This window comes from Rhea pennata, chromosome 8 (assembly GCF_028389875.1).
Source record: "Rhea pennata isolate bPtePen1 chromosome 8, bPtePen1.pri, whole genome shotgun sequence".
NCBI classification, from domain to species: Eukaryota; Metazoa; Chordata; class Aves; order Rheiformes; family Rheidae; genus Rhea; species Rhea pennata.
In genome coordinates this window covers 28,957,401-29,081,153 of record NC_084670.1, presented here as the reverse complement: position 1 = coordinate 29,081,153, position 123,753 = coordinate 28,957,401, and the positions used below count along the sequence as shown (strand labels likewise).

At 40.0% G+C, this 123,753-nt stretch overlaps 2 protein-coding genes across 4 annotated transcripts; one reads left to right on the top strand and one right to left on the bottom strand.

The window, feature by feature from the left end:
• Nucleotides 1-7,853: 7,853 nt before the first annotated feature.
• On the bottom strand, nucleotides 7,854-78,461 carry KIFAP3 (kinesin associated protein 3). Of its 2 annotated transcripts, XM_062581866.1 has the most exons (20): nucleotides 78,350-78,461; nucleotides 73,452-73,583; nucleotides 72,017-72,171; nucleotides 70,776-70,831; nucleotides 70,136-70,277; nucleotides 68,484-68,583; nucleotides 67,531-67,655; nucleotides 66,970-67,068; nucleotides 65,941-66,119; nucleotides 63,420-63,582; nucleotides 50,738-50,838; nucleotides 46,267-46,375; nucleotides 44,751-44,863; nucleotides 43,531-43,696; nucleotides 43,232-43,357; nucleotides 42,751-42,849; nucleotides 41,301-41,386; nucleotides 32,575-32,764; nucleotides 27,666-27,765; nucleotides 7,854-8,305 (listed from the first exon to the last, which is right to left on the bottom strand). In XM_062581866.1, exons 1-20 carry the CDS (start codon nucleotides 78,379-78,381, stop codon nucleotides 8,197-8,199), a joined length of 2,382 nt encoding a protein of 793 aa, XP_062437850.1. In that variant the 5' UTR covers nucleotides 78,382-78,461; the 3' UTR covers nucleotides 7,854-8,196. The 2 variants fall into 2 exon arrangements, with proteins under 2 accessions (XP_062437850.1, XP_062437851.1); XM_062581867.1 differs by lacking the exon at nucleotides 42,751-42,849.
• Nucleotides 78,462-79,037: 576 nt separating this feature from the next.
• On the top strand, nucleotides 79,038-110,753 carry NTMT2 (N-terminal Xaa-Pro-Lys N-methyltransferase 2). 2 transcript variants are annotated; one of them, XM_062581613.1, is made up of 4 exons: nucleotides 94,210-94,363; nucleotides 100,212-100,387; nucleotides 106,223-106,472; nucleotides 110,182-110,753. In XM_062581613.1, the coding sequence occupies exons 1-4, from the start codon at nucleotides 94,210-94,212 to the stop codon at nucleotides 110,454-110,456; spliced, it is 855 nt and encodes a 284-aa protein (XP_062437597.1). In that variant the 3' UTR covers nucleotides 110,457-110,753. The 2 variants fall into 2 exon arrangements, 1 of the variants encoding a protein (XP_062437597.1); XR_009959123.1 differs by lacking the exons at nucleotides 94,210-94,363; nucleotides 100,212-100,387; nucleotides 106,223-106,472 and adding exons at nucleotides 79,038-79,113; nucleotides 83,561-83,637 and having other exon boundaries at nucleotides 110,182-110,192.
• Nucleotides 110,754-123,753: the final 13,000 nt, after the last annotated feature.

The following is a 123,753-nucleotide window of genomic DNA, read 5'->3' as shown; positions in this document are numbered from 1 at the left end:
GGGTCTCCCCCTTGAAGCCTGCGGGGCGAGCGAGCCAGCCTCGTCTGGAGCCCGCTCTCTGCCGCACGTTGCCCCGAGGCCTCCTGAGCCGTTGCTGCTGCAGACACGAATGGTCCCCTCGGCCCTAAAAGCCCCACAGGAGGCCTGGGACAACGCACCGCACTGACCTCAGACCGAACTCGGGCCTCTGCTTTTCCACGGGAGGCCGAGATGCAGCAGGGCTGCTCTTTTCCCAGGGAAGGAGATGCTCCACGGGGATGTTTGGAGGGAAAAGAGCAATGTCTGGACAACGGATATGGGGGGAGCTGTCGACTTTGGCAGCTGTTTTCTCTGCTGAGCACACCAGAGCTCAGAAGCGACAGTGCTGCGGCCTGGCTGGAGCGCGCGGGGCGATCTGAGCAGCTTGTGAATTTGCCTGGGTGCAAAAGCTGACAAAGTCACCTGAGTTTGTTACTAGCAAAGGACTGTTCACGGAGCGAGGGCCTCTTCTGTTTTGCTGATATTCTGGGTGCAAAAGACATGGATCCAATAGCATCATCGGTGCTTGGTGGCTAAATGTGGTGCTTTCCCATACTGCAGTGCCCCAGTATCTGCTCTGTTTGGTCCTGGGCCTGTGTCGGTAAGAAGGGCCCCGTGAGGCTGGGCATACGCAAACGAAAGGGGCAGTCCCATGCTATGCTTGTTAAAAGAGGTATTGGCTTGGCAAGCAAAAGGCTACAAGCTGTGGTGTATGGTCCTCCCTGCCTTCAAGATAAAAAGGAAACATGGTAGTTCTGGTTGTACTGGTTACATTTCTCTCTTCCAAAGGTCAGAACCTTTCCGCACCCTGCTTTTTTCACCCTGCTTTTTTCTATCTCCTCAGGAAGCGACTGGATCTCTTCCTCTCCCTCTCCCCTTTGGCTGTTTCCTCCTCAACTTCTCCATCCTGGTTGCATGATCTGGCTGCTCTGAGTACGGCCAAGGATGCTGAGGAAGCTGTTTATGAGACCATGTGCACAGAACTCTTCTCTTGAGGATATGAAGGCCAGGAGGGATGCTGCAATGTAATACTCTATCTTCCTGCACAACAGGACACTTGGAGTCCCTCTCACTGATTCCTTCACCAAGACCATGATTTTTATATGGGACCATGCCTTATATAGAGTCAGTATCGCACCAAGTACTTAGGTGATGGAGAATCCATCTCTTCTTTGCTAAGCTGTTGCACAGCTTAGTTACTCAAGCAGTTCAAACTCTAACTGTATTTCCACTTCAGCTTCGGCTGGCTTCATCTTCAAGTCACTGCTTCTCAGCATACCTGTGACTGCTGGACAGAATAGCCCTTTGCTACTGGAAAATTTCCCTTTACTAGAGGGACTTACCAGCTATGCTGAAGCTGTTACGATTTTTAGTTTGTTCGGTCTGATTCAGCTTGGGGAAGTTAAAAATTCAAGGTTGTGGTTTGAACTGCAGCCAATGAAAGACAAATCCCAATGTATAACATATGCTTTGATCAGCCCCTGAGGTTTCTGGCTGCACTGTGATCCAGACCCTTCATTGCTGGCTGGGCTGTCCCCTGGCCAGTCCTGTCCTCTGCTTGATTTCTACTGCTCTGTGCCTCAAGTATCATGGGCAAGTGGGACCCTTCACTTGAACCCTCCTCTGCTCTGTACAAATGAGCTGTGTGTGTGATTTATGGGGAATAGGTGTCTCCCGCCTTCTAAGGTACGACTGCCTCCTCCCTCCCAAATGCATTTGGTGAGCTAATTTCCTTCCCCAATTTCCCCTTCAGGGCGTTTTTCAGCCCCCCATACCAGTGCTGCAGGGAATCTAGCAATAGCTTCTTGACTAGCATAAATAAAGGGTGGGTGACTGGGTGAAAACTACATATGCAAGGCAGGTGGTCTGTCTAACAGATCGCCCCACACCATTGCCCCAAGCCCTGCTCATTTGCTTTGGTGGTGTAACTTGTGCATCATAAGGAGATCTATTTAATGCCATTAAAACTAATTGCTCTCTATGCTGCAGAGTAAAGTGACTCCAGGGAGAGATTTCACGTGAGTATTTTGGACAGCAGAATGAACACTGAAAGGAATTACTATAGTGCAGTGGGAGGTCTGGACTTTTCACACACTATTTTCATATCACCAATGTTATTCCAGTTTCATGCAGCGCCAGGGCATTAGGATGTGGTTTGCTCAATCATTTTGAACCTAACATTTAGAGCGAGTTGGGCCCAACAGCACACCCCATACCCATGGCCTTGTCTAGACAAGGATTTAATGGCAATGGCAGTGTGTGTAACAAAGGTGGTCTAAACTGTGCTAACTCCTTGGCTTGCTTTAGTAACTAAACTCAACCAGTTTAGCATACATTAAATTTTGTGCTGTCAAATCTGGCACGAACTTCGTAGATACACATTTTTTCCCCTCCGTTTCAGGCAAAGCCTTCCAGTTCATGCCCAGAGCATGGACACTGTAGATACTCCAAGAGCTTATTTGCTGGCCAGTAACTCATTTATGCTAGAGTCCCTTTGATACAACAAACCCACAGGTATCTGGACAGAAAAAGGGATCCCCTTAGATCTTCACCCAAACTCTACTCAGCTGAGCTTTATGATCTGCTTGGGTATGCAGAGAGGAAGATTTTCTAGCAGTACTGGGTGCTGGGAAGTCTGTAAGCTGGCCTATCAGAGTTAACAGTGGGGCACCATGCTATGGAGGAATCTGCACCTCTGGCAGATGGAAGTATTGGCAGCTGGATGATCTGGGTCTTTTTAAATCACGCAAGAAGATGGTGGGAGAAGGAGGGGACAGGAAAGCAGGACAGGTCCCCATGTAGTATGTGAGGTGTAGTATGTCACATACTATGAGGTGACATAATGAACACAGGAACAGAACCTAAAATGAAGTTCAAGTACCTCATCTCCCTCCTTCAAAGCTAGGAAGCATCATAAGTCTTTGGCCCAAATGGGACAAATAGTGATGCCAAAAGACCCTGACCTCAAAATGCAAAATAAGGGGAACGGTATATATTCCTCAGCAGAGAAACCATGAAGTTTATTCAGGGGCCTAAGCAGGGATTTATGTACCTGAATTTGAGGTAACCATGTTAGAAAACACTGGCCTTCAGGTCTACAATTGGGGCAGATGTTAGGGGGAGGGAGGAAAGAGAAATAGAAGATTGGATGATGTGGACAACTGCAGGGAGAGGACAGAAAGCTCTTAACAATAAGCAGTGACTGATTTCTGCTTACAGCACATAGCTCTGGCAACAGGCTAAGGCAGTGGTGTAACTTGTGTGGCTTTCAGGAAATCACAAACCTTGGCTGCTGACTGCTCTGGGTCCTTCATGGCATATTCAGTTCGCTGAGTTGCCAGTGATCTGCTGAGATGCACTCCCTCCCTTTATCTATTTTTCCCCATGTGAGTACCTTGTTTCATACCAGCTGAAATGGTACCAAGGAGCTCACTCTGATCAGGGTCCTACTGTTCTAGGTGCTGTACAAACACAAGAGCTAGTTTCTGTTCTTCAATACTTACAACTTGCCTTTCCTAAGGAAAGACCCTAGGTGCAAAGACAGCCAATGTAGGCGCCTCCAGAGAATAATTTAGGACCTCATTAGGGAGGCGTGTACTCCCTTCCTTCTCTTTCAAGGGTAGAAGAAGAAAAGAGGGAACAGAACTGGCAGGACTGCTGAGCTTTTACCAATTGCCGTGTTAGGTTTTGTAACTGGTTATTTAAGTCATTTGGGAAAGAAGAGATTGGCACAGTTGGAGAGATACTGAACTAGTGACTGTAGAAGAGGCTGGGGCAAAGAGAACACCTACACAGAGCAGAGCCTCTGTGGTCTAAAAGGACAGTTTAGTAGTAGTGTCCAGCAGTCTCTGCTGTCTGCACCAGCAGGAATATTTCCTAGCCTTTCATTTTCCAGACCACTAGGCCTTTGGAAGAGGCAGAAGGCAGAAATAAGGTGGGGGTGACGCTCCCAGCAGCAACCTGAACTGCAGCTGACATCTCTCCCAGTGATCTCCTCCTGCCACATAATCGTGTTAGATACAACTACATTACACTAGCCTGCTGCTGCCAAGGGTGTTTCTACAGTACTCATTTCTTAATAAACAGGTTTCTCTTGTTTTGGGGGGTGGGGACCCCAACAAAGCAAAAGCAGCCCAAAACAATATGCTGTCTTACATACCAACTCCAGAAAAATCCACGTGCTCACTCAAGTACATTTCTAGACTGGCTGTTTGCATATGTCACCTTCTAAATGTCAGCTACATGCAGTGTCGTCTTCCGCAGCTTGTGCCGGCAGACAGCTCCAGTACCTCTCTTGTTCCCTTACTGCTCTCTCCTGAACATCACAAAACAAAAATGAGCAGGTCATGACAACTTATAAGTTCTGTCAGTTGGAGCAGAAGTTGAACTAAAAAATCAGCTTCGCTGTATTTTATTTTTCTTGAGAATGATAACGAGAGGAATTGAAAGTTGGTGCTGTTTACTCATCTGGGGCCTTGAACCACAGATTAAGGAGAGGGTAAAAGGAAGTTGATCATGTCTACATTGGTAATAGGCAGATCTGGGGAGAGGTGCAGAAGAGGGCCTACTTCCCTTCTAGCAGACAGCTATGTTTAGTATCTTTACCAAAATAATCCATGTATGACAGCAGCACTTTGGTGCTCCCGAGCAGCAGCAAAGAGGGTTCTTCTGAGGGCAGCTTTTTAGCAGGAAACAAAGCAGGTTGCCTTTGCCCCTTGAGGGTAGACACTTTAGTTCATCAGTGCTGCATTACAGGAATTCCTTAAAGAACCTGTCAGAGGGACTTGAAATTTGTTCCATCTAAACAGCATTTTTCTGCTTATTCCAGAGTAAGATGCATCTTGTTCTTGTTGGTTTAATCCTCTCTGGATTAAATTCAACAGAAACATGAATTTCTCAGAATGAAAGACACATGTGAAATTGTTATCAGACAGCTCCACCAATACATCAGCATTGAAAGACAGGTCCTTCATAAGCTGTCTAAGACAAGGATATTTGTTTGCTTTGTTTTTTTTTCCCCTCTGTGTTGCCATAGTAAACTCCTATATACCAATGTGATACAAATAATAAATTAAAATAAGCTTTTAGAACAGTGCATTAAGTATAAAGCTCACTGACAGCAGGGTGTACATCTACAGAAAGCCTGAACAATAGCTAACAGAGGTACGAACTTCGTAGCCTACACCTACTTAATCGTGCTATTAACTTTACACCCTAATTAGATCTGAAACACCTGCATAACCACTATCTTTAATTAATCAGCAGACTGGGAAAGAGGACAGTTCCGGGATGGTTAGGGACTGCTGTTGTAGGAAAAGAAAAGAGGAGCGGTATAAAGTCACGCAGAGAAACAAGGAAGAGGAGTAAAATGCCAAAGCAGTCAAAGTTGTTAAAAGAAAGCAGATCCCTTCTCGCCCCATTTTATGCAGGATACAATACTCAGGGACTGAATCCATAAATATAGATAATTAAAAGGTTACCCTACAGGTCAGAGTCTCCAGTCTCCCTCTGACACCCACAGGAAATGTGCTATAGATTGAAAAGTGTATGTGCTCATATCTTCCCCCCCTTTCTGGCTCAGGAACTGTAATTAAAGAGAAAATCAGCCTCTCCCTTGCCTTAGAGACTATAGTGGCACAGCTGGTTTTCATCCTGGCTAGCAGGCTCTGTCCTCAGGCTACTAAATGCTGAATAATTTTACCAAGCTCTGCTTGCAGATAAATGATGTTCTTTTAGCTGTTGCCAGGCAAAGCTACAAATACTTGATCTTTTATTCTTTTCTCATAAACTCTTAACATTGAATACTAAAAATGCAGCCAGGATTTTTCCATTGCCATTTATTCTCAGCATGGTCACAAATATATTATAGTTACAGACACTTTGCTGAAGCTCAGCTCTAGTTTCTCTTTAACCTGAAGCTTCCAATTAAAGACTCCTTTAGTTTCATTGATAGTTTGCATATACTCTAAGGACCCACTTGGGTTTCTTTTTGTTTTGCTTTTGTTTTTTCCAAAACACATCCCAAAAGGAGGGCAACCACTTTAAATAACTTCATGCTAATTTTCTGGAAGAGACTGTGAGTGCCAGTCTCAAAAAGAAAAGTCCGAGTGTGAATGTGCAGTTTGAGTTATTTCTGTCACAGCTGTAACTATAAGGTACCTGAATTTTGTTGATTAAATGCAGCACAACTGCTGGGTAGATAAAGCGTGGGCTCAAAGGAGTGGAAAGAGTTTGAAAGGGATGATACTGGAACCCCAACAGTTTTTCTGTTTTTTTTTGTTGTTGTTTTTGTAATTTTCTGTTTTTCAGGTTCACGTTCTGAATTTTCTGTAATTCAGGTTTTCTGCAATTATTCATGTTTCTACAGAGATCTTAAATTTTCTAATAAATTGCATAAGAATTCGTTAAAAACTGTTTAAAAAAATAGTTACAATCTTGGCAATGCTGTTCTTCTATCCACCTCCAGTAAGGGAAGCCAGCACAGGGAGGAGGCTAAAAACTGATAAGAACTACCATGGCTAATTTTGGAAGCTTTTCCAGTCATGCAGAATGAAACATGATGAGTAATAGTGCATATTAACAAACCTGTGTGCTTTTAAAAGATAAGGCGAAGTTTTAACAAATCTTGACTTCAAAGATATTTTTAAGGCATAAGAACAATATCGTGTCAACTTCCTAAACACCTCTATGCCTTTGAAGATCACCTTCTTAGCATACACACTAGTCTTAAGGGATTACTGGCTATTGTTTTAGTAGTATCAGCCCCTGATTCAAGTTAATTTTCAGTACAAACCAGAAATGAGGTAGAAAAGAGGAGGGGAACAATACTGCAAATTAATAGCCTTTCATCATGAGTTGGGAGTAGCTTTTGGTTTAAAAAGTGAGCTACTACTAAAATTGTTATCTTGATAGCTCTGTCTAAAAAGGGCATCTCTCTGTATGCTTTCTTGTATCTATTACGAATGGGAGTATGAGATTTAAGAATAGCTTTAGCCTAAACTCTGCTTGCATGCAAGCATGTTTCAAAACATGGCTTAATGCAATCCTAGACATTGCAAGCATAAATCCAAAGTGAAGGTGTCTTGGAGTGTCTCTGCTGCTCAGTCAGTGAGCTATGATCTGTGCTTCAGTCCAGCTTAAACCCTGTGTACTACCAGGACAGGATGCATTTGTATTTTAGCATGGGAAAGTGAGGGGGAAAACTCTGCATCTGGATTCTGAACCAAGTCACAGTGTTTTTCTCTTGCTAGTTCTCATTATGTTTGTGACTGTCTTCTCTCAGCCCACAGGAATTCTATTAATAATAAACAGTTTATGGTAAAGGTATTCTTTTGTAGTTTAGTTTCTAATTTTAAGTGTTTTCAAGTGTTTAAGCTAAACTGTAAGTGTTTGAAGCCCAAGGAAAGCGAATCTGTGCCATCTTTCCATTGCTAAAGCCTTCACACCCAGGACTGAACTTTGGTAAGTGGGTGCCAAGGCAGTGCCAGGAGATGCTGTGGCTTAACAGTGTTCCTGTTACTGAAATGTTAAAGGGAAACAGTCCATGCTAAATACACTTCACATGAAGCACTGCTTTTAAATGCCTTGTAAAACAAAAGAATCACAGAATGGTTGAGGTTGGAAGGGACCTCCAGAGATCGTCTAGTCCAACCCCCCTGCTCAAGCACGGTCACCTAGAGCACGTTGGCAAGTTTTGAATACCTCCAGAGGAGGAGACTCCACAACCTCTCTGGGCAACCTGTTCCAGTGCTCTGTCCCTCTCACAGTAAAGAAGTTCTTCCTTATATTCAAGTGAACATCATTTAGAAATGTGTTAGAAACACATTAATCACTACTGACAATGTAGGTTTTATATTTAATAGAAATTAAATTAGTAGCATAATATACATAATGTGACACTTTCCAGTCTAGTAGCTTTCCCATACTTGCTTTCAAGTCACAGAGCAAATACTGTACAAAAATGATAATAAAGAGCAACTAAGGAGCAAACATAGTCACTAAAACACTGGACCCAGAAAGGCTAGGTTTTTCTGGAGCTACACATGCCAAAGGATACTTAATGATGGACTCATCGTGGTACAGTCATGCACTACCACAGGATGCATCTACGGCCAGCCACACACAGGCTGGTTCCTCCAGGGGCAGGAGGCAGCGTCTCGGACTGTGAAGGGGGCTGCTTTATCGTGCTCCATAGCTGTAGTAGTAAGGTTCATCCGGGCGGTATCCATATGCAGTCGCAGGCCGGCCAGGAACCCCAGAGGGCTGACCAAATCCATCCACTCCAATGCTGTAAAAACAAAAGAGAGAGAAGCTGGAGGGTTTTGTACTGTTAGGAAGGTGTGCTAATGCTGGTTTCTCAAACTTTTCCTGCTGTGGAGACATTTTAAGAGGCAACTTTGCAAGCCATAATCCCTTTCTGGACAGTACTGCTTTGTCTTCCCTCTTGCTTTGGTAAAAAGGAAACGCTGCAGAGAAAATCAGCACAATTCCTGTGTAGGATCAGCAGGCCTACAAAAATCACTGCATGAATTGTTGGCTATTTTTAGTTAAATGCAACAAGTGAGGAAGTGGTGAGTTGGCATTGTGGGATTAATGAGCTTTTTGTGAGCTGCTTTCAACTTTCAGGTCAAATAGGAATCCCAGAGGAGACAGAACTTTCATTTTCTACCCTGTTGTGCATTCACTGGCAAAGCAGTTTGCTTCTTTGACTCAGTGTCTCTACCTATAGATTAAAGTTAACGTATCTTTCAAGGAAGACTTCAAGTATGCTCATTGTGAAGTCCACTGGTAACAGCCCTACACAGCACATCTGAAGAGTCTAATTTCCTTCTAAAAGATAGACAGTACATTTCTAAAGCTCCTAGCAAAGCACCAACTGGAAATGAGAGCGTGAGAATATCTGGCACCACGACATAGTTCAGTAAAGGACACAGTGTTTCTGATGGGATAAAAGGATGACAAGCCAACTGGCAGAAAGAATTCATCACATACTAAAAGGCCATGTTCTAATGAGACAGAATAATTCATTTTTCACATAGAACAGCATCTTCTACATCTGAAGTGTCCTACAGCAATGAATTACATACTAAAGCACAAAAACTGCATGGAGAAAAGTGGCAAGTATTTCATGCACAACAATAACTTTCATGCAGGAGGTAGAGAAAAAATGAATATTGCCTAAGATACTGGATTATTGCCTATTCATAGTTATGTCACTTTTAAACTTCCATTTCAGTAGAAGGGCAAATGGAAAAGGCTTCTAATTTATTGTCTGATTAGAGATGCATTGAAAGGAGCTGAACTTCCCTGCTGAACACTGTCAAAACACAAACAACGAAAGTGCTTTTAGAGTGGGGAGAAGCCGAACCTCATTATTGCCAATTATACATATGGAACATGGGTTATGCAAGAGTCAGGGCCTGGGAAAGAATGACCCATATAGGAACACGTACAATGGGTGGGCCACAGGCCCTGGCTCAGCAAAAAGCTGGCACTGCTGAATCATAGATATCATAGAATGGTAAGGTTGGAAGAGACCTCTGGAGATCATCTAGTCTAACCCTCAGCATAGCCCGTAAGGGGATTGAACCCGTGACCTCGGCATTAGCAGCATAACCAGCTGAGCTAAATCGCCTGGACAGCACAGGACCAGTTGAAGTGGTGGGGACCATGTCCAGAACTCTGTCCTTGAAAAGATCCTTTCCTAGGATTATGCTTCCATGAGGTCCTCGAAGACTATCCTTTGTGCCTGTTTCTTCAGAAAACCAGTTCACTTATGGGACATTCTGATAATCATATGAATGTCAAAAGCCTGAGGCTGATTTGCCTTCCGAGGGAGAGGAAATACAACCAATAAGCCAAGCTGCAGAGAAAATCATTGTTTCACCTGAATGTTTCCGGAGGAATGCGGTGTCCTGAAAGCACCTTGCTATTTTCATGTCTGCCTGCCTGCTTCTGAACTGGCAGTGCCCCATCTCACAACTTGTACACAGAGCCATCAGTCTGACCTTAAACACCAACCAATTCCTTCAGCACGGCAAAGAGAAGCTGAGTAGCAGTGGTGCACCATATAGTTTCCTGTCTGCTATGTATACAAAGCTATATGAACATACTTTTGGCTCTACACCTTCCTCTTGCCCCCAATTCCTTCCCACATCCACTACAAAGTCCTATTACACTTTTCCACGCACTTTATGAAATGAGCTAGTAACCACTGAGGCTGCTTTCTGCTCTAGGTCCCTCATTTGTACATCTTTCTCATTAGCAGCCTTGAAACTTTAGAAGGCTCCTTCCAAAAGGAATTAAGAGAAGTCCTCAGTGTTACTTTCTCTATATCTATTGCTTTTTGTCTCCAGAAATGTCAAATCCTGCTTTCCAGCTTTACCACAGCCTTCACTCACCTTAACCAGGGCACGGTCCCCTGCTTCTGTTCCTGTGACTGGTTTGCAGCATGTAAAAGATTAGACAGACAGATCTCACATGGGCTGCCCTTAGGTAAGCTTTATGAATAAAGGCCACAAAGCTCTTCTAAACAAGCCAACAAGGACCTAGGAAGAAGCTGACTAATTTGTTTGGGACTTCAGAAAATGAGAAAGGTGAGTAACTCCTTTAAACAAGGCCTTTTTTTTTTTTTTTTTTTTAAGGAGTTCTTCCAGCACCGATAATATCAGGAGTTAACAACATACTAAAGCATGCCATAGGGAGGGTTTAGGGAGGTTCAGAGCCCAGTTTTGTCATGCTACTACAAATTCCCAGTTGCCAGTAATACCTCCTATGTGTAACACTGGGTAACAGCAGAGAAATAGGACCCTGTAAGTCTACCTTTAAACTCAGGAATTCTATTGTTTCCTTCAAAAAATTCCTCAAAATGTCTGCAGTTGATTTATAACGAGAAGATATTTTAACAGAAAATACTTTTCTATGTTTATCTTCCAGAGTTTTTTTTTCCTGCGACTAAAACAACATTAGCTGTGGATAAGTTGTTTTTATTTCTAGGGGCTCCTTGTATCACCATTAACTGTTCACAGCACTACCAAAAACTTCATTCCTGAAAGATGTTGTAGGTGCGGCTGAGACCACAAAGCTGGGAGGCTGCTGGCCGCAAGTCAGGCTACCAGGGGCCATGTGGGTTGGCTAACCAGGGAGATGGGTCTAAAAGCCTCAGGTTTACTGCAGTAGAGAGGGACAAACCAAATGCCGCAGCCTGAGACACCCACCTTGAAGCAGGACTTCGTTTTTACATGCTAGCGTGGCCTCTCTTGATACTGAAGTGTTTCAACTTCTTTTGGCCCCTTTTAACTCACTGTTCACTCCATTACCTACTACCAAACTAAAATCTTCATTCGGGTGAGGAGTAATAACAACAGAGAGCCACAAGGTGGCAATGGGTCTCTATCACTGCCAACAGTTTTCTCAGCTACTTCCAGGTTAGTAATCCTCATTCAAAGAGCTTTTAAATGTATTTAAATTGATAAAGAGAGTGGGGAAAATATGGTTTCAATTACCTTCTCAGCAAATCTTTTTTTTAAATATATTTTTATAAATGTGTAAGTAATTAGGTAAAGATCCCTAGAGTTTAAACTTTGAGAAGTATCAGTTATTTCCAAATGGTTTAGACATATGTTAGTGTCCTGAAGAAAACTGGAAGAGATGGATCAGCTGATAACTGCTTTGGACACTAAATTAAAAAAAAAAAAACACCACAATCGGAACACAAAACTACATTAAAACACCTTGATTAAATCACCACTCTCTATCTAAATATTTTTCATAAATAAACGAAGGCCTATCCGTGCTTCAAAAAAATAGTTGGCTTCATATTTACACATTAGTGTTCTTGAGATGTACCAGCTTTGCCTTTGTGATTGTTTGGGCTGGCAGGCTGTAGCAAAAAGCTTGTCCTCTCGCCTGAAGGAAAGGCTCTTGAGCGCAGGAGGTAACCGAGGGTAGGGCAACAAAACAGCAAACGCGCGTCTGCGGACTGAAGTCTGGCTTACTCATGAGGCTGGCAGGCCAAGGGCAATGACTCTGCAAGCACAACTTACGGAGGTGGAGACAGGGGGTTTAGAAACAGAGTCCTGCTGAATCCTTGCCACGTCTGCCAAGAACAGCAGAAGGGTACAGCCAGGAAAGATGGTAGTTCTTCGGCTGTAAACACTCACTGGCTAATGATTGGCCTGAAATCATGGTTTGTGCCATGTGTTTTTAGATTTATACCAGCAATCAACTTCAAAACTTTCTCCTTGGTTGTTGGCATTATTTGTTAAATAACAAAGTTAGGGACACACAATTATGCAATCAAGGTAAACACATTTGTCCCCAAGCTGGTATTTTTTTCCTCCTGTTAGGCAGCGCTGTTCAGCTACATACCTAACAGGAATGCACGCAATCCCTGTAGTTGTATAACTGATACAGATTACACACCACCACAACGAACCTCTCAGATAAATGTCTTCTCCAGTTGCCTTAATCTGCGAGTTATTTAAGGCAGCTTTGTCTTACTAAATAACTTGCATGTGCACAGAGATATTGGCGCTTGCTAACCATACAATCAAAGCACTACTGTTGTCTTGTGCAAAGTTTACCACTGCGCCTGGAGCTTATGGAGTTAAACAGTGAACAGCACAGCTAATTACTATGTACTGCTAACCTCAGTTGCTGGTTCATTTTGAGACCCTTTAAAATATGAACTGTGTATTTTACCCCTATGCACTCTCTTAATGATTTGTTTTTTTTAGACTGAAATCACTTCCAGCCATCAGTTATACTCGCGGTCTCTACACATGCACTTCTCCAAGCACAAATATTTCTTTTTCCTATTGGTCTGCCAACCCCTGTCAGAGCAAATTTCACTTTAAACTAAATGCTATGATACTTAAAACCTCTTGGATTACTCAGGCTGCTAGTGTGATCTATGACCTTCCCCCAATGACAGCTGAACTTTCCAATTTGCTTGTACTGCTGGGGAACTGAAGAACACATGCTGAAGAGGAAAATGTTCCTGATGTGCATGAGTGAGGAGAGATTTCTTAACAGCTTTGCTTATTGATACTTACTCTGATTAATAACATCCAAATTAATATGCCTATCTAAAATCCTAGGTACCCTGACATTTAAAACATGAAGACCAATACAGTCTGCGCAGCAGGAAATGCCACCAGCATCCCACTATGCCCACAAAATACTTACTTTCCTTAATTCCCTCCTGCATCCATAGCCTCAGAAACTAGATGGGCTTTGTGGTATGTCTGGAAGACTTGGCTGCCTCAGACAGGGAACGCCCTGCCAGCAACCTCCGCTGGGGTTCCTGTTCATACCTTTGCGCTCATGAATGTATGGTGCGAGCAGACCATGGGACTCTTGGGGTTAGTCCGCACTAGGATAATTAGCACCTGACTACGGTTTGCTGACTATGAAGCAAAGCTGCTTTCTGTAAATTTTCATGATGAGATAGACACCTGAGCCTGTCCACACTAGCGTTCACACCATTACTAGTGCCGGTGCTGACAAGTTGCTCTAATATGGGTACTAATTCCTCTGGCATAAGCAGGGCCTCAGAATGGCTGGTCCCAGGTCACCGGGGAAATTCTTGGCCAAAACTAACCCCTTGAAGTCCAACTGGAAATCCACAGGTAGGATGCAGAGACCTGGAGTGATCCCAATAGCATACTCATGGAGAGACATGCACATTCATGGCAGAAGCATGGAGCAGGATAGCACAAAAGAAAGAAAAGGTTGTGACTGCTGGTGCAAGCAGAAGTGACTCAGGAAAGCAGTCTTCAGCTTACAGAGCGAAAAAGCAGTTTAGGAGTTTGTGCTTAAGGGCCCAAATTTCATCATTTTCAGCCTGTTGGTTTCATGGTTAGAACCCCCAGATTAAAGCACCCTGAAGTCACTGCCCACTGAAAAGGAAATCCAAACTAAACATTACTTGAAGCACATACAGCACTTTCACCAGAGCTAAGCTTTCAGCTGCATTTCTTCTCATCCTAAACCTGTTCTAAAACCCTGTCAATCCTCCCTCCTTATTCTGCATCAACAAGGCTTATAGCAGCTCATTTCTGAGAGGCTCTCAGCTACTCGACAAGGATACAAGTCTAAAGGGTCTCCACTTAGGAGTATTTATCATTCACTAGGTCCCGTGACCTTGATAAAACCAAGCCAACATTACTTAGAGCTCTGAGCTCCTGGGCAACCCTACCAACTTTTATGGAATTAACCAAAGTTCTCCACATGCTCCAGTGAATTCCTCAGAGGGGTCTGTTTATAGGCCTAAACACATTCCTGCATCCACTGATCACACCTGGGACTTCGTCTGAGAGAACGAGGTTTGGACCAGAAAGTTTTTCAGCATCCTTCAGAAGCCTAACCTTGGTATAGTCCATAGCAACCCCTTTCTCAGCTTCTTCCATGCCACCTCCCTTTATGTGTATTGTATTAGTGATTAAAAAAAATTGTATTCTCTGTTAGAATATTGCTCCCTTTGCCCCCCCCCCCCAACAGGTATTCAGAATTTGAAACAGTGCATCCTTAAAGTCCTAATGTTTCACTTTGTGAAACTTATTAGTATGTGACAGCATTGTCGATAACATGTGGCACAGTTACCATCCTACTCTCTCCTTATAAACTCTTATGCCAAAATCTCCTGTAGTTTATAATGCTGTATCAAGTTCCTCTGTATAACAGAGAGAATAAATTATGTTCAAATGAATGCTGAAAGCTGTATTTTTTCCCCTCAGGAGGTACCTAAGCCATAGAAACAGAGCACCAGTCTCTGTAATCTTGAGACAAGCACAGCATTATAACCTGTACAACTGCAATGCAGTTTATTGTTTATAACACTTGTCAACAAGAGACAGAGGACTTTGCCAATACTAAAAGTGTGTATTCATTCTCCCCTCCCCGTGGCTCCTTTTTTAAGTGCTGATGAAAGCCACTACACTGTAGGTCTGAGGCAGTGATTGCACTGCAGGGCAGCGTAGCCCTGGAGGGGCCGTGGCCAGGCTCCTAGAGGATGCTGCAGCTCCCTCCCTCCCCAGGGCCCAGGTCTCCTCTGCACAGAGACCACAGTACCAAGAGGCAGGGGAGCTGGGGGCATCAGGCTACAGTCTCATCGCACAGCTAGGATTCAGGCAGCATGTGTCTGGGCACAGGAGCTGGGAAACATTTTGAATTCCGCAGTACAAACAAAGAACCTCTAATTTCTTAAACCGTCTTCAAGAAAGAAGTTCAGGTGGTTGAAGCTAATCCCCTCTAGGTATCAACTATCCAACACTCTAAGAAAGGCTCAGAGCCCGCGGCTGCACAAGCTGAAGCCCACGGGCCTTTCTGCCGACACTGCCAACTAAACCCTGTCTGGGAATACTGTTTTTCTAACACCAGCCATGAAAGAATGGACAGCATCAGAAAATGAAATAAAAGCAGTTGCTTTTCCTCTCGCTTAGTGTCTGCTGATTGAAAAGATGATCCTATTTACTTCTCTGTGCCAGCTACTTCTTTGGTTTTGCTTCACCAGCCACGAATTTTCTGCCCTTCAGAGTAAAAGCATAAACCATGGGATAAAGAGAAACAGTATAAAACTGAGATTTTTTTTTTTTTTTAAGTTTCATTATATGTCCTGTAACTGTAGATTCTCTTGCTATTGGTAATGACGTTAAACTACAAACCACAAGTCTCTTAAATTATCTCTCTCATGGTCCCACTTTCTCTCTCCCCTGTGAAGTTTTTTCTGTACTTTCTATCCCTCAAGCTCAAGTGGGAGGGGAACTTTGTGGCATGGACTGTGCCTTTGCACGCTATATCAAATACCATGTCTGCCTCTATTTTAGGTTCCTTAAATAGTTACACTGCATCTGCTCAAAAGATAGGAAATGTCAGAGTGAACCTGTGCAACACTAATTTAGCTCCCACGCACATTATGATACAGCTTCTAGAGCTACGATCATGTCTCCTCTTACATGTGATCTTACTTCCTTCAGTGCACTCAATGACTTAAAAGTTTCCAGTTGCTCCTGGACTTGGTGCCTCGTGGTATATTAGCACAATACTGCTCTTTCTGCCATGTAATTATAAACAAATGCAAAATCTGACAATTGCAGAAAAATGAGCGCTGTCTCTTCTCTGTCAGGGTCAAGCTATGCCTCAAGCAACAAGAATGCCAAAATTCACTGGTGGGAAGGCAGTATTAAAAAAAAGAAAATGTTCTCAAACTGAATGTTAAGAGAGCACTGGGCTAAAAAATGGCCTTGCTTAGCCAAATTCAGAAAGAGCTTTGCTTGAAAGCACTACAGCTTGCTATCCCAACTCTGTGAAAGCAGCCTGGGACCTGGGCTCACTTTCTTGCTGTTACCTGCTGTGTGATTCTGGACAAGTTGCTCCTTTTCACCACGACCTCAGTTTCCCAGAGTGTTGAGAGAAAATAAAATCCAAAATAAAGACAGCGAATGACAAACTACAGTAATGAGGAGACTCAAATTAGTCTGACATAGGTTAAAAAAAAAAAAAGAAAAAAGATACTTGATTCTGTTGTAACACTCCTCAAAAGACTTTCATCTGCTAAAAAACAAACAAACAAAAAAAGAAATACAGCCAGAAGGCAAAATAACAACTCAGTGGTTCCATTCTGCTATCCTCTTTCTTTAAACGACATCAGAACAAATTTGCAAACATTCCCTCACCCAGATTCACAGCTCCCCCAGATGGCAGAGGATTTGTTAAAAGGTAAACTGCACAGTTAAAGCTACAACAGAAACCAAGAGTTCTGACTTTCCATTATAAGCTCAGAGACATCTCCTGTTTTGTTGGCTCAACAGCTGGCCAAAGCCACTGATTAGATGTATCCATTTCTAAAAAACTAATTAAAAACTAAAACAAATAAAAAAGCCCTGAGAAGCAAGCAATAAAAAAAAGCAAGGAAGATATCCTTTCCTCCCCCTCTCTTCTTGGACAGGCCAAAGTATTTGTGTCAACTCCATAAATTGAAGAGTACATTGCCTTAAACTGGTAATCTGGCTGGTTTGGGAAGATTTCGAGCATTTCTTCTAGTGAGCTCCAGTGATGTCAGTGCTACCTTGAGACAGAACCTTCTGCCAGCAGCCTGAGCAAAATAAGATCCGAACGGGGCAACTTCAGAGCGTCACCAGTGCCATCGATTATATCAGCTCAGGGTCTGGTCCACATCTTCAACAGGCTTCTGACTAACCTTCTAATTTCTAGAGAAGTACTTTGTCCTTCCTCTGCTAGGTTTCAGATCAGGATCACTACAAAAATGTACCCCGAGGTAAGTGGTTGAAGCAGGAACACAAGTTTTCAGTGCTCTGGATCGAAGCTCTCTCAGCTGAGTCATTAATTATTCCTTTAAGTATTTATATAAGCTCCTAAAGTCCAAGCACTACCTCTCAGCTCTGTGCTTCAACACAAATGGGAAAAAGGTTTTCTATGTGCACAAATACACCGAAGAGCTGTGCCAACAGGTTCCTGGCTAATGGCCGTGCTGTCCCCAGGCTCAGCACCAAGAACCAGGCAGTTTAAGCCACGGATAGTTTGCAGCAGGCACAGTGCAGAAACAACGGGCACCTACTTTGAGTGCCCAGCGACACCGCGGTGAAATGCCACTCGTGAGAAAAGCGGACGATAATCTCAGTGCTGGAGCGAGGAATGGAAGGGAGGGAGAGTCAAAGATCCTGTTCTACTCTGACTTACAGCTGTGGCCAATAAAAGCTTTCAAACTCATTTTTGAAAGTTAACATTACCAGGGGATTTGCAGTATTCACCAGAGTGCATAGAGAAAACGCGCTGGGAACATTATTACTGATGAACAAACGTGAAAGATTTTTACCACCACAGATGACTGTCCAGATTTTAACCAGTTATATATAATCAAGACAGGGCCTTAGTGAAGACTTGTCAAAATCTATCCCAAACCAGCAAAGATTTTAGTATAAATCAAAAAAGAAAAGTCTCAGTGTCTCTTGCCTCTTTCTTTTTTTTTTGCTTTAACATTGGATATGTTAGGGAACAAGCCAGACAAAAATACAGTCATCAACCATTTTCTTGGAGATCCATATCTTTGAATAGTATTATTAAGCAAAACCTTCAACTTTAATTAAATGAAAGAAAAATAAAATGTTTCCAGGCCAAAGGTTGGGCAGGGAACCTTTGTGGGGGGGGGGGGGGACTTTAAAAGCTCAAGACCCAGAAGGCAAATAAACTCCCTAAACTTATTATTTTTTTTAATCTCATATTTTTTTTAAAAACCCCTGTTTTTTCCAAAAGGAAGGAAAAACAGAGGCTCAACATCACATTTGAATGACTGGTAAACACAGAAATTGAGAGTCAATTTTAAAATCAGTACAATTCCAACTAGTTGGCAAAACAAATTAATTTGACCTGTTAAATTAATTTTTATATTTGGGACTAGTTTACAGCACATGTTCAGTTCAGATAATAGCCTTAAGAAATATCCCACTGAAATACCGGACTTTTTAAAAACTACTCATTGTAGGTTTAATTTTGAATCCTGTGAGCATGCTTACACATAGCGTACAAAACACCCTTCAGTTTATTACAGTTTTAAATCTTTCTCCCAGGTCTGGCCTCACAACCACTTGTCTTGATAAAATAAGTCACTTGAAAAAGGAAAGCTCAATAAAATGAATTACAAAAACAACAAGATTAAACTGATTGTGCTGTTTTTGTACAGTGCAGCTGAATTCTGCAAATATGCTGCTGGCTGTGGTTTGGCATTTAACAGCATGCGATCAGTGAGAAGGAGGAAATTTTATTCTCATTAACTGTTGCAGATTTACTGCAGTGAAAAAGGGCTATGTAACCTGAGAAGTGACAGAATGGAAAGATCAAAGCAGCAGTCTGGAAACTAAATAAACCTTCTGGCTACTTCCTGCAAGGAAAATTCACTCTGGCAATGTAAAACAGAGTCCAGTTAAAAACTACTCTCAGTTTTATGAGCTGTCACAGCAGCTTGAGTGGTTTGGACCAGTCAAGTTTAGAACATTATATTTCCTTGTTTTTGTCTCAGATACTTCTGTAAGCAGTTTTATAGTTTCTTTTTCTTTTTTTTTCTTTTTTAAGAGAAAAATAAAATTCTTTTCTTTCGGTTGAAATCGAGAAGGTCACAGCTAAACTCATTAAAAACAGGCAGGTCTTCATTTGCACATTCCATTCCCATTTACTGCATTTTAATATTTTACTTTGAGATTTATAAGCAATGTACATTTGCTTTAATAACTCTTCCGCATTCTGTTCACTTATTGTTTAATATAAGTGCAAATCAGTTTACAGAGCCCAGATGGCTTGTAACTGGGGAGCCAGCCTATTCCTAGTAGCACATCTGGAGGGACTAAGAGCAGCAGACAGAACGTGGGAATTAATTAATGTTACATTTCAAAAGAGACAGACTCAAGTTTGGGGGCTTTTTTGGTAGGACATTCCAAAGGACTTGAGCTAACTGTTACAACATTTTGGTATTCTTTTAAAATTCTTTGTAGCCACCTAAACCATGTCGATTAAACTAGGCCAACTGCAGGTGGAATATAGTAAAATAAAAAGCAACTGAAAGATGTAAGAGAAATGACTGCAAGTAAAAAGGCTTCAATACTCTATATTCTGAAAGAGCTGAAGTGCATTAAAAACTCAATGCTAACTCTCTTCCCAAATGGCATTTGAATCTTGCTAAAAAAAATACACCTTTAAAATATTCCCAACCACTCTATTTCACCTATTAGCATACTAGTGTAATTGTTCAGAGCAATTAAACAGCCTTACAGTAAATGAAACTTGTGCAACATGATCCTTCATGATTATGGACCACACACCTTGGCACTGAGAGAGCAGTCAGGACAGCACTGCTCTGCTTGGGGCTCTGGTACCTGACTTTGGATGAGTAACTTCTCTTGCCTTTGGTATCCTGCCTCTGTCTTGAGTATCAGCTCTTTGAGGCGAGGACTCTGTGCGCCCTGCAGACACCAGCTGCGTGTTGGGAGATACCAGCAGAGCTGTTTGAAAAGTCTTCCTAGTAAAGTCTAAGACTAGAGCAATAATAAATAAGCACCCAAACATACAAAAAACCTGCTGTACAGCGGACAGCTTATATGAAAAATATTATCCACATTTGGATATTCCCAAACTATAGGTAGTGCTGAGATTCAAATTATTCGACAGTGCAGTATGCAACAGACCCCAAACCCTGGGAAAATCCCATTGATATGCATAGGACATACAGAAGAACCTTCTTCCCATTAAAGAATTGGACCTCTGGTCTTCAAAAGACTCCAACAGCTGTCCGTATTATCACTGTGTAATTTGGTCCAATGCATATTAGTAAGACCTAAAGAATTATAATATGATTGGTGTGCAGTATTTAATTTCTATAAACATGTCTTTTGAGAACACAGTATGAAATAACTCATAAAATGACAACAACCAGGGAATATGACCACTGCTTAAAACACCAGGGTAGGGAAAGAGAGAACTGCAGCTTAGTGCTGGTGCAGAAGAAAATTATTATAAACTCTACACGAAAAAAAAAATCAGGCCAGTGTTCAAAAGCGATGAAGCTCTCAGATGCATATCTCCTGAATGTAAGCACATAAGGGAAATAAAGAAACACACTGAATTTTGTCATTTAGGTCATGATCCATGATCTGCAGAAATCAAATGAAGTCTTTGGATTTAGCTTGTTCCTTCTCATGATCAAAACCTCCAAAAGACAGCAATTTTCCCTTCCTTACTTCTTTTTACATCTAAGATCTTTGTGCTCTTTGTATGTAACAGCTGAACAGATACAGTGTAATAAATAAAAAGAAATGGCTAAAATACTTATCTGCTGCACATGAATAGTAAATGTTGTATTGTCCAAATAGGAAGTGCATTTTATCTCTGTCCATTTTGTCAAGCCAATACAGAGCTGAGTTAGAAACACAGTGAAAACTTCCTGACCATACTCGCTTTAATTTTGTTAAAATTAAACATGTAGGCAGTTAGGATAAGAGAATATGATAAGAAAGATTTGACTATGCTACCACTAACAGCATTTCTGTGGGACAGAAAGCAACAAAAAAACCCAGAAACTTCACTGGTTCTGAGCCTCTCTTTAAGGCCTTTTCAAATTCGTTTCAGTGGGATTTACAATTTGCTAATACTGATGTGTGATAAACTAATAAAACCTGCCTACAAGGTTATAGGCCCAATTTACTAATAAAACCTAATTCAATTCCCCTGGGAGATGCAAATTAAATAGTGTCCAAATGGTAGAAGCCGAGTATAACCCTGCTGAATATACTGCACAGGAAAAAAAAGTGTTGTTTTTTTACAAAGTTTAAGCCTGGAAAAGAAAAACTAATATACAGAACTGTAATAAACATCACTATAGTAAATGTTTGAAAGTAAACTCATATTTTAATAATAATTTGCACTCTATTAGTTTTTCTTTCCATTAATTAAACTATTTAAAATATATTATATGTTCATCTCTGAGTCCCACCTGTAAAGCAGGTAAGCATTACTGGCTGTGTTTAAATGATAGAAAAAGTAAAATGTGGATACATTCATTTCTGCTCTGGCTTAGACTCCGCATCAGAACATGTGTTTGCTTATCTAAGCTAATCTTTCCAGGGCCTATGAAACAGGCAGTTTCTTCTGCCACTAACGCCGGCAAACATTTGTCTGTGGCAGCTTACTTTTACCATCTACATATAACTAAGGCATTAGTTTTCACTTTCAGAGATAACCTGCAACATGGCAGTTGGCTGCTGAAAGGGTGGAAGTCCAAACTTCTGAATAAACCGTGCAGGTGATTGAAAACTGATGTTTCAAAAGAAAGATAAAAGTGCAGATGAGAAATATTCCATAGCAGGGTCCCCAACTCCTCCAGTCCTTAGAGAGAGGGTTCTTTATAACAGAAACAGATCCTGTAGGTCTTACAGACTAAAGGAGAGTACCTTCTTAGTGATGAAGCCCCAGTTTCAGCGCTTCAGTAAAAAACAAAACCAAACAAACCTATGTAACTGCTTTGAGTAAATCTAATCGAAGATCTATATGGGAGACAGTTATAAATGCTTATGTATGGTATAAGCTAAAGGTATGGAAACTCTTGCCATTCAGTGTGCGATTCTAGCATATTGTAGACGTTAAGCAGGTAGCTCAGCTATAGGTAACTGAAGTCACAGCAACACAGTCTTCCCTGCGTGCTCCTACCAGGATCTCTCGCTATGTAGTCAATCACTGAAGCCCACACCAGTTTCCCTCAACTCAAGACTGAAATTAGCTCACGTATGCCCATGCCTCCCCAAAACAGACACAGTTTAACTGAAATCAATGCAAAGCCACAAGGTCCTGGCTCCAGACACTTAGCTCACAAAATATCACAAAGAACTGCCATGGCAAAAAGAAAAAATGCAGCTACAGATTTACACTGTAAGTCCTGACAAGAGCAAAGATGTTCAATCAGGGACAGAGACAGATAGTCACCCCATAAAACTGGTTTTGTTTGACATGCCAAACCTCACTGCTTCCTGGGAAGAAGCTTCAGTCAGGTTTCTGTTGAAAGGATATGTGAGTATATACACTGAGAATAGCAAACAGAGAAACTCCTTGTCTCAGTGAAAACAAAGATTGTGCAATGGCAGTTCTGCTAAATTTTATAATGGAGTTAAATGACTACATACTGGAGAAAACTTCCTTTGCAAGAAAAAAAATGAGTTTGGGTTGGCTCCAGCATTCCTAACTATACATCTTTCTAAAGCTACACATAAAGAGAATTTGAGAACTCTGATGAAGATATTTACAACAAATTGGCTTTTCCACTTAAAGTTTGTGGCATTATCTAGGTAGAGCTGGAAGAGGTTAAAAAGTGGTCTCTTTCCCAAATGGAAAGATAAGTCCTGTGGAAATCTCTACTATGAGACATTTGGTCATCACTATTCTGCCTGTGTCTTATGAAAACAATTAATCTCTATAAGGTCATTAAAATCTGATAAGTGACCAAAGATGCTTGAAAGCTGTTTTTTTCTCCCTTGCAGCTCAGACACTAAGTTGTCACCACATTAGCCAAAGATGAGGGATTTTTTGTTTGCTACAATCATAAAACTTTCACTCTATATTAAGACCTATCAGAACCAGGAACCCTGAAGAGATTTTAATAAAAGTTTTTTAATGAAAGTTTAAAATCTATGTCGAATGCCCATATGCTTCTGAATGACAGTATGATGATTAAAAGCTGGTAATGTAATCACAAAAATTTTTTCTTAGCCAATGAAAAACCTGGATACAAGCTGTCAAAACAACCTCCTCAGTCACATTTTCAGCTGAATGGAAAACATACCTTAGGATCTGTTGGCATTCTGCTCCAAATGTTTGAGGAAGATAAGAGATGCTGTTTATGTATTTTATCAGACTTCTGCATACTATGTATTCTAGAATAACTCTATTTATACACATCATACACAACAACACAATTCTATTATGAAATGGAGTTCAGAAATAAAAGATAAGAGCTTTCATCTGAAGCTGCCAAACTCACGAACTAGATTACCTAAAATGTATTTCTATTTCCAAAGGGTGGTAATAATACAAAAATGCCATCTTTCCAGGTCTTCTCTTGCAAGCCACTTCTCCTTTATGCTGACAAATACTGGCATGGACAATTATCCCTGCTCACTTCAGGATACGGCCAGAATAGCACACAAACACAGGTACAGTCAAGACAGCATTCTAATTTTAGGCCTAGATACTTCTAACATTGTCTTCAAAGCTGTTCCACACATTTTGATGCAGGAGCTGATCATACAGGATAGTATTCTCAATCAACCTAATCACCTATTTCAACAGATCTGTGGATATTCTTACAGGTTTTACTATTTCTTGGTGTTTCCCTGTTAAAAAAAAAGGCTATGGGAAGAAACTATATGCCAACCCAGAGAGTCTATGCACATATATATAAATACCTCAACTTATAAATAAATAAAAAAAAAATACTACAACTAAAAAAAAGACTTCCCTACCTGAGTAGGAATGTATACCAGGTCTGCATATGTGGGTCTGCTGTCTGCTGGGGCAAGGACTCCACAGGAGAGTCCTTCCCCACTGCTGCAGCGAACATGCTGACTTTGATGATCGCCCTCTGGGTGCAGCTGCAACTCTGATTCCCCTGAGTTTTCCTGAATGTAATTGGGTTGAACTGCATAAGTAGAGGCCACCTTGGACCTCTACTAGAAGCACACTACAAGCAAGGAAACACTTCTTTTTTTTCCTTGCCTATTCCATGCAGTGTAACTGGAACAACAATCCGACATACGGCAGCTGGTCTGGGCTGACTTCCCTGGTACAAGGTAATCCCTGGTAGTGCCTCCCTTTATAAATGCAGTGGGGACACCAACACCAGTTCAACATCAGCTGAGGTTCTCAGTGACATAGAGGCACTAAAAAAGTGAGTCTTTCTGTCCTACTTGCAAGATTTGTATAGACTGTCCTGGAGGCAAGGGCTTAATCTTTTTGTCCTGATTCAGTCTGAGCACACTGCCAGGATAAGAAATAATAATCTCAGAAATTGAACAGCTGACACATCCTAAGACTTCCTTATAGGGCTGCAGAAAGTAGAAGAAAGGATTAGATTCTTCAAAGCTGAGTGGAAAAAGTCAAATTATGGTTGTCACCTACTTCAAACCACAGGGTGGTCTAAATGACAGAACAGACTCCTTCCCAATTCACCCCACTGCTAAGCAAACAACTGTTCCTATTACAGAACAATAAAGCTTAATACAGAAGACCAAGAACAGAAGACACAGGCACAACAAACAGAAGTATAACAGATAAAAACACAAAAGTGTAACAAATGAAAAGACCAAGAAATATGCAGCTACTCAGTATTAGACCATCCCTCTTTGAACACACAGAAAAAAGTCACTATTAACTAATTAACTAGTTGTCTGTACAAATCATAACTCAATTTAAAAAAGTTTCTGAAAACATATCCAAATATTAATAATAGAAAAATGAACCATTTTCATAACAAGAATCTTGATTTATTAGAAGCTGGAACTGGTTAAAAATAAATCCTTGACATAAGGTTCTTGTTAGCTTTAAAATGTAAGCATAAAAATACCCTAGAATTATGTTTTGGTGCAGATGAAATGTACACTATATAACACATAAAAAGAGTCTTGACTTGCTGCTATTATTTTTAATTAGGCTCTCTAGCACGTATGGTTTTACCTTCTAACACCAATTCAAATTTGGGAAAAGGGAGGGTTTGACTCTTCAAACTCATGGGACTGGCAATTCCATGGCTCATGCCTTGGAGCACTAATGCATTTTACATTAGCTCTAAGCATCAGGAAATCCTGGCTTCTGGCGCCAAGAAGTTCAAAACGATAATGACACACATCTGAAAACTGGGATTCGCCATCCGACTGCCAGTATCTATTCTATCAAACAATCCAGTCCCGCTACGCTACAAATAGGACAGAACAATTTGCAGCAGTCCACCCTGTTTCCAATTAGATTGTATGTCTGGACTGCAGATAATTCCATGGAGCGATCATATTGAAAAAAGCTTTCCTAGAAAATGAAGTTCTAATGAGAAATTTTAATATTTACAGTGGCTTTCAACAATGGGCAATTACCAAGTCTGTAGTTTACCAAATTGCAGTTTTTGCCTGTCCTGTTTATTGAGGTTGGCCTCTAAAATGCCTTGAGACATTATGAAGAAATTCTACAAATATTTATTTTAACTAACGATCCACCAAATTTATTTTACCACTTATTTTAGCTGGAAGATCAGATTAAAAAGCAGCTTACAAACATAGATCATTGACAAAAGCTTGAAATTTGAGGTTCAGTAATCTACTTTAACTTCTACCCCAGGACACAAGATCTTTCTCCAGCTGAAAGATTGCTGGCAAACCAGGAGGATCTTGACTGGGTCTATCTTTAGTTTCCTGGAAACAGAGGAGTCTGCAAAGTTTCCCCTACACTCTCTTCTGCCTCAGCAAAGGGGCACAAAAGCTGTGGGGATCACCTACCCATATACAGTTCCCATAAGATCCTGGTTAATATAGAAACCGGGTAACTCCTGCAATTTGTTTCTATTTCGAAGTTCAAGATGGTGAACTGTAATACTAAGACTTCTAGAGTAACATATAGCTCATACTTCCCTCAGCTTCTCTGTAATCAGCATGTTTTGAAGGGGAAGCTGCACATTTGGAAATAATCAGAAGACATGGTGTTGGCCAATCTTTCACAAAGGCTTTCATTAAAAACATTGATTAATTATTCTCTTCATAAAGTCACTAACACTGTATATTTAGCAAAAAATCACCTGGCAAGCACATCTTCTTGGACTTTCTGCGTCAGTATTCCTTTCCCAAATACAAACTTCAGGCAAAGGGTTACACACACTGATTCAAACTTGATCCTTACTAAGCATAAACAAAAATCTCCCTTTCTCAAGGAGATCCATCTTTCAGTCCTACTTTTTTGAGGATTTTAGTTATTTTCATTTGTTCTTACAAATGTTGCCATCATTCCACCTCTGCCTAATATTCATCTTTTTGGTGCATTACAGGTAGAACAAAGAAACCAGGATCACCTTCCACTGCCCCTTAACTACAAGGAGTCATGGTGAGGAAGAAATTTTTTTTTCCCCTTCAGCTGTACATACTGTGAGTTACTCATATTTTATGAATGGTGAATAAAGTTGCCAGCGGTGAAAATAATGCTATTACTTTCAAAACTTCAATAATAGTGCTGTGCTTATCTGGGTAACATCCTGTTAAGGTGAATTCTGTACATTCATCATGAAGTGTTGAAACACTTCCTCCTATTTAGTGCGTGTAGTTCATGCTCTACAAAAGGCATTTCCCAAACTGCATAGAAAGGAAAGAAAAGGACCCTCTTCTCTGAAATGAGACTGTTCTATTTCGAACTGGTGGGAGAAACCTATTCAGAAATCTAAACTGGAACAGCTTACTAACATTTAGAGAAGGCAAGGTCATAGACCAGAGGGGCAATTCAGAGAGACATTTCCTAAAAGTCAGGCCATAACAGAGACATCCTTTGCTCATCTAGCAAATTATCAAAGTAAATGCCATCGGTAATCAAACTGAAAATTATCCTGGGAGAATTTAGTCTGAAGGGAAAAAACGTCCAGAAAGTTTTGGCAGCTGCAAAACTTATTTTTAACAACTTAAGAACACTAAAAATAAAATTCTCCTAGATAATCAGCATCTCAAGCATCTATTTAGACATTTCCCAACAACGATGCCTGAATAATATTTGAATAATTGTCGTAACATGTACTTAGCTGTGTTCTAGTTTTTACTGTTTTACAGCTTTACAGCTTTTAGAAAGCCAACGTGAATTACAACATGCATGTTAAGGTGCTAAAAGAAATGTGTAATTCAAAAGAAAGAGTAGGTTTTCTAATGTGATGAAAAATGATTAATTCTTTTACATATGATTTCCATAAAACTGCTTTTCCAGTGTAAATCATTTCCTCTACTGTGCATTTAGAACATAACCTTACTTAAAGTTATAGGGGGCAAACACAGTTGAACACCACAAACGAAGTCCTATAAATAAACCTAAATTAGTCATTTTCTGATTATTTACACCCCTTTCAAACAGTAATTTACCTGCTGGAGAAGGGATGTTGCCCAACGAGATCTCCATTCTGAAGATGATAATCACTGAAGAAATCTGGACTCACTGCTCCATCAGGGGCTATTAAACCATCTATAAAGACAAGAAAGATACAGGGACTGTGTGAAGGAGCATGATTTGGGGGCAAGTAGGCAACAATCATGTTTTGTCTTAGAAATTCATTAGCAATCTGCAACACTTCTGGGAGAAATTACAAGAAAAAAAAAGCAGCTTCAATTACAACAGAAAACTTTCTGGGACTCGAAGTAGTTAGCCTACTGCCCCAAGAAAAGTTGCAACTCAGAACTACTATTCTCATCTTCATTCTCAGGCTTGGTGGGGTTTTATCAATACCTATCTTGTCTGCCCCATCACAAAAGTAGACCCAGAGAAAAAGTAATGACAAAGGTCAAACATGAATCTAGGCTAGCAGAGTAAAAGTAGAAGAGCGAACAAAGGTCTTAATGCTTCAGCTCTTCACTGCTGTATCTTTTAAAATGAGTTAAATAAAACAGGAAAGCAGCTTCAAAACCATTTCTTTCATCTCCTTCATATCACAGAACAGTTGAGGTTCGAAGGGACCTGTTTGGATCATCTGGTCCAAGTCCCCTGCTCAAGCAGGGTTACCTAGAGCACAGTGTCCATGACCACGTCCAGTTGGGTTTTGAGCATCTCCAAGGAGGCTCCACAACTTCTCCAGGCAACCTGCACCAGTGTTCAGACACCCTCAATAAAAAAAGTGTTTTCTTGTGTTCAGACAGAATTTCCCGTGTTTCAGTTTGTGTCCATTACCTCTTGTCCTGTCACTGGCCACCAGTGAGAAGAGTCTGGCTCTATCTTCTTTACATTGTCCCATCATGCACACTGACAAAGTCCCCCCAAGGTTCCTCTCCTCCAGGTTAAACAGTTCCACCTCTCTCAACCTTTCCTCATATGAGAGATGCTCTAGTCCCTTAATCATTTTTGTGGTCCTTTGCTGGACTCACTCCAGTAAATCCATGTCTGTCTTGTACTAGGGAGCCCACAGGCCCTAGTATTCCAGATGTGGCCTCACCAGTGCTGAGCAGAGGGGAACGATCACATCCCTCAACCTGCTGGCAACACTCTTCCTAATGCATACCAGGATTACAATTTTTCAAATTTTCTTTTACATAAAAAACACAAGCAATAGGAAGATGCAAATATTCATAAAGCTAGCAGTATTCCTTAAAGACTTCACAGCTCCTGTTTGCTTTATAAGGATGAACAGGAAATCAGGGGGTTAACACCTTCCCTCAGTTACATCAGTGTAAATTCAGAGCATCTTTGAAGTCAAGTCAGTGAAGTGACCCTCACTGAATGAAAATCCAGCTTAACTCTTCTCTATTCTCATTCCCAACACATTTCCTGTTAATATTAAGGGCATAGTTTTTACCTGCTAATTAGTATTAGGCTCTAATTAGATAAAATGAGCTATTTCATTAAAACAGACTCTACTTCAGTTTGTCTCCATTACTCTATGAAAATGAACCCAGGCTTGCCATGTAGAAAGCACAAATAAAAAAAATAATAAAATAAAATGGCAGAAATTGATACACGCTGACTAATACTTTAATAGTTTAGCAGAGGATAGAGAAAGATTCCTAATGACTAGGAAGTAACAAATGCCATTCCACTTTAAAGAAAAAGAGATAAGATCCAGGGAATCACAGGCCACTTAGCTTAACCTCTGTGGTTTAAAAACTACTAAAACTGCCTGTGCAGGAAGCAGTGGAAAGTTACTTACAGACACAGGGGCTTAAAGATGACGAGTCAAGCATTCAAACAAATCTCCCTGTGCTTTATGAATTTACCTGATGCTTTTTGAAGATAATATAGTGACAAATGATAAAAGGAATAGAACTGACATCTAGATTTCTTGACGGACATTTGATGAGGTGCTACAGAGATTCATTTAGAAGATAATATCTCATGGGAAAGTGACTGAACATAATGCAACAGACTGTAAATGAAAAATGCTAGCCATGATCAGACTACATTTTAGCAGTGTAAGATAGCTGTATATGGCTATATTCTAATTGCATACATGTGTACACAGTATGTGAAAGAGCATCACTTTATGAGCAACTGCTCTGGCACAATCTATATTATTGTCTTTCAGCATGCTCAGATAGACACACGTGCTATGTGTTATCATAGGGATGCAGAATAACCATAGAGTGGGGAGGAGAGCTGAAATGGCTCTTATTCACACTTGTGCCACATTGTCCTATTTCTTCACCTATCCTGTATTTTACACATACACACACACACACACACAAAAAAAAAAAAAAAAAAAAAGAGGTGGAACATCAGCATTTCTATACCCTGTATTTCAGATTGATCAAATTAAGTACCAATGTATTTTAAACAGTTAGGTTTGCTTAGAATTTATTTGAAAGTAGTGACACTTAAAAACATCATCTAAATCTCTTTCTATTAATAAAGAAAGCATTACATTTTAACTCCAAGGCTAGAGCTATAGCTACTTAAAGTGTCTTCAATCAAGAGTGCTAACATTCAAACCATAACAGTCAGAGTTATGGCTCACATGAATTTATAGGAAACTGAAAGCACATGGATAACATCAGCTGCATATAATATGATTACAGTTAAAGGACATCTGTTGTTATGTACATTTCAACATAAATTAGGGTTATGTATTTTCAAAGCAAAGGAGACACTGAGCTCATGAACGTAACTTCAGACATTCTACCAAGTTTTTGATGTAGGCTTAAATTATTCTGCAAAGGAGATGTTGGTATATTAGGGCAATAGGAACTCATGTGGTCATCAATGAACTCCAGAACTGTTAGGGCTGAGTAGAGATTTGTACTGTACATCAGCTATCAGTGCAGATCATCTGTAAAATGATCACACTGAAATACAAACATTTAATTTCTGACTGGACAAAATTTTGCATTTTTTGGTATTTTTGACTATATCAGGCTTTGTCCTTCAGAAATCCAAATGCCTGCTCCAATTGGTATAATAACCCATAGCCTTGTCAAAAAAAATAGCGTGTCCCCTCTGGCTACATTTCAAAAATATAAATCTATCGGAGTTCAAAAGCACATCATTACTGGCACTTGACGGAAGGAACCTGAAAAGTGAATCTGTATTTTGAATATAATCACTTACTCTTATACCTCCAAAAACAAAAGCACTTTTCAAACATCTGCAGAACATATCATTGGAAAACTGCCTTTCCTTCCCTGGTCAAATATCAATTCCAACACAAAAATCTTTGTTCAAATAACATTAAGCCTGTAACATAAATGATTAAAAGCCAGGAAATTCAATGTTACTGGTGACACTCCCTCTCTAGCTTACACCACTGGGAAAAGAAACAGCCCAGTCAAATAAGCAAGAGTTTATTATTAAGACCTGGAAACTGGAGATTACAGCAGACATGCTTTCACATCTTTAGCTGTGGAAGTCCAAAAGAGACTTGATATAACAAGAGACCCTGGTACTGAACTATGCTTGGCTCACACTACTAACCTTGTAGGCCTAGTAGAGTAAGATAAAGCTAGAGGATTCAAAAGGGAAAAATATCTACCGCTACGAAAGCATGTTGATATGGGTGACATACATAACTAAGTACATGAATAAGAATCCTTAAATTCTGATATATTTTAAGAATAATTTTAGAAATGCTACTGAGAGCTTGCATGTTTATTTTCTCCTAGTAATTACCAATAAAGTTTATGGATTTCAGTGGCTTTGTTTTGCTTATTACTACTCCGGCAAATTCATCCAGAGTCAGTTTTGTGACTCATGCTTCATAGTGAAGGACTGGACACTTATATGGAAAATAAAACAAACAGACTCAAAATCAGCTATTAAAAAAAAAAAAAAAAAAAAGTATGTGCACACAATCCTCCAGTTTGGAAAGGATATAAAACCACAAGTTTGAGAGAACAAGCCAACACCTAGTTATTAAAGGTTATGCAGACATTTATCCTGTGGGCAAATTATTTCATGATTGTCTCCTGCAGGGTTTCTTGAACCTTCCTCTGAAACAGTTGGCAAGAACGACCACTGGAGAGAGGATACCGGACTAGATACATCACTGCCTAAATCCAGTATGACAACTTTTACTTTCTTAGCAATTACAAAATCTTTACCAAACGATCAAGAGAGCAGATTCCACTTGAGGTCATCCAGAACCTCAACTGTGCAGAACTGTGTCACTATGAGCTACCAATAGGAGTAAGAAAAAATGATCATGAGAAACATCTTTTTCTTTTAGAAAATACATTAGGGTTAAATCTCAAATAAGAACATTACTACTCTTTATAATTATTCTGATTTTTTAAATTAAATTCTTGACAGCAATAACATGACTGCAAAATGTTAAACACAGATTAACAAAAAGTCACAGAATGATTCCATCTGCTAAAGAAGGTACAAGTTTTACGAGAATCTTCCAAGGTCTTGCATCACCCTCTGCTATAAAAATTCCATTATGGAACCAACACATAAGGCAGAACAGAACTCAGCATCAAATCCCACAGCTGTACGGCTCTGTGGAGTTAACAGGGATGAGAAACTGCCTGTGTTTGCCAAGCAAACAAGCTATGGACATAAGAGGTAGGTGTGGGTTAGCTTTATTCAGTTTGGTAATCATGCTCAGTTAGCTCTCTGAGGTAGATCTACTCACATTTCTAGAGACCTGTGATAGTCCTTAAGGTTATGGATATACTGTACCCAATCCTTCATTAATATCCTAACAACTACAATCTCCCACCAGCACAGACGGGCAACTGTCCTGCTAGTTTATGTCAGCAGGTTGTTTCAATGCCCACAGATCAAGTTCTGGTTCCAAGAACAAGCAGAGGTAGCAAACCCAGTCCCAAACACTAATATATGCTGCCTTACCCGCATTATAGTAAAGGTCAGGTCTTTCCAGAATATCCCCTTCGTGGATATAGGGCTCAATACGATCATCCCCATAGAGATACTGCTCGCTGTCATCCATCTGCCGACTCTCCACCATTTCCAGCCACTGAGAGTTGTGCCATCGAAATTTCTCGCTCTGGATTTTTTTAGCCCATTCCTCATCATATTCCTTTTAAAAATCACCAAATAAGATTTTAGAACCAGGTATAGACAAAACTGTTTGGTTTCAAAGGATAAATGCCAGAATAATTTAATGTCAGTGCAAGATGCATATTTCAGGGCTCAATGACTTAAATCATCTATTCAGTCTGCAGCCTGCTTTGAGTAAAAAATGCAACTGTTTTGAAATGCCAGGCATTATTATTATTTTTTATACATGCAGCAGCAATATAATCTTCCCTTCGTGGTTTATAATGCAACATCACTGAGAAAAACCTCCTGCTTTGTAGTAGTTCAGTTATTATTCTCCTCTCATTTTTCTTATTGAGAAGAGCAATTACTGCCAATTTTCAGGGGAATCTCAGTGATTAAATATGAACACTGACCAAATACCCTGAATGTCCTCATTAGAAAAAATTTCACTAGAACAACTATTTACCAGAAAACGTAACAAAACAGGTTTTGATAAAATCAACAATTTTTGTATTTTGCTTCATAAAATCCAGTAAGATAGAATTTCATTTCCAACTTCTTGTCAAATTTTGTAATGGCTTTCTGTGTTTTATACTCAATTCCCAGAAAAATGGCATACAACGTTCGTAATAAAAGCAATAGGGGAATTCAAGAGACAGACTTAAAATCTGAGACGATCTTCTTTAGAATGCTGAAGGAAACAGGAGATAGGTTCAGGCCACTATAGAAACAAACAGTAGACATGAAATTTCAATCTGGATTACAGCCTGATTGTACTATAAAGGGGCTTTATGGGCTGTTGAATATCCACAGATCTGTGGTCACTCAGTAACAATACTCAGTTTCTCAGTGCTACTGGAAAGATAGGGAACAGCTAACACATGAACATATAAAAATTGCAGATGTAATCAATTTGGGCAGATTCACAAATAATGCACAGTGGTTGGTACCTCTTTAATCAAAGGATTGTAAAGAACAACTTTTGGAGATTTAGTTGGAGCACTTCAAGGTTTTTTCATTTTTAAAAATCTGTTTTACTTTGACCTGAAGAGGATGAAAAGCATTCACATAATCAGTGACAACGTCTTGGCTGCAGAAGGGGTAATTTCTTAAACTGCTCCAGTTAGATGTACAAGAACAGATCTGTCTATAACCTGAAGTCAAAAAATAGCAGTGAAGACAGAATAACTTGGCTTAGTAGCTTAAGCTAAACTTTTGAAACCTCTGTGGACTGAACATGAGCTTTTAAACTGAGTTAATACTCAAATTGCCTTGTCTTCACCGCTATTAACCTGACATAGGTAACATTCTCCACCCTGTGCCTTTTCCATCCTCCTGACTGGTTGATAACACAAAAAACAGCTGGCTCAGTTATTCAGGCAGAGGGTTCTCTGACATTGCTAATCAGTCTATCTTGAGCCCCCAAGATTTCATAGGGAATCATGTTGCATTCATCATGCAACCACAAAGCCATTATTCTGTAGAGGAGGATTTTTGAACTTTATTTGGAGGAATTGCAAGTTTGTTTCTCTTGGCTTAAAGCAGAATGTAAACTCCCTTTTTGATGGGACATCCATGAAAGCACCTGGAGATTTGGGGCTCTAAGCCTGTCTATGCCATCATTTTGAATTTCTTGCATTTCATTCTTATATTTTGAACTTCTTACATTTTACCCCTCATCTGCATTAATTACTAGACCCCTCTAATTCCCCTCTGCATCATTTTGGCACAGAAGTAGTCCTGCTCAAATCCTGGGTCTCTCACATAACTTCCATATACAGTGCAAATATCATTGCAGGATCTATAGACAGTCACAGTCCCTAGCGGCTTCAACCAAAACTTCAGTGCCTTTTAGTCACATAGTAATGCAGTGTCCTTAGAGTTGAAAATGCCTGATACTTTTTCTGCTTCTTGATCTTTCCCCACTTTCACTCTTGATTAAAAGAAAAGACTAAAAATAACAATGCAAAACAAAAATCTCCCTGGAAAAGGCAAGCTCATCACTGAGATTCATAAAATGACACTCAAAAAATGAAAGGGCACAACTTTAAACGATGTTTCTGACCAGCATCTTGAGAATGTCTCCTTTGCTGTATCTGCCAGAGCTGTTATGCACTATCAACCCTCAGCAGCTGTGAATTACTTTCAAGCTTTAGAGAAATACCTTATAACTGCTAGAGATCGTTCTGCAATCCCAAGAAAATTATTTCCAGAAATCATGATTGCAAAAAGGAGGGGGGGGGGGAAGGAGGGATTTAACAAACAGCAAATTTAAATAATCTGTAGGGAAGTTGAACTGCTTTTACATTACCTTGTTTGCTTTAAGAAAGGCCAGAAAAGTCAGTAGTTAAACTCCTAATTCACATTTAAGAAAGTACACTACATAAAATTTGAAATCTTCCCAAAGTTGCAACCTTAAATGAATCTCACTTGCACAACACCGCTGTTCCATTCCACATCACTGTCTGAACAGGCTGAACATCTGTCACAAATAGCCACAAACTTATATCCTTCTAAAAATTAGTTAAAATTCCTCAGATACTGACTGTTCTTTTCTTTATACAATAGCAACAGGGCAGAATATTCTTACCTATTCTACATTTCCCATCTTGTATATAAGCCTCCAACCTTCCAGGTATTTTACTGCAATCATTCCTCTAATCTTTGGAAAACAAGATCAGCAATTTATTGGCAAATCACTGGCTATGAGATTGAACATTTTTCATATTACTAAAAATTCTTTATCCATTCAAGCAGTTTGAGTATTTTGTTTAACTTTTTAACAGACATTTCACTGTGAATGGGCAACAAGAACAAAGAAACAATCATAACAGAATCTGACCGATGTCATGAGTTTCATTTTTGGCATCAGTCCTAAAGAGGATTTGCAATAACCTAAATGATTACATAACCTCAACACCAAGAAGCTCATCTAGGTATTGCCTGACCAGGAATATGTCTGTAGATTTTCCACAGAAATGTGCAGAAACACCAACAGGTCAAAGACTAACGAAATAACAGAATGGAAGAAAAGCTGTAAATGGAGGACTAAAGTCAAATGGCACAAAGAAACTAAATTAAAGAAAGCTAGGGTAAAATAGTTCCCTAAAATACATCAAGTTTTCTTTCTTTTTTTATTTTTTTTTTCTTTTTTTTTTTTTGGTTAAACATGATGGCATGTCTTCTTTACTATGGAATTCCTGCAAAAATGAAATCAGAAAACTGTTGAGATGAAGATAACAGCTTTATCCCCTCCAGTCCTCCTAAATGTTACGCCAATAAAGAAATTGGGAGAGATATAAGAAGAAGGTGGGTAGAATGTGCTTGTACTCCAGCACTACAAACACTGTGAGCTCAGTAATATAAAAAGAGAAGTTCTGAAAGTTGATTTTATTCTCTTTGGAGCTTCCTGACGTCACCATTTTTAACATTCGGTTCCCATAAATCCAGGAGTGTCATACAAGATGCATGGTTTGACTCTGCATGGAATGTGCCATCCTTTTTGAAGTTCTACTTCCAACTTTGTTTACTACTGAACCATTGAAATATTATGAAGCGTTAACTGGCCTATTATCAGAGCGTGTCTGTTCCCTATCAGGGGTCCCCTTTGTCACTGGCTTCCGTCACACCTTGTATCTGATTAACACGCTATAGGATAACACAGAGCTACACAGATCTGCTTTGTGTTTTCTCACAACTGATGAAAAACAGATTTTCCTTTTCACTTTAATGTGGTTGCCCTTTAATTGGGTCTGTAATAGGGTTCATTTGATACAATTCCTCATACTAAACTGAAGCTGCTATACAGTAAGTTGAACACTCATTACGTTTAAGAACGTAGCTGGTAAAGCAATATGCTACCTTATTCATTACTTAACCATCCCTAAAAAACACACTTTACATAAAAGCTTAAACTGACTGTTTATTAGTTAGGGAAAGATTTATCTTGTCTGACTTCAGCTATCCAGAAGTTAGGCATGTAATTTAAGCTATGTGCCTCTGCTAACCAAGGAGAGAAACAGATGGTATGGATCACCTCCTGCAGGTGTCTATGACACCTACCTTAGGATAAGTACCACCAGAGGGCAATTCATTCACAGGCCAAAAGATCCTTCCACCATTTACACCTGTGCAATCCAGTGACTCCTTTACAGTCAAGCTCTTCACTAAACATATTTTGAGAGGAAATGAATTGAAAGAAGCCCACAGCATGAAATTAGCGGCAAAGTAGAGAAAGAAGAAAATGTTCATGCCTCCTAAATTTACATGCCTACATAAAATGCACACCTTCCACAGGGTTTGTCAGTAGCTGAAAAAAGTTATTTTTTCCTCTAGAAAAATTTAACACAACCCCCGGCCAACTGTTATGAAAGTAACAGAGATCAGTAGTTGGCAGAGGTGGTTTGGCTCATCTTCATGGTTCTAAAGCACAAGTACTAATGCACGTAGAAAATCTTACAAAACCAGGTTTATGTGAAGACAAAAAGAATTAGGACACACTTGCCATTTCTGATGTTCCCTCCAGTGTGGTCACTGTTCTTTCAGTCCAGGTAGAGCCTTTCCTGCTGGGTGCATGCTTTACCACACAAAGCCACCAAAGTGGACTGATTTCAAATTTAACAACGCAGGAGTTGATCACTGAAAACATGTATCCTAGCTACTCTTCTCCCTACCTCCCTCTATTCAGAATTGTTAGAGGATGACAGAGACACCACAGAAGTGGCGAATCTGGACAAGTGAAGGTTGAACCTCTTTTCCTGGAGGCAGTACAGCACTTTTCATGGAATGAGGACACCAAGATGGAGTCAAAGGTTATCTATTTTCATAGTACAGTGCCTATCCAAATAAAGTCCACACCAAATCCCTGTGGTCTGCTCTTCCTTGATTCTGAGAGAGCTGGCCAACATCTCATACAGCTGACCCCAAATCCCAAAGCACTGACAGTTCACAGCACATTCCTGCTTCTTATGTGAAATTCCAGCATTCGCTACATGGAGGATCAGTGCCAGGGCACTTGGCTAACAGAGAAAGATGCGAGCCATTCATTAACACATAGCTTTCCTTATGAGGTAAATTTTATTCACTTTTCATTACAACTAGTTGGGGTAAGGAATGAGAGCTGGAATAATGCCTTAGGCACATATGGTTAATGCTGTAGCTATCTAGAAGACATTCTGCTTTGCAGAAAGCAAAATTATCCACTGCAGACCACAGGAGAACCAAAATGGTACAGTAAATCCTGGACTCAAAACTACTCAAGACACTGAACAGGAAAAATAGGGGGGAGGCTCATTAGACTACACAGTCCAAAGGTCTGGTTATGGTTAAATATCCTTTGAATAAACAGGAAAAAAAACAACAATGAAGAACTAGGAAAGAGGATCAAAAACCCAAGAGACTAATGACCTTCACAGCTCTTGATAATACCATCTATTTGAGGTGAACAGAATAAAACCATCTTAGGCCAACTGATACTTCTTTCCACAAGCTTCCACTGCAGGTGTCCAGGCTTCTGATTCAGCGGAAGAAGCAACTTCATTTGGCTGAGAATTCTGTAGAATGTCCTAAACGAGCCATTGATTCCACGCTTTTAACTGAGCCATCTCCAACCTGTCCAGGTTAGGTGTAAAGTTCACTGAACTCCCTGCTTGATGTCAAGACTCAGCACATGACACAGAACTGATCCATTCCTAAGTTATCAACACAGACTTTTCTGTTGACAAAATGGATATCTTGCGTCTACCAGTGCAAACTCTAGACTTCCCCATACATACCATGCTAAAGCAACACATCTGTTTCAGTTCATCAGTGGTAAAGTCCAGCCAAGCTATATTAAACAATCATCACTAGTGTAACATTTCCATAATTTCTGTGACAATTACTTTACTACAGAAAGCATATCTCCCCTAAGGCTTATATGGCATCTGATTTTCTTCAGTGTTATTTGAATCACACTGTATAGAGTTTATTGATGAGTGAAAGCAGCATTTGTCTGAGAAAACAATTACTTTCAAGTGTCAAATCTCTGTTCTTCAGCATTTAATTTCTGATTTCCATCATCAGAGGAACTAATTGTGTAGCATGTATGGAATAACAAGACTGCAAACTTAATTTTTTCTTGCCATGGATTTAGCACTGATGAGAAGCTCCACCAGTCCTAGAGACTGCAATCTGTATCTATCCAGATACCTCAGAATGTACTAACAGTGTAAAATTTCCACACAGCCAAACACCTCAGTGTTCACACGCTGCTTTACCATATCCTCTGAACTGAATGGCAAAACACCTATCAAGATCTGAGGGTCTGATAACTTAATGCTTGATATTTTCTCCCAAGACCATCCAAGACGCGTTATCATCTGCCTTGACTGCTGGTATTAGGATATGATGTGCAATCAATTTATTATACAGCCAAGAAAGTAATGGAATAGTGGTTCCCTCTGCCTCCCAGAGAAGTGGGCCTATTGGGCTTGCTCTCCCCAGGCAGGCTGGTGGGTGATGGCTGTGGTTTTTGCAACTTATAAACCAACACTGACCCAGTGGAAAGTAGAGAAGACCTCCTGAGAAAGGGAATTCTAACATAGCAATGAAAACCATTCTCCATAAATGTGGCATTGCCCCAGCACCAAAGAAAGAAATGATCTACTACTATACAAAATATTCCTAGTATATGCTATGGTTTCTTCTTCTACACTCCCAGCAGCAGCAGTATCAGTTCATTTCCTCCCTTTAGTCTTCCTCAGAACCCCAGAAGTCCTGTTCAGAGCTTCCTACAAGTTCTGAAAGGACCTTCCCATTGATTATCACACCATTCTGTTTATTCATGTCCACCATAAAAATTACTCCTTAAAAAAAATTTAGTCAGAGGTTAATGTTGAATGTGAAACTGTGTCTCAATATACTTACTATTCTAGATCCTACCCAATAAACATTGCTGAATACTACTACTAACATAAAAAGGAGATCTCAGAATTGGGGTTGGAGGGTCATGGATCTGCTGATTTGATGCTATTAATAATCTAGTTACTGAAATGTGAGTACCATATTGTAAAACTTTCTCATACGAATTAATCAACCACTAAGACATCTAGAAACTGCACTAACCCTGGAATGACAAAAGTTTTGAATGTAATCTTCAGCATAGTGTCCATCATCACCTAGTAGACAAGTCTTTCTACTGTTTCAGCCAGAGTTTTCCCTCGAAATGACATCAGCAAGATGAACATATGCCCACCAGAAATAAGTATTAAGTGCTAATTCATCTTTAAAAATCTTGCCCCTTTTGAATGCTACAGCAGCCATTCAAAAACAAAAACCACTAACAAAAGTATTATGTACTTTTATTTGTTACTTTAGACAAATATTAAATTAGTAAATTAGGAGGCATTAGAGCATAAAAGAAAAGAACATAAGGCTATAATACTGTACAGAGTAGAATTTAAGTCTTACTATATACAAAACCTCCCTGAGAGCAAGTTGCAATACGCACAATTCTGCTGCAGATGACAGTGAGTAGATAGTAGGAAAAGCATTTACGTAGTCAAAGATTTTAATAATACCCTCAACTCAAAGCTCAGTTCTCTTTAAATATAGGATTTACTTTCATGATAGGTACTGTGATCCAAAAGACCTGGACATCTAATGAATGCTAAAACACTATTATATAGTGGAATTCCTTTTTTGTCAACAGTCCATTCAATTAAACAGTCCAAAAAGGATTTTAAAATGAAATGCAATGTTTAAATCAGTTATCAGATTGTTTTTGTTTAATGAAGAGCACCTTGAAAATGTTAATGCTTTTGGAGCCAAGGACTTATACTGTACTGTAAAAACAGGATTCCCAGAAGCAGGTCACACATGCTATATGTATTATAAGAGCTGATAAGGCAACACGTATTCACAATTTAGTATTATTTCTTTTTTTCCAAGTTCCGTACAAAACAACTGTCCCAAAAAGTTTATTCTGATCAGTGAGTGGTTGGACAAACTAAGCTGTGTAGCGAAAAGAAACCTATTCACAAGATAAGAACAACATTATAAACTTCAAGATTATATTAACTGCTTTAATAACCTTCTCCAGCAGAAAAAAAGTCAGCTCCAGAATTGCCATCCACATTATTTTTTTTTTCCCCTCCAAACAAGTACTGGCATCAGGCATTAAAGAAAAGTTGACTAAAAGCTGCTGGGTAACAAGAGCCATTTGTTTGGAGAACTAGGAAAAAAATGAAAGCTTGACATACTTATGTAATGTTATTAATAGTTCTTTTTCCCAGTAAGAAAGTATTCTTTTTTTATATATATATATTAAAAAAAAAAAAGCGCTTGTAGTATGTAATTAACTGGTATGGATTTTCAAAGTACATATGCACTTTCTGGAAAGAAACTTGGTAAGCAGCTTAGAATAATGACTATCATTGTCTCATGAAAATTCATCTTTCACTTACGTGATTAAGAAGTTGCTCATGAAAAATGTTTTCAGTCCGCAAGGATAAATTATTGCTATCCAGTCACTATTTCCAAATTATGTCATGCAAAGAGGTTCTTGAATGACACATGAGAAAAGTCAGACCTACCGCTATAATATCCAGAGTGTTGTCACAAACTTTGCGGATCTCAGCATTTTTATCATGCATCAGGTCTATAAGATATGCTGGAGCCTCTGGGAAGAAACAGTTAAGGATACAAATGCTAGTTTTAACACAGTCCTGGGTTCCTCCAACTGCAAATTTCATCAAGAACTCCTGTGGAATTTTCCATAACATGTTAAGTTCAGCAGCCTTTTCCCTACCCCCCCTCCTTTTTTTTTTAATTAAATTAATTCACATTTTAAGACACTCTACTACTTTTCAAATTTTTGAAGAAAACTTGTGCGCCATCACATGCTCTAATTTGCCATCAGAAATCCATTCATTATATGCCTTTTGGACTAACATACATTTTCTAAAAATTCATGTGGCATTGTTTCATCTGTTGAAAAAGTTTTTGTCATTTTTAGGGAGTATTTTATGTTAAACAAAGTTTTCAATGTATTTATTTCAAAAATACTGAAGATAGGTCTATTGTGGAAACCATAATATTATTACTAGTCCTGTAATTTGAAAAAGAAAAGTGGTATTTGAAGGTAAAGGCTTTTCATCATTACAGATAAATATAAGTAATAGTTGCTTTTTTCTTTTTTTAAAAAAAGCTAGCCATTCCAGAGTCTAAACTGGAGACAAAGAACAATCTCCCAAAAAACTTCTCAGACATGCATCAGAGCTCAAAGGAGCTACATTAAGAAGTAGTTATGTTGCTAGAAAACTACATCACTAATCTGTTATGCTTGCAAGGGTCCTATGTTCTGTTACACATACGAACTGGAAATGTGAAGAACAGATTCAGTCATCAAAAGTCAGGTAAAAAAGGAGAAAGAGGAAAGTTAGGAACATAAATCCAAGTCTTGATGGCAGGGAGAAGCTGGGAGAATTATGCCAAACAAAAAGCAAAGATAACTAGGTGAACACAAAATACAGAAATAGCATGCGTTTACAGTGTCTTAGAGTATTTAAAACATCTTAGAAGTATTTTAATGTACTTGTTAACCTCAGACTATGCAACATATTCATGTAATAGTGCAATGCAACAAGATGTTTGTCGATTCTCCATATAATTTTTATTCAGATTATGACCTACAGCTATGAACTGCAAAACAAATCATAGAATAATTCAGATCAGAGAGGAACTAACAGGTCATCCCCATTTCAGATCAAATTAACTTTTCCACTGTGGTATTCATTTTGCAGTTCCTCTGTGTACCTAAGCTGCTTGGTTTTTGTTTCTGTTTGTTTTTCTGGGGTGGGTTTTTTTTTTTTTTTTTTTTTTTTTTTTGTGCATGTGTATGGGGGGTCTTCCCTTCAGCTGAAATAAGCCATTTACGAAGAGACTTCTGAGACCAAGAGGTTTATGCAAGAGAAACATGGGCCAAGCATCAATGATGGCAAATGAAGTACTGACATTCTAAATGTTTGATCTTTAAAAGGATACGAGTCTCCTTAATAATGACATCTCTGGTGGCTTGGTGGAAGACCATCTGATAAAAGACATAAATGATCTGGCAGACAAATTCATCATCTTCCTGTTGAGCTACAATGGCAAAACAGTTTCAGTTCAGGTCTCACAAACAGAACCTCTTGGTGTTTTGAAAAATGTCTAGCTCTTACAAGTCATTTAGACATTTCAGTGGTATGCATGTGAGATTCATCTCCTGACAACACAAACTCTTTTCTTCCCTGCTCCAATCAAATAGAAATACCACAGACTGCAGCCATAACTGTACAGGTGTGGTAACATCAAATCAACTAGGCCATTAGTCAGTGTCTATCAGTAATGGAGTAACTGTTCCTCCTTTCATAAACAAAACACCTTCCCCTGTATTGCAAGAGAAAAGGAATGATGCCTCTGGGTCAGCAGGCTGCTACAGCACCTTACTATCTCTGAAAAGCAAGGCCCAAAGATCTCAATATACCGTTTAGAAGCTCTATGAGTGCAGGAATGATTCCAGATTTGGCTAACAGAGCAGCACAAGAGTCATCCATAGAAACTGTTCCAATCATTATCACCACTTCCAAAACAAGGTCATCTTCTGCAGAACCTGGTAAGACAGATGGCAGAAAGCACTGTCCCTTAGAAATTCTTAATCTTGTGGCAGTTGCACTTCATGTGTACATACACTTCAGTTTTTCAATGTTATGTTTCCTAAAATATCCACAAATATTAGATGGAAACAGACTTTACTTTGAAAGACTAACTCAACCTTGTACAGACCTGGCTTTAGCTTATCCTTGAGGTATGGAACCAGCGTATACTCTTTAAGCACAAGTTCCCAATCGAGATCAGGTAAGGTCAAATTTGCAAGGGTTCCCAGGCATTCAATCACAAATTCCTCCTCTTCATCATTTGATATTTGAGCTGCTAAATCACCAACATAATCCTAAAGAAATATAGCAGCAGATAGATAGCAAATGTATTAGATATGGACAACATGGGGTTCTAAAGAACTCACAACTTAATAAAATCAAAACCAGTTCTCAGAAGAACAGAGAGAGGCTTGTAAAGTAGCTTCACTATTAGTTGAAGAATGATTCAAAAAAGCATTTGAGCATTCTTCTTCTCATTCCTTTCACTTTCAAGAGATCTGGATCATTTCTTCAAACAAAAATTATCTACCATGCACACTAATAAAAGCTGCTAGAAAACAAAAGGAATGAAAATAGTGAGCACCATATTGCCTGAGTGACAGTAATGGTTTCTTCTTCTTAAAGATTGAGAGGTGACTACAATATTTTCAAAGATTTGTATCAAATCAAATATTTGATTTCAAATATTTTACAAGATAGCGATGAGTTTTACTTACTAATACTGTACTGCTTTAAGATGATTTGAAATTCAATGCTCATTTTAATATAATAATACACTTAATACTTTAAGTGTACTATTACACTTAAAATTTCACAATTAGGACACTTTTTTGTTTGGTTTTTGTTTTTGCTTTTTAAGTGGGAAGGTTTACATAGATACCTGAATATTCTGCTTTCAATATTTACAGTAATTCTACTTTGGAATTTAGTTCTAATGACAGTGCTGGACAATGAGCCTTTGACAATTAAGTCCCTTCAGAAGAAGGAACTTCAAATGTATGCAGGTGTTAAGAGACACTTATTAAAACAGATCTGAATAACCACTTGGTACAGTTAAAAACTCTTTATTTCACCCTGTCTATGAGTTATCTTTTTTTTTCCTTTTTTTTTTAAGGACTTATTGGATACAGCTGAAGACCTATTTCTGTGTAGCGAGGGATCCAAAGTTTGACTCATCAACTGAAATAGCCTTACAGAACAAAATGTAAGTACTAATCAATCAACATGAGTAAAAGTGGATATGGACCAAAGAGGATACCTGTAACAGCAAAAAACAGCAGTTGTCTAAATCCAGAGTCCTTTCCAATAGGAAAAGACAGATCACATTAGGGAATAGCCAGTACTTACAATAAACAAATTTTTAGTTGGCCCATCATGTTGTGAAATATTCCTGATCATCTTCATTAACAGTGGGTCCTTAAATTTCAGAGCTCGCTTCATTAACATTTTCAAACCATTTCCTGAAAAGAAACAACCACTTAATAAAACCTTCAAACAAAAACAAGGAAAGTACTAGCCAAGTACTGGAAAGTATTTTTTTTTTTTTTTTTTTTTTTTTTTTTTTTTTAAAGTCTAGAAGGGAAAGGTAAAGAATCTAGACAGAAACTATTTCTGCTTCCAAGTTTTACTTAGAAAGGAAAAAAATCTGTTCTATTCTATTAATTTCTATAAAACAGCTACTATGCCCATATGTATTGCTGGCACACTATGATAGAAAGTCAGATAAATACCTAAATGCTCCAGGTGCAGATTACACCTCTAAAAGAAGCCTGGCACACTGTTCATTTCCATTATTAGGACAACTCTGCCTATGCTCCCAGCATAAGCCCTAAACATTTTGTAAACTCACAAATTGTCCTCACCCGCCTTCACTTCATGGAAGAATAGGTCAAGAATTACTAATACACTACAGTGAGTGGAGATGCACCACGGCTGTTGCACCTCTGCACTTCACTCCATGGAACAAATACATCATTATACTTTACAAGATTGTTTACCAGTCATGTAGAATATAATGGAATGCATTGTGTGGAAATATATACATAAAAACACATACGCAGATTCAAAGTATCTGACTGCACAGGAAAAGTCCCACTTTTATGTTTCTAAATGATGATCTTGCCTTGTTAATAAGTGCTGTTTGCTTTTTTTTTTTTTTATTTAATGCAAAATTGGATATCCTTGTTTCCTCTTCTACATGGCTAAAGATAGAAGTGTTAAGTGGAATTTCTGGCCACAGAATTCGTTGATTGCAATTGTTCCTTTTAGATCTAAATTCTAATATTATAGAGGTTAATGGTGAAAATTTTGAGTACATGTGAAAAAAGGAGCTACTGAATAACAACGTGCTGCTTCAAAATGTAACTATGAAAGTAATGAAACCTGAAAAGCAGTGTAAGGAGCTAAGGAGATAGCAGCTTTCAGCTACTGAGTAAAAATCAAAGCCCATCTAACAAACAGATCACTAGAAAACCACAAAACAAATCACTAGAACCCAAAAGATACCCCCCCCTTAAAAAAAAAAAAAAAAAAAAAAAAAAAAAGGAAAGAAGTCATCACCATGCTATTAATTTGGTTTTGGCAGGTGAAACAAATTAGCTAAGTTAGATTTTAGACATCAGATAGAACAAAATCTTGGTCTCTGTAGGTAACCGTAGTTCTCATGTCACCAGTGTGTTTTACAGAACAGCTTGCACATATGAGAGATATGGGCAAGCATGGCTACTCAGCCTCACTTCTGTCACCAAGATCAATTTGAGAGGGATATGGTCATTTCCTCGCAATCACTACTCAGACTGCTGCACTTACACCTTAACAGACTGTTGCCATTCCCAATAAAACAGCGGAGTTTCAGGACATTTACCTTCACAGATAAGTTGCACATTTCTTTTGTTAGCAGCAAGGTTAATACAGAAGGAAATAAGCTCCAAGTCAATCCGCTCATCAGGACACTCAAAGAGCATTTTCATTAACTGCCAAGAAACACAAGTACACAAGTCACTCATTGATCTTTCCAAAGCCGTAGAAGAGGAGCAATGCTATTATGTCAACTATAGTATTTTTTTTTTTTTAATTCAGCATTTCTACAGACACAAGAAAACAACATAGGTCAAAGTGATAAGATGTATGATTCCTCTATTTGGGGATAATAACATTTCTAAAATGCAAAAGGGGAGGATTTTAATCTATACATTTTTTAATGTATACATATTTATATATATAAAAACAAAATTGAGTGGCTAAGTTTGTTTTGAAGTTTTAGGTTGGTTTAATACAGAACAACTATTAGTTCATGGAAGGTCAGAGTAATACCTGGCTGTTTAATAAAATAATGACACTGTAAACAGATATTTAACTGCAAAATAATTGTACTACTGTTATGCTTTGAGATTACTCTGTTGATGAGTAAATCAGCTGTAGTGAATTTGCAGCAATGTGTTTTATTTCTGCAGCTCTCATTGCTAGAGCTGAACACTACTGTATACCAGCCAAAGACTTCTCAGTAGTACTTCTGTTCTTCTGGTTAGAAAAGGGAACAACCGAGGTCAACATAAATAAAAAGGCTGTTGCTTATAATCCTGTTCCACAGTTTAGTGTCAGTGAATTCCTGGAAGATTCCACAGGCAAATAACCTTCAGATTGCCATCCTTTTATACACCTGGCTTTCCTATTAACCATTACAATACAGGCCATATATCGACTCTAATTTTGCCCACTACATAGCATACTGAATACATGAACATGGCTCATATGCATCCATTTAATTTCTTCCAGCACTACAGTAGACAAGCAGCACTACTTCCCCACTGAGGGGCTGTAGGACATCACTCGTTTTGCTCCTAAAACCTGTTCAGTTCATAAGACATGTCAAAATTATAATGCACAGCAATGTGATGACAAGACTGAGATTACTGGAAATAGAAACAACTGAACTGAAAGATAAGACAGGACATAAAAATATAATACATACAGCTCAGCTGTGTCAGACACCAGGCAGGGGGGAACAAACTCCTCTAATCATTAAATATTTGTATGTTTGCCCCCTGGCGGCAAGACAGTTTGTAATACATTAAACACGAGAGAAATTGGGTAAGCAATTCATTTAGAGAAAGGAGAAAAAATACGTTAATCTGGAACAACAGGCTTGTAGGAATGTCACTCCACAACTGTTAATGCAACAGTTCAGTATGTTTATCTATTGCCATATAGCAGGTTGTCATTCCAAAGGGATCTCTGGATAAATAAAACATATCTAGGTTGCAACAAAGTGATGAATGTCTTTTTCCTGAGGCTTTCATGTGCTGATTTAAAAGCTATCACTGATTTCTTCCTTTTGGAAAGGCAGAATCAGATTTCCCCTGGTGAGTTGAAGAACTTATAAAACCTTTAGTTTATTAAATCCATAAACCTGACTGTCACATAGGCAGAAATTAAGCAGAGAAGCATGCAACTACTTAACACACAGAACATGACTACTCAAAAATCACCTCTGCAACTCTTCTGCTACAAAACCTTTAAAAAGAGGTTTTAGAAACCCTTCAAGTTATTTGAAGGGAAATATTCTCATTACTAACACAATACAAGATCTGTAGAAAAGAGATGGGATTACACTGTTAATTACTGAACTACTTCTCTATAAAAAGAAAAAATATACCCAGTTTCAATTAAACTCCGTTCAAATTTTAAAATAATAGTTTTGTACGAGCTCCATGTTTCCCATTATGTCTTCATTTAATTTGATTGCTCCTTGTGCCACTTCAAAAGGAAGAGTAATTGCTGCCAAATAGGAAATATTAAAATTAAATTTGTTCTGCTTTTACTATGTCCATTGTCATCTTTTACTGATTTAACAGGAAGGCAGTAAAAAGACTGCAGCATGTGCAATGAAGAGGCAGTAGTGTTCAATCAGACAAGTCCCATATTGAGTATCAGATACCACAGACCAGGACTGAAATCACTGTGTCTAGACTCTCTGGCACCTGCCTTCACTTATTTACCAGTGACCAGAGGCCAACCCCCACAGCTCGCTGTTCACATACACCTCTGTCCAACCCCCTCCCCAGCCCCAGCTCAAACATCTTTGAATGATTATGCCAGAACTGCATGCCTCAGGAATCTCTCCTGACTGGCTACTCCCTAGCTCTGCTGTTTGAAGTGATGCTCTGGTTTCTGAACTTCAGCAGATAATGGCGGACAGGAGCAAAGGGTGCTGTCAAGAGAGGACGTTTACCAGCATTAAGCTGAAAAGAAGCTTACAGATCAAAGAGGGGCCAAACAGGACAACTGTGGAGGAAAACATGTGGGTAGCTGCGGAGAACCTTGCACACTGCTCTGCGGTAAAATATTAAATATCACCATGACATCACTGCCTAACCATGCCCTTTGATTGGCCACGTTATTACCAATAAATGCTTTTATAAGCATCTGGATGGCATTTTCACCTATTTAAACAAAACACGCATTGCTGAGGTCTAAACAAGAATGAACTGTTAATACTCACTTTTAACTGTTACTAGAATAGCACCCACTAACTCCTCGAAGCCGCAAGGATGTTTACCCGGGACAGCGCGTGCAAGCCCCTTGTCAAGCATTTTACACGTTGAAAGCGACAACAGGGGACAGACCCGCAGATCACTTTCAACAACAGCCTAACATTCATTACTGAATATTTGCCCGTTTAGATATACACCTTCCCTCAAAATAAACCCACAAAAGGGCAAATGCTATTATTGAAAAGAAAATTTGGCAGTCCAAGGTAGAATCAAGTAGCAGCGCATCTTTTAAAATGTTGTTTTCTTCCTTTGTTGCCATACTCACTTCCCTTATTTTTTTTGCTACCTTTGTCATTCTGTCCTAATTTTAAACATTCATCAATAAAATTTATGCTCTGATTGTCCAGCTTTTCCCTTTCAAACAGCCTCTGAACACGATCTGTGAATAATTACATTGATCACTGAAACATCAACAGCCAGAGGCATCCTTAGAATTTTGCAGTTTTAGCCGAAGTCCAATTAAGGCAGCGGGAATGTTTCCTATTCCACTGGGCTTTGGATAATGCCCCGTTAGCATTACTTTGAGCAGCCACTGCCTATCAGAACAACGATGTTCACTAAAGCTCAGAGCATGATATCACTGAAGTTTCCATAGCTCTTTACATCTGGCACTGGGGAGCTAAGAACCATGCCAAGATTCCCTGAAAGCACATCAAAAGTGAGCCCTGAAACACAAAGCATGAGTTCTAGTTTGGCAGGTGACTGTTTAGAACAAAGCAGGTCCTTCATATCATGCAAATGCTTTAACATAAAATTACTTCTTGTAGCAGAAAATGCAGTCAGCAGAATGTTTACAAGAGCACTTTGTAACATACACTAGTTATCCCCATTAGCTTTCTCCCTTCCTCTCCAAACCCCCTCCCGTATTTGGAAAAACACTACAATTTTTGTCATGAAATAGAAACTAGAAACATTCTGAAAACTTTCCATGGCAACTTCCCGTTCTGAATGCATTTGATGTTAAAAACATGTTTGGCAGGAAAAAAGATACCATGGTGGAATTCTGAAAAAGCTACTGAAGAGCCTTCTACACTTAGGCAACAGACTCTCAACTCCAGCCTAATCAGGACTGGTAAGAGCTTGATAAGAGCAAATTTGGTGTTTGTTTAAAAACAAAACAAAACTACCCCCAAAAACAAACTCCTGGAAGTTGTTTCTGTGCTTGGGTCAAAGTGTACGACTAGAGACAAAGAGTTATGAGACAAACTGTAGCCTGAAAGATCAGTGAAGAGTATTTCATTGCCGTCTATACAGTCTTCATGCCTCCCCTATTGTGCGTGCCTGCAGTTAGAAAAAAGGGGTTGTCACGTAGCAATGTAACACTGCTTGGCTGGTTTCCAGCTCATATCCTGTAATACTGTAGACGTTGAAATTTTGATACCCAATGGGATCAGAAAAGAATGCCTCTTAAAATGGTAAAGGAAATACTTTCCATGAGGTTCCCTAAGGACCTACTGTGCACAAATTTTAATCTCTCTTTAGTATTCCCAGTCTTTGGTAGGGATTCATCAGGTCACCTTTATTTTTACCAACTCACTGATGCTGCTCACTGGTTAGGAATACTGACAAAGAATATCCCCCACCTATCTTTTTCTTGTGGGACTGTTAAAAGACAGCAAGAATAGTCAAATTGCCCTATTAACTCACTATTCACTCAGCAGCATCATAGCTGTTCACACTTTCACCTGCGGGTGTCAGTGTGAGCTATACTATGAAGAAGGAAGACATGCACATTTGTGGGAGGATGCATCTTACCACTGCATCATATAGAAAAGTACATACCTGTGGGATACAGTCTGTGTATGCAAACATCGATTTAAAGCGATCATCCATGCTTATGTGATACAGAATACACATTGCTACTTGTTTGTAGTTCTCATTTGCTATAAGTTTAAAAAAAAATCCATATTAACATAAGCCTGATATTTTTAAGTATTAAATAGCAAGGGGAAAAGTGAAAAGCACAGAAGACCTAGTTAAGGAGTGGAAAATTTAAAACAAAAACATAATATTAATGAAAGGGTCTTGCTTGGCACAGCCAAATGAACAATGTATTTGTGCAAAGAGGAAACAAAGGCAATGCTGACTACTATCCTCTTCCCAGCACCTGAAAATATTTCCTTATTCCCACTTTGCAATGAATATATTTTCTGAAAGGAACACTTAATACTGACAGCCCATCCAGAGAAAATCTCTGCTGATTTCCAGGTAGGAAATTAAATAGCAAATGCAATGTTGACTTAGATGTAGACTTTCTTGTTGAAATAACAAGCTTGTCTCAAAAGTTAAAGTGAAATGCTAAAGATGATACCAATGCCAGAGAGAAAAGAAAAAAAAAATCTAAGAACTACCATTGCAAAAAGCCTTGTAGAAGAAATTCAATGCAATCCACATACCAAAGAAAAAAAAAATACACACACACACCAGGAGTTTAGGAAAAGAGTTTTTCACACATTCAAAGACAGTAATAGTATACTTTCATAATTAATGGCTACTTAATAAAGAGACAAAGATACAAGAAAACTTGGCACAGTAAATACAAGTAGGCTATGAAGTATTTAACTGAAAGGTTCTATAAAAACAGCTTAGACAAACGTTTGTTAGCAACAACCAAGATACGTTTGATCCTGGCTCACTGCTGAAATGTGGACTGAGCATTCTCTTGAGCTGTCTGTCTTCTAGCCCTGCATTACTACATGGGATAGCATGCTCATCTGAACATTTATATTAGTTAGACCAGGATGTAATAAGATCACTATTCAATGTATTCATAATTCTCATATACCTGATCAGAAATTGCTTACTTCCCACTTTTATTTAAGCTAAGCTGAACATTAGTTGTTTAACACCTTGGAAGAGCATCAAGATTTCAAGCAGCAATCACTCCAGGCAAACTCATCACTGGGAACTAGAATTTCCTTTAAGAAGCAAGGATATGATACTTTTATCCTGAAAAAACACATTTTCGTCTTCTTCCAAAATTCAATAACCAAAAAACCATGAAACTTTTGGCAGTTGCCATTTCAAGTTACCATCTGCCAAAACAGTGAAACATTCTTTCCCATGTCAAGCCTAAAGTAGTATTTGACCTCTCAGACCCTAGTGGAATATTATCTGTATGAAAAAGCTGATTAAACCACAACCTTCCACACACCTAACAACTGGGGAAAGACTAACACTCAACTTTGAAACCTATTGTGGCTATAATTAAAACAATTAAAACAAAAGCACAGACTCTACAATATTTGCCTAAATAATACAAATTGTTCTAAGCAAACATAACGAAATGTTCATCTTTTGTATTTCTCCTGTGAAGTTACATTACAGACACATTCATTTGTAATGACATTATAAAACTAACTATTGCATGAAAAAAAAAAATGCTACACATAGCTAAAGGCTTCTCCTAAGTAAATATAAGAAAAAAAAATGCCCTCCAGTTTCACTGGGCTAAGGAAAAAAAAAAAAAAAAAAGCAGCTTACACATTGCTCTTCACACTTCTTTCCATGCCTCAATTTAAGACACAAACATTAGGACTGAAATTTAAGACTGCTCCAATGCTTAACACACTTAGCATTATTTATGCACACTGCCAGCACCAAGTTTATCTTTTTTGTATGTTTTACTCATCTAAAAGCTAACAAATAAATCCCTAAGACAATCATTGTTTGGAGACCCAGCTGTAAAAAGTTCTAACCCTGACCAGTATCTGGCCAAAGAACAGCTTTTTGAAACACGGGAGTGACACCTTTTCTGTTAGTTTTGACCACTACTGTAGGATGCCCACCAAAAAAAAAAAGCAGGCACTGCAAAAAAAGACTTCCTTATGACTTGGTACAGAAGGCATCAATTACTCCCCCAAATGGAAAAGCAAGAGGGAAAAGAAAAAGATTTCTGCCAAACTTGTTCATAAAAATCACCAAAGTTTCGGTGGGGTGCCAGAAAGTTGCGGCCTACAAACGCTGGTAGTTTTGAGCATCAAGCATTTTATGACTCAAGGTGGAATAGCCAAATCGCCTAAAGCGGTAAGGGCGGCCCTGGAAAATAATGGTCCAGTCATTATGGATTCTTCTGGTATTTATGGTAGTAAACATGAATCATAATGAACTCATTGGATATTAAACGTGGGGGTCACAAGTTCTTTGATAGGATTTCCACAAGAATTTACCATTAATTAACCAAATAATTATTTGAAAGTGTTACTGAATTATCCTTAGTACTTATACAACCATTCCAGAGAAATTGGTCATTCCCAGCTGAGTGCAGTTAATGCCTTAACAAACCAGTCATTAACTGCAGTTACTGATTTTGTGGGAATTATTGTGTTATAAAATACACTCAACAGTTTATAGAAACAATACTTTTTTTTTTTTTTTTTTTGCAGCTGTAGTTCAGCTGGAGCAGCTGGGATGGAAAAATATCAGGTCCCTTGGGCTGTTTTCACAACTAGTTTTCTGCAAATTAGAGAGGGAAATAAATACATGATGGGTTCCGAGTTCAAAATGGCTTCAGATTTTTAGCCTTTGAACATTAATAAGAAGCCATGTGCCAGTCCTTTGGACCAAAGCCTTAATTCCTCACCTAGATCTTACTAAGGTTAAGGACTGAATGATCCCAGTAGCAGAAGCTAAAGAGAAACAGTTTCTTGATCACAAGATCTAGTCCTAGTTGAGACCTCAAGCTTAAAATTAAAGAGCCTCCGTTAGCTTCATGATAACAAGAGAGGATCCCTAAAGTTGCAGAGCTGAAATGCCAATCCAATTTTCAGCAGCAGCATTCAGCTTTCAAATGCTTAAACAGCAATAAGAATATGAATTATCATCAAATCATAGAATCAGTAAGGTTGGAAGGGACCTCTGGAGATCATCTAGTCCAACCTCCCCGCTCAGCAGGGTCACCCAGAGCATGGTAGACAGGGTTGCATCCAAGCGGGCCTTGAACATCTCCAGAGAAGGAGACTCCACAACCTCTCTGGGCAACCTGGTCCAGTGCTCCGTCACTCTCGCAGTGAAAAAATTTCTCCTCTCATTCAGGTGGAACTTCCTGTGCTTCAATTTCTTTGTGTTCAATTACAGGCTACACTATCCAAATGGAACAATATCAGTAATTCATATAGCCATCATGGAATCACCAGCACCTCCACACTAGATACTAAATATACCCTGTCCAACCCATGTGCAAAACATTAACTGGCATACATCAAAAACAGAACTCAAATGAAGCTGTTATTGCTGAGCAAATCTGTATTTCAGTTTCAAGAAGAGAATATCAAAATTTAAGTCAAATCTGCTGCAAAGTTAGGCAAATTATAAGAAATCTAGAGGGATAAGAATGTCACAAACTAAGCATCATCTCTATACACTGTCTCTCACTATTGTCGGGAAACTTTATTTACACTAAAACCAAAAAGAATTTATTCATGCGTATCGTAATTAGCAATGTTCTTGTGAAAAAAGCTATAGAAAGTTATCTCAGTTTTACTCCATCCCATATTATTTCTGGTAACCAACTCTGAAACATTTGGACTAAGTTACTCCATGCGTGGCTTAGACACATACTGGTTTGATTTACATATGTAAATACAAATCATACTGGATATGTCAGTTTACTTTATCAAGAGAACCTGAAATAGTTTGCAAATCTGCTCATACCCAAAGAGACTAGACTATGTAAATAATACACGATGTTATTAATTACAGACTAATAATCATTATTGTGCCACCTTTACTGTATTTGAAACCAGCTGCCTACTATAAGCATGATTTTGAAGAAAAAAATCGAGAAAACAAAATTTAAAGAACTAAGCACATGCCACATCTTAAATATGGATATGCACTCTTTCCTGGAAAACAAAGAAGGAAGTATAATGGTATTTTCTAAGCAAATGACTAACGAACGACTAAATGAGGCTGAGTTATTTAATGTCGAAGTTAGAGATACAGACAAAAAAGGAAGTTGCACTTTGGAGCCCCAGACTCAATTTCTTTGTCTTGAACTCTATACAAGACAGACAGGAAAATAAATACACAATAAACCCCTTACTGCATCATTACTACTTGTAAAAGGAGACTAGGTGGAACCACTAGGCAGACTATATACTGACTAAATTTAGATATCATGTCCTTTCTTAAGGATTGCTCTTTCTACAGAGGAACCACATTCCTGTTATTTAGAACGTCCTACAGCCCATCACGCTTGAACTGATTCAAATTCACACAAACTGGAAAATTATTGGGTTCTGGGTAGAGACAAAGCAGACGGCAACAGGATTATTCCTGAAGATAAAGTTACTTCCCTTCTCCTTTCTCCATGCAAGAAATTTTTTGGGATAGGTGAGGACCAAGAAGCAAAGCAAGAGATAAATTTTTAAAAAGCAAAAAAACCCACCTACCATTATTATAAGAAACCGAAAATTAGAAGAGGTTGTTCTTCATCGGGATTAAACTAAGTAAAAACTGCACTTCTAAAGTAGGTGGGGAAAAAATCCACGCAAGACTTCCAGCAAGCTACGTACATTAAATGCTATACGATTAAATGTAGACTTATGGAAGCACGCATATCTTGCCATATCTGCACTATATTTCATTAAACCACATCAATTACTCCAATTACGATTACTAGAAAATATTCAGACTTCAAGGGTATTTTTAGTCCAGACAAGTCTATCTGTTTGGAATTCAATGAGAACAGAAGTAGACGGAGGTTTTTTGTGCTCCTAGCTCTCTCATGCACAGGAAGAGCTCCTCCTCAGAGGAGCCTCAGTTCCAAATGGATGGTGCAGCTAAGGTGTTTCAAGATACTCTTGCTCAAACAAAAACAAAGCAAAAGAACACACCACAACAAAGGATGCTACCTTCCACTCTGAGAAAGGGATTACTCACCACACTGCAAAATAAATTATGTTAGTTTTTAATTTAGCATTACAGTTTAGATCTTGTTTATTCCTCTTTCAATGGAAGTCTCTGAAGCACAGAGCCAATGTTCAAATCCATTAAGCCTCCAAAGTGGAGTTACATATTGGTAGAGCTTTCGAGTCTCCCAGATAATGACAATTTACAATTCTGTACTACTCAAGAGATACCACTCCCTATGCCAACAACAGTATACTCTCTTAGAGGCAAAGTCTTTCAGTAGAAAGATAAATAACTCAATTGTGTTCCTCTTATCCTGGAAATATGACAGCTTTATTATTTAAAAGATCATTCACTGATGACCTGAAAGGGTTTCTCACAGATCTGGTAGCTTTTCCAAAAGGAGGGTTCAAAAAAAAAAAAAAAAAAAGACATCTGAGGCTCCTGCTGTACAACAAATAGCTTTCTTTTACTGAGATACAAATTATGTTCCCATCCTGCAAAGCATCTGTATGTCAGAGACATACATGACAAAGAAACAAGTTATTTGTATAAGGAGAATTTAATGGCAGTATTTCTCTTCTCCCCCTAAGCTCAAAGGGTCTAAAGATAATACTATCAATCTGCAAAGGACTTATTACCTTACCAGCTGCAGACATGGAGAAACCTGCACATGGTGTCCTGCACTAGAGATGACGATCTGAGGAACTCTAAGACAAAGAGCAGAAACACTGCTCTTTTGAGTTAAAATGCTTCCCTGTTCCCAAAAAGCAAGTGAACTGGTGAACTGGCCCTCCCTCTTAGGTCTGAGCTTGTAAAAACTTTGGGATCTATGTGACTGCTACATCTGCAAAATTCTTCCAAATGATCCTGTGAGACTATCCCTTTACCCAGAGACTTCATAAGATATCTGGGAAAGGTGCTTCTATCTCCCTCCTACCTTGGCCCTCATACAGGCTTTACGAAGATTTTGCCACAGATTAGGAAGAAAAGTAGAAGTGTTTCATCCCTTTCTTATGGAGATTTTCTGAGAAACTGGAGTTAGTTGTTTCTGTCCTGCCATGCTTTAGGCATCCAAGTTATGGCCTGTAAAGCTTTAAGATGTCAACACTTCATGTAGCTGACTAGATTTACATTCTACTGATAAGTATTAATTTGCCTCTGCAATGCAATTCAAAGAATTCATTTCAATATGAAGTAACATACTGTAGGGTCACACAAGAAATGGGATCCTTCCTGCTCATCAGATCAGTGAGCTTCTGACAACTCAGTTCCTCAGTTCCCTCAATTCTAAATTGCTCCATCTCTACCACTTCAGTCCTTGCTGCTACCTTAAGCATTTCTGTTTTCAGTCAACACATGACATTCACTGCTTCTTTTGCTTTACATCAACATTATCTTCTTCAGTTTTAAAAAAAAAAAAGCTAATAATATAGCTAAATACACAGGTGCACTTGTGAGCAGCAAACTGTATAAATGAGCTTCCACTCATCTGAAGTCACATAGTCGAAGTACAAACAGATCATTGCTAATCTGAGTAACAGCTACAAAATTGAAAAAACACTTTGTTTCTAACTTTTGACAGTTAGAAACTAAAGAAATCAGAAAAACATTCACTAATAAACTTCAAAAACTTCCAAGTAAATATAATGATTATGATGCTGCAAATTTCAGTTACTCTTTCCTGACAACTAACCATTAGCATGCAGCAGGTGAAGTCTTTTGCCCTAAAAAACAAAGTCTGCGGGGATCCTATTTCTGCTTAAAAAATAGTATTAGCAATACTGTAGCCTTTCTACCTTGAATTTTATATTCCCCAACATCAGAAGCCAACTTTTCTTTAACAATACTAAAAAGTTTGCTGACTAAATCCATAGATAAAGTATGTGAATAACTGCTGGATTCTGGATGCTGCGAACCTGATGTTCCATTAAAGCCAGCAGGACATACCAGGTTCTCAGCACTATTGAAAGCAAAACTGTTTATTTAGCTAAGAGATATTTAGAAGTTGAACTTCAGTTTTTTTTTTTTTTTTTTTTTTTTTTTTTTGCTTTGTTTTGTTTTTTAAACTTTGACCATACTCACCACAAATGATAAAATACCTACCATTAAAATAAATCCCTTAATAATTACTGCTTTCCAACAGACTGGTCCCTGCAATTGAACTGTTACTTAATGTGCTTCAGCCAGCTTCTACTATAAAGGAATAGAGACACCCTAGGCAATATTCACACAACAAGTATTAGAACCAGCTGCTGCAGAGCCACCTCGGGGGGGCAGGGGGGGGAGTTTTCTCAATTTAATTGGGAAAACAGGAGGAAGCATAAATTTTACTGCCATTAATAACTTCAAGCAATCTTGATATGACTTTACCTCACCCTGATGGCTGGACATGTGCTTTTTGTTAGGGTCTTTGCCACATCTGACCCTTATTGTTTGCTCACTAGATCAGGTAAGAAAATGTACCTTTCTTTATAGGATAAACGAGGCTTATTAAAACTGCAAAAAACACTGCAGTAGCCTATAAGAAGCTCCGTTTTCCAACAGATGTGTGAAGCTCCATAATAAGTTCATTACAAAAAGGCCAAGTGAACTCATAAAGAGAACACATCTACTTTAAGCCTTCTTAAAAGAAACTTTCATAAAAGGAACAGACATTAAAAAACCCACAGTGTGCCATTAATTAGAGAACAAACTACTCCTTGGGTTTTTAAACAGCAGTTGATGTACAATCCAGCTTGGCTGCATACCATATCAAGACTTGATTGCTTAAAAACCCAACCTACAACTGTTTGGCAATTCTTTGATTGCTCATTAAACCTAATTTATAAAGAATAGAAAAATATCAGAGGAATTACAGGAGTTTCAGAAGGGATTTTAGATAACAAATACAAAAATTGTACCAATGAATCCATCGAAGATAGATTTTTCAGTGAGAACTAAATCAGGAACGATTAAAGTTGCTCCCTGCTCTGGCCATCTCCAACTCCAAAAAGTCTGACCTATTGTGGAGTAAGCAAACTATGACACAACCCTTAAAACTTCTATTAAGATGAAGTACTTACTCCTTCTCAGTATGCTTCTACGAAGTCTTGGAGCACCAAGAAATGAAGGCATCCAAATCAGGATGGTCATATTCATAAAGAATATAGACTCAGTATATACTGTAACTGGGAAGACTATACTGTTGCTGCTTGGGACTAATAACATTGTATTTCACAGTTCTGTTTAACAAATTCATCTGCTTGGCTTAATGGAAATACAAACCCACAAAGCGAATTTTCTTTCAGTTATAACAATTTGTACTTAGAAATCTAGTACAAGGTTTCAGCTTGTACTCATCACCTCATGTTGTTTTGAGATGAACACTGTGACACTGTGCAACACTTGCAGTTAGGGCTGGATTTGTAACTGGTACTGTTTTGCAACACACCCATTTTTCAGGTCAGTAATACTTACATTCAATCAGACCTTGATTTTCACAAGCAGCTAGTGATTTCAAGCAACCAAGTCGACACACTTTGTTGGTGTGATGGAAAGGCCTGACTTCCAAGCATCCTGGGTTCTCGCTCTTTAAACATGGTTTGCACCAGGGAGCGAAAACAGAACAGCATTATATCTTTACTATACCTAATAACAGTCATCAGCTCAAAGGAATGAATCCGCACATCATAATCCTGCTCCCTGAATGCATCCAGAGATACTCATTGAAGGAAAAAAAAAAAAAAAAAAAAAATCTCCTCTACTCCTCTTGTCCCTCAAGCATCACCATCGTTCCCTCTGTAACGGTTTCCATACCATTCTTTACCATCATTTATATCCTTTACAGAGGAATGACTAACTCACGGGTGGATACAGAAACCCCAGTACCACATCCCCATACTGCGAGAAGCTTCTTCTCCACAGTGGTTCACTAAGTGGAGGTTGCAGCCTCCCATCACACACACAGCAGCACTCAGCTGGGTTTGCTACACACACTCCCTACTGTTCTCACAGAGAATGTAGAACTATTTTTCTTGCTTCAGAAAGGACTAAAACAAACAAAAACTTGTACACAGCCCTAAGAGCATCCTTATTAGAGGGATGCGAACCACAAGATGTGCATGTATTTAAGAGAGCTATACTAAAAATTTTGTATTTGATTTGGCCAGTTAACTGAAAAACAAAGTGGATTTGGTCCGAACAAGAGGTGACTCTTCCTATTCTTCCCTGTAGACATAACACTTTTTACTTCCTGCCAAGGCATTCTCCTGTAGAAACCCATCACAAATCCAGGAAAAGGACTATGTATAGGAGTAGTGTTTCCCTTTTTGCCCAACAGTGAAAGGGCGGCCACAGGAGAAAGGAAGAATCTGCATCTGCTTTCTTAAGGCTTAATTCTACATTTCCCAATTTTAACCTGTATACTACCCACAAGCAAATACATTAACAAAACTCTAATACTTTTGAGGCAAGTAGCTCCTATTTCATGTTGCTTGAGCTATTCCATGCAAAGCGAAATAAGAGCAGCATCTCTCCAGAATATCCTGCAGCACACTGGTTTGGGCTCTTCTTCCACAGTGATGATCAGAAGGCAGTGAACCTGGGTTTTCCACATCTTAGGCAAGCATCCAATTTAAACCACTCAGTGAATTCACCTGAATTCTCACCGCAGCCTACTGAAACCACATATCTGGCAATTAAAACATTCACACAGAAAGTGGATTTTTAAAAAATGATTACTCTGTAGACTCAGGAATTACAAGGAGAATCAAAATCACAGAAATGAAAGTTTCTTTCCACAGCCTTTCAAGCAGCTTGTGTATGGACAAACCTGAGAACAACAGGCTACATCTTAAACGCCTCCACAGCTCTGCTCCAGCTTCTGATCAGCAAGTCTGAAACTAAATTTCCCTCAGCTGCACCCAGCTCTTTGAGATTCAGAGCATAACAAAGATCAGCTGCAGTTGATTAACTTGGGTGTTTGGAGGGAAGAGCAGGAGGAGTCTTGTCATATACAATACTTCAGACTTGTGAAGAGAAGCCAGGAAAACTAGCAAGTGGTGTTGACTGGCAAAGCTACATGAGGAAGCAAGCATTGGCACTATTAAAAAGAAAAGACTAATTAAAATGGAAACCAAGACCAAGCAGAATTTCTCGTGTCCATGCTTTCAGCAGCAGCCTCAACGATCTAAAGCAAGAAGGGAAGAAAGAGGGCCATTCTCCTCCAATATATCCATGCCATAAGTAGTCCATTCCTTTGCTAACTCAGTTTAAGCCAGTCCATTCCCTCAACTTCGAGCCTCAATCTACCTTTCATATCAAGTCCATCCTGCCCTCAAGCCATTGCATGTCCCTCGAGACGAGGGACTGTCAAAGAAGGCCACCTCAGTGCTCAGTCTGCCTGACAAATCCTGTCCATTACTTATTTGCAATCTCAACTCTCCTCTTAAGCACTTAATTTATACTCATCTCAAATCCAGTGCTAAAGACTGAAAGGCACAGCATGCACAAATGGTAAATTTCTATAGACTGAGTCAACAAGCTTGACCTCTTGGTATTAGGAGCTGTATGGCAACTTGTCAACAGCTGCTAAGGTGTGTTAGCACTTTAAGGCAACCTGCAAATCTAAACTGAAGGGTACTGACTTGAGTAATGTGTTTTAAATGCCCAAATAACCCAGCACACAGTTATTTTGTTATTATGTTACAAGCTTCCCTAATCCAGGACACATACAATTATGTATTTGGGGAATTATCTGAATCACCATATCAAGAAGATTCTTGTGAATCAGAGCTGGCTTCCGAAACAGGAACAAGAACAGTTAACACTTCTGTTTTTCTGATCAGCACACTGCAAAACAAGCATCAAGCAATTCTAAAGAAAGGAGCTAAGGAAAACAGCAAATGCCTCCACACAATGAAAAGAGGTGAAAACTTCCACATCAAGGAAAGAACTGACCATGGAGTCAAGCACAGGCAGCAGTACTTCTGGAAGTAGTAGTAGAATTTACTACAGATTATTCTAACAGGTCTATGACTAAGTCCAGAACTGCATTTGAAGAGAAATTCTCCTCTGCACATTAGAGTTAGGCATTAGAAAGTGGGTATCTAATGATTTTAATCTGACATCAGTGTGAAATAGAGAATTTGTGGGAGCTGGGACATCTTGGTGATCCAAGTCATGGCAGCTGTCCATGAAGTCCTAGACCCAGTCCTAGACCACAGTGCTGGGTGCTAAAAACAAACAAGAGAAGTTCCTCCTCCAAAAAGCTTATGATCCAAGTTGAACCAGGCTACCTAGCAATATCTTCTCTCAAACGAGAGAAAGTATTTCCTGGCCAGCTTCAACTTCTTAGCGTACTTTGCTGTCAAATAACTCTGTCTGGAGAGAAAAGTATGAAGAAGAGATTCCAAATGCAATTTTTCTTCTTCCTCCTAACTCAGCCTGGAAAATGATTGGAAGTGGAGACACTGGGGGCAGAGAGCATGAACAGATCTGAGGCATTTCAGGATACATCAGGTAGCCATTACGTTAGTCACTGTCACCATTAAGACTTCCAAACCAGCGCAAATTTTCACAGTACTAACTTGTACACTAAACAGAAATAAGGTAGTGTTCAGGTTGAATGTAAAGTTGAGAAGACTTTAAGACTTTAAGACTGTATAAAATTAGGAAAGAAAGCTCATGGATTCACTTGCAGTGGAGTGCATTCCACTTGCTCCATTAAATCTGGATACGCCAGCTGCACTGGATTCAGTACATCTCAATCCCAACACATCACAGAAAACTTTGTCGAAGTCTTGCATCAGAGCGTTATGTGCTTCGGACCCTGCAGTACAAGATTCTTGGCTCCCATTTAAAAGCAAGCACTCAGCAATTCTTAGAGCCAAACCCTACTAAACATGCAGCATATCCACCCAAAAGCAGCTTCTATAGAGTATCAGCCAAAGAGCGTGCAAGGAGCAATAAAAGCTTCCTCTCTAAAACTCCAGTGTACAGGAACAAATCAGACAACCTTGCGCTTTTTCCAAACTCCTCACTGCCTCTATAGCTCTCCCATACAGCCAACAAAAAAATTAATTTGTATCTTAAGTACTCACAAGGGCACACCACAAATTACAGTCAAGCTTAAAGTCTAAAAAAACTGTCCTGCCTAGAAGTTTCCCAACTTTGCCAGCTTCAAGTCTAACCTCTTTATCTGGACCACTACACTAACTAAAAGTAGTAGGCATATGCAGGTTTATAACAAGAGGTAGTTGGTATCTCCATCAGCTAAATTCCCTGAAGTAACTGGCTATTTTTCCTGGGCACTCTTCCAAAATACAAGCATCATTAAAGTGTCAGCTCTAATGATTCTCAGTTAGCTATCAAAGTTGTTTTAAAGAGAAGAAAACTGATTCAACAGTTTAAGAAAAAATGGGAATCTAGTCTACTGGAAACTTCATTATTTTAGACTTCCATCTAAATCTTCATCTGAAAAGATGATCTGAATGATAGAAAGACAGGAGACAGAGATAGTTCTTTGAGAAATAAATAAATAAAAGACCTAGCAAACTTTAGGCACACTGTTGTGATGCCCACCACTTCACTGGCCCTCATGAAATGTCTGTTAGAGCAAGAGGAAACATACCTAGAAGTGCAGTGAGTTTGGGAAGCAGACCAACTTGCACCATTTTATTTCTCAGGCCTGTATCAAAGGAAAGATTCAGTAAGAGTCGAAGAGTGATGTTCAGCAGGTCTTCATGTTCACAGGGTACCATTTTGACAAGTTTTTCAACAATATCCATTTCAACCTGTATATCAAAGAAAAGAATCAAGTTCACAGTCCATTTAAACTTAACTTCGTGAACTTTGTTCAGTTTAAAAGCCCTGTTTTATACGTTCACACAATTTGCACACACAAGTGCAATTTCCACACACAGTAGTGACTGTCAACGCATTTTCATCTGAAGCAGCCTTACTATTAAAACTAACTGACTTAAGTATTGGGTTACTGGGTAATGGTGAATAAAAAGTTTTGAACCAAACAGCTCAGCTGTCCTGGAAACATTCCCCACAGTTGGAATACTGTGGTCAGAAGACATCACTTGCAGGAATGGAGTGGGAGGGCAGGAGGGGAGCAGCTCATTTTAAATTTAAACATAAGTAACCCTGGAGCAACTGACATTAAAGTCGAACAGATACCCAAACAGGACAGACTGAATACTGGCATCCAAAAAGAATTTGAGACCTTTCATTATGAATTTCAATGAACTCCTAGACCAAACTTTGCATGTGCTCTCAGGAAAGGCATGCCATCCTGTACATTAATTTAATAAAAGTACGAAAGTCATCTTGAAACATGTATCACTTTCAAATTAAAAAAAAAATGGAATCTAAGTGGTATCAATTCCTGAGATCATGTTCTCTTTACCAGCCAGAAAAGACATCTGATCATAGACTGGCAATACTTCAGAAAGTTTTTATCATCTTTTAAACAACATTTCTCTGCTTTTATTTGTTAAATCTTTTGAATGCTTTCATTCTCTGCCTCATAGAATCTTCTCTGGCCAGAAGAAAGCAATAAAATTACTTTGTATTCTTCAAATTTTCGCATGTATGTAGTCTTTCCGTTATACATATGCGGAGAATAAATTCTAAGAAAAGAACCTATGCTATGTGCTCTCACCATATAGCATAGGGTAATATTCAAATAACCGACTAGATATCTTTGATCAAAAACAATCAGATAGCAAGAACTCCTACTTCATTGCTCTGAATCTAATACGGCATTTGAATACCAAGGGAAAGAATGCACTATAAATATAGATGGATTATTTAGTTTTACTCAATTAGGCACTGCACAACTGGTCTTGGTTCATTTTGTCTTCAAAATTTGTGTGTTATTGCTTCTGATACAAACATCAGAACATCTTCTCCTTCACTGGTAGCTTCTATTATAATGTTTTTTTAAAAAAGTATGCACTTCTACTATCAAATAGAAATGTTCTAACATGCAGCTAATCTGAAGCACAGAAATTTTTTCAGAAGTCTTTTCATGGCTGTTCAAATGCTCTGCAATAAAATAAACTCCACAATTGTTTCATTTGTCTTTCCTCTAAATCAAATGGAATGTGAAAAGCGTGCCAGCAAATCAGTGGGCTGCAGAGCTAATCTTTATTTTCCTAATAAAGTGCTTCAGGCCACTACACAACTATAAATTAAATCAAAGACCAATCACCTGATAAATAGTCTACATTCCTCAAAACCATGTGCTTGGTGTCTTATTTTTAAGAAATAAGATACTCTTATATAAATGAGAGATGCACATGCATGTTCACCAAACAGTGTAGACAAGAGGTATAACAGAATTCCACTAACAAGGATGGAATTAATTTTCTATTGCATTTACACAAACCTTCTCAGTGAATAATCCAAGTGTGACAGGAGTCTCAGACTACCTCTTGGATAAGGAGAATTTAGCACTTTGATTAACAAATGGCATACCTAGGTACAAAGGTGAAGGCATGTTCTATATCATTGCCATTGGGAACATGCTAAACAATATTTAAAATTTTACCTACAGAAGCTTAAGAAAAGTACTGCTGCCTCCACCTCATGGCAGCATGAAGGAATAGTTGTGAGCTGCCTCTGAAGACCAAGCTGACTTTGGAAAGAAGTAGATTAGTCTAACAGACTGCTAATGGATAACTATCTCCCTTTCCAAGCTAATACATGGTAGGGACATTAACACATTGACAGAAGAGTCCAATTTGGGGGGAAAAGGTCACAGACACCTTTAAGTGCACATATGACAAGACTTTGGGGGTACTAACTTCAAAATTTGAAATTCCTTTTGTCATATTTTGGTATTTTGGGGGTGGCACAGCTCTTCAGAGATTTTTGTAGCATGCTACAGCTGGTCTTTGCCTTTCCCCCTTCTACTCATTTTTGTAGTGCCAACCCCCTCCTGTCACACACACAAAAAGAAAAAAAAAAAAGAAAAGAAAAAACACACCCACCAAAACCACACCAAACCAAAACGCCAAAACAACCAAGGATATAGAAACTTTGGGTGAAGACAGAAACATCTCCCTCTTCCCTCCAACCACTCAGAGTCTAGAGAGTGTGCATTCCTTCCCAATATTGCAGTGGATTGCTATGAGCCTTACCATATCATTTTTGTTCTCCATAAAAATGCTGAGTTTCTTCAAAAAAGATACAACCAGGATAAGCAGCTCAAAATTGTCTCGATCCAGTGCTTTCACTAACATATGGACAATGTTCTTGTTTCTCATCTTCAGCTCAGTGCGAGTATCCTCAGCAAGATTTAAGAGCAAGTAAAGAGCAACTGAAAGTCAAGACAAATCATACCAACAGATTAAAGACATTGAAACTAAACGAGTTTACATACATTAGTTAAGACTTACAGAATTGTTCCACTCTCTTCCCAATGCATTTTGAAGAAAATTCACCATTAGTGGTTTTTATTAATTCTTAGAAAGTTTTAAAAATATTATAGTTCTAAAACTGGCTTCGCAAAAGAATTATATCATAAAATTTATGATCACTAGAAGCTTTTTAAAAGTTTTTTTTTCCCTATTCTGATGGGAATCAGTACCCCCCCCCCCAAAAAAAAAAAACAAACAAAAAAAAACACTAAAACCTAAACAAATCAAACCACCTCCCCTACTCTCCTAGTCTGTGAAAAGACAGACAACGGGCAAACAAACAAACAAAACTTTTCCTGGGAGAATTTTGCAAAACTATTCCCAGGAGGGCTTTACCACTTACACTTAACATTAGATTGAAATGGTCTATTTGAAGACAAAACTGAAATAAACAGATTAAAAGCTACTCAATCAAAGTCAGACACATGCTTTAACTTTCTGGCTAAGCAAAAACAAAACCCAACTCACCCCCAGACCAATACCACTAGCAAAAAACAGTAAAGTCAACTCTTTTGCTACTTCACCAAGCTTGGTAGACTGTTTTAAGAATTGTTAGCATACATTGTTAGCATGCTAATACTATCAAACAACTTTAATAAGCTGTCATCATCTCCCTATTCTTTGCTAAAGCTCCCCACATTCCTTCACACATTCAGTATATTTAAGTCCTCCTAATTGTAACAAGCATCCAGTAGGATTCTCTACCCATGCTCACAAGTAAGGAAAAGATTTGCTGTTTGGCTTTGGTACCTCTCAGTAGCTGTTCCTGCTTGACAACCAAACCTTGGTATTTCTTGTAAGTTTTCTCATAATCCTTTTTCAGAGTTTGATTTTCAGGATCTTCATCAAGTAAACAGTAGAAGTTAAGGAGTTTAGATGAAAGTTACACAGTCTGGATGAATATTGTTCACAGAGGGGTTATCCGATCACTAATGAAAAAAAAATATCTACAGGAGAACCAACTTTGCTAAACCTGCAATCCACAGCATGTTAAAAAACAAAAAACAAAACAAAATTAGTCCCTCATGTAAAAGTCTAATAGTAACAAAAAAAAAAGTTCACGATATACTACTGATAAAATAAAACTAAGTTTTTTTCTGGGGTTATTTTAATTGATTTAATCTCTTCAGCAGCACAAACTTCTCACTTTTCAGGCTTTTTTTTTTTTCATACCTGCAATTACATTCTTCACTTTCTAGTAAGTTCTACAGCATTCATAAAAGTTGCTACATGCAGATCTCAAATAACTCAACAACAGCAATGAAGACAAGTCAGAAGCTATCAAATTGCCCCAGCATACCAAAAGGATATCAGCTTTCTTCTTCTTAGCAAGTTCTTCCTGCCAAAGCTCATGTCTCTTCAGCTCATGATCTATGATATTCATACATAAAGCTCCAATTTTATAGTGTGTGATTAATCCATGAAATTGAGAAAAACTACATTGAAGAAAATATAATATGTTGGAGGAAAGAAATAAACTGCAAACAACCCCAAATTTGTTTAACATCTAGGGTAGCGAAGTCCCAATACCACATTGGAAGTGTCATAACAAAAACAGTAGTTACCCTCTGTCCCTTATAACATTTTTCTATTGGGAAATTATTTAAATACAATAACACTTCCTGAAAATATTAATATTTTTCCAAGTTTTTAAAAGGACAAACTTTTTTGCAATGTGCTGACAAAGCAAAAACAAATTTCACCAGGAAATTTTGCTTTTTTTAGTGGTATGTGATTTATTACATGAATTTAGAAGGAACATAGAAACAAATTAGCTTTGTCTTTTTAAATTAATCTTATGTTCCCAAATAGAAGTTTTCTTCTTATGGGATTAAAATGACAAAATTTTAGTATATTGTTCCAAGTTGAAATAAAAATACATTCTGGTTTTTACACATAAAGGAAAGGTTTACCTATCAGCCCACTTTTCACATTTTAAGTGCCTCAGAGGACCCTCTATACACCAGAAATAAGAGAAAAGTCTGAAGTCAATTTGCATAACAAATTTCACTTGAATTATTTTCTAAGCAAGGTAGGCTGAAACACTGAATTACGTGCAAGCAGTCACTACACTTCTACACAGGGCCTCACCAGAGATTCTTTTTGTGCTTCAATTCCGTCATTTGCAACAAGTATGTTTTCACCTTAGCAAAAATATTTTTCCTGTTTCAGTAAAGTTTTGCAGTACAATGCAAATAATGAATGAAAAGCACTAAGCAGAGAAAAGTTTCCTTCCTCCTTAAACACAGAGATCTTGTACTTGCCTTGAAAAACAGAAGAAAATATAAATTATATTAGTAGCAAGTTCCACGCTTTGTTTCCAGTCTTCCCTCAGCACTCTAGCCAATGCACCCAGGACAGTTTCTGAAAGGAGACAAGATTTACATGAGCATCAGCATTTCACCCCCTCCTCTTCGGTTTGTGAGATACAAACATTTGAATACATTTTATTTGGAATCAGCTTTTTAATGGAAGAATTTCAGAGCTATCCCACTTTAACAGGTAACAATGTTAACATTCTTTTTGGAGATTGTATTAAAGTATTAAAGAGTATACTAATCGACTGATCATCCAGACGAAAACCCTAAAAAGAGGTGTCATGCAAGGAAACCACTATGAAACCTTAAGGTCGTAACAGAACTACTACCAACCTTAAGCTTCTGTAGCCTCTGCCACTTGAATGCTCCATATGATGCCCCCGGTCCCTTCCTATATCATCATCACATTCACTTCCAAATCCCTTTAATTTCTGCCTTGACAACTGCAACTTCTCATCTGCTATTTTCTACCTACTTTTTCCCTTTAACAGTTTTGTATTATTTTATATTTTGGTTTGTATTTCTTGCTGTCATACTTTAGCTTATTTTTCTTTCTGGGATCACATATCCTTTCCATTTGCTTTCCCTGACCGAGTCCCTCTTTAGATGCACCACGTTATATGACAGAACATGAATGAGAAAAGCAACAACTAGCAATTTCAAACTGGAAGACACACTCATCAACTCATGGGGAAAAGCCATTATCTGATGCCTTGCCATTCCCCTCCTACCCTAATTTTTACAATAATCTTATTTTTTGACTTCCCCGATGGGCAGCAGACATTTTGAAGATATCATTCGAGGAACGTGAGATAAAAAGAACAGGGAAAAAGACAAAGAGGGCAAGGAAGAAAAGGACTAAATTAAAAAGACATGAATCTACTATCACTCTGGAGGTCTGGCTTTATCTTTTGTTTCTCTGACTCAGCTTTACAGATTATGAAGTCCTGGTGAGAGGGGACAGTGGATAGCGAAACAAGGATATCTATCTATCTATATGTACACACACATATGTATTTACAAACATACACTACTCCATGTTGATATAGCATTCAAAATGCACATAGCACAATGCATGTGCATGTACATATCATGCATTCTGATACAATTTTAAGATGAATCCTTAAATAAATACGAGCATGATTTGTAGTGAAAAATTTCGGTCATGCATCTACAGTCAGTTTATTAACTGTTGGATACTAGACCTCTGTCTTTATGTCAGACTGCAAATGCTATTTCCAAGGCAAATCTGGTCTTCAGGATAGAGATTTTATTCCCTTTTCTCCAGCAGCAATGCCTGCTTAAGGTAATTTAATCATCAAAATAACAAGGATAAGAACAAATGGCCGAAGCCTATTGAGGCCATTAAGCTTTTTAGGTGTTGAACCCACCTACAACAGCCTAAGAAGCATCCATTTGTAAGATCTAAAACAGGCTTTGACAACCAACTTACTAAGAAGCACAGCCTAACAAACTACAAAACACAAATATCACAGATGAACAGTAAATTACATTTACCTAGAGAAAAAAGCACCACAAAATCAGCACAATATCACAAGAACTTTAAATACTTTGTTACCACTAGATTTTAAAGTTACCATTGATCAGCAATTCTTCCAGATTATCAGGATTCCTAGCCAGCTGCAGGATGAGGGCAGAGCCGCGCACTTTGTCAGGAATGTCCTCATATAGCAACTCAATATACTCATCCATGTCATTGATATTGGCAACCTCATCAATCTGAAAGCAGCAATAAGCAAGGGTTTAATAGAGAAAGGAATGTCAATTGAACAGAATCAAACACAATGATATTCTGTAGGAAAAAAAAAAGTGCAAAGCCTTGAGTTCTGTTAGGAAAAAGAATACCAGGAAAAAGAAAGAAAATCAATGCATACAGAATCTCTGCCAATAAACATCAGGAAATCTGAGAATATTTAATTATAAAAAACAAAGGATGCTCAGACATGACTCCCTGCCTCCTGTCCGATGTTCCAGACCTCACTTGCTGTCCTGCTGCGTGCTATACTTAGGAGAAGTATGCAAGTCAAATATTTTACCCTTTATGGAGATGACTTTTTATTCCATTGTGCAATATTTCTAAACCAAGTTCTTTGTTTAAAAAACAAAAAGGGTGGAAAAAAAAAGATTTCAGCATTTTCCTCCCCAGTCCCCATTTATATAACCATTTATTTAAGAAGTAATAGGCCTTTGTGTTTCTCTTCTAACACCAGTATTTACCTCCATTCCTTCAAAAGGGGGTGGATCTTTTGGCTTACTGGATTTCTCTTTCTTTTCTGCAATGAAAAAGACAGTTGAAGATACACATGTTCACAGATAAAAGCAGTATTGTCACATTATATATTCTGGTAGAGATCAAGGTCAAAGTCCTTTGCATCCAGCTGACCCCTTAAACTAACACACTGACCTCTTAGACTAACACAGCTAAGAAGTCTCAGTAGTTAACAGTATGCAGGGAGCAAAATAAACCCTCAGATGCCTTTAACTCCTCAGTCCAAATGATCAGTTATAGCCCAGTTAGTTGGGGAGGCAGAGAGCAGTAAATCTTAGTGCAAGTCCAGAGTGAAACATATTCACTTCGACAGGGAAATAGCTTAACTGCTTTGCCACAGTGTCCAAGCAGAATCAAATCTGTCCTGCAATATACCAAGACACACATATATACGATAAGAGTAAAACATCCAGAACAGTGACATTAATCTTTGTTTTAAATTCATTCAACTGAGAGAAGTTATCCAGCTTGAGAACAAAGTTTACTATTTTATGATTGCATGAAACCTTGCTATCAACAAAGTAATGCAGGATTGGATGTTGAGAATGAAATTGTCCACTCAGCAGAAAATAGAAGATGAACTTACGATACATATAGCACCACTAAGATGCCTTGGCACTAGAGCAGAGAATTATTGTTCTCAGTAATTTGTTCATCAAGAATTTATGAAGTAGACAAGCGTATCTGCCCAAGTTGTTTTCAACGCTGTACTGAAGCTTAGCAGAAACTCCTGGCTTTGGCTTTACAGAAAGCCTAAATTCAGCCTAACATCATCTCCCCTTGCAGCAAGTAACAACTGAGGTCCTTCCAGGAAGATCCTCGTATTGTCTTTTGATGTCATTGCAGATGCAATTCAAAGAGGCTACACCAAACAGCGCAATCTCTCTCCAAGATCTCACTGAAACACTAAGCAGCCACATAAGAAGCAGCAGCACTAAGTTTGACTAACCAAAAAACCATACTTTGATTGTTAAAATGATAATTCTACCCTTCCATCTCCCAAGATTGTCATTTTTTCCCAAGGACAGGTTAACCATACACATAACCATACATATCCCAATTCTCACCTCTCTAGAGAATGTTTAAATCAAGCAAGTTAAGATCTCAACTAAAAGAAACCTCAGACTGCGCTTGCTGGTAACACCGAAGCACACCAACCCCTGAGTTACGTTGTTCCTCTATTATTTACCTTTCCCTGCTGAAGCATCTCTGCGATTCTGTAGATAGTATAACAGCTGTTCTACCTCTGCAAGTTTGGAGGGGTGAATGAGTTTGCATTCTTCAACTACCTTCTGAGCCAGGGAAGCGATGTCTGTATTTGCATTGAGACTCTTTAGCCGAATGCTGAAACACAGTTAGATAGATTTCATCGCAATTGCTTGAATTTTATATTTTTGAACCGTTGATTAAAGTTCGCACAGTCACAAATTTGCCTGTGCTATGACTTGGAAATACGATGTCAAAGCAGTGACTCAAAAAGGCAAGTAACTGTCAAACACATTTGACAAGGCAGAATCCTTTCTCAGTCAACATCGTTAAATTCAGCTATATGAACAGATCCCTAATAACTATCGCAGCTACAGCAGCCAATAATGTTCCAAAACAAAGTGCCCAGGATTGCAAAGCAGTACAGCACCGAGGACTGGGGAGGAAAAAAAAAAGAAAGAAAAAGAGAGAGAGAGAGAGAGAGAGAAAGAGAGAGAGAGAGAGAGAGAGAAACAGCTGATGATATTAACTACACAAGGAAATTTCTTCTGTAGCATCTGCAGATGTAATGTCAGGAGTTTCCTACAGTTCTGACAGCACTGCGGTAAAGATCCCACATGCAACAAGGAGGGGAAAAAAAATCATCTCTGTGGCAGGATGGAGTAAAAAGGAATTCCACCATATTGTCAATGCAAGTTATGCCAGTTCATCTGAAACTAGAGGAAAGTTTTTGATGCATTAAAAAATTTGAGACAATTTAAGAGTTCTCTTCCTCTTCCCTTCTTATTCTTCCTACATGCATTCACATAAGCAGCCACTTCAGCTCAAAAAAAAAAAAAAAAAAAAAAAAAAACTAGAGAGGGAAGGAAGACAAAAACAGGAAAGATCCAAACTTGTAGTTCAAAAATTAAATTTCTGGACGTTTTTCAAAGTGCAATGCTTCAGTGCTCTTAAGAGAAAAATTCAAAGCAAATCTAAAAGGGAATGCTGTAGTGAAATCAGTAGCAGGGGTGACAGATCGAAATAGCTGGAAGTTAAGCAGGCTAAAAGCTAGGGCACGAGGCTGTCAGAAGGTTCAGTAGTATTGCTTGCTCTGACATTAACCACCACTGAGTAGGAACCAATCACTTCACATTTTTGAACCTCAAGTTCACAGCATATAAAATGCAATAATTGCTTTCCTTTAAAAAATATCTTAAAGAACACAGATTAAAATCAGTTTACAGCATCTGTTTTGGATGTTAACTTTCCTAGGCACATTCTGGCTTCTACTTCCTGTCATCTAAAGCCTCCTTAATCTAGTACTAAGTTTTACAGAGATTAGAAGCTATTATTTCTTACAGGTTGTTCATGCTTTGAGTTATCAAATTTATGACACTTAAAAACAGAAAAAGCATCAGAACTTGCTATGATCTTACATTTTCTGACATTCCTTGCGTTCCCCCAGCATGGGGTCTCCCATCTCCCCAAGAATTGTTGCTTCCACTTCATAGTGGACAATGAGGGCTTTCTCAGATGGATGTACATCTATGTTGCCTCCTTTTACCTTCCTGCCAGGAAGAAAAAAAAACAAAAAAGAAAACCAAATGAATTACTGATTAAATGAAAAGCTGAAAAAACATGTCAGAATATAAATTAATAGCAGCCATCTGTCTCCTGTTCTTTTCAGATCAAAACCCAGGCCTGGGCCTTCTGCCACAGTATGGTGTCACAGTCCTCCATTTCACATTGCTGAACAGAAGTTTAGTGCTAGTTACACATCCTTGAATATTGCCTCTAGCATGCCCAAAAGCCACTGGTCAAGTCTTAGTCATAGAAGTGAAATGAAGGAGGAGGAGGATATATCTTTAGCTTCCAAGTCTTCCAACATCCTTAAGAAACTATGATCAGGAAGAAGATGCATTTCATAAAGAAGGCGAATTTCCCAGCTGATTCCATGTTACAGCACCAATGTTGCAAAATCTTCTGATAATGGCACAATTTTAGTGGTACAAGTACTGTCATTTAGAAATGGGAAGCTTTCCCCAAAGAGTCTGTTGGTAGGCTTAGCTAAACCTTAAATGTTAAAAATCTATCAAGAATGAATTACAAAGCATTTTAATTCAAAGTCACTATTCTCTCATCAATTACAAACTTTTTCACTACTGTTCTTCATCCATAGCCAGAACCCCCCATTATCTCAGGATAGAACATATTTAATAGCTTGTTATTGGGCTTGGGAAATTTCCAGATCAACAGCTGACACCAAGAGATATAAATCAAGTGCTTTATTATACCTACAGATATTTGGGAACAGCATTCTCCAGAAAAGCACTCTTGATTCTTCCAAGGGCCTATTTTGCTCTCTCCTTCATACCAGCAACTCTGTGGCTGCACAGCAAGCTGTAACAGCCGCTTGATCCAGCCTGCCCTGCAAATCCTTGCACCACCACAAGCTTCATGTCAAGACTGTGCAGGCAGGGACATAAAGGCCTTGAGGCTACACCTGATTCCTATGTTGGTTTAAAGCCACAGTAGCGCCACATCCAGAGAATACAGTTGCACAGTTCTGTTTTTGGTGGTAAAGTTAACACTTGCTCCTTCCCCACTTGGTACTGCCCGTAGCGTTTGTACAGCCATCCCATAAATCAAGCTGCTAAAATATTGCAAGTTAAAAGTATCTCTCTATACCTATTTTTTGTTTGTTTTAAGCAGATCATTTCAATAAATAGATTTACAGGTAGCTTCATGGCTTCACAAGCAGTTGCATCAGCCTAAGTGAGGTGGTAGTTAGCTGTGGCATGGGTTCAACCAGATTGGGGGAGACTTCTTAGGTCACCCTCACAGAGCTGAAAATGCTTGTGAATTTGAATGCTGTCTTCAGTATAACCACTCTCTTTAGAAAATGACTGGAATGTGTGTCTTCTCACTCAGCTACCATGGTGGCTGCTTTCTGTTCTACAGAGATGCAACTGCAAAAAAATAGCTTTTTCTTGAGATACTCACTGCTGCCCAAAACCACCCACAAATCACAGAAAGGCATGCTGTGAGAAATTAAGAGAAATTAAGGCTGTAGTTCAACTACAAGCCTTACAAAGTCTTAGCAAAGCTACAGGGTAAACAAATACTGCCTGCTGCTAAAAAGCAGCATTTTCCTTGATCAGATTGTAGCAAAATCCCATTTATCACTTCAGATTTTTTGAAGAGACTTATTTTTCCTCTTAATAGTACTTTGAATCAGATTATTCATTTCAGACCGTTATCTGTTCCCATACAGAAACTTACAAGGTCTGGCCCAGCAGAGCAGAAAACTTATGGAGAGTCTATTTCAAAAGAAATTACCTTTCTCTCCTCACCCCCAAATCCATTTCCCCCATATTTACACTTTCCCTAGAGCATAAGGGCCTGATCACAAATGTTCTCCCTTAAAGTCAAACCCCTGTTAAGTTACAGCTCGATAATATTTACAAATATGCAGAAAGGATAGAGGTGGCCTGAAAGACTTGGGTACAGTCTTACAAGGACTAAGCTGAACTAACTGCTCATCAGTTCCAAAACAATTTGATCTTCCCATTTTTCTCTACTCCTGGCAGTCACTTCGCATCAGCACTTGTCAAACCCTTTCACAGACACTTTCAGCAATTCAGCAAAAAAAAATACTTCATATTTTGGGCAGAAGAAGTTTTTTGATGCATTTCTGAATTAATGCAGCTATAGAAAGGGGATAACACTTCCTATCTATGAGCAGGGATAAGGAGGAAGTGAGGTCTCCTCCTTTTGGCAGCAGTATACCACTGATCAGTTTAGCTACTAGCAGAACCTCAGGCTAAGACTGCTTAAACAGTTTTAGCATTTCCTGTGTTTTTGTCCTTAAGAAGAACAGATGGGATAGATTTTCTGTCCTCTCACAGAGTCTGGCCAATAAGCACCCTCCCTATCTGAGCTACATCCGGGCTGAGAGATTCACAGATAAATCCACATTCAGGATCCTTCTCCAAAGAACGTAACCTTGTGAACTGCTTGAAGACTTGTACTGAAGTGCACTATACAATGCACGCAGCAATTATCTCCATTTGGAAAACACTACACTCAAATTGCCAGTGTCACAAAGAAAACATAACTTTCTTTACATAAAACAACCCCCTTCCGTCTCTGCTTGTCAACAAGTAACATTTACTGTGTTGAATTTCAATCATCTTGAGTTTGTAAGCATCTAGTCGCTTCATCAAACATTTGAAAACATGGACATTCTTAAAACTGATTAAAAAAAAAAAAAAAAAAAAAAGCAATGCACTGAGTAGCTCTCACACAGTCTGGCCTCTCACTTCTCTGCCTGCTCTGCTGACAAGAATTTTGCACTATTAAAGATTTAAAAGAGGAGGCCTTTTCTACAGGGAAAAACTGTACCAGCTGAGCTCTCACACAACTGAAGTTGGTGTGCAAATGCCCTTTTTTAAATAATACTTTTAAGAGTCAATAGCCAAAAAAACTCTACTAAGAACAAGTGGTACAAATTGTGCATGTGGACGAGACTGAAAATCCAATAATAAATGCTAGTAAGTCTGACATAGTGGGAGGAGGACTGCTCATGCACGATGACAAAGGGAAATACAGATCAGAGATGCACCACACAAGCCTAGTTATGTTAAACATCAGCACAGCATCCACAGTTTCACAGTCTGTGTTTCCCAAAGAGTAGAAAGTGAGGCTTAGCTTATTGCAGTGCAGACTACAAAATAAAAAAGATTCCCCCAGGATCATATAAGATGTCACAAACAGAACATGCAACGCCAAACCCAGGCACTGCTCTGAAATTATAACTATTTCTTTAATTACACATGTCCACTTGATTTTCACATACTATCACATTTACTCAAGAGAACTAATACTTATCAAACATTATCAAGAGTTTTTTGATTGCTTCTTAGGAAGGGTGTTAATATGCAGCATATTGAGGGGAAGTGGAGGAGGGGGAGGAAATGAAAATCCCAAAAGCCTAAGCAGCAAGTTCTGCAAATACTGCTGGGTAATGTGTAAAACAACAAGAAAGAGAAGGCCCAGTAAATCCAAGATTCAAGATGAGATGGATAAAATCATCCACATTGTGGATGGACTCTGTTCACAGAGGCCTGGATGACCTGACGTCTTTTGGGATTGCCAGTATCTTTGCTCTGAAACAAAGGATGGAGACCCAATGGTCGCCTGCATGGACGCTATTCTGTAGACTGACTGGCTTCACTGCCAAGTAGACAGAGAAAAGCACCGTTCACTCATTCATCCTCTCACTTCTTAACACCCCCTGCTCACAAACCTCTCCAACAATCCCCCACCTCACCATTTCATCCTTTCCTTTCAATCCACTTTTACATGGGCTCATGTCCCAGCTCACTTTTTCCAGCGCTCACCCTCCTTTCCTTCCATTTCCCACCCCAGCTCCCAAGTGATCCCATTTTCCCCACATCAATGTTACAAGTGCGCTATGCTCTAACATCACCTCTAAAACAGTTCATCTCCCCTAGTTGCACCTTCAACCTGCACCCAGCGCCTGACATCCCTTCTGCAGCTGCAGCCTTCCTGCCCTCTCATCCCTGTGCCATTTCCCAAGGCAACCACCTGCCCCTTCCCAACCCCTAACATCCCCACTCATCACCCCAAAACAACCTCCCACCCTCCACTTGCTGCCACCCCACAACCTCCCATCCCGCTCCCACATCCCTCATCCACCCAGGGACCTCCCAGTCAGCCCCCCCCACCCACCCCACAACCTCCCATTCAGCCCCCTCATTCCTCACCCACCCCACATCCTCCCACCCAGCCCCCTCACTCACCCCACAACCTCCCATTCAGCCCCCTCATTCCTCACCCACCCCACATCCTCCCACCCAGCCCCCTCACTCACCCCACAACCTCCCATTCAGCCCCCTCATTCCTCACCCACCCCACATCCTCCCACCCAGCCCCCTCACTCACCCCACAACCTCCCATTCAGCCCCCTCATTCCTCACCCACCCCACATCCTCCCACCCAGCCCCCTCACTCACCCCACAACCTCCCATTCAGCCCCCTCATTCCTCACCCACCCCACATCCTCCCACCCAGCCCCCTCATTCCTCACCCACCCCACAACCTCCGAGTCAGCCCACTCACCCACCCCACAACCTCCCACCCAGCCCCCTCACCCACCGCACCCTCCGCCCCACAACCTCCCACACGCCCAGCCCTATGCCAGCCCCCACCACAACCTGCAACGCTTCAGCCCCACCACAGCAGCAACAGCAGCCCCCACCCCATCCCCTTCCCGCCCCTCCCTCGCCCCAGGGCCAGCTCCCCCGGTTACCTCTTGAGGTACCGGGCGTCCTCGCCCTGCATGGCGGCGGCGGGGCGGGGGACACAGATTGGGGGGGGGGGGGGGGGTCCCGGCTGGGCGCGGCCCCGCAGCCGCCGCTGTTACCACGGTGAGCGCAAGCCCCGCCCGCGCCGCCCCCGAGTGCGCAGGCGCCGCCGCCGCCGCCGCCGCCGCGCATGCGCGCCGCGCGGCCCCCCCGTTGCCCGGCGAGGCTGGCGCGGCGCGAGCCTGGGCGCGGCGCCCCCTGCAGGCGCGGGGGAGGCGCTGCCCGAGCTCCGCGGCCCGTTACCGCCGCCGCCCCGCCGGGTCCCTCCGTCCGGTCCGGTCCGGTCCGGTCCGGTCCGGTCCGGTCCGGGTGTCCCCCCCCCTCCCCCCGCGGGCCTCGGCCCCCTCTGCCGCGCCGGCTGAGTCTCGGCCTCGGGCCCTCGCCAGCCTGGGAGGCCCGCGCTGATGCCCCGTCGTGGTGCCCGGCCGGTAACGGTCGCCCCGGCGTCGCCTCGCGCCTGAGGCGGAGCCCGCCAAAAAGCGTCCGCGGCCGGCGACGCCTTTGCAGGCGCATCGTCCTTCCGGGGGCCGCAGCGCTGCTGCCCCGGGCGGCGGCTGAAGTCCCAAACGGCGGTGTGAAAAGTTAGGCTGTACAAAGAGAGCCCGAACCTGCCGTTGTTTTACCTGGCGTTTCCAAAGAGCGTCGTTTGTGAGAGCTGTCAGACTCCGACTCTAACGAGGGAGCCTGTATGGGCTGTAGTTGAAATAAGGTATGTATCAGAGCAGCAGCTGGTGCAGAACGGAGGTTCCCTGGAGTCACTGCGACACCATGGCAGAGGTGAAGGAGGCCCAGCTCCAGCCACTGACAGCCCTGCTGCCCGGCTGGGTCGAGGCTAAACAGCTCACACATAAAACCAGAGGCAGTTCTGCCTCTTTGGCAGGTCTCTGTACCTTCTCAAAATAAGGTTTTCACTTCTGCTTGTTTTTGTAAAATGCTATGAAACTGTATTGTGTGGGATTTGTAGAGTTTTTTTTTTCCTTAAAACAATTGTTTGAGGAGCAGGGATTGTTGTTTGGGTTTTAGGGTAAAAGGACAGCACTACTTTGTAGCACTACTATCGGTTAAAGGAGATGCAGGGCAGATCCATTGGTGCATAGCTGGTTGGACTACTCTTCATGGACCCGCAGTCCAATTATGTATAACCAAAATGGCTGCTGGCCTGAAGTCATGAGGTAATATAAAAATAATGGCCAGGTATCTAAGCTTTCATTTTTGCTGTCACAAAATATTAAGAATAAAACCTTAATGCCCATTAATCCCATTGAACACAATCATTTCCTATATATTTTCATTTTTTCTTTATTCACCAACAAAAAATATATGTCATATTTCAGCAGCCGTTCAAATAAGTATGAGCCAAAATTTAACCTCTGAAGTCATCTAAATAAACAGCCTGTACTATGTACCTGACAACCTCCACCTATTTTGCTGAGAATCTCTTTTTTAATCTGGTTGCATATGCTGAATAGTTTTAGACCCCTATAAAAGACTAGACCGAAGATGAGAATGATGCAAAAAAGTGAGACCTGAAAAATATGAGGGAAAAAATGTTTATTGCAATTAAATGTGCCATGCTGCCTGGGCTAAAGTTGGCTGTTTGTCAGGGCCTGGAAGGATAGCAAAGCTTGTCTCAGCCTGACAGAGACCAAATCAAAATGATCTCAGATTTGCTCTGCTTATTGTAATTGAGCCATAAGCAATGTTAAGCAGTGACTGCCAGTCAGTGCTGGGAGATGCTGGGTTTAGATGACCATGTGGCATAAACATTAAAACCTTGCCTTACATAGCAGATTCTTTCAAAATTATATTGCAAACCAACTGCTGCCCAGGGGTTGGTTTCAGACTCTTCCCCTGAGTTGTTATGTTGCATTGCACAAGTTCTTTTGCCCTTTTTTTCATAGTGTGATAAGGTGTATGGCATTATTTAGAGACCTAAGAGATTCCCTTCACCTCTATGTTGGAAGCATACACAAGGAGAGACAAAGCAGGCTAAGCTAGGTTTTATATATTTTTCTGTTGTCTGATTTGTTCAAGTTTCATTCAGTCCTTTCCAGTTATTTCAACATCGTAATTAAAAAGAAACAAAATAGCCAGTATTGTTTTTCTATAGAAAGTAAAATTATTAAAATGTAGTAGATTAGATTCTGCCTTGAAGAACTGAGAAACCAAAGCAACTCTGAGATTTGCAATCGCTCTTTGAAAGAGTGCTTCTTTCTCTCAGGGAAAAAAAAACATGAAGGGATTTTGGAGGAAAAATAATGAATATGGGACATTTTCATAGCCCTTTAAAAATGAAATGTGTAGTACTCTGTAGTGACCTTGATTAGCTAAAATAAAATACTACAATCTGAAAGGATGGCTTTCAGAGTAAACATTTTAAGTGATTAGAGTATGCCACTCGGTGCAGAGACGATGTTGTTCTGGTGTGCTGTCACATAGTTAAGGGATTGAGGCATGGAGGTAATAAACTCTTTGCTTGAATGTTTATATTAGAAGGAAGATGTGAGACAAGGCAAAACAAAATCTGATATGCAAAGGGAAACTCTGGTTTAACTCTATGATGAAATTTATTTTGGGACACAGATCAAGATGATTTTTGAATGCCTTTCTGATCATAAGTGGCAGAGACATCTGCACAAGAGAAGGACATTTTCAATATGACACATAATCATACTGTAGAACACTAAATGGTTGCTATCCTTGAAAGTAGGACTTCACAAAAGCAAAAACAAGAGTATACATGGAGAGCTTGATTTGTATTTTTTAATATGCCTAATTCAACTACCGACCCAAGGAAATGCAATAATTTGCAGTTTATTTTAACCGATGAGGAAATTTATTTGCAGATTTTCATTTATTCAGATGTAGGAAGAAAAGTTTGAAGATGTGAAAAGAAACAGACCTCTTCAGAGAGAAGTATGGCTTTCTTTTAATTAGGCACTATAGAGCAAAGGGCACCATTTTATCCCTTGGCTCATTCAAATCAGAATTGCTCACTTCTGTGATAGCAATCTCTTTTGACTGCTTTATACTATTGCTCGCTTGGCTGAGCTAGTGTATGCAGCTGGTGGTAAACTGACTTCTGCCATCCTGTGCCTCAGCAATCTTCATGGCAGCAGTGTAACGAAATGTGCTTGTGCAAACCTGCACGGCTGCCTGCAAAGCAGAATAAATATCTATTTACTCATTTCCTAAGCATGGCTAATCTAAGAAGTGTTAGAAGATATGAGACAACGGTAATCTTTTTACTTTACCTTTTTCTTTTCTTAATGGATCTAGCCTTTAAGAATGAATTTTGCTGCAAGAAATGCAACAGAACAGCAGGCTATGTATTTTTGATGTCCTCCGCATGGTGCACTAGGATTTGTGCATCTCATTTCTGCTTATTTTCTGACACACAAAGCCTGAAATGCAATATCCTGATGCAAAGAGCCAAAGTAGTACTTTCAGTCTGGATTAATTTTAATTGGATTAAGGATAACATAGAAAGATCAAATATAAAAGTGTCCGTGTAAGGGTGAGCAGATGCCCTGTGTCTGTAATATCATCTTGTGGGCTCTAGTGTCAAGGATACAGATTTCTTGTGCAAAATCCTGATTCCACTGAAGTCGATGGGAGTTTTACCATTGACCCCGATGGGGACAGAATTTCACCTCTTCATGTTTATTAGATGCAGCAGGCATAAAGCAGACTTATAGCTGTAAAGGCCATGCTATTTTATGGTTCTGACTCTGCAAGCTCTCAAGCGCGTGCTTAATTTTGCCACAGTAATAAAGTTAAGCGCCAGCTTAAGTGTTTGCAAGAAGGGGTCTCCTTTACACTTGAACAAGCCTATACTTGGTCATAAATCAGGAATTCTCTCCCTCTTCCCTTCCCCAAAATAGAAAAAATCTGAATGTGACCATTAAAATCTTTCTTTTTCTACTTAGCTCATTTTTTTGCAATTTTTTTAGTTTTTATCAAAAAAAAGGGACAGGCAAAGGAAAGGTAAGGATTGGACACCTGAACTGAAATTGTTTTGCTTAGATGACATTTAATTTACTTGTTTCAAACAAACTCAAAGGGAAAATTTCAATTTCTAATAATTCTTTTAAATATCTTAGATAATGGCTATTTCTTAAGAAAAATGCCACTTTTCAGCACTTTGCAGCCAAAATCTTTTTTTATTAAATTTTTGAACTATCCTGCCTTCATATGGGGGTAAATCCTGCTCCTGCTGCAGCCAGCGGAAATCACATTGTTTGCTTCCACTTCTTTTTAGCCAAAGCACAAGAAGTATAGCAGAGAGGAAGCCCAAGGAGATGCATTTAAATTAAACAAATTCAGAACTGAAATTGAGTATAATATTTTAGTGGGATAGCAGTTAACTGATGGAGTAACTTACCGTAGGAGTCATGACTGGATGCTTCCACTTTATTATCAGTGTTTTTATCAGGAGTAGAAACAAATGTTGCAGCTTAAACAGAGTCATAGATTCATGGCAAGTAATACTGGAAGCAACCTCTTTTAATCTATCCCCTTGCCCCAAGGCCGGATCATTTGTACCCTTACTATTTCTGTCACTAATACCATCTCTAGTAATGGATATTATAGTCTTCTGGGGAATCTATTCCAAGGCTTGATTACCCTTACTGCAAGAAAATCTTTCTTTTTTTTTAACAAAGTTACTTAGTCAGCCCATATTTTTCTTGAAGAGCCATACCCAAATCTGAACATGATACTTCAGTTGAAGCCTTTCCAATAGGCTTGAAGGATGTCTTCATGTTGTTTACAGAGACAAAGTAATCCTTCCACTTAGTGTTCATAAAGTTAGTCTTAATGCAGGGATCATGGATAGGATTCTTGAAAACATATTACACTGAAGGGCCAACTAGATAATTACGACAGTCCTTCTGGCTTGAAGTCTGGAGAATATGGAAGATGAGTATACAGTAAATTCCTTTAATTCCTTTCTTATGTTAATTTGTCTTACCTACATCATTGTTAATAATAATAGATGTATTAGTTCATGGGGTAGGGGCGATGATGGTAGAGTCAGTTTTAGACTCATCGGGAACCCAAATGGATGCTAAGAGAGATCTTTTATCGCTCACATGATCAATGAACTGTAGTTCTGTCTGATTTAGTACACCTTTTGCTCTGCTTTCCCTTTCCAGAACCAACTGTGGCGATGAGGCTAGAATGGAAATTGGAAGAACTTGTGCAGCAAGACAATGCTAAAAACAAATGTAAGGTAAGTGAGAGACAGCTAGGAGCTGGTGACAAGGTGAGTGCATGGGGGCTGTAGCTGTGTTTCCTTCTTTTTTAGGAGAACCTTAAGGCTGCACTTGCTTGCTACGTAGACAGGTCTTGTCACTCCACCTAGGCCATCAGTTCTTGGTGGGATGATATCAGACAAGCAGAGTGCTCCAGGATATTTTCCTTTGAGTACCCTGGGGTGCTTACTAAAATGACTCTGACAAGGGCAGATAAGATTTGCAGGCAGCTTGGCTCTGGAGCAGTGGGGATTCCAGGTGCTGTCCTAACTGGTTTAGCACAGAAACAGCCAGGGAGATTGCTAACTATGAAACATGATGGAGGACTAGCAAGTGTATGTCAGGCTTTTGTCTGAAGAGGATAAAAACCAAGGGAAAGGAGGAATGGGCACTGGTCTGACCCTCCTCGGGTAAGAGAATAAGAGAGTCCAGGAGTTCTGCTCTGGTAATGACTTTCTCATGAGCTTCTGAGTTACAATAGTGGAAGTTTTACAATGCTGTTGAGCTGTGTGTTGAAAAAACAATCCTCCAGCTTTCAACTAATTTAGTTACCATCTGTGAGCTGTTTAGGTAATTCCCCTCGTTTAGCTTTCCCCATTTAATTTTGCTAGGTATGCCTTTTCTTCATTACACCTCCTTTACATTTATTCGTACAGGCACAGAGTAGCAAATAGGTACGTAACTCAGAGGATTTTCTACAGTGTTTGTCACTGGTGTGCTTTGAGGGCAGAAAAAGGTAATGCTAGATTATTGTAGCCCAACCACACCTTATAGTAATTTTGGTTTGTGGACCTGTAGTCTGCTCTGTTCTTAACACAACAGTGAATTTTAGACACATACAGAAAGTGCAAAATATATAAATAAAAAGAGCTTCATGCAATTAAACTCCAATACTGGCATTTTTATAGATATCCATGTCTTATTTTATGCTTTCTGTACAAAATTCAGTTCACTGTTGGGCTTCAAATTTTGAAATTAACTTGCTAAGGTTGTCCTTAATTCACCCAGGTCAGGCTAGTATTGCATCCCGTATTATGCATTATATTTTCCTGCAACCCGGGGCATATCAGTTATCATGGCAAGGCATAGTGAGGTAAGTTAATTAATTCTAATATATGCTGGGCTCTATCAACTAATGCTGAAGAATCCCAGAAGAAGAAAAGAACTGTAATTGTACCAGAGCTATCCTGTGTTTCCTATAGTTTCGTCTGGATTTTTTTTTTTTTTTTGTATATTATATTGTCTTGTTGCCAGTGTTCATGGTCTCTGAAATTAAAAACATTGCTCATAAAAAGGATTACGAGATTAAAAATATTGCTCATAAAGAACATGTTGATCCTCACTGGAAGGATGACAGACTTAAAAACATCAAATTATTGATGTCACCAAATAAAACTAATTTAAGAGATAGCAATGCATTTTTAAAGAAAAAGTAGGATGTGTTAGATTTACAAACTGTAAGAGATTTCCTTCCCAGTAAGCTCATTCTTCATTTATCATTTTATAATAAGAAAACCCTTTAAATTTAAAGTTAGCCTCATACAAATGTCACTTTCTAGCTTTCTTGCTAATCCAGAGGAAATATTATCCTAGTGGTCCCTGAGGTCCAATGTCTAGGTGTTGGATACATGATAAACTTACTTGAAGCTTTCTTAGTGAGATATAGTTCTCTGGAGACAGCTGTGGATTTAATTTTTCAAGGTTTAGTACAACCTAACCTTTTAAAAATAAGATTTAAGTTTCCCTTGTCAGGTCACTTAAGAGTTTCTTCTTTTATTTTCCTCCTTTTTTTTTTCTCCTCTGCTACTTGCCCAGACTTCTAATCTCTGGCCTCTGGAGGAAACATTTAACCATCTCAAACTTTTCATGTCTTGATTATTCTTTGTTTCCAAAGGACAATACGCACACTTTTTGCTTTTGAACAGTTGCAGAGTGAGAGGTCAGATAGCACACAGTCATGCAGACCAAATAGTTTTCAGTCTATGCATGTAAGTTTCTACTTTCAGCTCTAAACAAAAGCGTATTTTGAAAGTTTAGAGTCACTCCTCTGTGTAAGAATAGTATTTCACAAGAAGAGGTATGTATGTACTCTCTGAAATACGTGTTCCCATGTGTTTATGCTGTCCAGGAGTTGGGCTTAATCTAGTTTTCTTGCCTCTTGATACTTACCACTTATTTTTCTAGAAAATGAGTTTAATGTTCCAAGGCATGCACAGGATTTAACCAGATAGTTCCTGATATTGTGAAATTGCACACAGCTGAGAGACAACGTAAGGATGAAGGCTATCCAAGCCAGCAATTTCACAGATACACTGTATATGAACTGTAGAAGGTAGTATACTTATGACACTTCTGATCCAGTAAAAATGCTGCTTAGAGCTCCTTACCCCCTCCCATCTGTTACCCCCCTCCTTCTGGCAGGCCAGTCCTTCTTGAGAGCTAAAGGTGGCTGAGGCCTTTTAAAGTCACTCTTCAGAGTTGTTCCCTACAGTCAACCTTTTTTTTTTTTTTTTTTTTTTAAAAAGCTTTTTATGCTTTCATCAGGTCTTTTCTTCCTCCCTCTAATAACTTTTTAACATGTTAGCCAAGTGCAGTCACCATCGAATGATGTATATAGAGTCTGGAAAATAACTAATAGGTTTGTTCGAACTGGCTGCCAGGTAGGTTAGAGATACTCCACTGATGTGGGTTAAGCAGAGTTCAGCTGCTGGGCAGCAGTTAAGGGGCCAGTTACTAAGTGCACACTAGCTAGTGAGATGGTACAGGTGAATGGGCTGGCCAAGCTTTCCCAGAAGAGCTTGAGGCTTGCCACAGCCCATGCAGTTTCTTTTGTCAGGTGGATCTTTTGCAATATATGCCAGGTCGGAAGAGGTATGTGGGCTATTTCAGGTAGAAGCAGACACAAATTTAAAGGAAACAAAGCACTGTATAGCTCCACTATTCACAGACAACACATTTTCCAGTTAGTTTTAAGTGCCCTGACTAAAAGGATGTTTTCCACCACTGTTAGGTGCTTCTATACTAGGTAGGGAAGAGCATCAGGGAAGTGCCAGCTTGATTTTTGCTGCCTTAGCCAGATGGGAGGAATCCACAGAACTCCCATCCTGAGTCTTTTCACTTCAGCTTCTGTAATAGCCCTATGGTCCCATCTCCATCTCTGGCAAATTGCAGAAGATTAAATGATCTTTCTAACCTGTGGTCTGACCAAATCACTCCTGCATAACTATTATGCCTTGCACCCTCTCCTTCCTCATGTCAGATTTTTTTGTCTTATCCTAATGTTCCCACTCCAGAGAAAGGTTGTCCTGCCCTGGCATCACCACCCTCTTGTCAAGTCTCATCACTGGTATATGTTGTGATATGCCCAGAATGGGAGCCTTGATGCCCTGGTCCTTTAAGAGTTCGTGAAAATACCTAGTCTGCCTCTGTGAGGAAGCAGTATGTAGATGCTAAGAATTAGCTGAAACATAAGTTTCTTGGCAAATGGATTTAACCATTTCACCTAGTCATTGCTACTATTCACTGTTAGAAACAAACTACTGGGCAAGATGCATTTTGGGCTGAGCAGATGGGTCAGTCTTATACTTTGGATATGGTCCAGCTGAGTGAAAGTGGAGAGGCGTATTTTTCTAGCAGTGCTGTGTTCAGAAGTAGCTTTGATGGTGTAGTTTGCTGTCCTTTTTTTGCTTTGGAAGTGAACATAAAGCCTGTTTGAGAGACTACCAAAGCCTTTCTGGCAGTTACATAACAGAGCTGAGAGAGATCATCAAGACCAGCTTATCTCCCACTTGCCCAGTTTTCCCACAGGCTCTTCTGTATTGTTTTTTGTGCTGTTTCCTGAGTGTGCAACATTCGCTTTATTCTGACCCATCAAACCACTATCCCTTCTAGTCACTCCTTAAAACTTTTCTTATGTGCAGTCCACAAGGACTGAGACAGCTAGTCTTCAGACCTCCTTCCTCCTCCTTTAAAGAACTCTGTCTGCATTCTTAAACACAGAGCAATGAGGGATGCGTACTATGCGTGCACGCACACAGAGGGCTACAGCTGACTTGATCTTAAACCTACAGAGCCTGCCATTTGGCCAGAAGGAGATTTTTGTTAGCTTTCACCTAGAGAAGGAGCTTTATCATACACTTAAGCCAACAGAGGGCAATATACACAAAAATCAGTATCAAGAAGGAATGATTTTAAAAGACAGTTCTAAGCAGCCCAGCCCTTACTGTATCTGGAGTCACATATCACAGTGAAAGATGCATTCCATGCTGGACCTAAAACCTTCTCAGGCTCCATCAATTAAACCACCACATATGGAGTGGAAGAGACTCAGCAAGGAACTCTCACTAAGGTTCAATGAAAACCAGATGTTGTGGGCACAGCTGTCATGCTTCTTATCAAGAACGGCAGAGCAGTCCCTGCTGCAGTTTCATCAGGAACCCTTCCCTTCCTTCTCTCCAGCCTCAGCAGCATTCAGAGTCCCTAACCAGAACTAAATAAAATCCTTACAGCCAAAGCATGCAGGAGTCCTCTCCAAATATTGCTGTTTACATTAGCACAGTATTTGCAGATCTCCAAATCAGTGCTCCATTGTGATTGTCACCTTCCTTGCAGACATGATGGGACAAGCTCCCACTCATACCTAAGTGGCTTCACTCACTCCCTTAAAATGTAGTTGTAGTTTTGGCTCCAGAGCTAGAAGGATTAGAGAGGTAGAACTGTGTATTCCCTCCATAGGAATAAAGCTCTGGCCAACTTTATTTACATGAATTATAATGTATTTACCCATAGGGCTCACATGCTATGTTTTGTTGCTTTAGGTGGATTCCAGATTGCTAAATTCCAAATGTATAAATGATAACAGATTGCTGCTATGACTGTACCTGTGGAAGGGCAAGGGAACTGTGCAGGGTATGCCCTGAAGGGCGTGAGTCGTCCTGACCTACAGGCAATGAACTGTGCTTTGGAAATTTGGTTCAAAGAGAAGATCTCTCACGAAAGATTAGAAGTCCTATCGTAGGAATTGGGTCTCTGCCTAAGGACCTGTTTTGCTCTACCTTTACTTGGTCTTTTTGCCACAAAGTGATTTTGCAAGACTAACTAGTGTGCTGGTGACAACAGCATTATTATTGTTTACACTTGTAAATGATAAAGTGAAACCTAATTTACCTGAATTTAATTACAAATAAACAAATAAAGAAGGAAATAAACCTGTAAACAAAGCAAGACATTTCATTTGACCTCATATGGAATGTTTTTTCCTGTGAGCAAACAAGCATTTCAGTTTCTGGTCAACCCCAAACAGTATTTTTTCTCAATTGAGCACTCAGCTAAAACCAAATTATTTTCACAGTAATTCTTGTAAAGACTGCTGAGTCTAATTGTGCCTCTAAGTAGAGTTTAGGTGGGTGAGGATTGTGACTTAGTGTTCTGGACGTCAACAAGTCAGACAATTAGTGCTTTCATTGACATATTATGGTTTCCCAGACACTGGCATACACTGCTGCTCTGAATATGCCATTGAAGCTGCAGTCAGAACAACACAGACACTTGCTCTTGTGGCTGCAGAGAAGTCGGGTTACCATGTGCTGTCCAACCTACAGCTGTTCTTCCCTGCCCTCAGATTTGCCAGCATGCCAGCACTTGTATTCTCTGCTTATTCTTCTTCTGTCTCAATGATCATGTAGTTTTCAGGAACTTTTAAAAACATATCAGAGCTTAAAAAAGGAAAAAAAAAATACTTGCTCTAACATCTATTCCTGATACCATAAGCTAGGTCTGAGCATGAGGAAGAAGAATTCGTATAAAGGCTGCTTTAATATAAAGAGACACCTTACAGCAATCAGTTGGCTTGTCTGTGCAGAAATCAGATCGCATATCGGGTGTTTTTTAAGCAGAACACAGTATTTTAAAAGCAATTTTGATCTTTTGTGACCTGCATGATATGTGGAGCTAGTACACGTATTTTCTTTTTCTCTTCTGTGCAGCTGATACATTTCAGAAGTAGCATATACAGATCAGATCTGTGGGGACAGGTAGTTACCTACTAATGTAAGAGTAAACCCAGCTTCTCTTTAAATACCCTGATGCTCCAACAAGCAGATCTGCCTGGGATCTTGCAGTGACTCATTATGAGCTATCTGATACCTTGTTTTAAACCTGCCACCCTCAGGCGTAGATCAGCTGCAGGTATTTTAACAAGAAGCTTCTCTAGCTAATCCTTCATTTTAATCTGTGATAAATCTGATGTCCTAGGACTGCCCAATCACACAGGAAGAGGAAGAAGACAGATGGAGCAACTATTTGTTTAGCCACTTAAATACAAGCACATTCTTATTTTAGACCAGAAGCTGTTTGAGGTAATGGCTGTCATGCATTAGGGCTGTGTTTACACTTTTATTTTAGTGTAGGGCTTCAGTTTACCCTGAGGTCCATATTCCCTAGTGTCCTTGCTAACAAACAGGCTGCCTTTCTACCTTTGCTTTGGAAAGAGTCAGGTAGCCTTTGGGGAAGGGCAGCCAAAGTTGAGAAGCAAGCTGGCCCGCATTTCAGCAGTAGTTCCGTGAGTAGTGTGGGTGCTACTGTGCCCATATTCAAGCCCTACTCTTCTTCTTAATGGAAATACAGGCTATATTAGTGCATGAACTGTGAAGCTGTGAGGTAAATTGATACTGTTCCTGCTCAAAATAAGGAGTTAGGAGACGGTGTGAAGCTAGCAGAGTTACGAGTAGTTCTCAGCCAGAGACACTGAGATGCTGCTTTTGAGAAATAGGCAGAGAATATGGCACCTGAGTTTTTGGAAAAACCTAGAGTTGCTGTGGCTTTTCTCCAGGCACTTCTTGGCGTAAATCTATGTTTCTATATAATCTTAGACAGCAATAATAGGAAGTGCTTTCACAGTCTTGGTGCTGTTATCATTTACCTACTCTACTGTGCTAGTATCTGAGGACTCAGTGTGTTTCCACAGTGACCATTAGATTGTAAGGCTGTTTGGAGCGGGGACTAAGGCTTGGTTATATGCAAACAGAATAAATATACTCACTGTTTATGCCAGCTTCCATGGCATAAACATTTCCATTTCGTTCTTCTTGTGTGGGGCAGGCTACTGTGAGTGGAAATTGCTTTAAGACTATTGACAATTTATCAATAGCATTTGTAGCCAACATTCAGACTAAAAAACTAATTCTGTGAACTTTAGTTTCTGACAGATTTGTGTTGATTGGTTGGGCGTGGTAACTTGGAAAGAGAGGCACAGAAGTGCTCTTTCACCTTCCTGCTTGTGGGTTTTCTGGTGTCTCAGAAGGGCAACATTCACTGTGCAGAGTGACACCAGAATGGGAACTGTTTTTCTACTCCTTCTATTGTTTTGATGTGAACTTTGAAGTATTTTTGAGACCTCACATCTTTTTTTCTTTTTAGTTTATATGTTGCTTGGGGAAAGGGGAACAGAGAAACTCAGAGTTATAGGCAGAGATATATATAACATGACTACACTTTCTTCTTTTTGAGGAAACCAAGCTAAAGATATATTATGAGATGATGAGAAGCAAAGCATTAAAAAATAGGGAGTGACTGCCTGAAGTATGCCATGTTTCCCTTGTGTATATATTCACTCTGGCAATTGGCTAGATCCTCAGAGGTGTAAACCCACAGAGCTTTGCAGGAGTCTCAGCCTCTGGTGTGACTTCATAGGCCCAGAGGAACCCAAATGTGTGGGCCCAAAGAGCCCACACATTCTGCTTCTGCACGGAAGGTAGGAGAGACAGGGTTCTCTTCTGCCTTTGCCCTTCTTATCCTCACAGTGAATGCAAAAGCGTGGTTCCCTATGGGTCTCATGAGAGTTGCAGCCACTGGGAGCCATGTGGCTATGGCCCCAGCACCCTTACCAGTGTTGTCCCAGCTCCTGGTTTCACTAGGACCTACCAGGACTTAGGTTTCACACTTGGAATCACCCTTGCCTCTGAGCGAAGAGGTTGCTTTGCTGTACGATAGCCATTGCCAAAACCACAGCCATGACAAATGTAAACTGCAGTATCAAATGTGGAACAGATGGGCTCTGAGTTGCTAGGTGCATCTTACAAAGTGATCTTGTGCAATGTCTTTCCAAAGCATTAATACGCTGTCTTGGCACATCTGTCCCTGGGGCACTAACCGATGAATGACTGAAGAAAGGTAAACAAAGGTAAAGGGCCAGGTTTGTGAAGAAACCAAGAGGGCTACGCTAAGGACGCATCTGAGCCCATATTTTTCAAAATGAGTTGGAGAGAGCCTCTTGTTTCTCCGATAGGTACATAACTAGGAAGAAGATTTGAGTCTGAGTTACTGCAGGAGATGACTGGGATTTCTCAGGCCAGGAGAATGTAGCCACTCAGGCTGTGGCACCATAGGGTGAGAGCCGATATAACTAATTCCTGGCTGCCATGATCCCACGCTCTCCACCCTATCCTCCCCAGCACATTTTTGCCTTCCTTTTTGCACTTTTCTGGCACTTATTAGGCTCTACACTGTGTTGGTTCACTGTGCTGACCTGACAGAAGAAGACAACTGATACAGCAAGCTGAAGTGGCACATCAGTGACTTCAAAAGCAGGAAGGCAGGAACAGGGAGGGTAGGAACAAAGCTAGTAGTACTTAGATTACCTTCCATGGAACCTCCTCTGCATACATCTCTGACAGAGTACAGGGAGAAAATCTACATTATTGGTAAGGCTGCCGTATGGCTGTGGCCATATCACTTCCTCCTCCTCACCTCTATCCCAGGTGGTTGTTCCAACCCCAAACTGTTACACGTGACAAATTCCCTTGTGTCAGCTGCAGGATGGATTGGGGAACTGATCCAGCTTTAAAGAAAAATAAATACATTTTTCTGAATTACTTTTCAGGTGTATCAGTCTGTTCACCAGTGCAGTTGCCCCATCACGTAGACTGGAACAGCTGATGGAGCAGTGTGCCAAGGCATTTAGGTAGGAGTGGGTAGTGTGAGGTGATAGGAAGGTGAGAAGGGCAGTAATTTCCAGGGATGATTTTGCCCTAAATACTCTGTAATTCAAAACACACAGATAGAAAGTGACTGCTCCAAGGAAGCGAGTCATGTTGGAAAATATTCTTTAACTGATGCATTCCTAAATGCTGCTTATCAGCATCTGACATGGATAAAGAGAGCCCTTCTAAAATTGCACTTGATGCAGCAAAATTACTAGTGATTTTCCTTGTGGGAGGCCAGATCTTCTTTGTACTGTTCTCAGAAGCTTGATCAGATATTTGGCAGGAATTGCAGCACTGTCCAGGACAGCATGGCAGTATGACAACCTTTTTGATATGAAAACACACACTTTCTGAGCATGCATTGCTCAGTGATAGTGTGCTTACACTGCAAACAGTTGGATAAACAGCTTGAAAAGCAGAAGCCCTCACAGCACAGTGTGTGGAGTTCAGTGCAGTCAGCACAAAAGCTCCCATTCCCTGCCAGGTACCTTTGCAACTCAGGAGAGTCGAAGCTACACCACATGAAGTGTAAGCTGCTGAGTGGCAAACAGGGTTTTGAAACGGTATCTGCCTGTCCTTGTCTCTTAAGGGCCTGATCCTCTTCTTGGATGTGACATACTTATGATGTACAGCCCCTTCAGAAATTTACCATTCTCCATCCTAAAAGCAGTTCAGCTTTGGACCCTAGTCCTCCTATTCCAGAATTTTGTTAATGTAGTGATCTGAACTCTTCTTTTCCAGACAATGTATTTGTCTGAGTTTATTAATGAACAGCTTGTCTCCTTTTGTTCTTCTGTCTGTACTGTTAGCTAAAACAAAAACTCTTCTCCTTCCGGGTTTTACTGTTCCTGTCTTCCCAGACAGCAACTTTTTCCATCTAGTCTCTGCTGACATGATAGTAGTCTGTACCATTTAAACAGATTAAATGAGTCACAGCAGACTGATGTGCATAGATCATGGCTTACCTTACCATAAACAGTGGCAGAACATAAAGTTAAACCTATTTTTTTCCTCATTGCTTGCTATAATCATAATTTTTTAGGGCATATGATTTGTGTAGAGGCATGTCCATGTTCTCTCTTCTGGCTTTTCTTTTGGCTTCCTTTGCATAGGAAAAACAAATAGTGAGGGAGAGGCTGGGAAACAAAATCACCCTCTGAGATTTAGAAGAGATAGCTGGGAGACCCTGGATAATATCTGTGTTCCTTTGAAGTGAAGGCTAAAGAGATCAGGAAAAGAAAAGCATAATTGAATTAAATCCCCTCTTTTTCAGAGTAGATATACTTTTACCCTGGCTAAGCAATTTCCTGGTGGAGGTTTTTATCACTTTCTAGCACCTGCTGGTTTAGGAGGGCAGAGATTATTCTGAGTGAGTGCCAACAGCCAGTATTTCTCACTCCACTCTCGCCCGCCTCCTCCCCTTCCTCTGCTCTAGACACACACCCCAATATAGAATGACAGCACATTGCCACAGTTTAAATGACATTGCCTCTGTCTCTTCAGAAGGACAGGTCTTGCTGAGAGCACCAGCCATAGCAACTTTCCACCCTTGCAAAAAAAATCTTTGTCATGGCATATAAGGGAGCACATTTGGCTTTTAAGTCACGTTGGCATAAGACAGATGAAGAACTCTGTCGGCACAGCATGTCCTTTGTCTTGCATAAGGCGATCCGGAATGACTTCTTTCAAAGTTATCTTTATCTGCTGGAAAAGCTTCCTCTGGGTGAGTAACTGGTGGGCAAGAGCCTCTGTGTGCATGTGTGACTGCTTTCTGAAAAGGTGTTTCATGCTAGATGGCACAGGCAAACCCATTAATGACAATAAGTAGTTCTGAGGAGCCCTGCTAAAGATGAACCAGCAGTGCGAACTAGACCATTTGCTTTCTCTTTCTCAGCTCACTCCAGTTCAGTATCCTTCAGTACCCTCGTTTTACCTAAATACTCCGCAAGTTCTTGGCAGGGAAGGGAAGGGAAAGACCTCAAAAATAAAATCTGTTTTCTGTTGATGATAGTGTTAGACCCTTTTTTGTCACCATTAAATTAGAGCATACATTGACCTGTTTGGAACTTGGAAGGACAAATGCAAAAATACCAGAGCTGACAGGCCTTACTTTCTGTTGTCTGATACCTATTTTGTTTTCTCTGAGTGTGTTCTTAGCCTTGTCATATGTATTGCTTTGAGTAAGTGTTTGAAAGATAATGATTTTTAATTTTTTTTATCAAGCGCCTCTGTAATCTAAATCTTGACAGCAGGTTTTCTTGCCCGCTGTTTATTATCTGATGGGAAAATACCTCCGAAATGTTTGTTCATAGCCTAGTTTCAGCAGCAGCCTCTGGTTATAGAATGCCGAGACACTTATTTAGGTGCAGAAAAAGGATGTTCAGTTCTCATGAGAATTTGACCCTGAACTAGAACCAAAGCTCCTCAAGACAGCATAGCTAAAAAGAAGATTTCACTGGAATCTACATTATGTTATAATGTCACTTTTTTTTTTAGCAGAGTTATACAGCCTCCACTGAACATTAGAACATTAGTCATTTGAGATGGGAAGGATGTGTCTGTCTAACCTGCTGAGCTGCTCTTCATAGTGAATTCTTGAGGGCTGCTTCCTAACTGAAAGATCCATTTAGGCAAGTGAATAATTTTACCTGATAGTGTGAAAATACATGAACCACAGTGAAAACTCTGCTTAAGATACTAGAATTCAAAAATCCTGTAAAGAGAACATTGCCATGTTTTTTTAGTATTCAATGTGACTTTTAACATACAAGAATATCTGCAGCTATCTAAAATGAAGCTGGGAAGATAATTTCTCCTGTGCCTAATAGTGGGTAGATGGGAAAAATGGAAAGGAAGAAAAGGTGGAAAGGAAGGAAAGTTAATTATAGGTTCATGTAATCTCAAAAAATCTATGAAAATGTTGTTCTTCCATTTGTTTTGAAATGGACACAACATATTAGAAACTAAGCAGGATTTCCTACAATGTTGCTGTTAGTATAATTATTAATAGTCATTTAAAGCCTTTAAAAGGTACCATTATGAACATCTAGCCTAGAATTTCACCTAATGGTTCCTGTATCATGCTTGTAACTTTTGACTGGGCCACAGCATATGTTTGTGAAGACAAAAATACCTCAATTTAAGGGCTCCAAGTGACTGAGAATTCATCAATCCATCATTAAGCTGTTTCCAGGCCTAATTGCTCCACTGTTTTTAAATTGTGTTTTATTTCTTGTCTGAATTTATTTGAATTCCCATTCCCAGCCAACAAGTTTTGTTAAGCCTTTGCCTATCTGATTAAAGAGCCCCTCTGCCAGATTTTTCAGGTCCTGAATCATTCTTACAACTTCTCTAAACAGTTTTCCATATGTCAGCATATTGCCAGCCTATCCAAATTAGTTGTGAGTCAAACCTTCACATGAACCTGCAGTTTGTCTGTTACTCCATGGTAACTGTCATGGAATAAAGGTGACAAGAGAAAAACAAGCATAAATTGAAACAACAGAGGAAAAACTTTCTCCCCATGAGATCAGTCAGACTTAGGAACGGGTGGCCCAGGGAGGTTGTGCAATTCTCCATCCATGGAGGTTTTCAAGACCCAACTGTATAAAGTACTGAGGAACCTCGTCTGACTTTATGACTGCCCCTACTTTGAGCAAAAATTTGAACTAGAAGCCTCCTTAGGCCCCTTCCAACCTTGATTATTCCATGATCCTGTGCTCTAAGCAGTGGAGAGCAGAGAAAGTGTCAGGTCTGAGCATCTCTTCAGAATTATATTTTCCAATTCAGTTCAGAGTGCAACTGAAGAGAAATGAACTGAACTTTTCAGGCTTAAACACTAGATCCAGATCTCTCTACAGTTAAACCCCTTAAACAGCACTAAGACTGTCACCTAGCAGGGTAGTTAAGCATGTGCTTAGCTCCAAGCATCAGTAATAGCACTGAAACCAGGCCTCACATTGAAGGTTGCAGTGCAGCCCGAGGTTAGGAAGATACAAACTTTGCTTTGAGCTCTGCTAACTCCACACTCATTCCACCCCTCCCTTACTGAGTTCAGTGGTAGAGCACTTAGGCCTGTTTACCTATGAGCTGAGTATATCTGATATCAGTCCTAAATGTGTGTGAATACCGTTAAGCCCAGTGGACTTTAATGGAGCTATTCAGATGCTGAATATTATGCATGTTGTTACATGGCCAGTGGGGAGAGATCTGCAGTAAAAGACTCAAACGATCAGTCAACAGAGCCAAATATTGCAGTGTGTGAGGCAGATGTCTGGGTGTAAAAACTGCTTTGGGAGAGTTGATGTTCATCCTCTGTAAAACAGAATTTAAGTGATCCTCAGACCACAGTAGAAAGGTGGATTCCATCCTGGATGTAGATAACTATTTTTCAACTGAGGCACAAAGCAGATGTTGCATTTAAAAGAGAATACTCAGCCAATCTGGAATTAGTTAACTATCTTGCAGAAAGCAGTTGGAGCCACAAAGTAATGCTCACAAATAAAAACTTCAAAAAAAAAAAAAATATTTGCAACATTTGCTTCTGGCAAGAAAACTTAGCCAAGCAAACCCTAACCGTCTACTGCAGGTTGGAATTGCACCCAGTCCTCCTTGTTTAGTGCTCCTATTTCTCTGGATGTTTAGATCAGCTGTGCTGGGAACCTAGAAAACAAAATTTGGAACTAATCCATAAAAAAATGTAGAAATAATATTGTGGACTTTGCAGGGGAAAGGGCTTAGATAAATGTTCTCTGTCTAGCCCAGGGGTTGGCATTCAGCTCTGTGTCAGTGCTCTGCATCCAGATGGTGTATGCAGTGGCTCAAAATTATTGACTTTGATGAACATTCAGTGACACGTAGGGAATCAGTTTCTGTTCTCAGCCTGCTATTCCAGTGGGTTCATCTTAACTATCTCCACTTGGAGGTCTTGCAGCAAGTTCAGCTGAGAGACCAAGCATGTCCTGAGAAAAAGTTTCTTCTTATTTTATGAGAAACACTTCTCTAACTTGAAGCCTTGCAAGTCACCTAGCTTACTCCTGAAAACCTTGTCTGCAAAAGACAGCTACACCCTCCCACCTAAATCTCTGTGAGACTTGCAGGCTCCATTGTCCTACCCTGCCCATGCTGTACTTTACAAAGTACATTGAAATCAGATTGTATATCAGTAACAGATCTCAAAAGTATTTAATTTCCTGATACATGAGATAGTCCCACATGGGTCATGGAATGGGAGATGTCTCTGACTGGACAGGTTCTGTGATGAGGAAGTGTGCTGTAGCGGAGCTGCAATACGTAACTCCTGCCAAGGACATATGTCTTCTAACAGTGCTTTTTGGGGATAGATTCCTGCAAGCTGGCATTCTTCCTGCTTTGCAGGACTCTGGTCCTGCTGCAGGCACCCGAGTGCCAGGTGCAGCCAAGAGGAAGATCAGAAGTGAGGCTGATAGTCTGTGTCTGAAAAATTGGGTTGTGGAGTGCTAAAGTTGGCAGTATTACAAATTAATGAGAGGGAGAAATAACTCTGAGGGAGCAAGAGGTGGAAATCATCTGTATAGATCGCACACACCATTTGTGAGACCATAGGTCTGCAGGAGTATGATTTGGGTACAGTACCACCCTTAATGTTAGCCTGTGTCCTTGCATGCCCTCAGCTGGAGTACTTGCATAAGAAGATCTCTGCATAGTCTCAGTGGGTAGATAAAACCCCATGGATTAAATCCCCTGTGGTGGGATAAAACCCCATAGATTAAATCCTTCATTTTATCCCTATGGTGGATAAAACCCCAAACCAGAGCTGTTTTCAGATGCCAGTGTGTAAGGCAGGTCTCTGGGGTTGCAATGGACTGGGGAGGAGTCCAAGTCAGCTGGTGCATGTATGCAAATCTTGCCAGGCATCCTGTGGGTCTGATACTGGATCTGAGTGAGAAATTTGAGAGCACACACTAAAGATCTGATATCCTAAACTGCATATCATCCCCGTGTGTTGCCTTGGTCAGGTTTGTGTTTTGAGTAGAGGGACTCTGAATATTTGTCATTCATGCTGCCAACTGCTCTGGCACTCTGTCCTACTGTGCAGACAGCCTGTAAACACCTTTCCCTTCCATCCAGCAGAATGGGATAAATCATCATCCTTTGATAGTTCCGTTAAACAAGCTCTAGAGATCATCACTGGACTCTCATAAGAAAGGTCTTCTAAAGGCAACATCCAGGGATTCAGTTCTGGCATCTGAAGTGGGGGGAAAAAAAACGGGGGGGGGGGGGGGGAACTCAGGGAAAAGATGATGCCACTGCCGGGGAGAGATGGAGATCATTTACTCGAATAATCACAACCACCAGTGAAGTCTTTATTTCCCAGGCTCTGGGAAACACCCTGACCAGGTTGTGCTGTGGATTGACTGCTACCCCTTTCATATTAATTTCTTCAGTTAAATGGTTTCTTCTTATAATCAGTGGAGTGTGTAAAACCCCCAGGCTCGACCCTTGCTGGGCTCAGTGCTTGCTTGTGGTATAAATTTCTCAGGCATAACATAAATGTGTAATGGATTAAAGCATTAATAGTATCCGTTCAGCAGTTGACTTAAGCAGGTGATGACAAGAGCGGCTGGTAATACTGCTTTTGTTGGATGAAGGATATGCCGGGCATGCTGCTTATGTGTAACCCAATAGCACTATTCTGTTCTGAGTGGTCCTTGGTGGTAATTATTCCCTATCCTACTTCCTTTGTCCTCCCCTTACTTGCCTCCAGAATGTCATTCTCCTGCTGAGGATGGGCAGGCACACACTTATCATTCCCTGCTGAGCTTGTTTGCCTTCAATAAATACATTCTGGGCTTATATTCAGGGTCTGTGGCCTAGCTCTCATCCTCTGCATGGAGGGCGTAATTCCCTTTCCCCAGCCAGAGTAGGCAAACATGGCCTGTTCAGACCATTCTTAACAGTTATCAGCAGTGCTGCTACAGAAATTTAAAGATGTAGTACACAGAAGGCTAACTCAGAACAGCAACAAAGTACTGGTCCCTCATCCTTCTGTTTATTTAGTCTGCAGGGAGATCTCCATTTCCATTGCTCATAATCAAGAAGATATTTACTGCTTGATCATTTCCAGCTCCTTGAATGCACTTGGAATCGGCAGCAGAGCTCTTATGATGTAGAACAGTGTGCACAAGGACTTGTTTCCGGTGTAAATCCATCTCTTGTTATTGCTTAGCTTTCACACGTAGGCTGTAGTTGTATTTTCATTGGAAGGCCTGTCTAGTGGTAGCTCTGTGTCACACATGCAGGAAAACCTGCCTGTGTGTGTGCGTGTGAGACAGCAACAACTGATGTGTTCCAAGCAAACTTTCTGGTCTGTCTGAATCTTCTATCTGTTTCTGTTTGAAACTTTTGAGATGCAAAGTGTAACTACTGTTCATATGCCAAAGCCCATCAAGCATAGAAGAACCCAGGACGCTGAGGACAGATCTCAGTTCTTCAAAGAATAGGCCAACCTGTTGGCAAAGACATGCATGCCCCACTTAGTGAGGTAGATATATCTGTCATTAACAATAAAGTAATGATTTATCTGCTTGCAGTGAAACTTTATGCTTTAACAAGTCAAGTCATCAATGGTGAGATGCAGTTCTACGCCAGGGCCAAACACTTCTACCAGGAGGTGCCAGCCACAGAAGAGGGCATGATGGGAGACTACATTGAACTCTCCAATACAGACATTGAGTCCTCCAGGGAATTTCTCAGGAAGTTTGTTGGGGTGAGTCATCTAATCACATCTTCTGCAAGAAACAGTGGTCATGTGTCATAAATGACATACATTGTTCCCAGTCACATACGTTTTAAATGGCACCATATGTCATATTTCATGTGCATTCACAGGTCATATCTGGCTTTTCATTGTGTCCAGTGACATATAATTTATATGCATTCTACCAGATTATGCATCATAATGAATATACATTTTGCCTGGCAATATGTCATTATTTACCTGCTTTTATTCTTTTCTTATGCTCTGAAACTGCAAAGAGGATTATACAAGGGGTTCTTCTAGTTAGGTCTCGGTAGAGGATTAGTTCTCAGTGTAGGGCTGGGACCTTTCATGATACAATCTTTGCTGGCTTCACTGGGAGACTTGCCTGTGCAAATTCCTGCAGTACATATGGGAAAGTAGCTGAGACTAAATACTAAGTTTATGTTTTGCATTTCTATCAGTATTTCAGACAAGGCTGCAAGAAAAAACATCCTACCCCCAGTGCTGGGGGTATATAAAATAAAGAGAAATTGGAGAAACCCATTAGGAGAATTATTTTTTCTTGAACATTCCAGTATCACTAAGGTCATTTGCAGGCAGATTTTTAAAGGTCTTAAAAGGTCTCTTTTGACCTGAGATGCAGAGAGATGCCAAGTGGAGTTTTAAAAGCGATACCAATAGCATTTTTGCACTTAGCTGTCTGAAAATCCCGTTCATACATAAATGTGTCTCTAGAAATCTGCAGATCTTTAAAAGTGAGGTCCAGTCATTTCTGACTGCTGTTCCCCTTCCCAGGGGAAAAGCTCAACAACAGTATTAGACGCTAAAGAATCCACAAAGCCAAGGGCTGCAGGAAACCAAGTTTCATGCATTCTGCGCACAGAATGACTAGTTCTGTATAATGTTACCATAGATCTTTCATTATCTACTCAAATGTACAAATTTGGGGTAGCCAGATGACTTTTTTTTAGCCTTAATCATCAACTGTGGAAAAAAGCTCAATAAGTTAAATAGATGTTGTGTAAAAAAAAGGACACAATTTAAATGAATCGGGATGGAAAACAAGTGTGGTTTAACAACAGAAAGAAATCCTGTATAGCAGAGAAGGGCAACTGATAGAAAAGTTTGCTATACCTGATAGAGGCTTCTGGGGCAATGTGCCAGCAAAACATAATTACTTGAGTTAACATCTGCAATATTTTTATGAATAGTTATTTGCATTAATGCTAACGCAAAAAGGCTTTACAACATCTCGAGTCCTTGGTGTGTTAAGCTTTCTACACACACAGAATAAAAAAACATAAAAGAAGTTCAGCAAGGCCGCTGAACCAGATGATAAATGGCACTTCTATAGAAAACGAAATGTAACTTAAAAGTGAAGAGCCAGCCCAAGGCATATCCATCCCTCAAAATTTACTTAAGTCATGTTCAAAGACTTGTGGAATTCAAGTGGTGTATAAGACAGTACTCAAGGGAAGATTTCACACTTCCTAGGCATCATACAGATTCAACTTCCTGAATGGCAAGTTTGTATCACAGTGTTACACTTTTTCCTCTCCAAGACCTGAAAAGGAAAGAAGTACAGTCTATAGCAGAGTTCTCACATGGCAAAGAGAAATTGTACCCAATGCATCAGGTGTGATGACAGATAAAAAATACTCCAGAGTAAAGCTCATATTCCTGTTATTAGCCAGGAATAGTCTGAATAGCTGAGATCAAAAAAAGGGCAGAAAAAGGGATCTGTACATTTTGTTAGATCTGACTTAGCTTGTTCAAGCTTGTCCTCTGTTGAGATACAGTCAGTTGGTTATGGTACTTACAGTTTATTTTCCTTTCTTACTACTGCAATTTGAATCCTACCTAACCAGATAGGGATCTCTACTGGCTTTCTGTAGTAGTGTCTTTACTATAAAGCTAATTTGAAGTATGTCTTCCCAAGTTTATGGCTCCAAGAATAATTATTTTCCAATATATTCCAATAAGGCAATTAAAATTTTAAGAAAATGGTTCATGCTTATATAAACTATATTTTCTTTTTTTATAGATAAAAGCTATTTTTTAAAGACAAGTTTAATATCAGAAAATAGGAAAATTAGTTTCAGATCAAAAATAAAAATATTTCACTTCATTTTGGGGTTATTTTACCCTCTGAGTAGTTTCTCCTTTTGTTTTCCAAAAAAAAAATCAGTTTCAAAATGAAAAATGTTGTTTAGAAATGAAAAGTTGACAAGTTTTTTTTTCCTTGAAAGTCATCAAAAGGAAGTGTCTTAACATTTTCAACATTCTTTCCCATGTTTTTTTGGCTATAACTATTATCTAGATTTGAGATATCAATTTCACAAACACTTTGTTTTCTGGCAAATTTCGTGTTCCTTAAAAAACAGTTGCCCAGTTCCACTCAAATTACTCCTCTTGAGTTAGTTTGGCTTGTGTGGAAATGCCACACACTGACATTTCTCTTAGATGACTGATGTTGAATACCTTCATGTATGGCATTTCTTAGCATGATTCTTAGCACCACCGTAAACTGAGCCTTAGATTTCTTTACCTTTGGAGAATTTATCTTGCCTGGGCACATGGAAGGAATTACACAAAGGCATTGGAGAGATAGGACTTTAGCTCTGTTTTATCCTCTCTCCCTTCCCAGGTGAGTCAAACTGAGTTAGAAGTGCCACTGTGCTTAAGCTAAGAGGTTTTATGTGTGTGTGGGCGGATCTCAAACCAAGAGCAATATTCAATTCAGAGCCTGAGCCAGCAGAGCAATACAAACAATCTGTAAGTTGCCTTACGTGCAGCCCATATGTGAAGGGTTATCAGCAGAATTAGACCAGGGACTGTTCATGGCAGTGTGTTTATACCAGTTAAAGCCTTGATGTCCATATAGATGCTGTGTTTTCAAGAGTCTAATCCAGGGGTAATCTGTGAAAAAGGAAACAAAGAAAGCAAAGAAAACATTAATTCAGGAACACTTGTGGGCTATAGATGTGTGAAATACCACAAGAGGGGATTATCCTCAGAGCTCCCTTTCTGCCCTACACTCTTGCCCTCATTTCACCAGTCTGAGTGGTTACTGCTGAACAAAAAGTTTCTGGAGAATGATTTTGCCCCTGTTTGATCAGGTAGATGGAAGAGATTTTTTTGAAAAGCTACAAAAAAAAAATAATTTAGAAAGAAAGCCACTGTGCTTTTTATCTCTGCCTTGAGCTCTGATTTCTTTCTGCTCCTGCATGTCTACACTGTCTTCTTGCTCTTCCAAGACCTGAAGTACTAGCATCAGGAACGTATGCCACAGCTATATTACCCATAAGGAACTTCCTGAGAGCCTTGTTCACCTTTTCAGCTAAACTTGTGATTGTGTACATATCCTAAATGATAGTGATAAGGAGCAATGTGAAACAGATAATCAGAGGAGCAGTTGATCTTAAATTTTTGAGCTTGCTTTAGCTTAAATTTTTCACTTAAACTGTTTTTTTTTAATAAGAAATCTGATTTTCAAATCAATCAGGCTTTACTACCCTGTCAAAGCTCTGTGCACTCTCAAACTGAAAATACATTAGCTGAACATGAAATTATGTCAATATTTTCATTATAAACAGAGCTATAGTGCTTTAGAGGGGTTCTAGTCTGATTGCCATTTGCTCTTGCTCTCTGTCAGCAAAGTGTGGGATCAGATTTCATCTCCCAGGATTGTCGCCTCTCCTACTTCTTGATGGCAAATGGAGATGTGTCATCAGACATCCTTTCCACGGAGTGTCACAGGCAACGAATTCCCTGTCTTGAGCGAGTTACCGTAACTACAGCTTCCCTGAACACAAGTGTCAAAGTCAAAGCAGTCATATGAGGTTTAGTCTAATAAGGTTAGCTTTTTGGGATGGTAATCCCTCTTTTCTGACCAGCTCTTTCAAGGCTTTTTGTTTAATCACATCAGCCTAGGCCTGTATGGATCTGTCAGCAGACAGTGTGGAGATTTTTGTAAAGATTCAGGACACAGTTCCTCCTCCTTTCATGAACTCCATTTTACAGCTTAGTCTAGTCTTCAGTAATTGCCACATATTCTTTAGTGCAGCCTGTGAATGAAGAATAACTCATATGTTCTGGCTAATTACAAGCAGGTAGTCTCCAGAGAGGATAGGGCTCAAGACTCCTATGGACTCTTGCATATACTGGGAGATTAATCTTTCTAGGTTTATAAATTGGGACCAGCAGCCCTGCTGACTGGTGAGAGCCTTTGAGGTCCTTGTGCTCTTTCTGCACTTACTCAATGTAACCAGATGCTCAGCTGGGCTATTCATAGTCATGTCATTGATAGTACTATCCTTTGACCTTAATAATCTACTGAATTAAACACTGAAGCAAGGCCAAAAAAGCAGTGAATTACATGATTTATACTCGGTCATTATGGAGGGGGTCTCCTAATAAGCAGGAAAAGCTCAGCTCTTCCTGGGCTTGTTTCCTTTAGGAGCAGTGAAGCTTCAGCAGGAGGACTTTGGCCCAACTTTCATTTCAACTTTCAGTTCCAGAGAACAGGGAAAAGGTGTTTACATTTGCCTTTAATATATTTGTGTAACAAATAACTTTGGCCAAGGGAGCTCCAATCCCACAGTCAGTGCCTGTGCAGCCTTAAAATTTCTGTTTTACAGAACAGCAGCAGGCTCTTAAGAACCTTTTTATAGCTAGAATGGAAGCATTAGGGATGAAATACTGCTTTCATTATAAAGCTCCTTTTCTAATGACTCATTATTTTCTCATAGACATACCCTTTGTGCCACAATTTTCATGTCTGATCTCAGTCCAGGGGTGATATTTATAAAGAAAAAGGAATTATTGAGTAAAATCTACTCAATCATCTTCGTTGTCTCTACATCTAATAAAGAAATTCCATATATCCTTCAGTCCAAACTTTTTGTGTTTCCTAAGTTACCTACAGTTCTAAGTTCAAACATGGCTTGTTTTGAAAATTGCACTCAAAGCTCAGGGACACTGTATCTGTAGAGATGTCTGTGGGCACCTTGGAAATTTTGTACTCCAGAAGTTAATTCTTATGTGCAATACATGGTATGTGCTCATTTTAAGCCTTCACTGGGCTCAGAATGTAATGAGACATACCTGTGTAGTTGGCTGTGAGATATGGATACTTGACAGATGAACTTGCAAGGACTTTATAAAGATTAGGGGATCTTCTGAGAAGGTTAGGAACTTGTGAAAAGATTATGTCTCTTCTTATACCAAGCAAAAACTTACTGTACAGCAATGAATCCAGGACTGCAACGAAGAGGTCCCATCAACAGCAACCTTTGTGTTTTAGAGCTCAATAGTATTGCATAGTTATGCCTCCCATCACTCTTACTATGTAGGAAAATATAGGTCTCCTCTTTCTCCCAGATGAGAAAGCTAAGTCCCAGACTGCAGTGAGCCTCCCCAGGAAGGGAGCACAGTTTTGAGGAATATAGCCCCTTTAATGTTTTGTAGGTTTTTGAGTGTCTCTTGGCAGGAAGGGAATCCATCTAGAGAACTAGGGGAGATCTGTTTTCACTTCCTCCTCCTAGTGGTTTGGGCACTTGGTATGAGTTTCTGTAGGACACTGGGCTTCGCCCTCAGCTAGGGGAAAGTGAAGATGGGAGAAAAATGAATCAAGATGTTCTCTGGGAGTGTAGCAGCCAGTTCTGCTCCCTCATAGGTACCCAAAGCTGTTTTAATTCTCTTCCAGGTTGTGGTATCTTGCACAAATAAGGAGATAAGACACTAAGCTTGGTGGATTAAAGGGCATAGCTGATAATACAGTTGCTGTGATCTTTCAGTTGGTATTTTCCCATTTTCAAATGATTTTCTTGTATTCCACAGGGGGTGGGAAAAGCTGACACCAACCGCGCCTTGGACTGCGGCTCTGGGATAGGTCGGGTCAGCAAGCATGTCCTGTTACCAATTTTCAAGAGTGTGGAGCTGGTGGATATGATGGAGAATTTCCTGGCTGAGGTGCCAAACTACCTACAGGGCAAGGAGGACAGAGTAGAGATGTATTATTGCAAAAGCCTTCAGGAATTCACTCCAGCCCCACAAAGATATGATGTCATCTGGATTCAGTGGGTTTCAGGTTAGTTCAGCATGATTCCTCTAGCCAGGCATCTCAGAGAACTACATAGCCTGTGCTAAAAATTTTGTTAAAAGAATGGTGCAGTTATAAAAGAGGGTTCTCAAATGTTTGGAAAAACCAGGCTGAAGACTGACCAGTGCTGGGGGCACAGAGCTTGCCCTACCCTCATTCAGTTCCAGTACCTGGTCCCACAACAGCCCTCCATTGCCAGCACAAGCATTTGTGAAAAAAAAGCAAAACAAACAAACAACATAAAAACAGAGAAACTACTATACTCCTGCAGCCGTATTGTAAAGTCAGGCAGTCCTCACAGTTCGTATCTCTTTGAACTTGCCAGAAAAGCCCATTAGCGCAGGAACAGCCCCACTTCCTTTGAAGTCTCACAAGAGACCTTTGAGAATTCTCCCAAGCCCCATGCGCAGTGGGTGCAGATCAAGTTGCTTTCATTTAGATCATGTATGGGTGTGTGGGGGGGAGGGGTACGTGTAATCGGAGAGTATTTTGCATGCTAAGGTGCAGTTGAGGAGCAGGCCTTATGTTTTCTTGAGCAGGGATCTTCCTTAGCAAGCTAATGATACTGAATGATATTGAATACAGATATGCTGTGTTAGCTTCATCTGTGAGCAGTGATCTGTCAACACCTCTACATCTGGCCTTTTGTAGGAGAAAGACTGTAGCACTGTGGCAGTAACAATATACCAGCTTTAAGCTTGGCTATGAGGACATACAGCATGTGAGAGAGAGTTGTCTGAGTCTTGGCAGATCCTGGACAACCTTTTGCTCCCATGTTTTTATGGGGAGTTAGGTACTACAGCCAGCCCAAGGGATATCCAGAATGATTTCTCACTATGCAGTCTCACAAGGAAAAAGTGATTTTCTGAGAGATCTTCACTCCTTCTTTGGATTGGGTAGCCCAAGGGTTTGGACAGAGGGCAAGTAGTTATGTTTGCTCACAGGATTAGTACTGCCTTCATTTAAGGATAGCTTCATATGGCTTTTTGCAGAAAGCCTTTTTCCACTCGGACTTCACCACCTCTGCATCACAGCTTGGCTTCCCTAGGGATGGTACACATAAAGTCTTGTGGGAATCACTAACAGTCATATACCCCTTGCACACTGAATTCTTTTAGTTGAGTGGCTCTTTAGGTCCTTCCTCAGCTTCTGTCAATGAGTGTTCCTCCCTTTTGCTGATTTTTTGGAAGGCATTTCTGAATCTGATGATTATCCTAGCTTAAGAATATTTCAATAAACAAGCTGGGAAAAGGCATGGTAAACTCACCAGTATCTATAAGTTGAATCTTATACATGCGCTGATGTTTATCAAACAGGTTCACCTATCCATGTCCCACAGCACCTCTTCATATTACAGATGTCTGTTTCCTACCCTGCAAGCCACCTCAGTGAATGCACTGCAGTATTAAGAGCAGCAGACTGGCAATCGGATAGTGTGGATTATGTTCTTGGCTCCATCATTTTTATTTGATTCCTCCCTGCATGAAAAGTGCTATAAAATCATTAGTGAATGGTGTTGTCCTGCACTTGTAGAAAGAGAGAGTGGAAGGTGATCTGAGAAGTCATCTTTCTATTCTCCTGTCTCAGTCACACAAAACCACCATTTTTGACAGATGTTTGTCCAAGCTGTTCTTTGAAACCTTCACTGCTAGATATGTCATCATCTTTCTAGAAAACCTAACACAGTGCCTAACTGTCCATGCAGAAAGAAGGTAGTCTCCTAATCTTTGAACCTGAACATCCCTTACGAAGTTTAAGCTGTCAGAACAAGATGAGGCCTGAACAATTCCTTCTCTCCAAAACTCTGGAGGTGGTTTCTTACTAGACAAAAATAAAAAAGAAAGAAAAAAGAAAAAGAAGAGAAGAAAAAAAGAAAAGAAAAGAGAAAAGAGACAAAGGCAGAGAGGTTGGCGCAGGAGATAATGTTATTCAGGAGCACGCACTTCTTTTCTACATACAGTCTCAAACAATAATCAGTCTTCATAGAACAGGGCTTTTTTCTGTAACTGTGCAAACAAATTGCTTCAGAACAATATCATTTTCCTTTGTTATTTGTCCTTCTTGAATAACGCATTGTTGCAGGAAATCTGGCTCCTGTCTCATTTCTTCAGCAAGTCCAAGTCAATATGAGATGAAATGAGCTAAGGCTTGTCTGGACTTGTGGAAATCAGCTGTGTGGTTGCCTTTTCTTTAGCATAGACACAGATCTGGATCTCTTTCCTCTCTTCAGCCATCAGTCTCAATGAAATATGTAGGAATTTATGTATTATTCAGACTTCTACCCCTCTTTTGAATGGTTGAAGTATACCAACGAGCTCAGCACTTATTGGTGGAGTGGCAGCAGGCCAGACTTGCAGGTAGGAAATTTCTGAGATCTCAATTTGTTAGGAAATTGGGCTAAAAGCTAGGTCAAAGGAATGTTAAGTTCCAAATTAAGTGTTCAAATGTTTCAATTAATGTTGCCCATGCAGTCTCGATTTGTCTCATGTATACATAACTATATGAGCCCAAGCTGTTATTTTATGAAAACATAAAATGAAAACTTAAATTTCATATTGAAATTATCATTTTCCTTCAACTTGAAAGCTATTCAATTTTAGGCTTTGGGGCTTTTTTCTTCTTCTTTTTTGAAGGGGGAGATGTTTAGTTAAAAAACCTGACATTCTGTGTCAAAATGTGGTTTTGAAATGACAACTTCCATTTATTAAAGTTCAAATCTTCCACCAAGAAAACTAAATATTTTGACTAGAAAATATAAGCAATCAAAATTTTCAAGTTTTTCATTCAGTTTCTGACCAGCTGTCCTTGTTAATTCATTTTAGATGGGTTTCGCATGTCAGAATGTTTCTCATTTTGTTCTTTTCTGAGCCCTGCACTACTGGTCTCAACATAACCAAAGTATTGATCTTTGAGAGAGAAGGAACATAATATAATATTTTAAAATTTAAAATATTTCACTATTTTTGAACATACACAGTAGATGTAGAAATCACAACGCTATGGTATAATATAAAGAGTTTTATTTGGCAGTTTGGAAGGTCTTGCATTCCTCACTGGATCTTTAATCCAAAGCTTCTATGATGGGCACACAGTGTTACACAAAGGTTTTTAGATCTGTAGTTTTAAAACCCGAAAGGGACCATTAGATTATCTAATTTGACCTACTTGATATCACAGGCAGTTATATTTCATTCATTTACGCTTGTACTAAGGCAATAGTTTGTGTTAAATTAAAGCATATCTTGTGAAAGTCAACTACACTTGATATGAGAACTTCAAGAGGTGGTAAATCCACCACTTCTGTTGGTAGTTTCCAATGGTAATTACTTACACTGTTAAACAGTTGTCACTTATTTCCAATTTGAATTTGTTTGGCTGCAGCTTCCTGCCACTGATTCTTATTATGACTTTAACCACCAGATTAAAGAACCCTTCAGCACCCAGTATTTTCTCCGCTATTCCCATTGACTTCTGTCCACATCTGTTGCTGCTGCTAATGTGGATCCTAAATATTGATTTGGGTTTGCAGCTGTTGATCTCACTGATTTGCTCTGGATTTCATAATAAAATCTGGCAGGACTAGAACTTCTCCAATAAATAGGTTATAGAGAAGCAGATCAAGGCACTATTCTGATGTTTAATGAGTAGTCCCTTTGAGCGGCTAATAGTGATCTGTTTTGCATCTTTTCATCTGTAGGATATCTGACAGATAAAGATCTCCTGAGGTTTCTCATCCGTTGCCAGAATGGCTTGAAGGATAACGGTGTTATCATTCTTAAGGACAACGTAGCCAGAGAGGGCTGTGTCCTGGATTGTCTGGATAGTAGTGTGATCCGAGACCTGAACATCCTCCACAGCCTCATTGAAATGAGTGGACTCACCATCCTACAAGAGGAGAGGCAGAAGGGATTCCCTGAACAGTGTGTCCCCGTCTGGATGCTGGCCATGCAGAAAGACCCTGGCCGTTCCTGATTTCATCCTGTGACTGCAGAGACTAAACTGTGGGTCAGCCACAGGATTGTGAAGGAGAAGGGGGGAAAAAAACATCCACTAGAATCCTACTAACCATGTACTGCTGCTACTACAATTCTAAGGGATCGACTTCTGAAGGATCAGGAAACAATTATATTTGATTCAGCTTGTCTGAGGGGACTATGCTGCTTCTAAAAACTGCCTGCTTCAGTATTCTCTCCACTTCAAAAAGCCTTTTGAACAGCTCATCATCGGATTCTTATTTCATTAGAGAGTCAATACTATGACAAAACCCATCTAATTAAAGTAATTTGGTCTGATATTTCTGTAGTGGCTAATACCTTTTGGAGTGCCCTGTATGAGGGGTTAACAGTTAAGCCTGTTTTCTACAGTCGCACTTAAAGCTTTTTTGGAAATTGAGAAGGATCTGTCAGATCACTGAAGCAGGACATTCAAATAGCTTCTGGAAAACCTAGCCCAAATTTCAGCTATCATCACTATCCATATTTTAAAAAGTTTAAACCAAAAATGTAACGGAAGTTTTATCTTTTTGTTGGCATTAGCTGTGCAGTTTGTTTATTTTTTGCATTCCTATCAGTTTGGAAAATAAGACAACCTGGCTAATTTTCCTTTCTTTTCAAGGAACTACTTTATCTTCCTGGTGCTTTTGCTGTAAAACAGTCGTGGTGCATAAAGGTTTTCATATTCAGGGGAAAAAATTAAGTGACAAATATATACGTATTTGCACTGAAATCTTGTGAAAAGATTGTCCCACAAATTATGTTCTGGAAAATATTTTTACAAAATGTTCACAGTGGAAACCACTTGAAAGCATCTCTTTATTATTCATACCAGTGTAAATTTCTTTCTTTTCCCACATTCAGAACAAATCTGGCACCATATGCAAAGCTAATGGGATTTCATGGGGTGTTAATAGTAAAACTGTAAGAAGAACTAATACAGTATTGTATTAATTAACAACTGTACTGAACTGCAGAGGGTGTCAGTGTAACCCAAAAGCATCTATGATTTATACTTAAACAGCAGCTGTATAAGCCTGGATTCAACAGTACTAAAGCACATACCATCTCCTTAAGGGTCACAGAAATTACGTATTGAGCAGCTTCTTGTCCCCTTCACATATGCACAGAAAGTGCTGTGGAAGGAAAGATCATTTTGCAAAGTTTTTCAGATTTTGAAATTCTGCTTTATTCTGAATGAGGACAAAAAAAGGGAATTTTAATTTTTTTTATAAAGGAAAATTCCAATCACATGACCACAAATGTATTCCAAGCAGATTAAAATTTTTCATTTGGACAAAAGCAAGTGTTTATTTAGCGTTTGTTACTATAATGCATTAAAAAGCAAATTAAAAGTGGTTTGTTGAAAATTTAAAAAATGAATGATAATGTTAGAATGGACTCTTTTGACTCTACCAGAACTTATATCTTGTTTTGTTCTTCTGAAATGCAATTCCAGCAAAACTTACCAGACTTTGCGAAGGGTTGCATTGTGACAAACTCCATGTTCTGATGCAAGGAGGATCTCCGCGTGGCTCTATGCACAATTGTCCGTGTCAGATGTTGTCATCTGTGTTAGATTAGTGCACATAGAAGCCTGAAGATAATGAGATCAGGGAACCTCTCAGCTGGATTCTAGTGCTCTTTGCCATCCTTTGATAATGAACCTACAGTTTTGTTTTAATTGAGTAACTTATCTTCTCTAGCAATATGGTTGCATATGTTGAGAATTTCCAATTTACGGCAGAGGCCTTCCTGCAGTCAAATCTTATCCAGTAATTGTTCTCTTAATATGCCATCGTTAATTGTAGCATTAAGGAAAACAACCCTGGTGATTTGGTGAATATTCTGGCGTGTCATATAACCTAGAAACCTATGTTTCCCATGACACAGATGCTTCTGGAATGTTTTGGCTAATTCTTCCATTTTAATCAAGTGGTAATGGAAGTAAATTTAGCATATAATGCTGTAAAAAAAGCTAGGTGAATAGTTATATTCTGGACTTGTCTCCAGGACTAAGTGCTTCTAATTGCTTTTAAGCCACTGTAGTGGTTTCATTCTGCCAAGACTGCTGAAAGCTGTGGCAGTGATTGGGTGTATATGAATATGTGCAGATATCTGAAGGAAACTCAGTCGTTTGTTTTACAGGAAGGAAGCATCAGTCCTATGGTTACCAGCACTGGTTAGCAGTAATGGAAAAATATTTAAAAGACCTTAACATGGATTACAAATTAATTTGTCCTTCACCATTTTTTCTTCCAGCCAGAGATGTCTGTCATGGTGCGGAGTGGGGTATGCTGGAGATCCTAGCACAATCGTGTCTGTGCCAGGCATATCTGAGTGGTGTTGGTCACTACAATGGTGAGAGAACTGCATTTTGGAAATAGGGAAGTAAACCATTTTATAGAAATCTAAACAGATGCACTGGCTCGCTGTACAGAATGTATTAGCTATTCTCTTCAAAACAGAGTGAGTGCAATTCAGTAATGAGAGAAGTGGTTCCAAGATGGATATAGGATGTAAAGTGGTTTATGATGAAAAGTAGAACATAAATGTTTGATATTACTGTCAATGAAATAGATTTTTCTAGGTAAAAATGTTCTTCACATGTTCTGTGCATCTTTCCTCTTTCAATTTCCGGAATACATACACATATCACATCATAACATATCACAAAAATATATCAGAAAAATATGTTCCCTTAACTATGTGAGAATGGAGACAAGCAAAACCTTAATTTAGTAGAAAAAAACATATTTCATGGTTCCCACATTCCTGGAAATTAATGTTTCATGGCTATTTTGCTTCCACAGTAAAATATTAAAGCTTTTCTGGTGACATAATGAACCTCAAGAGGAAAGAAACACAAGCCCTCCAGGGATTTAGATGCATGAGATTGCTGCAGACTGAATAATATTTTGTTTTCCTCCTTTTCCAAGGTATATTTTAATTCAAGAATTCCCAGTCAATCAGTAGGCCACCCTTAAATGTTCGTAATCTGGGGTAAGTGCCAGACTTAACTTAGAAGTGCTGGATTCTCTGGACTTTAGCATAATGTGTAATAATAGTGCATCATGAATTTCAAACTGAAAATCTTGCTTAGAAATCATCTATGTATCAGTTGCCCTTTGATGTTCAAAGATTGAATAATTAACTCAGATGTTCCGCCTCAGCTTTCAGGTTATTTAAAACATGCAGTTCAAGAAATCTTTAGCTCATCAGACTGCACTTGGAATGGAATGCCATTTGTTTGGTGCTCATCTGGGACTTGTTCCTGATCTTGATGCTACCAGGAATTTAACCCAAGATCACGGCCCTACCTGAGGTAGCATTCTGTGTAAGCTCAAGCCCTCATTCACCACTGACAGGTAATTAGTGAGCTAGGCATTTAGTTCAGCAACCCGCATTTTATGTCACACACCCACTACTTAAGTAATTGTTTAGCCAAAGAGTAGTGAAGCCCACTTCTGTCATGTTACCACCAAAGCTCTTGGTAATGCCCGATTTTCTCATATCGGGTCCTATACTGTAAAAATACTGCTTTTTTTGTGTGGCTGAATATCAAGTATTATCTTTATGGTAAGAATGTGAGGTTCCCTGCAAAAGAGATCCTTGAACAGGATCCTGACAGTGGCCTCTAAATGCTACTGCAGCCCAAACAAAATATAATGAAGTAATCATGACAGTAGTCTGAATAGCAATCCCAACTGTGCAGCTCTGGCAGCCATCACAGCACAAGCTGTTCGTGTTCAGAAGGCTGGTCAGACATTGCAAATGGCCTTTCATTCCTGTTCAGAACAAAGAGCCATCCTTTTGAAACGTACCACTGAATTGATATTCTGGAATACTTTGTTTCAGAAATATTGAAATGGTAATATCAAAATATTTAGTTTGACTTTCTTGTTTGGATGTCTGTATAATCTAAACTTCTTTGAGATAATATCTGAAATAATACATTATATGGTATTATAATAGTTGAAATGAAACATTAGTGTCTTACAGAATACTCTGATAAAATCAGTACATGCCCTGTCCTCAGATTTAGTGAATGCAAGTCAGCAATTTCCAGAGGAAACAGTGTTTTCAAGAGGAATAGTTCTGTCAAGAAGTATTTGCCCAAACTCTTTTTCTCTGGATGTATCCTGTCCATTCAGGCAGCTTGCAGATATACCTGGACTAGTGACTGGCCACCATAAGCTTGCAAAAGGCAGGAAGAAGCAGCAGCATCTCCAGAGCAATTCAGACCACTACAGAGCTGAACTGGCTTAGAGTAAGGCAGCATCCCCTCTCCCAAGTTGCTGTAGAGTGGGAATGAAAGCGTATCCTTGTTACAATCAGTTTAGCATCTTCATTGTTAATGTCAAACAGAAGTGCAGAATGATCCGATGAGCTGTGACTGTCAGAACTGTGAAAGGCTATGGACTTGGATAACCAAGAAGCAAGATTTGATTTGGATAACCAAATCAAAGTCCTTGTACTGGGCTACTACGTTAATGGGAACAATATATGTGAGTACGTAATACCAACTGACAAAAGCTTTGTCAGTAATTCCACAGAGTGCCCTGAACACCTTTATGCCGTTCTCCTGTTTTTTTCCATTCTCTTAATCCAGGCTCCCCAGAGCATTTACAATGGCATATCAGACAGTAGGCCTGTCCAGAGGAACTTGACTGTTACGTGTGATTAAAACCAGTTGTGTTGCATCCCATTCCTCTTTTCTTCCTTTGATGCTTCTTCCAACTTGCCAAGGAAATCTCTCCTCCACTTGCCAAAAAAGATTTGTTCCCTGTGGACATCACCACATCTCACTGAAGTAAAGCAGACTGCCTTTGATTTTGAGAGGAGGTAATTCTGTTTATCTGAGAGCAATAACAACACGCTGTATTTCAAACATACAGGTTAATACCTGTCTCTTTAAATTGATGTCAAAGAGCCACTCCCAAGACCTTTGCACCAAACAAAGCTCACACTCTCATCATCATTATAAATACACTTCCTATCTGTAAACCTTGAAGCATGTGTTACTGTGTTCTGGATGAGGAAACTGAGGCACAGAAGGGTGATCTGGGCTGCACTACAGTTTTATCTAAGTGGGAACTCTGAGTGATTAACATCTCTACAAATCAGGCCACTACAGGAACAACTACAGAGTGTTTTGCAGGCAGGTGTAAGCTTATTCTGCCTGTGCTTGGAGCAGATTGAAACAGTGTAGTTGTGTGAATCAGCTGGGCTGATTAGCCCAACCTGATATGTCCTGCGAGGAGCAAGCTCAGGCTAAGCATTGCACTCCTGAACATATACGGCTTATGCTCATTTCAGAGCATTTGTAGAACAACCTGGAGAATGCCTGCAAGAGAGGCAGCAGACCTACCAGTAAGCAAAAGGATGGACTCAGCCAGCACTGCAGCAAAAATAAAGACAGAAAATTAGTGGAAGTTTTCTCTTCCCTCTCCCTGTCTTCTGGAAAGGTTGAACTAGCAGGCATTTCAATCTATTACAGTATTTTCAGGCTCCTGAGACTAAGGTTTTTAGAGGCATCTGAAGTCCTGCAAGTGTGCTGTGGCTTACAGGATGCCTTTTGGTGTCTTTGGATACCTGTAATTCTCTGGAGATTTGGCCTGTAGGAACCTCAACTTAGACACAGAAGACTAGGTTTTCAGAAGTATGTATGAGACCAGATTTGAAAGTGTTTAAGTGCTCCTGCTGCCACTGCTGCAAGGGCAGTACTGCAGCATAGAAATCCTCCCATGCTACTCCACTAGCAGAATAACAAACATGTCAACTCCACGAGGTCAAAACTCACAGATCTAGCTTCAAAATATTTGTTTGAAAGATTTTACTGCGTATGTATGCAGATAGTGAACAGTTTTACAGATGTATGTGCATACATGTGGAATATGCAGAGCTCGTATTAGCCAAGGCAACCTCAGGTGCTTGAAATATGTGTGGCTTGACATCCTTTCATGTGGCATTGGCTGCAGTGGAAGAGGGACCACTGTGTAATCTATATCTCAAGCTGCAGGAAAAAATGAGCCAGCAGAGTTTGCCAAGGCACATGTTGCCAGATCAGCATTGGTTGCCAGCAGCTATGTGCCAAGCCCAACTCCATCCCAGCAGTCTATGGCCATATCTCCTGGGTGATAGCTGGCATGTCGTACCTGTAAAATCCACTCAGAGTTGCTCTAGCCTCTGTGAAGTATGTTGCCTGTATCTTATGCTGCTCCGTCAGGTGAGGACTTTAAGAAGTGGTACCTAGGGTCAGCTAAGATGACCTTATGATCCTATGGCTCCTACTCCCTGGCCTGCAAGTAGTCACAGGCACATAAAGCATGAAATGGTTCTCACCTAACTTGAACTTCTAAGAGTCAGTTATCTGAGGCTAGGATAGTTGTTAAGACTTCCCATTATAGCCACTGGGGAGAGATCTGCATCTCCCAGAAAGCTCCTCACTGCTGAGATGGTTATCCAAGATACTCAACTGCAGAAGGTGCCTACACAACTGTCTTAGCTTAAGACAATTCATCCTCAGATATTTAAGTGTGGAAGCTCCAGTGTGTGGAAGTCCATGGACTCCACTGTGAGCCCGGTCTCAGGTCCTGCAAGTATGCATGTATGTAACTGTTCCAACAGCTGCAGAGCCTGGATCTGCAGTGCCAAGCGTAAAAACCTTACAACTCTGAAAGTCTCCACAGAGGGCCAAAGTGAAGGTTGTCTGAAATTCTCCCATCCTGGGCCTTTTGGCATGTTCCTTTCAGAACCACCCCTAAACAGACTGCCCATGGCAAACTCTTAAAAATCCAACCTGTGAAATAAACAGACTCTAAGAGTTGCCTGTGACTTCTGCCACTGCAACAACTTCAAGGTAACAACAAGTCAACAAACCCTGATCAACAGTATCTCCACTGCGGTCCAGCAGCTGAGATTCTGGAGCAGCAAGAGAAGTCATCAAGAAGAACTAAATGATTTAGTAAATCATTAATGTTCCCAGAGAAATCCTATTTGGGTTGCCTTGATTTGGTGAGAGAGGCAGCACTGACCAATTAGGAAAGGCAAAATATAGGCCACTGAAGAAGATCTTGTTTGGATAGCGTCTGTAGACCCACCCTTTGACTTGTTCCTTACCTTGTTATATGGCCACATACCCTCCTTACCCATGTAGATGCCCAGACAGAGGAACCCTGAGTTAAGTGAGCACTTCTTCAGCTTCTGCTCAGTTGTTTCTCTACTCAGGTAGGATTCAGACCCTGTCTTTCTGTTCTTCATTGATCTTGCAAGTCCCTAGATTGATGTCTGATAGTGCCTTCAGTTTGCACCATACAGTAATTCTGATTTCAACAGGCAGAGTAAATCCTACCTTCGCCTGCTGTAGCTGCGATCAGTAACTAATGCTCTCTTCTTCTGTGATCTTTCAAGACAGGTAGCTTTGTCCCAGCAGACCACATTCTCTATACCAAGGAGAGAAATACTGGCTCACAAAAGATATCTTAGCACACTACTGCTGCGATCTGAACCAGCCATGCAACATCCAAGACAGCTGCATCTTTTCAACAGAAAGGATTTTAGGAATTCAGTGGAATCCTTTCTTTAGTTGCATTCTCAGGTAGACAGATCTACTTACAGGCTCATGTGCCCTCCAACATCTCAGCATCAGAGCATGTTGTAGTATTCAGTACACTGATCCTCTACACCCTCTCGTCAGGTAGGGAAGGACTAATTAGCTTCATTGCATATATGGGATAATCATATGGCAGAGTTTCATTCATCTTGTTTTACTTTGTTTAGTCAAAACTAGTTTTACAAATGCTTTATAATCAGGAAAGCAAGGCTGATACCTGTGCAAGGCCTTTCAGTCTGTCTGGTAGTAGTGGACAAATCGGGCACTAGGAAGACCCTGTCTTTCTCTGGCTAGCGAGTCGGTCTTCAGCTGGGACCAGATGCCTAAGGTTGGTGAGTTGAATCTCACCCTTAGGGAGAGAGGCCTTAGGGAGTTTTATACATCAGAACAGGGAACAGAAGCCAGCTCTCCTTAGTCACAGCTGTGTGCTCGTACCACTGACCTTATTTGTGTAAACTGAAGGGTTTTGGGTTTCCAGCATGGTAAACAAAGATTTAACTACTCCGTCTCTCTTCCCAAATAACTTTCCCTGAATGAGAATGGTAAATAGAACCATGACTCTCAAAAAATCTTTGATTTTGTGCTTTTTCTGTAATTGATCCTCTGCTGGAAAACAACTCAATTTTCTGCTAAAAAACAACCCAAGGGAGTGCCTTAACAGTAACACTGCAAGTAGTCCCATACACTTCTCTGCTAGATCCTGTGGCAGGAGAGTGGATGCCTGCCATGAATGGGTTTATAATACTGTTTTCACATTGGCACTGTGTGATGAGGAAGTACAGGGGCAGCTGGGACAACTGGCTATACACAGAATGTAGTGTAGCACATTTCACTCTCCTCCAGCTTCACGCCTGGCTTTTCAGACAGGAGTGGACAGTGACTAGTCAGCAGCATCTAGCAACTGGGATCAGGAACCAGAAAGAAGCTGTGGCCTCGTGCTGGGCATGTGAGAGGTGTTAATGTCATGGCTGGAGAAGAGAGAAGTGCTTGACAAATAAAGCGGGGAACTTGACAGTTTAAAGTATTTTCATCCACAAACTCTCCATTGTGAGACTGGCTTTCACATAATGACATTTTAGGAAATGATACTTGTGTATTTGTAGTCAACATCCCTTAAGGCTTAGCTGCACCATGAAGGCTGTAAAGTTGTTCTTGTAAAATGAAAGTTCTTACATAATCAGAGGATATAGAAATGGGTCTAACTTGCTGTGCAGAGAACAGGTGAGGAAAATGCAGATGGTGTCCCCTCCCTCTGCCCTATAACAAGGAGTACTCACAAATACACAGTTGACATTGCTGTTACCTGACTCTTCAGTGTATGGGAGCACAGCACCTGAAATCGATAATCAACACAAGGGCAAGGAGTAAGAAGGAGGCAGAGTCATAAAAAGGAGAAAAACAAGGATTGTGTTATTCCTTCTGAATGAGGAATAGCAAGAAACTTACTCCCTATCACATAGGCTATGAATATGTGTTGTGCTGTTATTTCTCATGTCTTTACTTAAGTTCAGGCCTGAAAACACAAACCAGCCTACAATATTTCCATTTGTAGGTCCCAAAGGGTTTGCAGTGCAGAGAGGAACACATGCTAATCCCCACTGTAGAAGACGAAGCAATGACCCAAAGCATCGCATCACTGAGTAGCCGGGTTGGGATCACACCTGAATCAATCCTGTCTCTGGACAAAGCTGCCACTTCCCTGTATGCCACCTGTGAGTACAACAGGTCAATTTTTTTCACAAGTTGTTCTGGGACAAGAGACAAGTTGGTCTCTTTTGGCATGCCATACACCTTTCCTTCACAAGGGAGCTGAGTATGACAAAGAGCAGCCAGCCCTCTGCCAGGGCCTCACTGCTGCTTGAGGCAGAGCAGGGCTGCAAGGAGAGTGTCTTGGTTTGGTAGGATGAGAGTTCCAGCCAGGAGAGCTGAGGTGAAAATCCAGCACAAATCCATATGAGACACCCTTGCAGCTCAAGACATCCATCAGCTAATCCTCCCTTTGGCAGACTCCCCACTTACCCATTCCATCAAAGGAGCTTGGATTACAACGGCTGCTGTCTTAATGAGTGAGACTGCAAAGGAAGCTGGTTTCTCCAGGACAAAAATAAAGTACTTTGCACTCTCTGGGTCACCTTGCCTTTTAGGAGAACCAGGCGTTTAACAGACTGTTATCCCCAGGGAGGCTGTGTGCACAGAGAAATCAGGGCTGAGAGAGGCTAAGTACTGTGCCCCATGTCACAGCACAATCCTGGATCAGAACTGGGTACAGAATCTGTGTGTTCCAACTTCCCTTTTTTGGGGGCAGATTATGGGGCCGAGGCCCTGGCCCTTTGCTGTCATTAAAGACCTAGTGGTGTTCTTTGGCAGAGGAAAGGTGTTAACGCTCGTTTCCTGGCCATGCTCCAATTTGGCTGACTATATTCTTGCCTTCTTATGTTCCTGCCCCACCCCATCTACCAGTTTTGATTGCATAGCCTGATCGCTGATTCCCCAAATCGCTTATTGATGTGAGCTGCAGAATGGGTCCTCTTTTACCGTAGACGTCACTGCATTGCATAAATACAGGATCTCAGGTTGTAAGATTATCTACCGTGGGGTTCCCTATTGTGGAGAAGCACACATTTGCAAGATGTATTATGGATTTTGCCCCTTCCTTTCCAATCATTGGAAGTGCGACTGTAGTGGAGTATGGTGGTCTTGTGCTGTTGCAGAGTTGAAGCGTTTAGAGAGGGTTTTCCAGTTCCTCAGATCCTGTTGCTGCTATTTCTCCCATAACTATTGGAACAAACTGCCCATGCCTCTCTAATCAAAGAAATGTGAAGTTAGCGAGAGGCCCCTAAAACATTTCCTGGCAAAGAGACAAAAGTAAGTCTACTGAGAAGTTTATGCAAAGAGAATATTTCCAGTATATACAGTTCTGTCTTGTACTCAGATGTCCATACCAAAGCAATTACTGTAAGGGAGATGCTGACTGGCTGGAAGAACCTGTTCATTCTGGGTCTGTAATGGAGTCTGTGAGGAGCTCAGCTTCCTGGTGTGGAAGAAGGTAAGTGTGTGTGAGGAAGGGAGGCTGGGACATGTTTATTTGGGAGGGTAACCTTTCTGGGCTGGGAGCCTATATTTTAATTTATTTGGTGGTCCAGGGAAATTCATCACATCACATTTCTCCAGCTCCTATATCCACTGAGGTAATTACATCACCCTGGAGTCTTAGCTAGCTAACATGGATGCAGCTGTATAAAGCGCAGGCTGGCCATTTCATGATGGCAATGATACGGTTTGTCCCTAAGACAAAGTTGCACAGGAAAGGTAGAAGTCTGAGTCCAGCCAGGGAAATGCAGATCCAAGGCCAGCTCTGAACTTTGAGCCAGCTCACGGCTGGCTTTTTCCATGTCTGCCTTTACCCCACCCTTGAGCTCCTCACATTAGATCCAGAAACACACGTGGTCTCTATGTTCTTGAAAGGACAGGCGCTGCTCTTTATGGGTTGCCAGCAGAAATAGCCAGGGCCGGTACTAGGGCTTTCAGAGAGATAACTCGCATGGTCTAAGAAGCATTTTGATGGTCTGGAGTTGCAGGGCCTTTCAGCTACTTGGCAGCACTGTGTTTTGCAAAACAGGGATAAAGGGCCGAGGCCTGCGTGAGTTGGGGCAAAGACTGGAGTGGGGGGTTGTGGCAAACTAAAGTGCTGAGAGTGGAGAGAGATAGAAGGGGAGAGCCCTGGAAAGTAGAATTTCCAGGCTACAGAATCAATGGATCTGGGGTAGGAGACAGTAGCACCCAGCATAGCTGTGGGCACAGTTGCTTCTCCGTTCTGTCTTTGGACTGGTATAGCTACATGCAGCAACAGTTCCTGAGCATTCCCTGCTTGTGCCCCTGCTCACATACTCACTGTTTGGTGTCATTCCAAACACTGGCAAGAATACAGGAGAAAGCTCAGTGCCTACCGGGTCAGAGCCCTTGCTATGGAGTGCCTGTTCCTAAACTCTCAATATGCAAAGGGATGTTGGGATATTTACTCATGAAGTCTCGTAGCACCTCTGAGAAGCATTATCCGTGTACATTATCCGTGTTTTATTCACAGCAGTGCTAAAACAGTGTGGGAATCATCTTACACAGCTAGAGAGCTAGGCAGCGTCAAAGCTAGAAAGAAAACTGGAGGCTGCCTGGTACTCATTGTGTTCCCCATCAGACCCTGCTATCTCTGCTAGGTAGTGCTGAGCCTGCTTCTGAACCCCATGTCTCATGTTTATAGCCTACCTTTACACTAAAATCTTTATAGCAATTTACAACCAGTATAATTGATTTTGATAAAATACATCTCTAAGCTCTTGCAGGCAGGGATTCTGTTTTCAAAAGCTGAACTGTTCCTCTTGCAACACAATACAACCACGCTCTCAGGGAGTTAATAAATCCATGCGTGCCCTTTAAAAGAAGAATCAGGAGGATTTTTTAGACATTTTTAGGCAAAGGTTCTTTTTTTTTTCATACAGCCTCCTTGGTAACCAGTTAAAACAAATTCCTCCAGACTGTAAACTAGAGATAATGGAGTATGCCTTTAATCTCTGTCCGCTGCAGATCAAGTTACCTCTTAGAAATTACTTATCCTGGCCAAGCAAATGAATTGGAATTGATGTTCTTAATTGTTTTCTAAATTGCTGTTCCCCACTCCCTTCCTCCCCTTCTCTCCACACAGCTGTTTTGCATCAGGGTCTAGTCTAATGGGTACTGTCACTCACACGAGGGGGTGAAGTCATGTGGTCATAAAAGAGAAAGATTGGGGGAAGAGAGGGAAATACCACCCAGTGCATTATCTGGCTGTGATGCACACAAATTGAATAGAAAGAATTCCTCCTTGGGGGCTAGTTGCAACAATGGACACAATTCTGTCATGGGCTAGAAAAATGTGAAGACTTGCTCCTTTCTCTGATGCTTGTTTCTCCCTTACAGAGAAAGAAGATGATTAAAGCACTAGTTTGAGACAGAGAAAACCTGAGTTGAAGCTGCTGACTCTGCTGCAATCTCCTTTGTCTGGTTTTGGGCAAGTCGCTTTGTTTATGCCTTAGTGCTTTTATTTGTAATACATAAATAGCACAATTCCCCTTCTTTGTCCTCAGGGCAACTATGGTCTTTCATTAGCTATATCTTACAAAACAGCTTAACCTGCTTGTGGTCTCCAAAAAGTGCTTCAGCACTCCCTATGTTTACACATATGAGTCTCCAGCTTACAACTTGAGTTGCAGAGCCTTTGGGCTCTGGGGGCATCAGGCCAAAACTTAGCACCGGAGTCCTAGCCTTCTATGTGCTCTGAAATGGAGGCAGATCTCAAGTCCTAGGCAGGAGCCATCTCCTAAGGATATTTTGGTCATGAAAAAAACATTCCTGCATGTTGAATGTATGTAAACAATTTCACCATCCTCCCTGCCCTACCACTGTGTTCCCTCCCACCTTACAAATGGCCTATAGTCCTGGGTTTGCTGCCGCAGTTTCCCAGAACTTGGCTGTTCCCTTTTGGACTCCGTACTTAGAGCTTCCATTGACTGGCAAATACTTCCTGCTCATCTCTCCATTCTTCTTTATCTTCTTCCTAAGGTTATCTTCTTCCTAACTGTCAAGAGAGAAGGTCTCTCTTGACAAACAACAGTGTATCGCTTAGCCTCAT

Excerpts from the sequence above, each read along its gene's own strand:
- KIFAP3 (XM_062581866.1), bottom strand. The coding sequence starts at position 78,381 with ATGCAGGGCGAGGACGCCCGGTACCTCAAGAG. Across the intron at positions 73,584-78,349 it reads GACGCCCGGTACCTCAAGAG|GAAGGTAAAAGGAGGCAACA; the intron begins GTAACCGGGGGA and ends TCTTCCTGGCAG. Across the intron at positions 43,358-43,530 it reads CAAGGATAAGCTAAAGCCAG|GTTCTGCAGAAGATGACCTT; the intron begins GTCTGTACAAGG and ends CTGTCTTACCAG.
- NTMT2 (XM_062581613.1), top strand. The coding sequence starts at position 94,210 with ATGGCATATAAGGGAGCACATTTGGCTTTTAAGTCACGTTGGCATAAG. Across the intron at positions 94,364-100,211 it reads GCTGGAAAAGCTTCCTCTGG|TGAAACTTTATGCTTTAACA; the intron begins GTGAGTAACTGG and ends ATCTGCTTGCAG. Across the intron at positions 100,388-106,222 it reads TTCTCAGGAAGTTTGTTGGG|GGGGTGGGAAAAGCTGACAC; the intron begins GTGAGTCATCTA and ends TGTATTCCACAG.